Source organism: Mustela nivalis, assembly GCF_964662115.1.
Source record: "Mustela nivalis genome assembly, chromosome: 2".
Taxonomy (NCBI): Eukaryota; Metazoa; Chordata; class Mammalia; order Carnivora; family Mustelidae; genus Mustela; species Mustela nivalis.
Genome location: NC_139021.1, coordinates 104757829 through 104887316, shown reverse-complemented (window position 1 = coordinate 104887316; position 129488 = coordinate 104757829). Strand labels below are relative to the sequence as shown.

Below are 129488 nucleotides of genomic sequence, written 5' to 3'. Positions count from 1 at the left end.
ATGGGGTGGAGGGTTGGCGCCTTTAACCGCCACATTGTTCAGGGGTCAACTGTATAAGCTTTAAACCATTGCATTTAGGGTCTCTGTTTTAGCAGCTTAGCTTTACCCCAAAGAATATAATAGAAATGTTGACAGTTTCCTGACCTGGTTGCACAGCTATATTTATAGTATTTTATTTTATTTATCTGAGAGAGAGTGCACATCCATGAGCATGGGGGGAGCGGTGCAGAGGGAGAGGGACAGACTCCCCACTGGGCTGGAAGCCTGAATTGGGGCTCCATCCCAGGACCCTGAAATCATGACCTGAGCCAAAGGCAGACACTTAAGCAACTGAGCCACCCAGGTGCCCTATTTATGGTATTTCAGATTGTGCTAAATGTTTTCACATTTTTTTCTGTCAACTCCTCTTTATATATATTTAATAATGGAAGATAGTAACTTTTTGTACCAAATCAACACATCCAATCCATCCATGTATTTGTTCATTTTACAACCACCACATACATTTTAAGTGCAATTTTCAGATCTTCTTTGTTTTCACATGCTTTTTTCCTCTTTTTCTATGTGGTTTTCCATCAATGCTGTTCTGACTCTTTTGCATCAGAGTGAATGCAAGCAGTTTTGCTGACACGGAATACTTCTATCTCTGGGGCTAAGGGTCTTTGTCTTCCTCCTGTCCCTACCCATCCATTTGTTCTCTTTCAAATAATGATCTCTGTTCTCTTTTGAGAACATTGTTTGTTTTATCAAAAGAGACTACGTGATATGGATCTTGAATGATAAGCTTGCCAAATGTCTTATCATTAGCTAGGATCTTCCGTTATGATGTCACTTTCTTATGAGAAGATTGACAGGTGGCATCCATGGGGAAAGGGGGCTGGTCAACCTTGCCTCAATCCTCGCCATTTTGTTTTTTTGGTCCCTGATCACCCAGTGTGTTTAGGATGCTGGTTATATTGGTACATCATACCACATACACCTCGGCCTGATACTCCTGTTGTACTCTTGCTCCTGCAGTGTTTCTGAGCCCAAGACCTCACCCATAAGTGTTAAGGCTACTGCCTGTTCCCTCCTTACACTGCAGTGGGCCTCAGGGGTGTGGGGTCTACACGGCAGTACGAGCCCCAGCTCTCTCCCCTCTCCAGCTGAGGGTTCTACTTTAGGATTCCTCCAGAAGCTCATGTGCTGAAGGAATCTACACATCCAAATCCCAGTGGGGAGCTCTGCAGGCACCAACTTGTTGCTATGAAATTCAACTTTTATTGTCTCTTCTTCCTGTATCTGATGGACCCCCAATGGTTATCATAAAACTAACCATTCATTGCCCCACTTACTTTTGATAATCATGGAAGGCTGTGGGTAGAGTCTTGACTGGAAGCTGAGGTTTGGTGAGGCCCAGCAAATCTGACGGCAGGCCTCAGGCATATGCCCTGAACAGAGCTGGCCTTCTGGTCAACTCTTCCTTGTCTGCCGCCATAACTATTAAAATAAGGAATGTTCTGTCATGTACCTGAAACCCTCTTGTGAGACCTGCTTTGGGAAATACTGATTTAAAGATATAAACAAGATTTCAGGAAATTATGGCCCAGAGATAATCTCATCCGAACCCCTTCATTTGCTAGAAGTGAGTCTCAGAGAAGAAAGGCGACACCCATTATCAAAGCTGTTCCTTCCAGCGCTCTGCTGGAATCAACTATTATCCTCATTCTAGAGAAAATTGAGACCATGATAGTTAAGTGACTCTGATTGCCCAGCTAGCAGAGTTGGGACTTCCAGAACTGTTCTTATTCATTACCCCAGGATGAATTTTGAAGTTAGGAAATTCTGAGTCTGATTCTAATACCACACATCGGACCACATTCCATTTCCTGCCGGGGTGTAGACCGTAAGAGCCATTCTTCAATATATCAAAAATCCACACATTCTCCAAACTGGGCCGGATGTCTGAATTACCCAATTTCGCACTATACTGAACAGTTCAGGGAAAAATAAATAGATAAAATATTAAATGGGAATATGTACAAAATTCGCAAAGTGAAATGAATACCCAAGCTGCTGGAGTATTCATTTAAGCAATAAACATAGAAGAAGCAAACTCTTTGTTTGCTTCAGATGTATGAAAGCCCCTAACACTCTAGATTTAAACACTAAACTTAATTTAATATTTATACTTATGTCCTAACATATGTACACATTCAATATTATTATGAGGTTAAAAATGAAACAGGTTACTTAGAGCCTGGAGATCTGGGACAACCAGGCCTCTCAGACGATGCAGTCTGGTAGTTATTCTTTAAAAGTCCAGTATCCAATAAGATCACTGAATTGGAAGTTCTTAATCCCCAGCAGACCCACCACAAGTTCTCTAAAGACAGGGACCATGCCTTGTTTCTTTTAATCCCTTCTGCTTATCACAACGCTTTCATAAAATAAGCATTCAATATATCTTTGAATGAATCATGTCTAAGCTTCTTCTAAGTATGTTTTCTTTGGCACTGGACACATGGCCTCAGTCAGGGCTTGCATCTGCTTTATGCCAATGCCCACCATTATTCAAGGCTCAGCTACCTCCCTCTGTTCCAGGGCATGAACCACCAGGTACTTCCCAGAGACCATGGCTCCCGGCTGATGGCTGTCTCCAGGGCAGCTCCTTGGTGAAACAGGAGGCATACTCTGGAGCTCACTGCTCACAGCCAACTTCCTCAAGGCTGCTTGTGGCCAGAAGTGAGGAGGGCTGACTGGTAAATGAAGGAGGGGCTTGAAGGAGGGGGTGTCAGGAGGGTCAGTCAGGCAGTGAGCAGTGTGCAGATGGAGCGACCGGGAGAGAGAAAGGCCAGCAGTACCCACCTTCCACCCCCATAGAGTGCTAGGCAGTTTTAAGACAGAAAATTCTTTCATTATGCTAATAACAATCATTCCAAGATCCACTGACATTAAAATGGAGACATATTTTTGAGAAGGCTGTTGTTAAGAGTCCAAGTGTGAGATAAGGGCCTGGCCGAAGGCAGAGGCAGAAGAGCAGACACATCAGCGGGGTGATCCAATCCTAACTTGAAACTACTCCGTTTAGGATCCCTACCTACTTTTATCTTTTTTGTCTAATGTGACATAATGAAGCACAAAGAAGGGGGGGGAATACCCATGATCCTCTGAATCGATACAGAAAAAGAATATAATATTTACACCCTTACATGATAAAAACACTCATTAAGATAGAAGCATCTTGGGGCGCCTCGGTGGCTCAGTGGGTTAAGCTGCTGCCTTCGGCTCAGGTCATGATCTCAGGGTCCTGGGATTGAGTCCCGCATTGGGCTCTCTGCTCAGCGGGGAGCCTGCTTCCTTCTTTCTCTCTGCCTGCCTCTCTGCCTACTTGTGATCTCTGTCAAATAAATAAATAAAATCTTTAAAAAAAAAAGATAGAAGCATCTTGGTGCTTCCCAAGATGATAAAGACCACACAAAATAAAAAACAACTCACAGCTAGCATCATATGTGGTGGTGGAAGGCTGGAAGCTTTTCCTCCAAGATCAGGAACAAGGCAAGGATGTCTGCTTTCATCACTGCTATTCAACGTAGTACTGAAAATTCTATCCAGAGTAATTAGGCAAGGAAAACAAATAAAATACATCAAATCTGGAAAGAAAGTAAGATGATCTCTGTTCACAGATGACACAATCTTCTATGTGGAAAGCCCTAAAGAACTCACACACACAAAAATTGTTAGAGCCAATAAATGAATTCAGTAAAGATTCAAATACAAAATCAACACCCCCAAATTAGTTGTATTTCTATACATTTGCGGTGAACAATCTAAAAAAGGAACTTAATGAAATGATTCCATTTGCCATAGCATTTAGCAGAATAAAATACTTAGGAATCTATTAAATCAAGGAGGCAAAAGGCTTACACACTGAAAATACAAGAAAGACACTGCTGTAAGAAATTGAGGAAGACCAGGGCGCCTGGGTGGCTCAGTGGGTTAAGCCTTTGTCTTCAGCTCAGGTCATGGTCTCAGGATCCTGGGATTGAGGCCCACATCAGACTCCCTGCTTCCCACTCTCTCTCTCTGCCCGTCTCTCTGCCTACTTGTGATCTATCTCTCTGTCAAATAAATAAATAAAATATTTTTTAAAAAGAAATTGAAGAAGGGGCGCCTGGGTGGCTCAGTGGGTTGGGCCGCTGCCTTTGGCTTGGGTCATGATCTCAGGGTCCTAGGATCGAGCCCCGCATCGGGCTCTCTGCTCTGCAGGGAGCCTACTTCTCTCTCTCTCTCTCTCTCTTTCTCTCTCTCTGCCTGCCTCTCTGCTTACTTGTGATCTCTGTCTGTCAAATAAATAAATAAAATCTTTAAAAAAAAATTGAAGAAGACCTAAATAAATGGAAAGCTATCACAGATACATGAAATGAAATATTTTTAAATGTCAATACTGCCAAAAAACAATGTACAGATTCAATGCAATCTGTATTAAAATCCCAATGGCATTTTTATAGAAATAGAAAAACTCACCCTGAAATTCATTTGAAGTCTCAAGGAACCTTAAATAGCCAAACTAGCTTGAGAAAAAAGAACAAAATTGAAGGACTTGCACTTACTGATTTCAAAATGTACTACAAAGCCAAATGGTGTGGTACTGGCATAAGGATAAACATACAGGCCAACAGAATAAACTACAGAGCCCAAGAACAAACCCTGACATGTATGGTTAATTGATTTTTGACAAGGATGCCAAGACCATGCAATGGTGGGAGAAAATGTCAATAAATTGTGGTGGGAAGATTTGGATTTCACCTGCAAAAAATAAATTTGGACCCTTATGTTGTACCATATGCAAAAATCAACTCAAAATGAATGAGAGGCCTAATCTGAACAGCTAAAACTACAAAAATCTTAGAAGAAAACATAGGGAACATAGGGGGAAATGTTCATGCCATTGGATTTAGCAATGATTTTATGGCTATGGCACCAAGAGCACAGGTCTTAAATGAAAAAAATATATAGATTGGACTTAAACAATGCTAAAAACTTTTGTGCCTCAAGGGGCACTATCAAGAGAGTGAGAAGAAGACCCACAGAATGTGAGAGAATATTCATAAGTCATGTATCTGATAAGGGATTACTATCCAGAATCTATAAATTTAAATAATATGACAACAAAAAAGGGGCAATCCAAAATGGGCAAAGGAGCGGTTCCATGGTGTAATGGTGAGCCCTCTGGACTCTGAATCCACCAAAATGGGCAAAGGAGTTAAGCAGACATTTCTCCAAAGAAGATAGAAAAATGGCCAATAAGTACATGAAGGTTGTTCAGCATTACTAATCGTGAGAGAAATGCAAACCCAAACCACAGTGAGATATCATGTTATTCTTATTAAGATGGCTATTATCAAGGAGATAAAAAATGACAAGTGTTGGAAAGGATGCAGGGAAATTAGGACCTTTCGACATTGCTGGTTGGGATGTAAAATGCTGCAGCTACTATGGTAAACAGTTGGGAAGTTCCTCAAAAAACTAAACATAGAATGATGACAAAATCTAGCAATTCCGGGTCCCAGGTCTATACCCAAAATGTTGAAAGCAGGGCCTGGAGCATATACTCATCTACCGATGTTCATTGTAGCATTACTCACCACAGCTACACGGTGGAAACTATCCATATGTTCATGAACAAATGACCGGATAAACAATAGGTGATGTGTTCCTACAATGGAATACTGTGCTGCCTTAAAAGGGAACAAAGCTAGGATATATGCTTCAGTGTGAGGGAACCTTCAAAACATTACGCTACATGAAATAACTCAGGTACATAAAGGACAAATATAATTCCATTTACATGAGGAACCTAGAGTTGTCAAATTCATAGAGACAGAAATCTGATTATGGGTTACCAGGAACTGGGGTGAGGAGGAATGGGGAGTTATTGCTTAATTGTTACAAGGCTTCTGTTCAGGATGGCAAAAAAGTTTTGGAAGTGTAAAATGGTGATGGTTGCCCAATACTGTGACTGTTGTTAATGCCATGAAATTATATACTTAAAAAAGATTGAAATGGCACATTTTATGTTATATGTTATAATGCAATTTTAAAAATTAATAATATAATACACCCAAAACCATTGAATTGTATGCTTTAAATAACGGGATTGCATGGTATGTGAGTAATATATCTCAGTAGAGCTCTTTAAAAGAAAGAAAGAAAGAAAGAAAGAAAGAAAGAAAGAAAGAAAGATCACAGCAATCAGTTTTGAGGGGAAAGGCTGTGATTCAAGAATTTCATAGGTAATCAGCCAGCCGTTCAAGCACGTCAGCAGTAGAAGGACACGTTACATATGGCAGAGCTTAGAACATCTCTGTGCCCTTTTTCAATTACGGAATACCCTTTTCCAAAGAAGCTGTCTTGGGCTTCTTTTCTAAGAAACCTATCCCATTCAGGAAGGCTCTACTCTGATAACCGTCCAAACGCCTCACCTTCCAATTCCATCACACCGGCATTAGTATTTCGAATGAACGTCTTCCTTTCCTCTAGTCAGTAGCTTTTTATTTGTATTTCCCTTATCCCATTTCCACTTTGTCTTACTCATTTGTATTCTGTCTTCATCTATACTACAGGATCTTTGAATAGAAATCCTATTTTGAAGCTTTTATTTATTTATTTGAGAGAAAGAGAGAGAGAGAAAGTGCTGGCAGAGGGAAAGGAAGAAGCAGTTTCCCCACTGAGCAGTGAGACTGACACAGGGCTCGATCCCAAGACCTGGAATCATGACCTGAGCTGAAGACAGGCACCCAATCAGCTGAGCCACCCAGGCACCCCTAGAAATCCCATTTTGAACATCTCTGTATTCCCCCCAAAACGCCTGACGTAGTACTTATCTACTTCCAGCACTTAATTAGTACCTGTTTTATTGAATTTTCTAAGGCTCTGCTGTCAATATTAATTACACATTTTGATAGTCTGAATAATGCCATAGGTTTCAATTTCTTTCAAACTAAATTAGCTCCCAGGTAAAAACATGCCATGATTTAACACACTCCAGAATTAGCCCTTCAATATAAACTAATAGTGTTTGACACATAGAATGAATAAGTGACTGTTGATTAAATATTTACTTGAAGAAAAACATAGATTACATAATGTTTAAAGGCCCTATTTCATTTTTGAGAGGTACCCAAATTAATGGTTCTTATAAGGACTTTTATATCAAGGTCCTTACTACCAACTGGTCATCCCAGTGGAAAGCTACCCCAAATATTATTAGAAGTACATGGTATTTACACATGTGGTAGTCTCAATCATGTACCAGGCACACTGTTGTTCTGCTTTCAATGGAGAGACCTATCCCAGCATGGTTGTCTGCTTGCAGAGAAGGACTAGTTGTTCACCCAGGGAATCCTTGGATGACTGAAGTTTAGTGTGGTCGAACCATGACAGCCCGAGGTGTGTTCTCTAGGATGCACTCACAGCACCAGAAACAAGGGCAAAGAGCCCACTAGCGAGGCGGACATTCCTGAGTCCCTTCTCCGTGCCTCCATTCCTCACCCTTACTTGCCACCCTCCCTCCCCCCGTTTTCTGAGGAACACCGTGTTTCTTTACCGGGATTAATACCTTTCCTTAAGTTAGACTCAGCATCATCCAGGGATTCTTTTGCTTTATTTAATGTTAAGCCTGTGAGATTTATCTTACCGTTGGAAAATAAAAGAATACTATCTCCAACTTCAGAGAATGATTAAAGCTTTTAAGCGATATCCTGGTAAAAACAAAAATAAGCACACAACATCCTCTCTGTGCCTTTCACAGAGTCTGCTGTGAAATTTGAGCTAGCAGTGTTCATTTGATTAAGCTCTGAAAAATGGCCACTGCCATGTTTCTCCAGTAATTTCTTCTTCTTCTTTTTTTTAAGATTTTATTTTATTTTTTAAAAACATATTTCTTTTTTTTAAAGATTTTATTTATTTATTTGACAGAGATCACAAGTAGGCAGAGAGGCAGGCAGAGAGAGGAGGAAGCAGGCTCCCTGCTGAGCAGAAGGCCAGTTGCAGGGCTCCATCCCAGGGTCCTGGGATCATGACCTGAGCGAAGGCAGAGGCTTTAACCCACTGAGCCACCCAGGCGCCCCTAAGATTTTATTTTTAAGTAACTGCTATACTCAGCATGGGGCTCAAACTTACAACTCCGAGGTCGAGAGTTTCACACTCTACCAACTGAACCAGCCAGGTGCTCCGCAGTAATTTATTCTTTTTTTTTTTTTTTTCTTGAAGATTTTATTTATTTATTTGACAGACAAAGATCACAAGTAGGCAGAGAGGCAGGCAGAGAGAGGGGGCGGGGAAGCAGGCTCCCTGCTGATCTGGGAGCCCTACGGGGGGCTCAATCCTGGGACCCTGGGATCATGACCTGAGCCGAAGGCAGAGACTTAACCCACTGAGCCACCCAGGTGCACCCCCAGTAATTTATTCTTGCGAACATTTATTCACTTGCCACTGTGTGTCCAGGTACTAGATGTTGCTGTAGATGTAGTTACGACTGAGCCAGAAAAAGTTTGTACTTAAATAAGACTTTCTTGGGGCGCCTGGGTGGCTCAGCTGGTTAAGCATCTGCCTTCAGCTCAGGTCATGATCCCAGGGTCCCAGGATTGAGTTCCCCACTAAGGGTCCCAGCTCAGCAGGAAGCCTGCTTCCCTCTCTCCTTTGAACTCTCTCCCCCACTTGTGCTCTCTATCTCTCAAATAGATAAAATCTTAAAAAAAAAAAAAAAAAAAAAACTTCCTTAAACTGAATTAAAGGCTTAAAGTACGCAAGGCAAAAGGGCAGACAGGGTAGAGGGCAAGGTGCCTGACCTACCAGAGCTCTGGAAGGTCATATACTAACACGCTGGGGATGGTGTTTGTGATCTTCCTTTGAACTTTAAATTCTTATCTGGCCCCCCAAGGCCACATGAGTATCTCTCATTGAAAATATAGCATACTTAAAATTTCAGCATTTGGGGAATAAGGATGACATTTATTTAACTACTAAAAAAGCAGTAACATTTTTTTAAAGATTTTATTTATTTATCAGAGAGAGAGAGAGGGAGAGCGAGTGAGCACAGGCAGACAGAATGGCAGGCAGAGGCAGAGGGAGAAACAGGCTCCCCGCTGAGCAAGGAGCCTGACGTGGGACTCAATCCCAGGACGTTGGGATCATGACCTGAACTGAAGGTAGCTGCTTAACCAACTGAGCCACCCAGGTATCCCAGCATATAAACCTATGTTACAATGAGAGCAGGGGCATCTGAGTTACAGCTGACATTACAAGCAGTTTGGGACTTCCAGTTTTCTGGGGAGAGGGCTGCCCACAGGGAAGCGTTGGTTTAGAGACAAAGAGCACAAACAGGGCACCTGGGTGCCTCAGTGGGTTAGGCCTGTGCCTTTGGCTCAGATCATGATCTCCAGGTCCTGGGATTGAGCCCCACATCAGGCTCTCTGCTCGGCGGGGAGCCTGCCTCCCCACCCCCTGCCTGCCTCTCTGCCTGCCTGTGATCTTTCTCTCTCTCTCTGTGTCAAATAAATAAAACCTTTTTTTAAAAAAAAAAAAAAAAAAAAAAGGAACACAAACCCTGAAACCAGTTTTTCCAGGTATGAGGACCAGTTTTGCTACCTTGGGCAAGTTATTTAAGTTCTCTCTCTTCTTTTTCTCTTTTAGATTAATCAGTAAAGCCAGGCAGGTGGAGAAGGAACAAAGACATCTGTAACTGACTGTGATCAGTTATGACCAACCACATTCTCCTTTTTTTTTTTTTTTCATTGTGAGACAAGGGTAATAAGAGCACCTAGCTTACGGATATCCTCCTCCATGGGCCTAACCTTGCTTTGTAATGATATATGTGATTATCATTTTTCCTACGCTCTAGGCTACAGGACCTGGGTCTGTCTCATTATTTTAGCTCCAGTGCCTGGCCAGTGGTGACAAATATTTGTTAAACAAATGAATAATAATGCCAACATGTTATAGAATTTCAACAATTGGATCTTTTAAAAAAATTCATATATATATATATATTTAATATTTATTTATTTGAGAGAGAGAGAGAGAGAGCATGAGCAAGGGGAGGGGCTTAGGGAGAGGGAGAAACTGACTCCCTGCTAAGCAGGAAGCCTGATGCAGGGCTCGATCCCAGGACCCTGAGATCATGACCTGAACCAAAGGCAGATGCTCAACTCACTGAGCCACCAAGAAATCCCAGGTTTTTGGTTTTTAAAATTTCCTTTGGATTAGATTTTGGTTTTGGGTTTTGGGTGGATGATTGGTTTGGTTTGGTTTGGCTTGGTTTTGTCTAGGAGTACAAACATTTTTGTTTAATAGGAATGTGGGATTTAATCAGTTTAAGATGATGAACTGAGCACTAAACTTTTAGCTAACTGCTAAACTTTTATTTTTATAAATGCAATATAAGGAGGCAAAGGGACCTGACAAACCCTTTTTAAAGTCTTTTCTTTGAAGTCTGGAAATTTATAGAATAGACCTGGAGGGAAATCAGAAATAATTTTTAAATTGGAAAGAGTTCATTGAGAACAAATTCTTTTCTCATAACTACAAAAAGAAATTGGTTAGGGTTTAGTGCTTAAAAAGTTCAGCAATTATAGCCTAGTTAATATTTTGTTTTTGTTTTCCTTTAAAGGGCAAATTTTAAAATAGAGGTGACTTAAAACATTATTTTCTGGTCCTGCATGGGAAGCAGGGAGGCAAGTTTCAATTAAGATAGTCAAGTTGAAACCTAGAATTTCTGTGGTATTTGGGACATGATTCAGTTATTAAAAGATAAGAGTCATGGTGTACTGGCATTTAAAGATCCAGCTGGGGGTGCCTAGATGGCTCAGTCATCTCAGGTCATGATCCCAGGGTCCTTGGATCCAGTCCCATGTTGGGCTCCCTGCTCAAAGGGCAGCCTACTTCTCCCTCTCTCTCTGGCCTTCCTACCTGCTCATGCTTGCTCATTCTCTCTCTCTCAAATAAATAAATAAAATCTTTTTTTTTTTTTTTTTTAAAGAATGCTTTTAGAATCAGTGGAGCAGACGGCATAGATTGAACCTGACTTGCCTAGGAGACAACGTCCTAGAGAGAGTGATGGTAATTCTCTCCATGCAGGAGAAAAGAGGGAGCAAGGCCTCTCCAGGGCTATTGGTGACAATAAAATAACCTCCAATTTTCTGTGTATTCTTTTACTACCTTTTACTTGGCAACAAGATTGTGTATCACAGACTCAATAAATTCAGCTCAATTACTACAATCCATGTGGGTTATCAAAGTGCTTGTTGACCTATGTGACTCTAGGGGTGGGTCATAACCTTGAGATTATGAAGGGAGTTGAGGGAAGAAGGAAAAGTCAGGGATCTTTTGGGGAAAGCTAATGGTTACCTCATACCCCCCCAGGGGTAGCAATCCCTTGTTTGAGAACTGGTTCTCAGTTGACATTCTTAGGACTCTGACTAGCAGGACACCAAAACAACCCAATGGGCTTAGCACACACAATCAAGCCATAGAATAATGTGTTTTTTTAATATTTTATTTATTTATTTGAGACATAGAGGAAGAGAGAATGAGGGTGCACAAGCAGGGAGCAGGGTCAGAAGGAGATGGAGAAGCAGGCTCCCCACTGATAGGGAGCCCGATGATGCAGGGCTCTATCCCAGGATCCTGATATCATGATCCAAACAAAATGCAGATGCTTAACTGACTGAGCCAGCCAAGACCCATAGAATACTGGATAAAGCTGAAATACAATTTATTTACTGGCATACAGTAAGAGTTGGGTATTTATGTCCACTGTATTAGTTTCCTAGGCCTAATGTAATAAAGTATCAAAAGACGGGTGGTCTAAAACATCAGAAAGGTACTGTGTCACAGTCCTGGAAACTGCTAGTCCAAAACCAACCTGTCAGCAGGTCCATGTGGGCCTCTGCTTCTTTTGTCAATGTGGCTGTTTTATCCTTGTGTATCTCTGTCCTCTTCCAGCAAAGACACCGCTCATGTTGGACTAAGAGTCCATTCTCCTTGGACCTTATCTTAACTAGTTACCTGTGCACCAACTCTATTTCCGAGGACATTCCGTTCTGAAGTGCTAGGATTTAGGACTGTTGTGGGCCACATTTCAACCCATAATGGTATTCTTGGAACTCTTCTTTAAGTTGTGTGAGTTTTTGTACTAGGAATTCACTGACCTTTTAGTCATATTTGTTACTCTTTTAAGACTAAGGAAACACTGGGTCCGGTCATTTTTAGATGACAAAGCAAATATCTGATGATTCATTAAACACAGAGGCTGATCTATAATTCCTGCAATTTCTGCTAAGATAGAGGATACTAAGTAACTAGGCACCCAGAAGATTTTTTTTTTTTCAAGGACCACCTCAACAAAATGTGAGATTGGTGATAATTTAAAACTTTACAATCTAGGGGTGCCTGGGTGGCTCAGTTGGCTAAGGATCTGCCTTCAGGCTTAGGTCATAATCCCAGGGTTCTGGGATCGAGCCCCATGTCCGGCTCCCTGCTCAGCCGGGAGTCTGCTTCTCTATCTCCCTCTGCCTGCTTCTCTGCCTACTTGTGCTCTTGCTCTCTCTCTCTCTCTCTCTCTCTCTCTGTCAAATATAAATCTAACAAAACAAAACAGAAACCTTGCAATCTGAACAAGATCTTCAACTCTTCAGGGCCATCCTCTCCCTCCCACATTCTTATTTGTTCTGTTCTCCCCCCTCCCCCTGAGGTTTTTCATCTCCAAGTATGACCATTTTTGGTAAAGATGCAATACACCTGATTATCATAATTTTTTAGATATAAAAATTGAGGTATAATTACATAATAAAACGAGAATGGCATACAAATGTGTACTTTAAAATAAAAAGATTAGTAAACTTCATAATTTGGTCTCAACTTTATTTTCCTAGATTCATTTGCTTTCCTCCTGTCTACCATGCTCACCCTTACAGAGCTTTTCTTTAATTTCTAAGTCTCTTGAGTGCTGTGTTCTGCTCAGGAAGTCTCTCCGCACTGGAGAGCTCCTACGTCAAGTCTCAGTTACTTCCTGGAAGCTTTCCTCCAACACCCTTGGAGCAATGCAGCTCTTTTGGCACAGTGTATGTGGTTCTCATTTTCCCCTGTTCAGTTATTAGTTTTAGCTAGTTGTGAGTTCTTTCTCCAAGACAGAGGCGGGGGTGTGATGTAGCTTGTCTTTCCTTGCATTTGCCCAGTGTTTAGCCCAACGCATGATACACAGTTAAGTGTTCAATAAATTACACTGTCAATTAGTTGACAGTTAACACGCAGGTATGTACCTCAGAGTTTTCACAGCGCGTTGGCACGATCTCATTTTCCCCCTACAACAGGCTTATAAAACAGCAATTACGACCACCCTATCATTTCTTGCTTGTGGAGCCAAGAGACTCAGAGGTTATTTATCTTGCCCAGAGCCAGCCAGTAGCAAAACGTGGCTAGAACTTGGTCCCCCGACTCCAAATTCCCCGCTCTTGACACCACCACAGGTTGAAGCTAGCGCCAACTCCGCGCTACAACTTAAACTTGAGAGGCCTCGCCGGCCGCATTTCCGGATATCGGGCTTGGAGATGCGCCCAGTTTCCGCAAGGCATAACAGTTTGGGGCTCATTGAGTACGTGGGACCTTGGACTACATCTCCCAGAGAGCCCCGGGGCAAACCCTCAGGTGACTGGTTGAAATGCATCCGCCAATACAGCGCGACGTGCTCGTACAGACCAATCATAGGCCGGAAGGGGCAGGGCCTCCCACGCAGAGGCTAGATTGAGCGGAGACGCTAGCAACGTTGTTAGATGTCCCAAAGCCCAAGGGGCCTGAGATCCTCGGTCCCGCGCCTCGGGCGCCACGGCGTCCTCCTTTTCGGGTCCAGTCCGCGCCTTTCCCGCGACCCGCTTAGGGTCGCGCGTGTGTGGCCGCCAGCCCCGCGCCGAGGACAGGCCGGGTGACCGGGAAGAAAGCACGTGCTGGAGCGTTGTAGCGGCCGAGGGCGCGTCTGTTATCGCCACGCCGCGCCCAGGTCGTGCGGGAGGTCCCCCGCGCGGCGTGTGGTGCGCGGAAGGCCCCGGGCGTCGCGGGCCCCGGGCCGCGGGCTCCGGGCTCCTCGGCCCCTGAGGTCGGCTCTCGGGCGCTGGCTGGCGTCGCTCTTGGCCGTGTTCTCCTGTGCAGAGTGCGACTCCCCGGCTTCGCCCCTGGCCTGCGGAGGAGGAGACTCGGCGGCATGTCGCCCGCGCTGCCAGAGCTGACGCCTTCCGGTAACGCTGCCTCTAGCTCTCCGCGGTTGGGTTGTGTACTGAGCCCTGTTACGGGCTCCTAATCCCTGGGATAATTCTCCTCGCCTCCTGGAGGCGCGCCGCCAGGTTTCCCCGCGGGCGGGAGGGCGGCGGCTTTGAGCTGGCGGAGGTTCCACGTGCTTCTGCTGGGTTCCTTCCGCGCCTGCACCTCTTCCTCCCCAGGCAAGCGGACTCTCAGCAGCTGCGAGGCACCCTCCCTCTGCGCGCGCCCGAGACCCCTCTTAATGTCCAAGTAACTTCGCTGTTGGGTACAACATACTTCAGCGGGGTGCAGTGGAAATTTGGCCAGAGTTAACGTTCTCAGTTCAATAATTATTTATTGAGCACTTGCTGTGTTCACCCAAAGAAAGTTTCTGTGTTGCAAGGCGGATAAGGAAACCCGGAGAACGATTAAAACTTAAGGAAACGTTTCTTTTTACCACATCGGGGTTAGAGCAGTCGTTCTGCACACTCCAGATTGCATAGAACCACTTTGTAAAATGAGCAGATCGTACGTCGTGATGGGGAGTAGTAATCTCAAGAGATTCTAATGATGGCTCTGAGATTAATGTTGAGAAAAAACTAGGTTAGCTCAAGAACTGACAGTAGTTTCAGTTTTATAATGAGATCGGTCTCTAAGGTCATCTTTGATTAAAATTTTTGGTCGAACATACCCATAAAAACACAGGAGGTATGAGGTAGGAAATGTAGAAAGAAGAGAACCAGTCCTAAGGACGGAGCAGTACCTGGGTGTGGGGGAATGAGGGTGTTCAGCATGGCAGGAGCTGAATACTGAATTCATAACTCAGAAGGAAATTTATCAGAGGTGAGCTGGTGACCCTATTGATTCTAGGGTTCTGATATGGGACTGGTAAAATTGTTCTTGAAACCAGTGGAAATGTGACTGAGAAACATTTTATCACTGTTGGTATAAAAGAAGAGGTAGAGAGGCAGATCATACCGTTCTTTGAATAATATCTCTGCCTCATGACTGCTTGCTTTCCTATTTAATTAAGAAGGGAAGCAAGGTTGTTTGCCTTCATCTAAATATATCAACAGCAGAATGTATCAGCTAAATGGGGGCAATGTAGAGCTATATATTTTTGTTTCCTCTGTGAGAGTTGTTGGGTAGAATCTGCCCTGTTAAGAACGTGGTTAGTCAGGAGTAAACTGTACAGAATGTTCTGTATGCAATGAACTGAGTATTGATAAATAGGAGGTTGTTTTGGTTATCTTGTTCTTCACGGAAGATCTCAGTGACTGCTCACCTTACCAAGTGAAAGAATTGTTAAGGTGACTTGCTCTTAAGAGAAGCTTCTGGAGGGACAACGGTGATTAGAAGCCAGTGAAAGATAACCCCCTGTTGGAAAAGCTTGGGGAATACATCAAGATTAGAACAGTGAACACTTAAACGAACAAAGGAGGACCTCTAAAAGGGAAATCTTATCCCCTACAGGATTAATAAACATGTGGATGATGTAGAAGCAGGGAATTTTTAAGGGCCTCAGTTGGGGGGAGTTTTGTCTTCAATGCATGCAATTCCCATTTTATTATGTCCCCTTTTATCTCATTTTCTGTTCACAGTTCTCATGGTCTCACAGGTGGCCTGGTTTCCATATTGCCATGTATTTGTATGTTTCCTTGTACTCTAGTGTGTGTACTTACTTTTAATTTAAGTAAGTAGTATCTTGGTAGTTGATGATTGCTGACCTTTTCACTCAGTATCCCACCATTATCATATAGCAGTGCGGTGTTCCCCACGAATGCCTACCACATTTTTTTTTTAATATTTAATTTTTTATAAACATGTATTTTTATCCCCAGGGGTACAGGTCTGTGAATAGCCAGGTTTACAGACTTCACAGCACTCACCAAAGCACATACCCTCCCCAATGTCCATAACCCCACCCCCCCGTTCTCCCAACCCCCCTCCCCCCAGCAACCCTCAGTTTGTTTTGTGAGATTAAGAGTCACTTATGGTTTGTCTCCCTCCCAATCCCATCTTGTTTCATTGATTCTTCTCCTACCCACTTAAGCCCCCATCACCGCTTCTTCATATCAGGGAGATCATGTCTACCACATTTTACTTGGACATTTCCCAACATTGTCTCCAACGTGCCACTCCTACTAACATCCCCTTCTGTGTTCCCGGTGGATCAACCTGAGATTTTGTTTGGGAAATATATCCAGGATTGAGGTAGCTGGGTTTTCTGCATGCTTACTTTTTACCAAGTTCTGCCAGGCTGCTCTCCAGAATGGCTCTGTCCAGCAGGCATACTGGAGGGTGCAGATTTCTTTGGCATTATCCCGTTTTCTAATTATTGGCCATCTATTGGGTGCAAATGGGTAATATCTTGTTTTAATTCACATCCAGTCGCTAATGAGCTTGAGCGTCTCTTTTTATAGGTGCTGAGTATTATTTTCTTCTTCCTTGACTTGACTATTTGTATCTTTTTAGGAGTTCCTTGTACATTATAGGTGTTAGTCCCTTTCAGTTTGAGACATTGCAGAATCCGCCTCCAATCCATAATCTGTTTGTTAATGTTGTCTATGGTAACTTTGATTTCGTAGGAATTCTTAGTTTTTATGGAATCACGTTCGTCCTTTTTTTTTTTTTTTTTTTTTAATATTACGTTGTAGTTGGGCTTTTTGAGTCTTAAGTCTTTCCCTATTCCAAGCAATGGAGATACTCTATATTTTACTTTTCCTTTTTTATGGGAATATAGTTTTATGGTATATTTTGATATTTAGTGGGCCAAAGTTAATTTAGCATTTTCTGGGACTTCAGTCTTCCACGCAGAGTATAGAATATGTTTTTCAGATTTCTAATAAAAAGTCAGATGTTTTATTTAGGGTCTCTAAAAACAGCTTTGATCTCTTGCATATATGATGACTCCTTTCACAAGATCTCAAAATTTGTATATGTGGGAGCTAGGTTGTTTTACAGTAACAACTGTATTAAAGACTGAAAATAGTTTCTATTTCTGGACTGAAAAGTGAATACAGTAGAGACCCTCTGGAAAAAATACTTAGACTTTTTATGAAAATGGGAGGAGGAATGGAGGCATGTGCCACTGTCAGAGCTGCTGAGGGTACAGAAGTGCTCTTCCCTAAGGACAGAGAGAGAAAAAGCTTGAGCCAAGCTGTAAGAGGATTATGAGGTGGAGGGCGGGATGAGTTTTGGAGCTTTGGGTAGAAGACTTATACTGACTGGGTTAGGTAGAATTTCCTACAGAAGGAGAAGGATTTGGAGCTAAAAGAGAGCAGGTTTGGGACGGCATACGTGGGCTGTGGTGAGGATAGCCAAGAAAAGCTGAACCAGTCAGTGTCCTTGAGGCTTTTAGTAGTTCTTATAAACCCGCATGCAACTTTTCCCTGGGGTTTTAAAAGTCGGATTTTTCACTTTCTTTAAAGCAGGTGTGAAGAAAAGCCTGCAGGATGAGATTGAAGCCATTCTGCGGGAGAGGATCATGGTGCTGGATGGAGGGATGGGGACCATGATCCAGCGGCATAAGCTAAGTGAAGAAGACTTCCGAGGTCACGAATTTCGAGATCATGCCAGGTCCCTAAAAGGCAACAATGACATTTTAAGTATAACTCAACCCAACGTCATTTACCAGATCCATAAGGTACAGTACTGCCATGCCTCCTGTTCTCATGCCATTATTCTGTAAGCCTCTTTGCATATCGAGGGCTCTGGAGGGTACAGAAGAAAGAGGTGATTCATTCACCAAGACGACTTTGGGCACTGAAGAAAGGAAAGGCCTCGCACTGCGATGAGCATTCAGGATAAGGAGGTGAGAAAGGTAGTTTTCCTGCCTTTGAGGCAGTTAAATGAAAGGCCATAGAAATCCTGGACAAATTGGGCTTTTCACATACATTGCTTTACCTGAGTCACCACAGCAGCCCCGATAAAGTAAAACCAAAAAGGTGGTCGTTATTCTTATTTTGTGGATTTAGAAGTTGTGGCTCACAGAGGGTAAAGAACTTGTCTGACGTTTGGGAGCTTCCTGACATGAAATCCCATGCTCTTTCATTCCATTTTTCTGCCTCCAATAAAAATGGTTAGCCAGCATGAATCAGGAACAAGTAACTAGGGGCAGTAGATTTTTAAAATTTAGAAAGAAACATAGAGTGAAATTGTTTGGTAGGTCATCGCCAGAATTTCATAAAATTACAACCAGAAGAGATACTGAGGTGATTGAATCTATTTTCCTGGTCTGGATTCAACTGGAAGGATAAGACATATTTGCCAGTGAAGTGAGAAAGTTTTATTTTCTGGAGAAGGGCATTGTTACAGATGTTTCAGTCTCTTAAGGGGAAAAAAGTCATCTAAACAAATCATTTTGTGATTAAGGGTCCCAACGAGAATGGAAGGGATCATTCTGTTGTGTGGTCAAGACTTGTTCTAGGTTAATTGCAGAATGGCGTTCATGTGAGGAAAGCTAAGAATGCCTTTCCTTTGCTCATAGTGGGAATTCCAGGTACCAGAAGATTTAAAATTGATCCTTAAAAAAGTATGGTTCTGCAAGAAGAATGGTAACTAAATTTTTCTGCGAGGCCTTGAGAGTTATTAAATCCTATTATAAAATCTAGTCTGTTGTAGATTGGGAATATCATCATGGATATGAATGGCCTGGTATCGTTACAAATACACTTTTTAAAAATTTTATTTATTTATTTATTTATTTATTTATTTATTAGAGAGAGCATAAACGGGAAGCAGCAGGCGGAGGGAGAGGGAGAAGTAGGCTCCTCGCTGATCAAGGAGTCTGTTACTGGGCTCGATCCTAGGACACAGCAATCATGACCTGAGTGGAAGGCAGTTGCTTACTCGACTGAGCCACCGAGGTGCCCCATAAATAGACTTCTTAAATGCAGCTGTTGAAATCACATGCACTGTCATGCCTGTAGCTTCATCATTATTGTTCCTATGGATTACCGCTAGATTATAAGATGCTGCAGGGCAAGCAGCTTATAATTATGCCTCTTTTTTCACTACTGAAGCCCTACTGCCTAGAACGTTATCTCCCACATAGGAAGTGCTCAATAAATATTTGTTAGAGGAAAGATTCCTTGCCCTGTGTATTAGGTAGGCATCTAGATGGGAGAACGAGGTTCCCATGAGAGGTCTGTGGAGTGGAAATGGCTATAAGTACAACAAAGTGTGCCAGGGTGTCCCATTTATGGGGGTGCATTTACTAGCCAGACATGTGGAGAGCATGTTGTGTTCATGGATGAAGAGGGGAAACAGACCAGGTTTTTTTTCACATGTGGCTATTTCTAGTGGAGCCAGTGACCATAGATCAGATCCTCTGGTGTATAATTTTAACGGAATGTCCAAGTTGTATTTGTAACGTAGGTGCCTGGTGGTGAGCTGCTTTGGTTGTAGCGTGAATGCCTGACATTGAGCTTTTGGTTGCCAAGATCCCCATTTCAGGGGACACCCGTCTCAATTAAACATGGTGCTGCTACTCGCTGAACTGGATACCTGATGGCCCTCACCCATGAGTTATGCTCTTGGGGAGCTCTGGATGAGCCCAACAACTGCCTGGCCCCATTTTTCCCTTTCCATACCCTGGTTCCCATTCTTATGTTTTAAATTTGGCAATAAAGAGTGAAACTGTGAAACCCTAGGTGCCCCATCCCTATACCCCCAGAAAGGCAGAACCCTATGTCTGTGCTCACTCCCCTGCCCATATGCCCCCCGCCCCTTGAAGTGTGGCCCTGGGCATGCCTGTACCCTCCAGGACTTGTGAGTAACACACTGTTTTCTCCCTGATGTTCCCTATGGTTGTAGCTGAGATGCCATGAGGGCTGGTGCCCCCACACCTTGGGCTTCACCCAGGAAAACGTTTGTGGGAGCTTGCCACCAGGATACCGGTGAGCGCCGCAGGCAGTCCTTGCCCACAGCATCGCCCCACGAAACACAATTCAGAACCTCTGTTAGCCTCTAAAAATGCTGTCCTTCCTGGCCTACTTTCCTCCTGACAGCTTGCTCTGTGAGGAGTGGAGAAATTCAGTAGCTTGAGTCAGGTCATAAGGTTTTTGGGTTTTTTTGCTTTTTGTTTTTTTTAAAGATTTTATTTATTTATTTGACAGAGATCACAAGTAGGCAGAGAGGGGGAAACAAGCTCCCCATGAGCAGAGAGCCCGATGTGGGGCTCGATCCCAGGACCCTGTGTTCGACCCGAGCCTAGGGCAGAGGCCTAACCCACTGAGACACCCAGATCACATGTTTTTTAAATTGGCAGGAATAGGATTGGAATTGAGGGATGTCCTGCCTGGAGTCCAGGAGTGGGATATTGAGCTAGGAGAAGAGGCATAGGGAGAGGGTGAAGAGCTAGAAGAAACACCTTCTAAACTGTATATTATGGAAATTTTCAAATCTACACCAAATTGGAAAAAACTATGAACTGAGAAATTTTTTTGCTAACTGTAAAGACAGTACATGTTTATTGTTTAAATAAAAAAGATAATATAGAAAACCGTAAAGGAGAAAATCAAAATCAGGAGATATGAATCCAAACTAACTATTAATCACATATTTTAATTTATATTTTAAACTAGTTTTTATACTGGGATTTTAAAAATTAAATTTTAATTGTATTCATACTGTTGTATGATTTGCATTTTTATCTGTATATAGGAGCATTAAATATTCTCAAACATGGTTTAATAACTACATGATATAACCTACATATATTACTTAACTAATTTACTTATTCCTAGGCATTAATGTTGTTTCCAATTTTTCTTGCTCTTTTTTGAAAAATTTAATTTGCTCTCATAAGACAAAACCCATAGATTGAGAATAAATTCACTTTTTTTTTTTTTAAAGACTTTATTTATTTGACAGAGAGAGAAATCACAAGTAGGCAGAGCAGCAGGCAGCGAGAGGAGAAGCAGGCTCCCTGCTCAGCAGGAAGCCCAGTGCAGGGCTCCATCCCAGGACCCTGAGATCATGACCTGAGCCGAAGGCAGAAGCTTAACCCACTGAGCCATCCAGGCGCCCCGAGAATAAATTCATTTTTGACCACTATTCCAAATTTCTATTTTTTTCTCCTAAGATAACAACTTACTTATATATGTCTTTCCACATCAATTTGCTACGCATTTATGTATGTATGAATTATGTATATGCGAAAACGTGTACTGTTGTGTACATGTATGCTTTAAAACTAATGTGTCCTGTTTTACATATCAGTCAGTTTTGCTTTCTACTCAAGCCTATTTTTGGAGATCTTTCCATGTCAATATCAGTCGCTATACACAGTGTTTTTAGCCTTCACAAAGCATGTTATCAAATGGATACATTCTAGCTTATTTGTTTTTTTTCCAACTGGTGGATATTTAGGATGTTTGTGACTTACTACAACTGAGAAATTCACTTCCCAGCTCTTTGTCAAGAGTGTGTATCAGTTAGGGAGGGGGTGGGTTTGTTCACTGTTGGGAAAAATCAAGGGAGTTGAGAGATTCCAGAGTGTTCCTCAGATTGAAGCTGAGGAAGTGTTGTCCCTGAAGAGTGAAATGGGGAAGGTGGGTTTCAAACCAGGAGGACAGGAAGGCACCGAGAGCCTCCAGGTTCTAGAAGGAATGCCCATCTGGCTCAGAGGGACCTGCAGAGAGGGACTGAAACAATCATGGGCAGAACTGGGCTCTCAGAGATACAGCCATCGCCGGTGGGAATCAAACTGTGCTGAGGCTGGAGATCACCCTCCTGGGCCAGAACTTGTGTCATCACACAGCCACCCTGTGGGGTTGCGTTCTGGTACTTTCCGTGAGGAAACTAAAACTTGGGGTTTAAGGAACTTCATTCCATTCACCCAGCTTAGCATGTGAACTGTGTCCAAATCGAGCTCTGTGTTTGTTTACACCTCTGTCAAATCCTTGTATCTTTTTGTGTCTCTGGGCTCCAGGGCAGTGCCTGTGCTTAGTGGGTAGTCACATGGTGTTTGGGGTGGTGGTGACGAGCAGAAGTGTTTATTGCGGGGGGACAGGGCCTCTGAAACCCCGAGCACTGACGTTGCTATCTCTTATTGCAGGATTACTTGCTGGCTGGGGCAGATATCATTGAAACAAACACTTTCAGCAGCACTAGCATTGCCCAAGCTGACTATGGCCTCGAACACTTGGTAAGAATGCCATTGTTCCTCGTAACTAAGATCTTCCTGAATGCTTTCTGCCTTGACAGTTGCTAGTGAGAAAACCAGCCAAAGCTGCAGAGTACAGCTGATGCCTCGGTCTGTCGCTTGTGGTCAGACTGGGAAGACGCTTTGAATCTTTTCTGCTTCTGAACACAGCAGACTATTCATTTCCTAACTGGTGTCTTTTATGGGCCAGTAATCAAGTAAAAATGATACTTATTATGCAGTGGTTGCTGATAAAGGCACAGTGATTGGCTGTGTGGGCACCCTTTTTCTGCCCTGCATGGCAGATTTGGTTCTTTTTTTAAATCATGGCAAAACACATGTAACGTAAAATTGACCATCTTAGCCATTTTTATGTACGGTTCAGTGGGATTAGATACATTCATCTTACTGGGCAACCATTGCCACCGTCCATCTCCAGAACTCTTGTCATCTTGTAGAAGTGAAGGTCTGTACCCATTACATTCAGTAGTAACTCCCCGTTCTTCCCTAACCTCTCTGGACCCCGAAAACCACCATTGTACTTTCTCTATGAATTTGTCTCCTCTAGGTACTCCATGTAAGTGGAATCATACAGTTTTTGTCCTTTTATGACTCTTAGCTTAATGTTTTCAAGGTTCACTCATGTCGTAGCAAGTGTCAGAATTTTCTTTCTAAGGTTGAATAATGTTCCCCTGTATGTACGTATATGTGTGTATATATATGTGTATGTATATATATATGTATATGTACACATATATACATATATATATTACATTTTGTTTATCCATTCATTCATTCATTAGGGACACTTGGGTTGATTCTACCTTTTTGTTATTGCGAACAGTACTGCTGTGAACATGCATGTACAGCTAATCTGTTTGTATCCCTGCTCTCATTTCCTTTGATTACATGCTCAGAAGTGGAATTGCTGATTATATACTCAGAAGTGGTGATTTTGTTTCATTTTCTGAGAAACCGCCATACTGTTTTCCACAGTGGCCGCACCATTTTATATTCCCACCAACAGTGTGCAAGCATCCCAAGTTTTCTACGGCTTTCTCGACACTTGGTGTCTTCTGTTTATGGGGGGTTTTGTTTTGTTTTGTTGATAGTAGCTACCCTAATGGGTGTGTGGTGAAGGATCTGGTTTCTTTTTAATCAAGATGATGCTCCTTTTTCAGATTTTGTAAAATGTGGAATGATGGGGGTACATAGTAGATGCTGCCGTACCCACGTCTGTGTGGGATTTTTCCAGACGCGTGCCTCTGTTTTCATGTAGCACTGATTGCTCTCCTGCTGTTGGGGCTTTGTGAGATCTTGTGTCTTGTGTCTATCAAGAGTAAATCATTAGTTTTGTGTGACTTAGGGCAGGAGTTGACAAACTTTTTCTATAAAGGGCCGGGTAAGTAAATATTTTAGGCTCTGTGGGCCATAAACAGCAACTGCTTGATTCTGTTATTATAGTACAAGAGCAGCAGTAAACAGTATGTAAATGTATGATGTTGATTATATCCCAGTAAAACTTGATTTATAAAACTGGCCCAGGCTAGATTTGCCCTAGGGCGTATAGAGTTTGCCAACCCCTATTTTAGAATACTCTGGTTTCTTAATTACTAAATAATGAAGACCACAGCACATAAGATCTGAGAAGGGCTCATGAAGGCCACAAATCTGGGACCTTCTAACCTGGTCTGGGAAAGATTTTGGAAGGCCCATGAACCTCTTTATATTGTAGCATTACTTTGTGTGTTCGTGCATACTTTTTATTTCCTACTGGGGGGGTTCATGGCCCTTTACCAAGTTCTAAAGAGGTTAGTAATCTGCAAAAAGCTCAGAGGCCCTGAGTACAACACCCCTACAGCAAAGGGAGTCAGAGCTCGGAGAAGCTGCTAAGGGAATGGCCCAGGCAGGCACTGAGAGAGCTGGGCCTCGAATCCTGGGCTCCTATCTCTGAAACCTGCGCTTCTTCTGTTCTTATGCTTTCTCAAATTTGCAGAGCATTTAACTGCATCAGCTTATTCTTTGATGTCCCAGATGGCCAAGAGATCACCCTTTGTTATTGGTTAGCTCATGGCTATGAGAGGAAGCTCAGAGCAGTTCTCAAGGACTCTTAGCTCTCCTGCTGCCTTCATGGCTGGGCCAGCTGAGAGGCCTTCTCAGACCTCCTGTTAATTCTGTCTACATTTCCTTACTGAGTAAAACTGGCTTTTATAAGGTCACGAGTCCCTGGTTTATGGGACGGAGGGGAATAAGCCCCTGCTAATGTTTGCATTCATGTGTAGGCCTACCAGATGAACAGATGCTCCGCGGGGGTGGCCAGAAAGGCAGCCGAGGAGGTGTCCCTCCAGACAGGTAAGGAATGTCTGCAAGGATGACTCCTTTGGGATTCACAGGTGTCACGTGCTGTCTTTATTGTGCTTTTCCCTTCTGTGACAAGTGGCCCCCAGCAGCACTGCAGACACTGTTTTGTACTTGTGGGTAGGTGACTTCTTTGCAGTTTCATAATCAAGCCCTCCAGAGCCTCTATGATTTGATTCTATCCCTGTGGGCCTTGGGCTCAGGGTTTACTCTGTGTTTAGTGCGGGCTCTAGCTTCACTTTGTAGCTCTAGCTACTTTGTATATTTATGGTTTTAGCTTCTTTGGGTATTTACAGCCAAGCTGATCATTCTCCTTTTGGAAGCACATTACTAGGTAGTTTACGTGTTCTGGTTATTTTGATAAACATTAAGATATTTGATCTTACCCAATAAAGCTAGCCTCATCCTTGTGATTGGCTTATGCAGGTGAACAGTATAATCCACATCCTATCCCTAATGTCCTTGAAGGCTCTGTGCAGCCCGCCCAGGACTGTGGCATGCGATTCAGGCTTGCTGGGATGTGAAAAGTGGCCTCTTGAAATAACTAACCCCCTGGCTGGCTGCCATAGCGTGACTTCGGTGCCAGCAGGTGGGGAGGCTCTGAGGGAGGGAAGGGAATAGAAGAAATATGTGGAGCCCCTTAAGATTTGGAAATGTAAAATTATTGCCAGCGGGAGAAAATATAAAGGGGAATTGCTAGGAAATGAGATACAGCATATTAATGAAGACTGAAGCGGTTTGTGGGACTCTGCTTCTGGGAGATAGTCTTTAAATCCATGGATATGCAGAGACCATTACCCCAACAGAGTCACAGGTCAGAGAATATGAAACCAGCGAAAGCAGGGAAAGAGAAGGACATTTTTCTTACACGCATATTATTGTTCAGCTCTGGGAAAGGTAACCTGTTCGAAGGCTGGGTTATTAACTCATTGGTAGTCTTCTCCTGTTAAACTGTAAATCGTGACCCAGGTTACTGAGTAGTTACCGTCATCAGTGTACCCCCAGCTTTGGTTATGCTGTGTGGATGAACCCAACCTTGGAGGCTCTTTTGGAAGCACCTGGACTCCAGCCCAGAGGAAAGGTTATTAAAGAATTATTCAAAGAGTGCTTACAGTAAGATTTGATCTGTTTCATACTTGAATTTTAGGCTTTATAATTGCTAATACTGATTTAATAGTCCCTCCCGCCCCCCCCAGGGAAGGGCCTGCAGCATGATACTGGGGAACATTTCAAGTTGAATGCTACCGTGAGGAGCTTTTCTAGAATCTGTGTTGAGTTCAGGTTCTTGGAGATACCTTAAGAGGAAGGGGAGGTAATTGATCCAAACATGACTGTGGGGATAGAAAAGGGTTAGTTACTGAAACGCTTTGAAGCCAGATAGGTGAGAATTTGGAGTCTTTCGGATCAGCTTGACAATCACCTGTACACATCCCTCTATTTCAGAATTTTCCCAGTGGGGTTGGGGATAGCTCCCATCCTCAGATACTCATTTGTAGTCAAATCTGTGCATTGTCTCACCGAGTGTGATCAAGATTATGAAGAGCTTCTTGTTGGTCTAGGAGAGGTCAAGTTTGTTGTCAAACGAATTAAGAAAATAACTTGAACTTTTGTATTTTAGAGTTGTGGATAAAGAATTAGAGACTTGTGTTCTAGGGGAAAATCTTTTAGCCTGTTGAGTCACAACAAAAAGGTCAAGCTGTTCAGAGATTTTTACACTTGTTTTTCTTTTCCCAAAGGAATTAAGAGATTTGTGGCAGGAGCTCTGGGTCCAACTAATAAGACACTGTCGGTGTCCCCGTCTGTGGAGAGACCAGATTACAGAAACATTAGTAAGTATTGTAAATAGTCTTTGAGCCCCTCTAAGTATGTCTGTGTTTCAATGATCTTAAAATCTGTACAATGGGATAACAGGCACTTCCTCAGGGTTATTGTGGCTTAATGGACATAAAGGGCTTGTAACAGTGCCTGAAATGTAGTAAACATCTAAATAAAAAGTCAGATCTTGTTATTATTACTACTATTCTTATTTCAAATGTACATGGTACTGTGATCATGCTTCTTTATCAGCTGAGAAAATAAAACTAATCAAGAGAAAGCTTTAAACTGAGAAGTTGAGCAAATATGGACACCAGGCCTTGGTCTATTATAGAGCAGCCCACTAGGTCCCCGTTTTATGTCAGAAAGTGCTCCAAACTATATAAATGTACTGGCATTGTTGACGTTATAAACTAGCGTACATAAACATACTCACATTGAGATTTTATGAAAAACCTAAGCATCTAAGTCAATTTCTTAAGCATGGAGACAATGAAATACAAAAAGAATTAAACTTAGCTGAGTATTACTGATACTTTGTATAGTGAAGAATATTGTGTAGGTGGCAAGTTCAGGCAAGTATGGTTTGTAGGTTTTTGGTTATAGAACTTTCCATGTGGTGATGTCATAGTTCTTCACCAGAGGTTGCTCATACTGGGCTTATGCTTGGTCGAGGCTTGACTGGGAGGGGATAAGTTTTCCTTTTTCTTGTGCTTTATACAGCAAGCGTGAAGGTAGTATTGGGTTTTTCTGTTGAATATCCAAGCTTTTTTCTTTTTTCATTGGGAGGTAAATGGCGAGAGGGCTGACCTCTCAAATGGAAATGGACAACTCAAGATGTTTCTAGTAAAAATTGTACCCTGGAATGATTGAACACTTTAGATTCAGACTGAAATTGCCCTATAAGGCAGGTTTTCTCTCTAGCAGGAGTGAAGTCCACAGGACTGAAGCCCTTTATCACTGCAAGTGTGAGAGGATGTGACTAGACCCACCGTGTTTCTAAGTCCGGGTGACATGGTTCTCTCCTTGTTTCTCACAATCATCCCTTAACTGACTGATTAAGACCATCCCTGGGAAGAATGATCTACTTTAAAGGTGTTGACAGTAAGGTATGGGGCTCATGAAACCACGCACCTTCCTGCCTCCTCACTTACTTCTTGCCTCGTACAGGGCAAATGGAGGTTGTGTGGCAAGTGTTCAGGAGTGTTCAGTCTACAGGTTTAATTAACATTGCTGCCCCATTTCTTTATTTGGTTTTTCACAAAAGGTGATATCCTTAAATCAAGCATTAGAAACCAGCAATAGTTGACAGGTGCTAGGCCTGAAGACAGCATGTCCTGGCCATTGAGAGGATTTTGGTGACTGACGCCTTGGATGTGCTTTATTTTTTACAGCATTTGATGAGCTCGTTGAAGCATACAGAGAGCAGGCCAAAGGGCTTCTGGATGGTGGAGTTGATGTCTTACTCATTGAGACTATTTTTGATACTGCCAATGCCAAGGTGAGTTGAGGGAGATGAGAGGGACAGCCAGGGTGGGGGCTGTGAGGATCCCCAGTGGGGCAAGAAGACAGACCATCGCAGCCATTGTCAAAGTTACATGAAAGTCTTCTGTTCCATTCTGGTTTTGAGCATTTCTAGTTAAGGCCAGTGGGATGAGAAAAAACTCAAAAGATTATCTTTTTAGCTTTCAAAAACACTTTTTTTTAAAATTATGAAAGTAAATACACATATAGCTGTTAGGTACACGTATGCAGATATAGTAAATACATATAGATGGTTCTAAATTTAGAAGGTACATAAATGTAGGGAGTGAAAAGTAAATATCGTTTCTTCTCCTATTCCCTGGGCGTCCAGGTCTTTCCTGGGACACCTGTTACAGTGTGGGGGGTTCCTGAGAGAGATGCTACACAGGTATAAAAAAGTGCAACATAGCATTGTTTTGATTATTGAGGGACAGGTTGTCCCCATGATGCGTCTGTAATTTATTTTGGAGTAAGGAATGTGGTAGAGTTCTAACTAGGTACTCTTTTGCTCTAAGGTTTACCTAGTTGTCTTAACATTATCTATTAAATATCCTGCCATTTCCCAGTGACAGGAATTGTATACCACCCTAAATTCGGAAGTGCGTCTGGGTAGAATTTATTCCAGTCATCTGTCTGATGTCACACTCCCATCCTGCTATTTTCTGTAGCGTTATGATTCAAATACATCCTGAATAACTGGTAGGCTTTCATGAGCCTCTCCCCGCCACACTGTTTTTCCCCCAGAATTTACCTGGCTATTCTTCCTCATTTATTTTTCCGTCAGATCTTTGGGATCAACTGGGCTAGTTCTAAAAATAAAATAAAATAAAATTCTCATATTGTTGAGTTAGTAACTTTCAATGCAAAAGAACCCCCCCCATCCCCAAGAAGGTATACATTAAGGACAAGTTGCATTCCGACTACAGCAAATTATGAAAATGTGCACATCTTGGAATCAGGAAATACAGTGATCAAAAGAAGGAGATGTTCCCTAGAACCTAATGCAGCTTGGGCGTGCGCTGAGTTACTTGGCATTAGTGCCTGCACAGTTCACTCTGAGCTCACTGCGTGCCCTTCATTTCTGTACCCCACTGTATCTACGAGGATGGGGACGGCGCAGGCATTCGTATTTATCTCTTTTTAGTTTTGACTGGGAGAAGGAAGAAAGAGCAGAGCTCTTGAGCTCTTCTTTGGAGGAAATACTAGTTCATAGGTAAACTCTGAGGCAGCATCTGTTTCGTTTCCATAGGTACCATGTGCGACTTGAGATGGGGTGTTGAGATCGGGGATTGTACCTTATAGGGAGGATGTGCTTCCTCCCCAGGGAGTGCGACGTTGCTCTCATCTAGAGAGGCTTTGGAAAAGGGAACATTCTGGGGACACAGTCTCTCAGGAACAAAGATGTTCTTTTAATCCCTGACAGGCAGCCTTGTTCGCACTCCAGACACTTTTTGAAGAGGAGTATCCCCCTCGACCTATCTTTGTAAGTTCTCAAATTTGCATGATGATTTTTGTCTTTTATTAATACTGTCATTTTGAGGGTAGGGTTTTTATTTTCCTGGCATAGGAGAACTATCTTTAGTATCTTTAAGGAACCACCCACTTCGGCTTCCTCTGTTCACCTTCCTCCTACCGGTGGCAGTCTCAGCTCAGGAGATGGGAAGAAGGTGAATCCAGAAGGCAGGCCACTGGAATTGAAGCCTGGCTGAGTTGGTCTCCCAAAGTCAAAGGCTTCGGGACTCCCTCTGAGAGGGGCCCTGGGAGAGGTGGGCTTGCATGCTGACCCAAGTTTCCAGATCGGATGGCACCAGCCTACAAGTAGGCAGACCCCTGGGAGAGTCCCAAGATTGCTTGGTGAGAAAAGACTAGAATCAAATCAGGGGGTCTTAGATGAACCAGGGATCATAACTAGGACAGCCTGAGGTCTCTGGGAAAGCCTTCTGTGGTGGGACTGGATGTGTCAATTCCAAAGCTGTGTTGGTCATTCTTCTGCCTCAGTGACTTCCCCTGTTTTTTATGTGATGGCTTCATGACTCATCCCCGCAATCCCCTTGCCCCTGTCCTTTCTGACCATGATGAAAAGTGCTTCCTGTGTGAGAGCTCCACACTCCCCTTCCTCATAAAGGAACAGTGCACTCATTTTATTTCATTCTCGTGAACCGTGTTCTTAATTTGAGCCTCCTTTGACCGAGTTCACTTTGTTAATTCAGATTTCAGGGACAATTATTGATAAAAGTGGGCGAACTCTTTCTGGACAGACGGGAGAAGCATTTGTCATCAGCGTGTCTCATGCAGACCCACTCTGGTAAGTGATCATTCTTTCCTTGACCCCAATCCTTCTAGAGCGACCTTTTCTCATGGCTCCAAAAATCACTCCTGCATATTTCTGCTGAGCCATCCGCATGGGATGTTGGATTTCTAGAAAGTACATTCTGAATTCCCTTCAGGGCATCAGAAGGTCAGTTTGAGGGGCTGGGCAAGTGCTCCTACCCCTTGGATCAGGCATGTGGTTGGCTCTTTCTCTGTAAATGTGCCTCTCATAGTTTAAGGAAGTGCTTGGCTCAGCAGCAGCTCTGCACAGACAGTGTTTCTCTTCCTAGGGCAGGGCTCTGCAAAGTGTTTTCAGTCACTGCTTATGAAACAAACAGTAGCAGTCCAGCTTGGAATAATGTAGGCATTCTAAAGCTCAGATTCTCATCTTTTAAAATTAACCTGGCTTTGGGACGCCTGGATGACTCAGTTACGCGTCTGACTCCTAGTTTTGGCTCAAGTCATGGTCTCAAGGTACTGGGATTGAGCCCTGAGTCGGGCTCCATGCTCAGCACAGAGTCTGCTTGAGATTCTCTCCCTCCCTTTCCTTCTGCCTCTCCTGCTCATGCTTACATGCTCTCTCTTTCTCTCTCACAATAAAAAAAAAAAAAAAAAAAAAGGTAAATCTTTAAAAATAAATTAACCTGGCTTTTATATTCTACTTTAAAATATCTCCCCATTTTTCTTATCAGAAATGTTTTGTGTTCCCCGCCCCCGCCCCCCCCCCCCCCGCTAAGATTTTATTTGTTTATTTATTTGCTAGAGAGAGCAAGAGTACACGCAGGCTTCCCGCTGAGCAAGGAGCCCGATGTGGGACTTGATCCCACAACTGTGGGACCATGATCTGAGCTGAAGTCAGACACTTAACTGACTGAGCCACCCAGGTGGCCCTCTTAACAAAAATGTTTTAAATTACATACCGTGAGTGAAATGGAACCTCCAAGAGTATATACTGCTTTTACAGTATATACTGTGCCTTTTCCACACATGTAGTGATCTTCCTGCCTGGAAGCTGTGCCTGCCCTCCCAACCCCCAACACACTCTTACATACATACACTCACACACTCATGCACATAGTCACACTGTGCTGGCTCCTTGTTAGCCTTTAAGAATCCTTTCCATGGTCCTTTCCAGGGAACTTTCCCTCTCTGATTCGCCCAGGTTGATGTTCTTAGAGCGCTGTGTTTATTTTATTATAGTCTTTGCTATAAAAATAATATTAGTGGCGCCTCGGTGGCTCAGTCCTTAAGCATCTGCCTTCAGCTCAGGTCATGATCCCAGAGTCCTGGGATCGAGCCCCACATCGGGCTCCCTGCTTGGCGGGAAGCCTGCTTCTTCCTCTCCCACTCCCCCTGCTTGTGTTCCATCTCTTGATGTCCTTCTCTCTTTCTTTGTCAAATAAATAAATGAAATCTTTAAAAGTAATAATTAATAGACATTTATTGAGAGTTTGCTGTTTTAAGTGCTTTGAGTGAGTTATTTCTTTTAATTCCAGCAACAACACCTTGAGGACAGGCCCTGCTGTTCGTGTCCTCATTTTAATGAGGAGGCAACAGAGATGCTCAGAGGTTGTGACTTGCCCAAGGTCAAGTTAGTCAGGGATCTAGGGTTAGGAGCCTGCTCACAGCTCCTGTGGGGCTGTACCACGTTTTATCAATTATTTGATTTTTTTTCATCTTCTGTTTCTAATTTCATGACATGCCTTATAGTTAAGTTAGTGTGGTTGTATGATTTCTTAAAAGCTGCTATTAATTTAGAGTGCATTCTTGTCCAGTTGACTGGGGCTGATAATTAAGAAGTTAACTGTATTGAACTGGACTGTGATTGACTCCTTAACAGCTTATGAGCTTTTCCAGAGCCATCTCTTCATCATCTCTGTCTCTAGTGCTTTATCGAGTCCTTGGTTTGTCAGGTGGCTGCAGTAAATGTTTAACAGGAAAACTGAAGATAGGAAAATGTAGGGGTTTCTAGTTTACTTTCAGATTTTTTTGTCTTTCCTCAGATATTTAGACCATTTCTCCTTTCATTCTACTACTCTCCTCCCACCCCCTTTACTGAGTCTTAATTTGTGATCTGATTGGAGCCCCTAGATGTGCAGATGAAACCCCTGCATCTCCCCAAATGTCTTGTGGCTCTTCAGTCCACTGACTGTTCCCAGAGGACGTCCTTAGAGGATGTTCTCCCAGCCCCTGCCTCACCTGTGGGATCCAAGGATGATTTTTGTGGAGTTTTAAAAATTGAAACTTCTGTTCTTTAAGCAAACTTGCAGTGAATTCTAACTTTTGACCCACACAGTGGTTCATTTTTTCTTTTTATTGTTATCCTATATTTTATTCTGTTCTTCAACATTCATCTGTGCCCATTCACAGAGAGATATATCTGGTCTCCTATTTGTTAGGAATCTTACAGACCAAAGGGGCAAATAGGCAGATGCAAGGCAGCCCAAGAACTCGAGAATTGTATCGGGTCCTAATTATAGTTTTCCAGGTTCAGAACTCTGAGGAGTGCCTACTGTTTTCTTTCTAGTTTAGTACTAAGAGTTGAACTCAGTATAGAGGAGTCGTGTTAACAAATATATGATAATTAAAATATGTGTCTATGCACATATATGTGTGTATATAAACAGGTAGTGTGTAGCAAAGTGAGTGTGTAAGAAACTGTTGTTTACTGATTGTGATTCTTGCAAACTGTACATATGTTCACAAAATATAGAACCTTTGTAGTAGTAGTAGTAGTATTAATTCATTGAGCTTTAATTGAAATCCTACTCTGTGCCCTGGAATATGGGCAAATGGGAAACAGTCCACACTAGGAGAAATACATAATTAAATTAAAATATAAAATATCAACTGCTCTGCAGAGGTGTGAACACAAATCTGGCCAGACAGACGGAGTAATGGTGTCCTTGTGATATTCAAGGCTGGCTTTGTCGAGAAGGTGACACTTGAACTGGTTTGTGAAGCATGAGTCAGAGTCCATTAGGCAGAGGCAGATGGATGTCTCAGAATGAGCAGCAGCAGAGGCAGGGCTGCATTTTTCTGAAACATTTTCATATATCTGATGTCACTCCCACTTGACCCTCACTGCTGACTGGGCATTGTTTTCTCATGCCGCAGGTGAGAACCCAAAGCCCACCTCACTATTGGACCAGATGAGTTAGGATTGGAACGAAGTTTAGAAAAAGTCTAGGATCCTTTCTAATGAGAATGTCATGATTTAAAAAAATTTTTAGCTTATTACCTGGTGTTGCGTGTGGATGACAGTGCAAGATTTAAAAAAAAAAAAAAAAAAAAAAAAAGAGTTAAAGCATTCTGAATGGAGACTGGTGCAACCGAACAGGTCTATTCAAGGTCTGTAACTTAGTTCTGCACAGGACCTGGGAATTTTTTTTTGTTTTTTTTTTTTTTAATGGAGGTATAACTGACTTAAACTACTATATGAGTTTCAAGTGTATAGCATAGTGGTTTGACACTTGTGTACATTGCAAAATGATTGCCACGGTAAATCTAGTTATCGCCTATCACCATACGAAGTTAACACAGTATTACTCACTGTGTTCCCCAAGCTGTATGTGACGTCCCAGGGATGTCCCAGTGTTTTGTAACTGGAAGTTCCTGCTTCTTGATTTGCACACATGTCATTTCCACCGTACACCCCTCCCCGTGGCAACTGTTGTCTGTTCTTTATGCCTGTGAGTGTGGGTTTCCTTTTTTGTTTTTTTTAAATTCTTTGTGTAAGTCGAATCATGTGATCTTTGTCTTTCTCTTTCTTATTTCACTTAGCATCATACCCTCATTGGCTGTTGTAAGTAATGCTGCAGGGAACATAGGGATACATGTATTTTTTTTTTTTTTTTCCCTTTGGGTAGATGCTGAGTAGTGGGACTGCTGGAACATATGGTATTTCTGTCTTGAATTTTTTTGGAACCTTCCTACTATTTCCTGTAGCAACTGCATCAGTTTGCATTCCTACCAACAGTGCACAAGGGCTGCCTTTTCTCCACATCCTCACCAACACTTGTTGTTTCTTGTCCTTTTGTTGCTGGCAGATCTGACAAGGTGTCAGGTGATCTCTCATCGTGGGTCTGATTTCGATTTCCCTGATGAGGAGCAGTGTTGAGCTTCTTTTCATGGGCTTGTTGGTTATCTGCGTATCTTCTTTAGAAAAATATGCATTCTGATTTCTTAATTGGATTTTCTTGTTTTTACTGGGTTGCATGAGTTCTTAATATATTTGGGATATCCACCTCTTACCAGATAGATGATTTGCATGTCATCTGTGCGCCAGGGCCCTGCTGATCTTCTCTGTACGGCTCTCGCTGAAGCAAGCCCCTGGTGCATGATTTCCAGATACCTTCTCCCATTCCGCAGACTGCGTTTTAGTTTTGCTGATTGTTTCCTTTAGTGCGCAGAAGCTTTTCAGCTTGATGTGGTCACAGTTGTTTTGCATTTTTGTTTCCTTTGTCTTTGGAATCAGATCCCCCAAAAAACATTACTAAGATGGATATCAGGGAGCTTGCCGCTTATGTTTTCTCTCGGGAGTTCTGTGGTTTCTGTTTTTACATTTAAGTCTTTAATCCATTTTGAGTTTGTTTTTGGTCTGGTGTAAGAGAGGGATCCAGTTTCACTCTTTTTGCATGTAGCTCTCCAGTTTTCCCAACACCATTTATTGAAGAGACTCTCCTTTCCCCAGTGTATATTCTTGCCTCTCTTGTTGTAAATTAATTGATTGCATATGTGTGGGTTGATTTTTGGGCTCTCTTTTCTTCTCTTGATCTGTGTGTCTGTTTTTAGGCCAATAACATACTATTTTGATGACTTAGAGCTTGGTAGTATGATCGGAAATCCAGGCATGTTATATCTCCAGGTTTCTTTTTTTCCCCTCAAGATTGTTTTGACTTTAAGTATCTTTTGTGGTTCCATATAAATTTTAGAATTATTTTTTCTAGTTCTATGAAAAGTGGATATTGGAATTTTGATACAGATTGCCCTGTAGATTGCTGTGGAATCTGTACATTGCTTTGGGTACCGTGGACATTTTCACAGTATCCTTTTATTCCATGAGCATGGATATGTTCTGTTTCTTTGTGTCATCTTCAGTTTTCTTAGTGTCTTCCAGTTTCAGTGTACAGGGTTTTCACCTCTTAGTTAAATTTATTCCTAGGTATTTTATTCTTTTTGATGCAATAGTATGGGATTGTTTTCTTAATTTTTCTTTCTGATGGTTTGCTATTAGTGTATAGAAATGCAATGGATTTTTTTTTTTTTTTTTTTTTGTATGTGACTTTTGTGTCCTGCAACTTTACTGAATTCATTTATTAGTTCTAGCAATTTTTTTTTTAGTGGAAGCCTTCAGGGTTTTCTGTATATTGTATGATACCATCTACAAATAGTGTGTTTTACTTCTTTCCAATTAGAATGCCTTTTATTTCTTTTTGCCTAGTTTCCTCAGCTAGAACTTCAGATACCATGTTGAATTAAAGTGGGGGAGTGGGCATCCTTGTCTTTCCTGGTCTTAGAAGGAAAGCTTTAGTCTTTGACCATTGAATGTGATATTAGCTGTAGGTTTGCCACATAATGGTTTTTATAATCTTGAGGTATGTTCCCTCTATACCCTCTCTGTTGAGAGTTAACATAAGTAGATGTTGAATTCTGGCAGATGCTTTTTCTACATCTTTTTGAGATGATCGTATGAGTTCCACGTTTCATTCTGCTCACACAGTGTATTACACTGGCTGACTTGCAGATGTTGGACCATCCTTGCATCCCTGGAATAAATCCCGCTTGATCATGGTGTATGATTCTTTTAGTGTTGTCGAGTTTGGTTTGCTAATATTTTGTTGAGGATTTTTGCATCTGTGTTCAGGGATATTGGCCTGTAATTTTCTTTTTTGGGGCTATCCTTGTCTGGTTTTGGTATCAGGCTAGTATTGACCTCTTAAGGAGGTTTGGAAGCGTTTCTTCCTCATCAGTATTTTGAAAGGGTTTGAGAAGGGTAGATATTAACATTTTCTTTGAATGTTTTGGTAGAATTCATGAGTGAAGGCTTCTGTCCTGGACTTTTGTTTTTGGTGAGGTTTTTGATTACTGTTTCAGTCTCCTTATTAGTAATGGATCTATTGAGATTTTCTGTTTCTTGGTGATTTAGTCTTGGAAGGTTGTAAGTTTCTGGGAATTTCTCCATTTCTTGTAGATTCAGTTTGTTGGCATACAATTATTTGTAATAGTCTCTTACGACTTTTGTATTTCTGTGGTGTCAGTTGTAACTTCTCTGCTTTCATTTCTCATTTTATTTATTTGAGCCTTCTCCTTTTTTCTTAATGAATTTAGCTGAAGGTTTGTCAGTTTCATTTATCTTTTCAAAGAACCAGCTCTTAGTTTCATTGACCTTTTCTATTTGTCTTTTTAGTCTCTATTTTCATTATTTTATTTTATTTTTTAAAAGATTTATTTGTTTTAGAGAGAGAGAGAGTGCACACAAGCAGGGGGAGGGGCAGAGGGAGAGGAAGAGAATCTCAAGCCGACTTGGACTCCCTGCTGAATGCAGAGCCTGGTGATGTGGGGCTTGATCTCAGCACTGTGAGATCCTGACTTGAGCCGAAAGCAAGAAGAGTTGGCTTCTTAACCCACTGAGCCACCCAGGTACCCTGTCTATTTCATTTATTATTACTCCGAACTTTATTATTCCCTTCCTTCTGCTATCTTTGGGCTTCATTTATTCTTACTCCAGTTCCTCTGGTGTAAAGTTAAATGTTCATTTATTTCTCTTGTTTCTTGAGGTTGACCTCTGTTACTCTGAACTTTCAAAGTGTCACTTGGGCGGTCTCCCACAGATTTTGGTGTGTCGTATTAATGTTTTCACATGTCTCTAGGTATTTTTTTTAATTTCTCTTTTGATTTCTTCTGTGACTCAGCAGTTGTTCAGTAATTGGTTTCATCTCTACATATTTGTAATTTTACTAGTTTTTTTCCCCTATAATTAATTTCTAGTTTTACTAGTTTTTTTTTCTATAATTAATTTCTAGTTTTATACTATTATGGTTAGAAAAGATGCTTGGTTTGATTTCAGTCATCTTTAATTTTTTGAGACTTCTTTTGTGGCCTAATGTGTTAAAGGGAATGCTTGTGTACACTTGAGAAGAACATGTGTTCTGCTGCTTTTGGTTGGAAAGTTCTGTATCTATCAGTTAAGTCCATTCGTCTAATGTGTCATATTAAGGCCAATGTTTCCTTATTGATTTTCTGTCTGGATGATCACCATTGACGAAAGTGGTGTGCTAAAGTCCCCTGTTGTCCTGTTGCTGTCAATTTCTCCCTTTAGGTCTGTTAATAATTGTTTTATATGTTATTTTGCTCCACATTAGGTGCATATAGATTTATTGTTGAATTTTAAGAAATTTTTATGGTTTGGTTATCATTTCTTTATCAAATACGTGTTTTGCAAATAGTTTCTCCCAATCTGTGGCTTGTCTTCCCAAGCTTTTAACAGTATGTGTTTTTCATTGAGCCGAAGTAGTTGATTTTAGTGAAGTCCAGCTCATCAGTTTTTTCTTTCATTGATCCTGCTTTCAATGTTTTATCTATAAATTCATTGCAAAACTCTTGGCCTCCTAAGTCTTCTCCTGTGTTATCTTTTTTTCTTCCAAGTTTTTCTTTAAATTCCAGTTAGTATAGTATAATATTAAATGTTTCAGGCTATGTTATCGTTTTATTTATCTTGTATCTTTAATAGTTTTGCAGCTTATATTTAGGTCTGGGATCCATTTTGAGTTAGTTTTTGTGAAAGGTGTAAGGTCTGTTGTCTTATTGAATTTTTTAAAATGTGAATGTCCATTTCTTGCAGCACTGTTTGCAGAGAAGAAGGTCCTGTGTTGGCTTGCCTTTGCTCCTTTGTCAAAGATCAGTTGACTGTATTTGTGTGTTTCTTTTTCTAGACTCTCTGCTTCATTCCATTGATCTGTTTGTCTCTTCTTACACTGATATCATTGATTACTTTAGCTTTTAGTGTCAGTCCTTCAACTTTGTTCTTTTCCTTCAATATTGGATTAGGTGCTCTGGGTTGTTTGCCTGTCCATATACACACTAGAATCTGTTTGTTGATAGCTACAAAATAACTGGCTAGAAATGTCATTGGGTATGTGTGAATGAATATATATATATGTGTGTGTATGTATATTCATACATACCCCCCCCCACACACATATTTTCATGGAATATATATTGATGAATTCATGGAATGTATATATTCCATGAATAGGAAGACTCAGTATTATTAAGCTGGCATCTTAATAATACTGAGTCTTGGGGTGCCTGGGTGGCTCAGTGGGTTAAGCCTCTGCCTTGGGCTCAGGTCATGATCCCTGGGTCCTGGGATTGAGCCCTGCTGGGCTCTCTGCTCATTGGGGAGCCTGCTTCCTCCCCTCTCTCTCTCTGCCTACTTGTGATCTCTGTCAAATAAAATCTTAAAAAATTTTTTTTTTCCTTTAAAAAAAAAAAAAACTGAGTCTTCCTATTCATGGCTATGGAATATCTATTTACCTATCTAAATTTGCTTTGATTTCTTTCTTCAGAGTTTTGTTGTTTTATAGTATTCTTCAGGTAGATCATGTACATATTTTGTTAGAATTATACCCCACTATTTCATTTGTTTTGATGCCAGTGTAAATGGTATCATGTTTTTAATTTCTAATTTCAGTAGCTAATGTTTGGGATAGAGGTAAACAATTGACTTTTGTATATTAACTTTGTCTTTTGCAACCTTGCTTTCAGTGCTTTATTAGTTCCAAGAATTTTTTGGTTGATTCTTTGGGATTTTCTATGTCTTACCTATGAACAAAGATGGTTTTATATCTTCCTTTCCAGTCTGTGTACCTTGTATTTTCCTTCTCTTCTTGAATTAGCTAGGACTTTCGGTATTATGTCCATTAGAGTTGAAAAGAGACATCCTGTGTTTTGTTCCCTGTCTTATGGGGGGAGCATCTAGTTTTACATCATTAAGTTATCATGTCAGCTCTTGGTTTTCTGGATATTCTTTTTGGATATTCTTGGATATTATTATTATTTTTTTTAAAGATTTTATTTATTTATTTGACAGACGGAGATCACACAGAAGCAGACAAAGAGAGAGGAGGAAGCAGGCTCCCTGCTGAGCAGAGAGCCTGATGCAGGGCTCAATCCCAGGACCCTGGGAACATGACCTGATCCGAAGGCAGAGGCTTTAACCCACTGAGCCACCCAGGCACCTCTGTAGATATTCTTTATCAAGTTGAGGAAGTTCTCCTCTATTCCTATTTTGCTGAGAGTTCTTAATCATAAATGGGTGTTGTGTGTATTTGTTAAATAAACTTTATTTTGGGATAATTTCAGATTTATAGAAAAGTTGCAAAAATAGTAGAGAGAATTTCCATATACTCTTCATCTAGTTTTCCCTAATGTTAGCACTTATGTAACTATGGTTCTTTTGTCAAAAATAAGAATAGTAATATTATTAACTAAATGCCAGACTTTATTCAGATTTCAAATATTTCCACAATTGCTGTTTTTTCTGCCTCAGGATCTAATATAGCATACCACATTGCACTTAGGAATCATAGTAAAAGAAAAAGATTAAAATATGAAAAACTAAAAGATCACATAGTCTAGTAGCTTCCTAGTTAATTTTCTGAATTCTTACAGGGCCCCCACTGAGAGTGGTATTGGAGGGGTTTCAGGCCCTCCACTCTGCAAACTTCTATTAGAGCAGCTCTGCTTGGATCCGTTTGATTTGAGCCCATAATAAGTTTCATTTGCAAAGTGAAACTTGGTTTTGTAGATATACCAGCTTAATTTATAAGAGGATAAATTTTAAGTCCAAGGTCACCTTGCAAGTCAGCTACAGAGCAAGGACTACTCAGTCTTGGGTCTTCTGGGCTCCCAGAGTGGCTTCCAGGTATCCTCACTGTGTCTTCTCTTCTACATCCCTGATTTTCCTTTTTCCTTCTCTTTAAGTATTACTTTCAGATCAGATGTCTGTTAGCACTGGTAGTTGGCTGACATTTCTGTTTACCAGTATACCGGTAATCGACTGTGATCTTCTTCAAGGAGAAAGGCATGGTCCTTAGCTGTAAGATCATCTGACATTGCAGACATGGACAGAAACATTCAGAGCTTCAGGGAACTTCAGTGAAATGGCTTTGACTGTATCCGAATAAAGGTGCTAAAGCTAAAGTAGATGTATTGTCTGCTCTGTTTTAAATATAGCCATTTCTTTATTGTAATGTTTGATATACATAAATACCTTGTATACAAGATGGTATTCATGATACCTTCTTATTGTTTTTACAGCATTGGATTAAACTGTGCTCTGGGTGCAGCTGAAATGAGACCTTTTATTGAAACAATTGGGAAATGTACAACAGCCTATGTCCTCTGTTATCCCAATGCAGGTGTGTATTTCTAGGGAGTTGCACGTGGGGATATCCAAATACACCGGACAGGGGTGGGGAGGGTTAAAAGAGTTTGGCTGAAAGAGTTGGCTTTGCAGGTCTTGGTACATAGTTGAAATTCTGTGGCCATTTTTTAAATGAAAAGTGCTTGCCTCTAGACTTGAAGGAACAATGTGACTCACCCTGAAAGCTGCAGGATTGGATAGAACTTTGGGGGATGAAGCCCAGTTACAGAGCCTTGCTTTGGGTGACAGTGTTGGCCCTGTGAACCGAGCCAAAGGGTTGAGTGCCAAGAAGGGGAGGGGGGGACCCTCCTCTCTGTTCTGCCATGTTGTTAACAACCAGTGTGTCAGCTTTTTTCTTCCTGGAGGTTAGCACTTCTAGCTTACTATATACTGATATAGATGCAGGTATTTATGGACAGTTCTCAAACTACCCAGTTAGAAACTAGTAACCCATTCTGGATTAACCAGATTTCCTGGTAAATGTTTTTGAGCATTTGCTTAAGCTACTTAGGGCGGATAGTCCTTTTCCAGCTTTCTTTCTCCAAATCAGTGTCTCTTAATGCTCACCAAATTTTATTTCCCAGAAGGCATAAGATAACTGGAAGGACTTAATAAATAAAATAGGAAATTGGTTAATTCAACGTTAACATTTTACTTGGGAATATTTATTTGAAAATTGGAACTTGGGAAAATTTTAGAACTTGTGTTCTGTGTTTTTTATTCATATCACCAGGTGCTCATTAGTTCAAAGGATATGTAGTAGTCCCCCAACCTCTACCCGTAAGCAGATAGCTGACAAGGTTGAGTTTCCTACATGGGAAGGGGATGGAGTTGGAGAAATCCTGTCCCATATAGTAGTAACTCTTTTCTTTCAAATGGAAGAGAAACAGTCTATGTTTATTTGCTCCTTTGTGATTTTTTGGGGGGGGGAGGGGGTGTGCTATCTCTGCATTTACTATGTTCAGTATTAAGACTTGTTTTTGCAAATAATCACCATTTAATTATAAATAAAAAGTTTCCTAACTTTTACACCTACAGCCTCAACGATCACTGGCTTGTTTGTTAAGATGGTTTTCAGTAATGCTTGAAATCATGCTTTCTTAGGTCTTCCCAACACGTTTGGTGACTACGACGAAACTCCGGATATGATGGCCACACAACTAAAGGTTAAGGATAGTCTTTCATTTGGTTTTTTAAGAGATAGAGAAATGGAATCTTAGATTTAGAATATTTAGAAGTAGAATTTTCTCCTAAAGAAATCCCTGTGTATATATAACAAAAGCTTAACCACTCCTAATTACTGTGGTAGAGGCAGAGGGAGGGGCTCGCTATCCACATCTTTCTCCCCATCTGGCCCTGGTGGCTGTTGGAAAATCCCAGTGAGGCCGGACCCACACTAACAGAAATTCGGATATCTTCTGCAGTCCTCTCAAGTGAGGCTGTTATGCCCAAGTTTTTGCATCTGAGAGACCACCAAGGAGCCAAGCACCGATGCAATCATACGAGGGTTTATTTGACAAGCTTAAGCTTGGGCCCAAGTATACCCAGCACAGTGGAGTAGGGTCTTGGACCCCGAGCTTAGTTAAGGCAGGGGTATTTATGGCTTCCTGTTACTGAAGCAGGGTGGGGGTCTCTGGAACTAAAGCAGGGTGGGGCTTACTAAAGCAAAGTAGGAGAAAGTTCAGCCCTTGGGCACAGGGGTCTGAGATGGCTGCGGAGGTAAGATGGCTGTACTTATGCTAAAGCTAAACCTGAGGTGGGATGGCCTTAATTTTCTAGGCCTCCACATTTCCCCCTGAACAATTTTGACCCTTAAATTTTTAAGGTGGTTGAAGTTGGAAGGTCTCATCTTCTGTAACTTCTTCCTGCTGAGTAGGGGTGTAGAGTTGTCCCTACCAACTGGGGCCAACATTGATCAGTTGGGGAATGTATAGGGGAGTTATGAAAGACAGGCAGCTGAGTCTAGGGGTTTAAATCAATCATTAAAGGAGAGAGGGACTGTTTAAAGTGATAACCTGAGTAGATCAGAACCCAGGAAATATTTTGTGATAATCTGGAACATCAAGATGGCTGCACTTAGTCAGGGCTAGACTCGAGATGGGTACAGCCTTGTTTTTCTTGGCCTCCACAGGGGCCCCCTCCCCCACTCTACCACAACCAAACTGCTGGGTGGATTAGATGTCCTCCTTACTCCCTGTGGTCACCCACACACCTCCCACCTTTGAACCCCAGGTTGCGGGACCATAGTACCCACTAATCCCTGCATCTTTTGCCCCAGGTTGCGGTACCATAGTGCCCACAACCCCTGGGTCTTTTCCTCATTCCTTGGACTTTGAGCTTCTAACTCAGTAACATTCTCTCCTAAATGATTTCTGACTCCTCTCTTGTGGTTTCACTTCCTTATCTAGTAGATGATATTTCCAGTACTCCTAATTCCCAGTTTCTTAACTTCCTGCCTCAGTTACTATCTTTTGCTAGCTAGCATAAGGTTAAACTCTAGATCCCCAGTGGCCCGTATTTAGCCACTACCATGCGGTTATTGGAGAACTTGAAATGTGACTGAGGAAACGAATTTTTAGTTCTTTATTTTTTAAAAAGATTTCATATCTTTATTTGAGAGAGAGAGATCAGAGCACAGGTGGGGATGGGGAAGGGTCAGAAGCAGAGGAGGAAGGAGAGGGAGCCACAGACTCCCTGCCAGGGTGCTTGATGATGATGTGAGACTTGATCCCAGGGCCCTGGGATCATAACCTGAGCCAAAGGCAGACACTTTTAACTGACGACCCACCCAGGCGACCCTGAATATTTTTTTCTTTAGTTCTTTAAAATTTAATTTAAATGTAAAAAATGATGTTCACTTTGTTACTTGATACATTTTCCAGCTCACATTCATTCAGCTCAGCATACGGGTAGAAGAAAAACTTTATTATGAGCAAATAGGCAAATGATTATGTAATTGTACTTCTAAATGGTGTGAAGGATTTCATAGCATTTGAACTATTTTCTGCTTTTAAACTGATATCTGGGGCACGTGAAAGCTTTATATTTTGTATTAAGTATGTTTAACTCTCTCTTTATAACAAAAATTTGTTAAAATAAAAAATTTGTTATTGTTCTGCTGAGTTGGAAGAGGCAAGTTTAGAATTCAGACGGATTCCGTGAAACTTTCTCTTTTCTGAAATGTAGGACTTTGCTGCGGACGGCTTGGTCAATATAGTGGGTGGTTGCTGTGGTACGACCCCAGATCATATCAGGTAAGGATGGCTTCTAAACACTGGGTCTTTTGTTATGGGATGAATTGTGTCCTCCACCTACTCACCATTCATGTGTTGAATTTCCTGCTGCCCAGTTCCTTTGAAATGTGACTTTATTTGGAGATAGGATCTCTAAAGAGATAATCAAAGTTAGGTAGATCATATTGGGTGGATCCAAATCCCATACAAGTGGTGTCTTTGTGAGGTGAGATGAGGACACAGACACACAGAGGAAGGGACCCAGTGGGGACAGACTGAAGGTGCAGGGTGGAGAGGGCTGTCTCCAGCAGGAGATGCTTGAGGGGAGACCAGCCTTGGCCTCACTGTGTCTCAGACTTCTGGCTTTCAGAAACTTGAGAAATGGCTGCTGTTTAAGCTGCTCAGCCAGGGGTATTTTATTTTGACAGCCCTGGCAAACTGAGATTGTTATATTGTGAAAAATTCCAAAAAACAAAATTAGATAATACAATGACTCTCCATATGCTTATCACAGAGTTTCCATAATTTTAAACATTTTGGTATTCTTGTCTATTATCCAACTTTTTCCTCTTAGAATACTGTAAAGCAAATTCCAGGTGTCATGATATTCTCTCCTTAAATACCTAACTAATATTCAGAAAATTAGGAAGGGATGGTTCGTGTTTCTTGTGGACAGATAACATGCCTCCATTAGTTGTCTCATGGAAGGAGAAGACGGTAAGACAACAGGACCTTGAGGTCGAGATGTCACACCGTCATTGCTTATCCCATGATGTGAGTGTTGAAGCACGGGGGTGTGGAAGAAGAGCCTGGCCAAGTGTGTCCTTGCCATTTTGTGGCTTATAAGAGGGTTGCAGTCCAGTGGCATAGAATATAGTTTTTGCTATTTATAATTTGTTTTGCCTCTACTGTGACTGATGATCCTGTTTTGAGCCAGTCATCTCACTGTTCTGAGTCTGCTTCCGTTTGCACGGTGTGTCCACCATCCTGAATTTCCTAACATTCCACTGCTGTTGTTAGCTTCTGTGATAGACTCTGTGAAGAACTTGTGGAATTTTTTTTTTTTAAGATTTTATTTATTTATTTGACAGAGAGAGATCACAAGTAGGCAGAGAGGCATGCAGAGAGAGAGGAGGAATCAGGTTCCCTGCTGAGCAGAGAGCCCAATGGGAGGCTCCATCCCAGGACCCTGAGACTATGACCTGAGCCGAAGGCAGAGGCTTTAACCCACTGAGCCACCCAGGCGCCCCAGAGCCTGTGGAATTTTAAAAATCTCTTTTAAGTAATCAGTAGTTGAAGGTGGATCTCTTTTTGTTTTTAAATCTTTGGATCTTTTTTTGTTTTTAAGGTTATCTCCTCCTTTTTAAAATGTTGTGTTAAAAATAACTGTGTGTGTGTTTCTGTGTATCGACATCAGATATATGTATATGTCTGTGTGTGTCTTTGGCTGTCTGTCTTGTCTGTGTGTGTGTGTGTCTGTGTTTCTCTGTGTGTGTCTCTGTGTGTGTGCGCGCGCACGCACGTGTGTTATCTTACTTTGGTGTCTGCTTGCCAATCTAGGGGCAGCAAAGCAAGGAGAGGAGTTCATACTAGCCCTGATAAATTTAGTGGAATAGCCAGATTTTTCCAGGTTGATCAAAGACATAATTTACTAGAGCCAATAAAGTTGAAAAGTAGATGCATAATCAAAGCAAATTTTTAAGAGTCATCGTCTTGGCATTTTAGTGATTTATTCCTATGGACCCTCTCTCCTCTGTGCTTTCTGTGCTCAGTGGGGAAAACTGACCTAAAACACAGGCCTCCACTCCTGGCTTCTCCTCCTGTACGTCCCTCATTCTCAACGATGAAGCCTTTTTTTCTTTTAAACCACTAAGAAGCAGGCACATATTTCATGGAGTAGAGGGCTTCTGTGGGCTTAGGAAAGAAATGAGATTTGCCATTTGCATTTGCATAAACCGTAGCACATCTCGGTTTCCATCCCTGAGGGCAGAAACTGGTGCAGTCAGTCCACAGCAGACTGGGAAAATACAGAAAAGTTAAAGTTGACACATTCATTTTCTGCATTGCTGAGAAAACTAAAAGGCGTAACTGTTGCTGCACATTTGGAATTAGGTATATAATTATGTGCATAATTATGTTAAATAGACTTAATTTCATAGCTGGGAATTAGTTTAATTAAATTTATTTTATTCTGAATTAATGGATTTAGTGTTTTCTCTTTTAACTCAGGGAGATTGCTAAAGCTGTGAAGAACTGTAAGCCTAGAGTTCCACCTGCCACTGTTTTTGAAGAGCATATGTTACTATCTGGTAAGTGGTAAAGACATGATTTTTATCATTTCAGAAACCATTTTTGGGTTAATTTCACATGTTTATTCTAAGTGGTAGTGATGCGTGTGCCAAGCAACTTGTTTCTTAGGTCGAAGAAGCGTACATATTTTTTCTTGCATTTAAATGAATTCTGGTGAAGAGCAGGGGTGGGAAATGGGCAGAAGGCACAGGTGGTTTGCCCAAGGTGGGGCCCTTGCATAGGTTTTGAACGCGGCCCTGGCTCTGTGAGGCACGGCTTTGAAAACAAACTCTCAGCCATGGGCTAAGTATTTTAATTGTCAGACTTGCTATTAGTTATTGAAAATTCTAAACTGTCAGGGCCTATGGTGTGTCATGATAGCAGCCTCTTCATAGAAAATTGTGGTAGTTTCAGCAGCTTTATTGTCACGATCCCAGAGTCCCCAAAAAGGGTTGTGTATTGAAAATTCTGTTTGGTGCTGCTCAGCAGTCCCATAAGGTGGGCACCCTCCCTTTTTGAGGATGAGTTTTGATGTTCAAATAAGGAACATTAATAAAAGAGTTTATCATGCCAACTTTTTTATTTTTAGGGAACAGATTTATTTTGATATTTCTGACAGTATCAGGAACTATGAAAAATAAGCTAAATATTTGGCCATACCAAAAGTAAAATACAAGTAAAAACAGCATTTAGAAATCATGTCTGACCTTGCCCAAACATGTTTCAAGATACTAAGTTTACTCCACAATACTGGAGTTTTTTTTAATCGACATAACTTAAGAAAAGCAAAAATTAAAAGGAAAAAAATGAAACCACTCAATTCCCACCCTGGAATCTTGTCATTTATAAAACAACATGCTCAGATGTCAGTGACAGTAAAATTGGAAAACCTTTCACATATCAATGAAGGAATTCAGATTCCAACAGAAGACCGTGCTTTACACGTTTGTCGCATTCAGGTCTTAACCAAGTACAAACAAATAGAATAAGATTAACTTTAAATGTTATGTTTTCACCATAATACTTCAATGGTGTATTCTTAGGTAGTATCCCTAAGAAAAACAGTAAAATATATGTTTGTATATAAACAGATTCTTAACTGTACATGGGAAATTATGCACTCTAATAATTTTGAATTTAGCATCTCTCTGAATTGAAATATTTGTTCCTTAACTTTCCTCGAAGAAAATTGAAATAAAATACAAGGAACAGCAAAAGGAACACACCTACTTTCTCAGAACATAGTGTTATTGAATTCATCCCAGTGAGTGTGAAGTTGGGTTAAAAACCCTCTTCAGTCTTCCATGTTTTCTTTTTATTCTCCAGAAAACAGAGAGAGGTATGTTATGATAGTTTACTATATCCTTAGATCTTAAAATTATTGTTTGCTTCAGCCAAGTGCTAGCCATTTAAATAGTAAGTTGAAACAAGAGAACCACTTAGATGTGATTATTATTTAATTTATTTTTTTATTAAGATTTTATTTATTTGAGAGAGCACAAGCAGGGGGAGGGGCAGAGGGAGAAGCAGGCTCTCCACTGATCCCAGGTGCCCCTAGATATGATTTTTTAAACAAATTTAGATGTAAGAGTAAAAGAATCCTCTTCTGATTTGAATTTCATGTGCTATTTCTAAATTGCTTAAAAATCACCTTCACGGAGTACCTGGGTGGTTCAGTCAGTTAAGTGTCTGCCTTTGGCTCAGGTCCTGATCCCAGGGTTCTGGGATCGAGCCCCATATCGGGCTCTCTGCTCATCAGGGAGCCTGCTTCCTGTTCTCTCTCTGCCTGCCTCTCTGTCTACTTGTGATCTCTCTCTCTGTCAAATAAATAAACAAAATTCTTTAAAAAATCACGTTCATTCAGATTTTAAAAGAATGACATCAAACATACTCTTTCATGGATTGCAAACTTAAGAAAAAGGTATTTTTTATGTCAGATACTTCACATGCATAACTGATGAGAAGCACTCCATGTGTGGTGCTCATAGGGCGGTGACGCAGGACCATGGCAGCATTTGGGCTACAGTACAAACAGTATCCTGTTTGCCTGCTCTGAGAGCCCTGGATCTGACTAAGGACTGGGAGACATCCTGAGGCTCATGTGGAGGGTCACTACCAGTGGGAAGAAACCACAGGACAAAACTGGGACAGCATAGCTGCCCCCATCCCTTAAACAATCTGGAATACTTCTGTGATTACTCATCTCATATTCGTTATTTTCCTCTCCCTGATACTTTGTTCTTTCTCAACCAGTGCTTTGACAAAGGACACAAAAGCCATTTTCTTTTGGCTGGTGCTAATTTTATGCTTATCCAGCGATCTCTAGTCTCCTTTTTATAATAGTGCTATGAAATGTATGAAACAAGTGCGAAAAACCGTCCTTTTTAAGTCTCTCTTTTTTTATGAGCAGAGGCTATGAAAGAAGTGTCCCTGGGCTGGGAACTGGGAACTGAGACAGCTGGATGGGGCTTTGAACCTGCGGATCTGTCCCTCCACCCGACCTGTAACCACCCAGGAAGACCCCTTGCTCCACTGTTTGTATAGAGCGAGTAGACAAAGACAGTTAAGGGCTGTAGTGATGCTTGACGCTGCATCTTGCTTTTTACGTCCCCAAATGTGTTCATAATTATAAAGTTGGTACTTGCCCCTCTGTTGGCCTGTAACAGGGGAGAGAGGTACAGAGAGCCCCGCTTTTCCCAGCGTCAGCTCATGAATGGGGGGTGAGCACGGCAACTCTCTCCCTGGTCCAACCTGGGTCTTTCCTTGTGATCCCATTCATCCTTGCTGGTTGTCGGTTCTTGGCCTCTGGATCAAAGACATAAGGTAAACCCCTCCGCTCACTGCTGGGGGGATTAGGAAAGCTTGCTCCATCCGGCTTCAGACTGATGTCGGAGTGGATAGCTGTGGAGCAATCCTGCCGATTCTAACTTCATGGCTTCGGCCCCCACTCTTGGTGAAATAGCGATATGACGATAATGTTTCCTTGTTTCTCAGAGCTGGTATGAAGCAGTTCTTTGGAAAAATTTACATCTAAACTCCTAAAATACTTCTTTTGGGAGTTCTGGCTATCCATGTAGCCTTTGTTGTGTTTAAATATTCCTGGGGGAAAGGCCACAGACCTAATTGCACATCAGAGATCCTGTCTAGCCCCATGGGCTGCGCCGCGGAAACTTCTTTCTCAATGAAAACATTTGTTTTCTGTCTGTCTCATGTCATCATATGAATTTTCAGAAAATTTTCAAAATACTTCTCCTTTTAAGGTCTAGAGCCCTTCAGGATCGGACCGTACACCAACTTTGTTAACATTGGAGAGCGCTGTAACGTGGCAGGATCCAGGAAGTTTGCTAAACTCATCATGGCAGGAAACTATGAAGTGAGCATCTCATTAAGACCCTTGAGGCATCTGCCATGTTTTTGGCTAGACAGCGTGTAAATGAGACAGCTCTGCCTTTGAGAGTTTTATTAGCAGAGCTTCTGCGGACCGTGAGGAGAGCGGTCATGTGTGTCTGGGCGGGTGGGAGGCTGTGACTAAGGAAGACCGGAGCTAATGTTAATATTTGTCAAAAAGAACTGCCTCTGGGATCTGAAGTGGGGTGAGGTGGGAGGGATCCAGGTTCTGGCTATTTTTATTAACTGTGAAATAAGGTTAAGAATTTGAGTATACTCTTCATGTTGGCTTCTCACAAATCCTTTCAGGGAAAGAGGAAGCCAAGAGCATTCCTGGTCACTTCCTCATGACCATATCCAACAGCTGACTAGGGTGGTGGTCTTGATGGTCCTAGCCCTAGACTAAAGTAAACAAGCCCACGGAAAAGAACGAATAGGCTCCCGCCTTGGAGAGTCTGCAGGATGGGTTAGTCATTTCTCAGCTTGGTCACTCTGTGGGTCAGCAAACTGATCCCCAAAGAGCCCAACCTATACAGCCGGGTAGATTTTCTTTTTCCCTTATTAAAATAGGATGTTAAACATTGGAGGGATTTAGTCTGGGCTTTCATGATGATTTATTTTCTCATCAACTGTCACTTGGAGTTTTCGCAGGCTTTAGGAAATAGATTTTCCAGAAACCAGTATCAAAGCAGACAGAATTTTAATCACAAAGAAAGGACCCATTTATCATCCTTCACGGGCTTATTAGTTACCCCTTCACGGTAGCCCTTGGTGGCACCCCTCTGTGGCACTCTGGCAAGGCTTGCTTAGCTACTTTGCTGGTTCCTGACGGGTCCTGCCCATCCTCTGCCCTACATTGCTGCTGCTGCTTGCTGCCCCCACGTGCTCCTGTCGCAGCCTTCCCCCAGATGAGAAGCTTCCCCAGGATCACATTTTGTGCAGATTGGAGAAAATCCAAACTCTTCAGACCACTATTCATTTCACTCCACTTAGACACCAGACTGCCCTCCCATGCTGATCTATCACCGAACATTCCAGAAAGCTTGCTTCTGCAGCCATGCCTTCTTTTTTTCTTCATATTTGCTCTCCTCCGAAATCCCCGTGACCATTTGTAGTTCCGTAACATTCTTCAGTTGGCCATGTTTCTATTTGTGTTTTCTTATGATCATTCTGTGGTTTCCTTTTGGGCTGTCAGATTTGATAGATTTGATACTGTGGACAGAGGGCATTTTAGGAAGATGAGCACAGATGGGAGTAATAATATGTAGCCTTTAGTAAGGTCTTACTATGTGACAGTCATGGTGCAAGGCACATCATGTCATTACTCACCGAATCCTCACAGACCTGTTCCGACCCTGTTTTACCCATGTGCCTCTGGGGAAAGGTGAACTACTCACTTGTTGTTTCACAGCAAGTGAATGATAGACCCAGCATCTACACTGTCTCTGCCTAGAAGACACAGGAGGAGGCGACAGTGGGATCTGGCAGGGGACTGCTAGGACGACTCACTGGATTCTAGTTTTCCTTGAGAGAGTGATCCCTCAGGGCTTTGTGGTTTAACCAAAGGAGCACTGGCCTTCAAAGAAGCTCCAGGGCTGATTTTTGCTCATCTTGTACAAATGATGAGCATTTTAGCCTGCCCATTTGGGAAGGTTGGACCTCCAAGCTTTTACTTGGTGACTTTTCTGGAACAGAAAGGTGGGGTATTGGCATCTCTGCTTTCCAGCTCTTTCTGTCTCTGGTCTCATCAGGTTGTTGGCTGTCTCTGCTCTGCTTTTTCCAGTCTGTCCTCCAGGGGGTGGCTTCCTCCATCTCAGGCCACAGACACCGGCCCTCCCCTGCTGTGTAGGCCATCTCCCAGTTGACTCCCACCACAGTGCTGCGGACTGTTTGTGACTACGTCATAGGCCCCCAGCCAGACACAAGCCCTTCAGGAACAGGGACTGGGCCACATGCTCTCGATTCTTTAAAGTACTTAACACATTGCTGCTACTGAAAAACATTTTTGGATGTGCTGAATTTTATTGTGCTCCCTTTTCTCATGTAACTTTTGGTCATTACAAATGGTCATCCTTATGGCATATGCCAAAGGGATAGGCCTGCTCTGTCACAACAGTTGCTTAAAATTTTGATGTGATCTTCTTAAGTTAAAGAAAAAAAGACAACCTTAGAAGTTATTTTTATCCTTATTTATTTGTTTGTTTATTTATTAAGATTTATTTATTTATTTATTTTTAAATAAACATATGTATTTATATCCCCAGGGGTACAGGTCTGTGAATCGCCAGGGTTACACATTTCACAGCAGTCATCATAGCACCTGCCCTCCCCAATGTCCATAACCCCACCACCCTCTCCCATCCCCCACTCCCCCCAGCAACCCTCAGTCTGTTTTTTGAGATTGATTCTTTCATTGTTTGTCTCCTTCCCGATCCCATCTTCTTTCATTTTTTCTTTTCCTAACCCTCAAACCCCCCACATTGCATCTCCACGTCCTCATATCAGGGAGATCATATGATAGCTGTCTTTCTCCGATTGACTTAGTTCGCTAAGCATGATACCCTCTAGTTCCATCCACGTCGTTGCAAATGGCAAGATTTCATTTCTTTTGATGGTTGCATAGTATTACATTGTGTATATATACCACATCTTCTTGATCCATTCATCTGTTGATGGACATCTAGGTTCTTTCCATAGTTTGGCTATTATGGACATTGCTGCCATAAACATTCGGGTGCACTTGCCCCTTCGAAGCACCACATTTGTATCTTTAGGATATGTACCCAGTAGTGCAATCGCTGGGTCATAGGGTAGTTCTGTTTTCAGTTTTTTGAGGAACCTCCGAACAGTTTTCCAAAGTGCTTGCACCAGCTTGAATTCCCACTAACAGTGTAGGAGGGTTCCCCTCTCTCCGCATCCTCGCCAGCATCTGTCATTTCCTGACTTGTTAATTTTAGCCATTCTGAATGGTGTGAGGTGGTGTCTCATTGTGGTTTTGATTTGTATTTCCCTGATGCCGAGTGATGTGGAGCATTTTTTTCATGTGTCTGTTGGCCATCTAGATGTCTTCTTTGCAGAAATGTCTGTTCATGTCCTCTGCCCATTTCTTGATTGGATTATTTTGTTCTTTGGGTGTTGAGTTTGCTAAGCTCTTTATAGATTTTCAATACTAGCCCTTTATCTGATATGTCCTTTGCAAATATCTTCTCCCATTCTGTCAGTTGTCTTTTGGTTTTGTTAACTGTTTCCTTTGCTGTGCAAAAGCTTTGATCTTGGAAATCCCAATAGTTCATTTTTGCCCGTGCTTGTCTTGTCTTTGGCGATGTTCCTAGGAAGAAGTTGTGCGGTCAAAGAGGTTGCTGCCTGTGTTCTCCTCGAGGATTTTGATGGATTCCTTTCTCACATTGAGGTCCTTTATCCATTTTGAGTCTATTTTCGTGTATAGTATAAGGAAATAGTCCAATTTCATTTTTTTTCATGTGGCTGTCCAATTTTCCCAGCACCATTTGTTGAAGAGGCTGTCTTTTTTCTATTCGACATTCCTTCTTGCTTTGTCAAAGATTAGTTGACCATAGAGTTGAGGGTCTATTTCTGGGCTCTCTATTCTGTTCCATTGATCTATGTGTCTGTTTTTGTGCCAGTACCATACTGTCTTGATGATGACAGCTTTGTAATAGAGCTTGAAGTTCGGAATTGTGATGCCACCAACTTTGGCTTTCTTTTTCAATATTCCATTGGCTGTTCGAGGTCTTTTCTGGTTCCAAATAAATTTTAGGATTATTTGTTCTATTTCTTTGATAAAAAAAATGGATGGGATTTTGATAGGGATTGCATTAAATGTGTAGATTGCTTTAGATAGAATAGACATTTTCACAATATTTGTTCTTCCATGAACATGGAACATTTTTCCATTTCTTTGTATCTTCCTCAATTTCTTTCATGAGTACTTTACCGTTTTCTGAGTATAGATTCTTTGCCTCTTTGGTTCGGTTTATTCCTCGGTATCTTATGGTGTTGGGTGCAATTGTAAATGGGATTGACTCCTTAATCTCTTTCTTTTTTTTTTTTTTTTTTTTTTTTTTAAAGATTTTATTTATTTATTTGACAGAGCGAGATCACAAGTAGGCAGAGAGGCAGGCAGAGAGAGAGGAAGGGAAGCAGGCTCCCTGCTGAGCAGAGAGCCCGATGCGGGACTCGATCCCAGGACCCTGAGATCATGACCTGAGCCGAAGGCAGCGGCTTAACCCACTGAGCCACCCAGGCGCCCCTTAATCTCTTTCTTCTGTCTTGTTGTTAGTGTAAAGAAATGCAACTGATTTCTCTGCATTGACTTGATATCCTGACACTTTACTGAATTCCTGTACAAGTTCTAGCAGTTTTGGACTGGAGCCTTTTGGGTTTTCCACATATAGTAGCATATCATCTGCAAAGAGTAATAGTTTGACCTCTTCTTTGCCGATTTGGATGCCTTTAATTTCCTTTTGTTGTCTGATTGCTGAGGCTAGGACTTCTAGTACTATGTTGAATAGCAGTGGTGATAACAGACACCTGTGCCGTGTTCCTGACCTTAGCGGAAAAGCTTTCGTTTTTCTCCATTGAGAATGATATTTACAGTGGGTTTTTCATAGATGGCTTTGATAATATTGAGGTATGTGCCCTCTATCCCTACACTTTGAAGAGTTTTGATCCCGAAGGGATGCTGCACTTTTTCAAATGCTTTTTCAGCAACTATTGAGAGTATCATATGGTTCTTGTTCTTTCTTTTATTAATGTATTATATCACATTGACTGATTTGCAGATGTTGAACCAACCTTGCAGCCCTGGGATAAATCCCACTTGGTCGTGGTGAATAATCCTTTTAATGTACTGTTGGATCCTATTGGCCAGTATTTTGGTGAGAATTTTCGCAACTGTGTTCATCAAGGATATTGGTCTGTAGTTCTCTTTTTTGATGGGATCCTCATCTGGTTTTGGGATCAAGGTGATGCTGGCCTCATAAAATGAGTTTGGAAGTTTTCCTTCCATTTTTATTTTTTGGAACAGTTTCAGGAGAATAGGAATTAGTTCTTCTTTAAATGTTTGGTAGAATTCCCCCGGGACGCCGTCTAGCCCTGGGCTTTTGTTTGTTTGGAGATTTTTGATGACTGTTTCAATCTCCTTGCTGGTTATGGGTCTGTTCAGGTTTTCTGGTTCTTCCTGGTTTAGTTGTGGTAGTTTATATGTCTCTAGAAATGTATCCATTTCTTCCAGATTGTCGAATTTGTTGGCATAGAGTTGCTCATTGTATGTTCTTATAATTGTTTGTATTTCTTTGGTGTTAGTTGCGATCTCTCCTCGTTCATTCATGATTTTATTTATTTGGGTCCTTTCTTTTTTCTTTTTGATAAGTCTGGCCAGGGGTTTGTCAATCTTATTAATTCTTTCAAAGAACCAGCTCCTAGTTTTGTTGATTTGTTCTATTGTTTTTTTGGTTTCTATTTCATTGATTTCTGCTCTGACCTTTATGATTTCTCTTCTCCTGCTGGGCTTAGGGTTTCTTTCTTGTTCTTTCTCCAGCTCCTTTAGGTGTAGGGTTAGGTTGTGTACCCGACACCTTTCTTGTTTCTTGAGAAAGGCTTGTACCACTATGTATTTTCCTCTCAGGACTGCCTTTGTTGTGTCCCACAGATTTTGAACCGTTGTGTTTTCATTATCATTTGTTTCCATGAATTTTTTCAATTCTTATTCAATTTCCTGGTTGACCCATTCATTTTTTAGAAGGATGCTGTTTAGTCTCCATGTATTTGGTTTCTTTCCAAATTTCCTCTTGTGATTGAGTTCTAGCTTCAGCGCACTGTGGTCTGAAAATACGCAGGGAATGATCCCAGTCTTTTAATACCGGTTGAGACCTGATTTATGACCCAGGATGTGGTCTATTTTGGAGAATGTTTCATGTGCACTAGAGAAGAATGTGTATTCTGTCATTTTGGGATGGAATGTTCTGAATATATCTGTGATTTCCATCTGGTCTAGTGTGTCATTTAAGGCCTTTATTTCCTTGGTGATCTTTTGTTTAGATGATTTGTCCATTTCAGTGAGGGGAGTGTTAAAGTCCCCTACTATTATTTTATTATTGTCCATGTATTTCTTTGATTTTGTTATTAATTGGTTTATATAGTAGGCTGCTCCCATGTTAGGGGCATAGATTTTTAAAATTGTTAGGTCTTCTTGTTGGACAGACCCTTTGAGTATGATACAGTGTCCTTCCTCATCTCTTAATTATTGTCTTTGGCTTAAAATCTAATTGATCTGATATAAGGATTGCCACCCCCAGCTTTCCTCTGATGTCCATTAGCATGGTACATTGTTTTCCACCCCCTCACTTTAAATCTGGAGGTATCTTCAGGTCTAAAATGAGTTTCTTTTGGCAGCATATTGATAGGTTTTGTTTTTTTTATCCATTCTGATACCCTCTGTCTTTTGATTGGGGCATTTAGCCCATTAACATTCAGGATAACTATTGAGAGGTATGAATTTAGTGCCATTGTATTGCCTGTAAGGTGACTGTTACTGTATATTGTGTCTGTTTCTTTCTGATCTACTACTTTTAGGGTCTCTCTTTGCTTAGAGGACCCCTTTCAATATTTTCTGTAAAGCTGGTTTGGTGTTTGCAAATTCTTTCAGTTTTTGTTTGTCCTGGAAGCTTTTTATTTCTTCTTCTATTTTCAATGATAGCCTAGCTGGATATAGTATTCTTGGTTACATGTTTTTCTCGTTTATGAATATATCAAGAATGTATCATGAATATATCATGCCAGTTCTTTCTGGCCTGCCAGGTCTCTGTGGATAAGTCTGCTGCCAACCTAATGTTTTTACCCTTGTATGTTATAGACTTTTTTCCCGGACTGCTTTCAGGATTTTCTCTTTGTCACTAAGACTTGTAAATCTTACTATCAGGTGACGGGGTATGGACCTATTTTTATTGATTTTGAGGGCGTTCTTTGCAAATCCTGGATTTTGATGTTTGTTCCCTTTGCCATATTAGGGAAATTCTCTACAGTAATTCTGTCCAATTTACCTTCTGCTCCCCTCTCTCTTTCTTCTTCTTCTGGAATCCCAATTATTCTAATGTTGTGTCTTATGGTGTCACTTATCTCTCGAATTCTCCCCTCATGGTCCAGTAGCTGTTTTCCCTTTTTTGCTCAGCTACTTTATTCTCTGTCATTTGGTCTTCTATATCTCTAATTCTTTCTTCTGCCTCATTTATCCTACTAGTGAGAGCCTCCATTTTTTTATTGCACCTCATTAATAGCTTTTTTGATTTCAACTTGGTTAGATTTTAGTTCTTTTATTTTTTCAGAAAGGGCTTTTATATCTCCCGAGAGGGTTTCTCTATCTTCCATGCCTTTTTCGAGCCTGGCTAGAACCTTGAGAATCATCATTCTGAACTGTAGATCTGTCATTTTACCAATGTCCGTATTGATTAGGTGTCCAGCCTTTGGTACTGCCTCTTACTCTTTTTTTTGTGGTGAGTTTTTCCACCTTGTCATTTTGTCCAGATAGGATTTGCTTTCTCCTCCTCTGGAATTCAGCTGTTCTCCTTGGTGAGTGAAGTTGGTCTTGGCCGGGTTTCTTGTTGATCTTCTGGGGGAGGCGCCTGTTGTAGTGATTCTCAGGTGTCTTTACCGGAGGTGGAATTGCCCCGCCCTTACCAGGGGCCAGGCTAAGTAATCCGCTCCGGTTCGCTTTCAGGAGCTTTTGTTCCCTGAGCACTTTTGTAGCGCTCCGGAGGACGGTAATAATAAAGCGGCCTCCCAATCTCTGGCCCAGAGGAGCCGAGTTCGGGGTCCCGCGCCTCAGTGCGCCCTCACAGAAAAGTGCCCAATCGCTCCCGTCTCCCTGGCCTCTGGACGCGCTTGGAGAAAAGCGCTCAATCACTTGGGCTTGTAGAAAAGCGCTTGGTCGCTTCTGCCTCCTTGGCCTCTGGTCGCGCTTGGAGAAAAGTGCTCTGTTACTTCGGTCTCCCTGGCCTTCAGCCGCGCACTTGGAGAAAAGTGTTCAGTTACTCACTCAGTCTTCCTGGCCTCTGGCCGCGCTCTGAGCTCACCTAGCCTGTGCCTGGTTCAAGGTAACCCCGAGCTGAGAGCTCACTCCTCAGCTTTGTTGATGTACCGGCTTCCCCACTCTAATACCTACGACCTCTGCAACACTCAGACACCCCCCAGTTCTTCTGTGACCCCGCGGGACCTGGGGTTACACTGACCCCGCCTGGGCTTCCCCCTGGTTTAGCTCTGAAGTGATGTCCCTCAGTGGAGCAGACTTTTAAAAGTTCTGATTTTGTGCTCTGTTGCTCTGCTGCTTGTCGGGAGCCGGCCCCTCCCCCCGTGGTCTATCTTCCTGTTGCTTTGGATTCACTTCTCCACAGGTCCTACCTTTCAGAAAGTGAGTGATCGATTTTCTGTTTCTAGAATTGTTGCTCTTCTTCTCTTCGAGTTCCCATTGGATTTGTAGGTGTTTGCAATGGTTAGATAAGCTATCTAGCTGATCTCCCGCTACCTGATGTCGTCTCAGCCTGCTACTTCTCTGCCAACTTGACTCCTCCCTCCCTTATTTATTTTATTACATGACAAAACATACAGTGCAGACCTAAAATGAACCCTGTTTTATCAGTTAGAAAGCATTATGGAACATGTATATTTTGCCCAGTCTTGTTCAGAGGAGATCAGGAGAAACCTAAGACCTTTCAGAGTTCCAAACACTTACACTCTATTTTGAGGAATAAGCTGATATGAAATCCTGAGGAAATGATATTCTCATAAACCACGATGATGTAATGATCACAGTTGTTACAGAAGTTATAGAAGCAGCAGGGCGTTGTGGAAGAAACAGTGTTTCCCTCCCAAAGTATGCTCTCTGGAACCCTGAGCCAACAAGATTATTCCTTCAGTGGTCACCAGTGAGAAATGCTACATATTCTTTTCTTGGATATTTACAGTGTGAAACAGTGTATTAATGGATTTGAAAAGCCTTCCAGTATAAAAACCTGCTGGATTTTATTTACCTCCTAGTTCACATAACTCTTACCAATGGCCTACAACACACTTTGCATATCTTGGCAAACACAAGAGTCACAGAAATTTTGGATAGTTTCTCTGAGGGCTTTTTTGGGAGGAGCTAGGGCTTGAGCTGGGTCCTGAACAGTATAGAAGGGAAGGGGATTGTATCCCAAGCAGCGGGGATGACGTGATCTGTGGCCCTGAAGTGGAAACACACATGACTTGGTGAAGGGAACCGGGAGGGGAGGATTGGGGCATTCAGTTAGGTGAGGCGACAGGGTCCGGTCACAGAAGGCCTTGAACGCCAGGCTGGGGAGTTGAGCTTCTTTATTTACGGCAGGAAGACAGAGCCTTGGTGGATTCTGAGTCCTGACTGACATGTGGGAGGAGATGTGCAAGGAAGGCCAGTCGTCAGACTATGATGATGGATGGGAGGAGAGTTGGCGCAGACTCGAGGAGGCTGGTTCGCCCAGTCTTATTTGAACGGACTGCAGGAGGGGGGCGGGTGGGAATAAATTGGGTAGCTTTCTCTTGAGTCACCTTCTCCTAATGGTGCCTCATCTGGTGTTCCCTCAGGAAGCACTGACCATTGCCAAAGTGCAGGTGGAAATGGGAGCGCAGGTGTTGGATATCAACATGGATGATGGCATGCTGGATGGTTCGAGTGCCATGACCACATTTTGCAACTTCATTGCTTCCGAGCCCGACATTGCCAAGGTTGTACAAAATGAGATTTATGTGCCCTCATCTGTCACTCTAACTTTGTCACTTGCCCCAGGGATCTGTCATCTCACACCCTGGTGTTCTGTTTTCCCACAGTGAAAGCCCAGTGGTTTCTGTTTGTCACTTTGTTCCCTGATGGCAGCCTTTCAGTGTAAACCAGAGCTGTAACCTCAGCTCAGCTGTTTCCAAGGTTTCTGGATTGAGTTTCCTCTGATGTCTGGATGGACTAAGAACCTGCTTCCCACGTCTAAAGGATACACTTGCCCATTGCTACCAGGATGTTAGCTCCATTCCAGGCACAGGGACCCTCAGGCAGTTCTTCCTTATTGTGGGAGGAAGAAACCTTCTGGGGTTTATCAGAGTTAACAGAACTATAAAATTAGATTAAATGTAAATAGTATGTGTCAGCTTTTACATTTATTCTTTAAAAGATGAAAGTTAACTTGTATGTCCAATTTTTAAAAAAAATTTTTGGGTGGATTCTAAAATCCTTAAAATTTTTACTTCATTTCTTTACTATTGAATTTGTGATGAGAAGTGATTTGTGAAGTTTTTTTTTTTTTTTTTAAGATTTTATTTATTTATTTGACACAGAGAGAAATCACAAGTAGGCAGAAAGGGAGGCAGAGAGAGGGGGAAGCAGGCTCTTTGCTGGGCAGAGAGCCTGATGCAGGGCTCGATCCCAGGACCCCAGGATCATGACCTGAGTGCAAGGCAGAGGCTTAACCCACTGAGCCACCCAAGCACCCCTGTGAAGTTCTTTTTTAAAGAAACTTCCTAGTGCTTTGAGAGATGGGGCTATCAGTGTTTCATTAGGCCTTCAGCAAATGCTTAAGTTAGATGTCCCGTGATAAGCAGTGCATTAACCCGTCTTTCATTTGTGTCTTGAAAACTTCTCAGTAAAAAGCCTCATCACTCCTTTGGGAGTAAATACTTTGAGAATTTAAGATGCGGAGAAGCCAAATGACTTGTTCCGAGTCTGTCAGAATCAGAGGGGTAGAAGCTGTTCATCAGCCGAGTGGTGGGAAAGGGGCTCTGCCGGGAGTCGGACGTATCCTATGGTCAACTGACTGTTGACCGTAGTTTCCTTTCTCCAGCCCGAAGTGGGAGCAGTCATTCTTGCTCTGCCTGACTCCGGAACCTTGCAGATGAAAGTGCCTCCACTATGAACAACTGTGTGTAACTTAAGACATTATTAATTACTCTTCTGATTGCTCCAGTAATTTTTTTCCTTATCTTTCCTGGATTGGACCTCCTACCAAAATTTCTTAGAGACCAAATTATGAAGAGCTGGAGTCGAGCATAAAAAGGTGTGACTAGCACCGTTTCACCAGCAGAGCTGGGACACAAGACTCACCCAGAGCTTTAAAACATTGGCCTGGGATTGGCACTGGTACTTGATCCCTTTCCTTGCAAACCTGTTGTGACCAGTGCAGTAGGAAAGGGTAGAATTGATGGACCCCTGGTCCCATTGTGCTCTCACCTTTGGAGATGTGGCCTGAGGAAGAGCAGAGCCTTTCAGAGAATTCTCCTGGCCCGCCCTCCCTGTGCCACAGGTGGGGTCTGGTGCCCCTGAAGCAGGCTTCTTTCATGGCACCTGTGCTCCTCTCCTGCCCTCCTGTCTCCCACACTTTAGGCCATTATTTGTTTAATTGTTTATCTTTATAAAGCTCAGGGAAGCCAGGGAGCCCCCTGCTCTGTCATTGCCCCCAAGTCTAGCGTGGGGCTTGAGGTAGTTGTCACTAAATATGTATTTATTGAGTGACTTAAGCAGCGGAGCTTAGATCGGCTGCCGTGTTTCATTTCTGTGCTTGACTCTAGTCCTGCTTCGAAACCCTTATTTTTACCCTCCCTGGAGCAGAGGCGTGAATGCATGGAGACTATTTAAAATGAACCTGTTCTCATCTGTGCATTTCAACTTTGTACTTTGTTGTAGTTATATTCTTTTATTAAATATTATGTCTTTTCCTAAGAGTAAAATTTTATTTTATCTGGTCAGGAACTTGATTCTTTAAGGGGAAGATTGGATTTGAATAGGCCGGAGGGCTATTCCCAAGACTGTGAGGCCAAACGTTAATCCCGGAGTCAGATCTGGGATACCAGAATCTTGTTTGAGGTGTAGGCAGTGGAAGATGTAAACTGACAAAGAAACCAGTGGACAGAGCTCAGTGATTTCATCCCGGTGTTCATCTGTGATCTTTGATTTTCAAATCCCGGGCTCCTGCGTGGGGTCCCTTGTAGGACTGGAATCACTCCAAGTGTTCTGGGCTTTAAAAGAACAAGTACATGTAGATCCTTTTTTCTGTCATGCTACTGTTATTCCCTGCATATGAAATAGGGACTGTTTGGGTGCCAGCTCGTGGAAGGGAATCCATGGTGACTTGCGATTTTCCTATGATTCTTCTTGCCCCTCTGATGTAGGTGCCCTTGTGCATTGATTCTTCCAATTTCGCCGTGATTGAAGCTGGCTTGAAATGCTGCCAGGGAAAATGCATTGTCAACAGCATTAGCCTGAAGGAGGGAGAGGATGACTTCTTGGCGAAGGCTAGGAAAATTAAGAAGTTTGGAGCCGCTGTGGTGGTCATGGCTTTTGATGAAGAAGGGCAGGTGAGTGATTTCTTTGGACCTGGCTCTGTGACATTCCCCGGGTGAGACAGAGCATTGGAGGAGAACAGAGTCTGAAAACTGTGTAAACATAAACGTCATATGTGTATACATACACGTACAGACACTTGTGCCCATGTATGTATGTGAAAACTGGATGTGTAGTAAAATCATTAGATGATGGAGAAAGGAGTTAGTCGGTAAATGCTATTAGAATGACTGGCTGTGCATTTGAGAGAAAATAAAGCAAAGCCCTATTCCCTCACCATCTACTAAAGTTGAGTCTACGTCAATGAACAATCTAAACGTGTGAAACAAAATTCTGAAGAGTATATCGACAAATATCTAAACTGGGGAAGCCAGAGGGAAAATTAACAGAGCTCTCCACATGGCAATGTAATACTTTCTCTGGTGAAGGGCATGGTATTATCTGCAACATGAGAGTTGCAGCAAGTTAATATCCCTCATGTGCAGCAGTTCTGTAAATCAGAAAACAAAGCAGCCAGATCAACCCAAAAGAAGGTAAAGGAAATGAAGAAGCAGCTTATGGAAAAAGAAATACAAATAGCCAATAAACCCATGAGAAGAAGGAGGGGGAAAAACCCTATGAGAAGATACATATGTTGTAATGACTAAAGATAGGAAAAAGGAAGCATGAATGACATGTTTGCTTCTTTCAGCAAAGAGAAGAAAAAGTAAAAGATTGACCCAGGGGTGCCTGGGTGGCTCAGTGGGTTAAAGCCTCCTTTGGCTCAGGTCATGGTCTCAGGGTCCTGGGATCAGCCTCTCTGCTCAGCGGGGAGCCTGCTTCCTCTCTCTCTGTGTCTGCCTCTCTGATTAATTGTGATCTCTGTCAAATAAATAAATAAAATCTTTAAAAAAAAAAAAAAGATTGACGCGGGGCACCTCTCACAAGATCTCTGCCCTCGGAGTCAGGGAGGGGCGATGGGAAACTTCAGACATAATGATAGTTCACGAAAGGGATGGGCGTGCAGTAATTATAGGGTTTTTTAAAAAAAGATTTATTAATTTTAGAGAGAGAAAATGTGAATAGGGGAGGGGCAGAGGGGCAGAATCCTCATGGCAGACTCCCCATTGAGCACAGAGCTTGACCCTGGGTGATCTTATGACCCTGAGACCATGATCTGAGCTGAAACCAAGAATCAAATGCTCAACTGACGGAGCCCCCCAGGCACCGCTGTTAGTACTATCTACCTCATATGACTTTTATAAGTATTTTTGTTTCTGTTCAATATTTTTTAAAAAACAATGAAAAAACTCCATTCCTTGTGAATCAGCCCCCTCTGGGAATCTCATAATAAGTTGTTACATAAGGGTATGTGTTCACACTTACTGTAGTCCTGCAGTAGCAAAAAATGGAAAGTAGTCTGGAAGTTCTTTAATAGGGGAAGGCTTAAATTTTTACTACATGCCACACAGAATACTGTATACCCTGTAAAAAGAGTGAGGTTATGGAACCATTAATACAATGTATTAAAAAATGGGAAAAAAGGTGACATGATTCTGGTTTTATTTAATAAGGAAAGAATTTTATGTGTGTATGTGTGTCTGCATAAGCAGAAAAAAAAATTGCTAGTTAACTGGAGTGTAGGGATGGTTTCAGATGGGGACATATATACTTCTTTTATATAATTGACAAGCGGTGGGATTATATGTCCTTTTTCTTTCTCTGCTTTTTGTATTTTTACAATAAAACTGTTTTTAACTAAAGGGTTATTGTATTTGTACAAAAGATGTATTTTCATCAGAAGAGAAATTCAGATAATCCAGAAATGTGCAGAAAAGGGACTTTTGATAATGAACAGGTATTGCACCTTTTTACTCATACCAAGCAGGCACAGTTCACATATTAAATCAGCTTTTCCTCCCAACGTATAAACGTTGGGTGTGTATGATTATTATTTTTGTATTGCATGCACTTGAGTCCCTGTTGTCACACGGGTAGCAAGCAGTAGTTGCTAGGGTTTGAGCCGAGATCTGCTCTTCTTCAGCACAGTGAAGTGACAGTTGTTTCTTTTTTTTTAGTAGAATAAATGCGATCAGCAAATATGCTGATTCATTCAGCCCTTTACCCCTGTGCTGTGGCTGTCCTCATCTGTTCTTGGAAGCGGGGCTGCTAGGTCAAAGGGTGTGCACGTGAAACACTGGGGGCCCACGCTGTTAAATCGTGCTTCTGCAACGTTGGTACCCAGCCCTCCTCCTCTGGTAGTTCAATGTGGTGGGACCTCTTGATACAATTTTTATTTTTCTCTTGGATGTCCCTGTGGGGAGTTACAGAGACCAATAGTTCTGTGTGGCTCTTAATGGAAAACAGAAGCCCGCAGCCCTCTAGACTCCCAGATGCACCTGCCTCAACTTTGTGATCCTCTCCGTGAAGCATTTACCTCCTTATCTCCAAATCCCAGTGTCGGCTGTTACTCATTGCCTCTGTAGTGGCGACGGATTTGGTGTTTTTACTCTCAGCTCCTCCCACTTCACACATCTTTTTTTTACTCCCCCCACCCTCCCAATATAGTTAATTTTAGTTGTAACTATTTTCAGTGCCCGTATCACTGAGCAGCGTACGGGCTGAGACAGTGTGTGCCAGCTCCTTGTCCTTTCCTGCACCCTGAGAGCAGGACTTCTGTCTGCCTTGTTTCTTAACAGATTGTTAGTTCAGAGTACCCCATGCTTGTGTACCTTTCCAATGTTCAGCCTGTCCTGGCGCGCTCAGTAGACGGCCATTTTGATTTCTTGAAGAATCTCCCTCCTTCTCTTCTGACACAGTCTGGAAGGTTGTAGGCCAGCTGCCCAGCTGGCCCCTCAGCCATCATCCCAGGGATTCTTCTCGCCCCTGTCTTGGGTTTTTAGATCTCATAAGGTCCTCATTCTAGGCTTAATCTCTTATTTGGTCAAGTGTGTCCTCTGTCAGCTGCCCAGGAAAGAAAACATGACAGTAAATATTTTTGAAATCTTACATGTCTGAAAGTGGCTGTATTCTACTTGGACACTTACTAGATAATTGTATGGGTCTCAGAGGTACAAGCTTGAAATCATTTTGAATTGTTTTCTAGTTTCCATGGTGCTCTTCGAACCTGTGGTTCTTTTTTGCAAGACCTATTTAGTTTCCCATTTTCTGGATGCTTTTTGAACCTTCTGTGTCCACGGTGTTCTGAAATCACTTGATGATGAGCCATCTCATCGTCACTGGGCAGTCACTGGGCCCTTTCATTGGGGAAACTTGTGACCACAGTGTGGCAAGTCTTCTGGAGTGGTTTTTTTCTTCTCTTCTGACATGTGCGGCATTCAGATACTAGATGTTTTGGAAAGCTTGCCTAATTTGCTTTTCCTTCCTGTTTTTTCAGCTCTAGCATTTTGCTTTGCTCAGTGTGAGATTTCTGCACCTACATTTATTCTCCAAATCCTCTGCTGAGTCTTTCTTCTTTTGCCAGGAGCTCTTTTTTGTTGTTGTTGTTGTTGTTGCTGTTATCCAAGTGTTCTTTTAAAAATTGATATGGAAATCTGTTATTGTTTGATGGAAGCAGATGCCAGCCTTAATTCTTTCAAATATATCTTGAGCACCTGGTGCATGCCAGGTCCTGGGGAGATAGCAGGGAAAAACATAGTCTCTGTCCTTGTTTAGTTGATAAACAAGGGCAAAGGGAGTAAGAAACAGAAAACACAGATTACACACATCATCTGACCCATATAGATATATGTGGATAAACTTGGGAATAACTTTGTACCTGGATGGGATTTAAAGCAGGGAGGTGACTGTAGAGCAGAGGTCCTGGGACCATGGCATCTTGGAGCTGCAGTGCTTGGGGCTGGGGAGAAAAAGGGACACCATCATCAGAAGAAGAATTTGAGGAAGAGCAGCCTCTTTGGCAGGAGAGGAACCAGAAGACAGGGTTCACTTGGAAGCCAAGAGAAGAACAAGCTTCGAGAAAGGCATGAGGAGCTATTTTAAAGAGCTGTGGTAGATGAAGTTGGATGAGACAAAGAATTTATTAGTATTTAGAAATGGGGTAGTTTATGATATTGCTGTACAGTCTCCAAGGAGATGAAAGCCCAATTGGAGTGGGTTCAAGAGGGACTAGGAGAACTGGAGGCAGCAGGTGTAAACAGCCTTTTCTGAGGCGTTTTGCTGTAGAAGGGAACAGAGAAATAGTGTGGAAACTAGAGATGGCTAAGAAGTTAAGGAAGGGAATGTGTGTGTGTGTGTGTGTGTGTGTGTGTGTAAGAGAGAGAAAGAGAGAGAGAGGGAGGATGAGTGATGTGATAGTCTGTGTCCAGAAGCTGATGATGAGAATGATCTGGTAGAGAGAGAGGGGGAAGAACTGATGCACCAGAGAAAGGGGGCGTTTGCTAGGTCCGTGACCTTGTAGTTGGAGGGGGCCAGCAGTGAGCATGGTAGCGGAGCGGGATGCAGTTCGCTCCCATGTCGGGAGAGAAGGCGGAGTGAAAGAGGCACCCCGGGCGGTGTGCTGGTGGGAGTCCATAATTGCTTCTGTTTTCTCAGAGAAGTTAGCAAGCAAGGTCAGCTCTGAGAAAGAGAATGCAGTGTTGTGAGCTTTGCCTGTCTGTGCTACTTCACTAGGAGTGTGAGGCAGGAACACTCCTGCGGGGTGTTGGTGGTGAGACCTGACTTCATTAATTTTTTTTTCAAATTTTAAATTCCACTATAGTTAGCACACAGTGGGACGTTAATTTCAGGTGTGCAGTGTGGCGATCCACCAGTCCTCTCCTTCACCTGCTGCTCGTCCCAACCCAGCACTGTGTCACTCATCTCCCCAGCCCCCCCCTCCGGTGACCATCAGTTAATTCTCTGTAATTAAGGGTCTGTTTCTTGGTTTGCCTCTCTCTTTTTTCCTTTGCTCATTTGTTTCGTTTCTTAAATCTAGCTTCAGGAATTTTAAAGCCATGGAGGGGATGTATACTCTAATTGAAAACCACCAGCAGGGGGGATCTCAGTCCTCTTAGCGGCCAGCTGGGGTAGCTGTCATCCCATTTTACAGTGAGCCAAGGTCAAATGGCTAGGACATGCCAGAGCCAAGTTTGGATTCCTGCTCTGCCAGTGTGCAGACTTTTGCATGTTTCCAAGTTCTGTATAATCCCCATGCTTTATCTGTTAGCACTGCATAGTGTCTGATCCTGTCTGAGAACAGGCCTTCCCAATTTAGATTGGAATGTGATTATGAAGAAAAAGCAAGTGTAGGGAAAAAAATTTTAACTTGCTAGTTATGAAAGAGTGCACATTAGAGCAATATTAAGGTAGTGTTTTATCTATACTAAGTTAGTAGAAGCAAACTTAAAAATGATCAAGATCTGTGCTGGTCCAGCAGTAGTAAATAGAAAGCTTATTCATTCTAGAGCATAGACGGTCCTTTTGAAAGACACTATAATACCTGCCAAGAGACATAAAAATGTTCCTACCCTTTGTGCTAATGATCTCATTTCTGGGAAATTATCCCAATAAAAGAATTCAACAGCGTAAGAATGCTATATATGCAAAGATTTTTCATCAGCTTTACTGAAATAAAAACCAACCTAAATGCCCAACTGGAGGAAATGCTGACTTAGATTACATCATTCTGTTAGAATATTATTCAGAGTATTCAGATTTAATTTTGAAGATTATGGAGCAGGATGACAGTGGTTATAAAATGTAAATAAAAATATAAAACCAAAATTATATATACACTGTGTATATGACTACGTAAAAACTACACTTGATAAAGACAGGCAGAAAATGCTGTAAAGGGAAGGAATTGCTAGAGTAAGGTGGTAAAACTGAAGATCCCTTTTATTTTATTTTAATTTTTAAAAATATTTTATTTATTTGACAGATCACAAGTAAGGGAGGCCTGCGGGGGGTTGGGGGGAAGCAGGCTCCCTGCTGAGCAGAGAGCCTGATGCAGGGTTCCATCCCAGGACCCTGAGATCATGACCTGAGCCAAAGGCAGAGGCTTTAACCCACTGAGCCACCCCGGCGCCCTTGAAGGTCCCTTTTAAACGCTATTTTTTCTATTATAAAATAATTTTTCTATATGACTGTAGACCTAAACTTTCACTGAAGGATTGTGGTGAGCAGTTATAAAGAGCCAAATTACAAAGAGCAAAACAAAAAAATTCACGTATTTGCAAAAAAGCTCAGAAACCAACAACCCAGATATTTTGGGTTATAAAGGCATGTTTTCTGTCGATGAGCTCTTGCCACGCTTTTGGGTGTAACAGTCAGTTAAGAACCAGAATTCACTTTGCGTGCATGACACGGTTGCTTCTTAGGAGAATGCAGCTCTCTCAGATGGAAACCACCGCTGCACCTGAGCAGAGCCGAGGAACTCATGCCTGCTTTTGTTGCACTACCTGGTCGCTGATTTCAGTTTACGTTTTTGATTTGTGTTGCAATGAAAACTGCCAGCTCAGCCATCAGTGGCAGAGGGGACTGGCCCTGGAACTTCTGCAATAAAGGGCGAACAAGGAAGCATTTCTCTGTCTTCTCTTGATGTTAGTGGTTTTGATCACCTATTATTTTCTTTTTTAAGATTTTATTTATTTATTTCGAGAGAGAGAACACAAGCGGGAGGAAGGGCAGAGGGAGAGGGAGAATTCTAAACAGATTCTCTGCTGAGTGTGGAGTCCAGTGCAGGGCTCTCTCTCCCAACGAGAGATCATGACCTGAGCGGAAGTCAAGAACTGGATGCTTAACTGACTGAGCCGCCCAGGGGCCTCCCCCAGCCTCCGCCTGTTGTTTTAACTCTAACAAAATACTCAACACCTTTATCATTGAGAGTTCTATGGGAAAGTAACTTTATTCCTACTCGTTTAATTTTCCTTTTCTAATTGAAATTATTATTTTGTATGATAATTTTTGATAATGTAAGATTTCTTGGTATAATTATCACATGATAGAATGGGCTGTATCATTTTTGTTTGCGCCTGTGCAGACTGTATAAAAGAACAATCAGTATTCTGTAAATGCATCCATAATATTCAACACATTTTCTTATGTTAAAATGATTTGAGAAGTAATTTTCCAATTTATGGAGAAATAAAGCCCCATTGAGATATTGATTAAAATTTCATTAACCCTAACCTAAAAATAATGCTATCTTGGCAATATTCAGGGTCGTCATACAGGAGCATGGTATGTCTTTCCATTTACTATTCATCAGGTTTTATAGTTGTTCTTAAATAGGAAATCTCAAGAACGTTCCCAGGTATTTTGTGTTGCTTTGTTGTTGTGATGGTGGTTGGATGATTTTTCCTTTCGTAAATATTTTTCCTTTGGTAGTGATTTTTTAATTTTTTTAATTTTTATTTTTTTAAAAGATTTTATTTATTTATTTGTCAGAGAGAAAGTGAACGAGAGCGAGCATAGGCAGACAGGGTGGAAGGCAGAGTCAGAGGGAGAAGCAGGCTCCCTGCGGAGGGCAAGGAGCCCGATGTGGGACTCGATCCCAGGACGCTGGGATCATGACCTGAGCCGAAGGCAGCTGCTTAACCAACTGAGCCACCCAGGCGTCCCCTGTAGTGATTTTTTTAGATTTTTATTTGCTAATGGCCTCTTTTTTGAATTTAGATAAATTGATAGTGTTTTTCAGTTGAATTCCAGGGAATTCCAGGAAAATATGCACCATGGTATCATAAATAGTTCTAGGAAATGGAAGTAATAGTTTTTAACATTCCCTTTATTTTTACCCTGTTAAAGGCAGTTGGCCCACACCCAGGAGCTGATTCTCATATGTTCTCCTCTGACCTTCTGAAAATCCGACCTATATTTCTACATTTCAGGTGCCTCTTTTTTAGTGGCTCTAGAGAGGTCCCCATTCCCTGGCTAAGCTTACATGATTATTTCTGTTCTTGGGCCTTGCCTTATGAGATGGACTACAGATCATATATTATTTTTTAAAGTTTATTTATTTACTTAAGTAATCTCTAAACCCAGCATGGGCCTCCAGCTCACAACCCCGAGATCAAGAGCTGCATGGTCCTCTGACTGAGCCAGCTGGGCACCCCAGATCTTATATTCTTTGTAAGAAAGAGACTTCTCTAGATTACCTTTGGAGGAGGTCTGTGAGGTATGTGAGGGATAGGAGACCTGCAGGCACTCAGTCCCAAGACCCCCACGGAGCCTGGGATGGTCACTGACCTCACAAGAATAACAGCTCAGCCTACAGTTGGCGTCTCTCCTCAGCTCAGGCTCCTGACTTCCCAGAACATGCCTGGCATTCCTCTTCATGAAAGAGAAGATTTGAATGGAGTCATGTACCCCCGTTAGGGTATGGTGCTTCTTCACCTGGGCACTTCTGAGTAGGGTTTTGCAGCAAGCAGCCTCTGCCTGAGGTTTCTAGGGAAAAAAAAAAAAAAAACATGGGTAGGATCACGATGGTGACCATGCAAATAAGCCTGGTTTCTGATTTCCTCATTTGCTGTGTCACCAGTGGTTACAACTGAGACCCTTTTCTCCTCCCTGCTGTGAGCACAGTGTGGAGAGCACATCTCAGGCTCTTTTCCCTGTCCAGCATCATGTCTGTTCCTGCCTGCTTCCCAGAGTCCCTGCTGGAATGTGAACTGTGCCGGGGCGCTACTTCCCTCTTTCAGGTGGAGAGCGAACCAACGGGCATTCCAGGTTGGCCTTGCTTTCCGGTGACCCCAGCTCACTCTCCTACTCTGCTCTAAATCTATTTATCTAATTATCTATTCAGCATTTTTCCTTCTGACTTGTCGGTGCCCTCCTGATGGTGGCACAGACGTCCCTTTCCGTCACTGCTGTTGGGGACCTGGTGGCAGCAGAATGGGCCTCCTACGGTGTTCCCTGGCCCATGTGAAGCACATTCCCATGTGAAGCTCATTGGAACCTTTAATCTACCTCGTAATTGGTCTGGTGCTTTCCCTGTTCCTTGTCAGGCTGTGTTCCTGCAGGATCTCAGTATCTTCCCCCTTTTCTTTCTCTTCCTCCCAGTATCCACCTTGATGAGTCAATCAGAAATTGTCTTAAGTTTATCTTTTTTTTCCCGGAGTGTGGTATTCTGGCAAAGCCTGGCGGTTGGATTTCTTAACTAAAGCTTCTACTTGCTGGTGGCTGTCTAACTTTCTGAAGCTCAAGAGTAAACTGGGTAAATCGTAGAATCATAAAAGGTATTTATTCCGTCGTGATCCCCAGATTTGTGGTGTCGTCTCTCAGGTTTTCTTACAGCTTCACCTGAGAAGGTGGCGCCTCACTGACCTGGCCTCCATCCCGTCTGTATGTTAGAAGCATTAGGGACTCCTAAAAATGCTGTTGCTTACATCTCTTCTCAAGATCCTGGTCTGTCTGGGTCTAGGGTGCGGTCCAGGTGTTAGGACACAAGCAAGAAGCCCTCCAGTGATAACGTGCACCTATGTTGAGAGCCCTTGCGAGTAGAGGAAGGCTTCCATTCTGTGCTTTCGTGGACCTCTCTTCGGGTCTGTGGGATCCTCAGGCATGACTAAGCCTCACCGATGGGTGTATCTCCTAACCCTAGCCGAGGAGCCCAACAAAGAAAAAGTTGGCAAATCTAATGTGATATGACCTGCTCCTGGCAGAGGCCTGTCCCCTGAAACTCTGTTCATTCTGAGATTCTTTTGTTCATCCGGCAGCAGGAGTTGTGTGTCTGTTAACGTGATAGGCACTCTGTTAGGTGCTACAGGAACAATCTGACAAGGCCCCATCCTTCTGGGCCTGATAGTTGGTGATTCTGTTCCGGCCCTATGAAAGGATTCCTGTCCTGGGAGGACCCTCCTCCTTGTGGCTTGTGTGGTGGCTGGACTCTCCTGCTCGCCTATACAGAGCATACGTGGCCTGCCAAACGAGACCAGGTGTCCTTTGTGACTTGGAGAAATGAGCAGGACCTTGATTTCTTGACCTACCAACCAAACTAGGCTCTAGGAAGCTCTAGTAGCTGCTGTAGGCCCAAACCCCTGTACCTTCTCTCTTAGGGATCTCAGCCAGGCCACTGAACCTGGAACCTTGAATCTTCACATGGCTCACTGGTGAAGGGTGAACCGAAGTTGAAGACTAAAGGCATCCCTGGGTGACTGCTTTCTTGTGGGCCCACATCTTGTTCTTACTTAACCTTGTTACTCTCACTGAAGGAGTAAGTAGGTTGTTAAAGAAATTTAGTTAAGGAAGATGAGAGAGCTTTCCACCTTGCCTAAAGCTTGGAGCATTAGGGCCACAGAGCCCACTCCTGTCACCCTCTCCCTTGGCCCTTTAGTTTGCTACGCCCCAGGGGCACTGACCCCACCAGGCAGAATCTAACCCCACCAGCTGCGGGAAGCAGGGAGACATTGGAGAATGAAGGAAACAGTTGAACGGATACCAGAGTAGGTGAGCTTGTTGGAAGCCTATGTGTAAGAGTGAGCTTTTCGTGTAATTTGACTACTGTGTCTTTTTCTGGAAGGTGGGGCCTCCCTATAAACCCGGAGCTACAGCAGTGTCTCCCTATCTGTACACTTGCCTGGAGAACTGTCTCTGGGAGGTCAGTGTGTGCAAACAGGACCTGAGTCTTCCCCATGCACTCTATCCACTTCCAGCCACCGGCTCCCTCCTTCAAAGTAGTCAGTTTGGAAACTGAACACGCAGTTCAGTGGTCTTGGCCACTTTTCCGGAACATTTTGCACGTCTGTTCAGAATTGTATGTGACTTAGTTTTTTGGAGCCACTCTAGTGCTAGCAAGTGTTCAGTTTTTCTTCAGATTTGGTTTTTTTAAAGAGTATTTATTTATTTACTTATTTGAGAGAGAACAGAGAAGGGAGAACATGAGGTGGGGGAGGGGCAGAGGGAGCGGGAGAAGCAGATTCCCGGCTGAGCAGGGAGCCAGATGCGGGACTCGATCCCAGCACTTAGGGATCATGACCTGTGTTGAAGGCAGATGCTTAATTGACTGAGCTACCCAGGTGCCCCAGATTTTATATTTATACAAGAAATCACTCAGAATGTAATTTGTTATGGAAGCCCTGGGTTGAGATTGTAAATTTGATCTGAAAGTCTCCTTGACAAAGTTCAGAAAGTGAGTAAAAGCAGCATGCGTTCTTTCATTCAGTGAATGGAATTGGGTGCCACCCTAGGCAGGCACGTGACTCTAGGCTTAGGGGATGGAGCAAGATGGGCATTCTGGCTCAACAAGGTAATAATAAATAATAAAACAGATAAAAAATAAGTTGCCAAATAAATTCAAGTTCTAGAAAGAGAGGTACCTTAAAGAAGACAGAGGAAGCAGGCAAAATGGCAGAGGGGCTGGTTGGAGCCGGTGAGTGAGGAAGGCCTTACTGGGAAGAGCCATCTGGGCAGAGACATGAGTGATGTGTGCCATGCAGCCACGTCCTGGCCTGTCCTGAGCAGTGGCAGCAGTAAATGGAAAGGCTCTAAGGTAGGAGGGGCTTGGCAGGTTTCAGGAAAGTCAGAGGAGCATGGTGGAGAGTAGAGTAGAGGAGCGGCAAATAGGAGGAAATCAAACTGCAGATGTGGGCCCTGATTCCAAGGATGAGGGGGAGGGACTGGGAGTTTCAGTCTTTGCTGGAGTCAGTTCCTTGCCTTGCAGTGTCATTATTTTGAAGAGCAGTACTAATTTCCATTGATGGCTTGAGGTCTACGTTAATTAGTTTGTTTTGGGGAGGGCTGGGAAGAAGCTGGGGGCATATCCTGGAATCCTTGTGGGATATCAGAGCAGGAAGCTCAAGAAGCCTGTGGTAGTGTCGCCTGAGTGAGGTGTGACATACTGCGGGCAGATCAGGACAGGAAGGGTGCTCATTTATTAATTGTTCCTTAACATGTGTGTATTTTTTACGAAGCCTGTGAATTCATCTACCCATCTGTGTGTGTAAGGTGTGATTTTCGCAGAAGCAGTGTAGCTGTTGTGCGGATGAAAACACGAAGTGACTTTAAACCGTCTCCTCTGAGATAATTTGATAAATGCTGAGAGGCTGCTTGGCGTTTGGATTTCTATGAAATCCAAGCATTGATAGTTAAGTGCCTTCGAAAAGTGAAATGTGCTTCTGTTTTCATAAATAACACTTCATTTTTCTATTTCAAATTACATCCTTTGCTCCTTCCCCAGGCGACAGAAACAGACACCAAAATCAGAGTGTGCATGCGGGCATACCACCTACTCGTGAAAAAACTGGGCTTTAATCCAAATGACATCATCTTTGACCCTAACATCCTCACCATTGGTACTGGGATGGAAGAGCACAACTTGTATGCTGTTAATTTTATCCACGCAACAAAAATCATTAAAGTAAGTATGGATATTTTCTCTCTTCTACTCAGGACACCACTCAAATTTATCTCATGGCTCCAGTGAATAGTTTGAACTGACATACCTGTTTATTGCCTGGGAATGTTGACAGTTTACTCTTAGGTAGAAAATTGGTTTTCTGAAATTTAGGGCCCATTATTATTTTTCTTTGATGTGATGTTTTATGCTATGAAGTAGAACGTAGATACTGGAGAAAATATATAAAAAATATAGGTATAATAAATAATTATGAAACACATAATAGCTTTCTTGGGTCATGAAACAGAACATGCCTAGCGCCCCTGTGACTCTCCCTGTCAGATTACACCCTCAACTCTGAATTTTGTGTTGGAATCATCAGCCTGTTTTATGATAATGCTTTGTTTCTTTTCTTTATCATTTTATCGCTTACATACACTTTGAATTATCCATGGTTTTTGTATTTGTAAATTCACCTATTTGCTAAAGTTTGTGACCCCCGAAATCAATACTCTTGGTGCTTTTGCAATCATTTGTGTACATACCCACAAGCAGACAGATGAAAATTCGAATGACCTAACCACCGTGTTCCCAGGAGAGGTCAACAGACTCCGCAGCTTGTTTCAGTTCTCAGTCTTTGAACGAGTGTCCAGTGAATGGTCTGTGTAGTGCCATGTTTTTCAGTTTTGAGCTTTTCCTTGTAGTTTATTTTCTGTCTTAATGGCCCCCAAGTATAGAGCTCAAGTGCCTTCTGAGGTTCCTGATTGCAGGAAGGCCTGGACGAGCCTTACAGATAAATTGTTTGCGGTTATAAAAGCTTTGTTTAGACCTTAGTGGTTGAGAGCCAGTTGGCCATGAGCTTAGTACTAGTGAGTTAGTAGTATTTGTTAAACAAGATGTCTTTACACAGAAGAACACATAAAACAAGTTTCTGTATTGGATGAGTAGATGAAAATTGTGTGACCAGGGGTTCACAGAAGCATAACTGTTTTTCCCCTGAGGAATGGTGGTTCTCAGTATTCGCAAGTTCATTGTTCACGGTGACTTTATACGATATAACTACCAAATACTGAGATGCGGCTGTATAAACAGTACGGCTTAGTTTGGCCAGTTTTGAGCTTCATATAAATTAGAGTCTCAAGATTCTCACGCCTTTTTGGCTTACCCAAACTTACTTAAAAAATTCAGCTCTGTTGTAGCCTGAATTTTGTTAATTTTTATGAACATACAACATTTTATCATGTAACTCTTCCACAATTAACTGTTCTACTGTTGATAGACATTTGGTTTGTTTCCCATTCGGGACAGTATGAGCAATGCTGCCGAGATCATTCTGGTATGTGTAACTTGGGTGCACATGCCCAGGTTTCTTGATAGCATATACCCGAGACGTGGGATGGTCAGGTCACAGCAGTAGGTGTGGCAAGCTGTATCCCTAAAGCTTGAGCTGCTTTGTATCTTAGCTGACAGGAAGTTCCTTTTGTTCCCAGGTGCGTGCTAATGCTGGACATTGTCGTGAGGTGTTCTGGGAACCTCAGTTTCATTCTTTCCTCTCAGAATTAGTCAAGTTTATGGTGAATTAGCAAGTTGGTTAATTTAGGCTACAGAGAAGCCTTTGACTGAATGACAGACTACTCTCTGTCTCTGCGTTGTTCTTTCTCTGTTATATATTCAGCAGATACTTTCTGGCACACTCCCTAGGTACCATGGCCTCATCAGGCCCATTGTAGAGATCAACAGAGATAAGACAGAATTTTTTATTTTCCCTCAGGGAGATCAGAGTCTAGTAGGAAAAACTATCTGCAAGGCAGTGTTTTTGTGATGCGATAATATGGCAAGTTTTTGGTCTCTCTCTGGCTACAAGAAGCTCAGAATTATGTCAGACTGCATGTTTTTTACTTACCCCCTGATATATAAAGCTTGAGGGATGGGATTGTTGCTTTGGCAAAACAGGGAAGTCTTTGCACATTTTAAAATTTTTGCTAGGAAACCCTGCCTGGAGCCCGAGTAAGTGGAGGTCTTTCCAACTTGTCCTTCTCCTTCCGCGGCATGGAAGCCATCCGAGAGGCAATGCATGGGGTTTTCCTTTACCACGCAATCAAGGTACAGTAGAACACCTGTGTGCCCTTTGAAAGCAACTTTCACTTAAGGCAGGGAGGGGTTTGCTCACTTTGTCCTACAGACTAAGTCTGGCCTGCTGCCAGTCTCTGTGGGTAACATCTTATTCATGCTTTGTATGTTGTTCTTCGTGGCTTTTCTGGGACAGCTGGAGAGCCGAGTAGCTGGGACAGAGACCATGGCCCAAAATATTTTCTACAGAAAATGTTTGCTGACCTCTGATGTAGCATATACCTGGAAATTCTCATTTTCTCCCTCTTTCTTGCCCTTAGTTTGGTATGGACATGGGGATAGTGAATGCTGGAAACCTGCCTGTGTATGATGATATCCACAAGGAGCTTCTCCAACTCTGTGAAGACCTCATCTGGAATAAAGACCCTGAGGCCACGGAGAAGCTCCTGCGCTATGCTCAGGTAGAGAGGAAAGTGTTCTGAAGAGTGCTTGACCTGCCTTTGAACTTCACCCCCGTAGTTACCTGACCTCTGTTGTAGAGCAGGAGCAGGCATCCAGTTCTGTTGTCGGGTCCCTGAAGATTTCTGAAGAGAGCCCCAGAGAAGGCATTTTAGTTAAGGGTGAGGGAGCAGAAGCAGAGGCATACGAGCCTGCCTCAGGATCCTAATGTCAATTTTTTTTTAATGTATCTGAAATTGTAAAATTAATTTTGTCCCATACTGAAGTAACACATAGTAATTCTAGAAAATTTACAAAATATAGGTAAGTTAAAAAAGGAAATAAAAGTCACTCAGAATCCTGCCACCAAAAGTTAACCACTGTTGAGATTTTGTTATGACCTTCTAGTCATGGTTTTGGTTTATTTTCAGAATGATTGTGTCCTCACAGCTGTGTGTACCCATGCTTACATACACACTCGTGCTCAGATACACATTTACAAAAACAGAGCTCTATTCTAGATGCTTTTTGGTAACTCTATACTGGAACATCTTTCCATTTCATGAGATATTTTTCTACCTCATAATTTAAAAGAATTGTTTTGCATTTCCTTGTGTGGCTGTGTTACTTCCTGGTACCCATTGCAGTGTGCTTGCATTTGTTTATGTCGGGATCTGGTCCATCCATGGCAGGGTTCTGTAGGTCAAGGCTTGGGGTCTATGCACATTTGATCTATAGAAACCAGAATATGATAGTTAATTCAAAAAATCGGTTTCTTGTCTCCCCCTTTACTGTGTGTCCGTAGTTACAGGTGCATCAAGCACCTGTCATGGGACTGCTTCCTGGAATTCTCTTTCAGGAGAGATGAAATTTTTACCTGAAAAGAACTTCTTAATTTATTTCAGAAAGCGATGGCAAATGAAGACATTTGTCTTGCGAAGCACATGGGAAAAATGGTAGAGCACTTTCATGGATGTTGTCCCCTTTGTTAATGTTTTCCATGCTAAAATCTGAATATAACTGGCAGAGATGTTCACTTGTCCTCTTCCATCGCAGAGTGAGTGCTAGAGTGTTCTGGAAGAAGGCTAGGACAGTTTACGATTAACCACATTGATGATTTATCAGCTTTATGGGTGACCAGATCTAAATTTCTGAAATTGCCATAGGCTCAGCAAGGCTGATGGAGATCAGACCATGCGTGTGAGCACAGGACCCTCCTCCCTGTTCCGTAAAAACTTTCCTGACTTCTCTCATGGACCCAGGACAGAATGTCTCAGGCCTTGATTATTGCAGATATAATCACATTCTGCTTCTCGGCTCATTGCACAAGAGCTGTCTCTAGAATTTTTCCCCCTCTTTCCAGGGCTGTTTCTGCTCATGACAAAGTACTTAGCCCCTGAGTGTGGAACACTACCCCATTTTCTTCTTCCCCTGTCTTCCACCCAGTGGAATAATAACTCAGGCGGGGTTCTCTTGAAGGCCCGAAGGGCATCACAGCTTTTATAAACATGAAGTCTTACTAGAGAGTTCTTAACCCGCACAGCAGAGCATGGTTTCAGTTTTCTCTCAACTCCCTCACGTAGGAAAAAATTGGGCTCCTTCATTGGAAGACTGTTCTCATTTAAGGTGTTGCTGACTTTGTATTTTATGTTAGTCATTCTCTTGGGTCTTTTCGCTGTTAGCATTTTTTTTTTACAAGTTTTTGTTTTTGTCTTGCTGAGCTGTCAAAAGATTTTGCCCCCAGGATGGACACAGCCAAACTGAGGGAAATCTTAATAGTGATATCGAGAGCTTAATAATCCATCATATGAGAGGTTCCTCCCTCTTAATGTAACCACAAGGACTTATTACAAACCATTGACCCCTCCATCAGTAGGCTGTCCACATTCATAGTGACTTCTGTCTCCATTTAGGGAATTAGTAACCAAAACAGGCATACTTCCATAAGCCCCAGGAGGGGTCAGCTCAGTAGCAGTTTCTCAGGATATTCCAAGGGCAAATAGAACATAAAAAGAAGTGAAATTAAGAGACAAATACGGGGTGAGGATTTTTTTTTTCTTTGTAAGAGAATGATTATCTCTTTTGCTGAAGTCTGCACCCAAGTTTCCTGTGTGATCCATATTGAAAAAGTGGAGGCGCACCTGGCTCCGTCAGTGAAGCATCTGCCTTTAGCTCAGGTCATGATCCCACCATGGTGGGATTGAGTCCTGCATCGGGCTCCCTGCTCCACGGGGAGTCTGCTTCTCCCTCTCCCTCTGTTGCTTCCCTTGCTCTCTTTCAAATAAATAAAATCTTGAAAGGTAGAAAGAATCTTGTGTCTGATCTTACTAAACTCTCTAATCCCACTTTGGGGGAGTTAATGGCTTTATTAAAAAATAATTATTTTAAATTTGGCGCAGGCTGACCTGTGATAAGTAGATTATTTTTGGTAATGAAAAGTTCCAGGTGTTATGGTACTGTATAATTTCCATGGAGTTCCATGGAAATGGAACTTTTTTTCTTTTTCTTTTTCTCCTCATGGAGTTCCTTTATTAAGCATTACCCTAATAGAGGTCATGACCCTTTTGGCCTGGAAGGATCTCTGCTCCGAATACAGTGACTCCTGAATGACCTTGAGTTGTGAGACTATTCTTGATACTTCTGTGGGAGAAAAGTTATTGGATCCTTTTTGGCCTTCATCTTCCTCATATTCTTCTTTGTCTTTCTCTCGAGCAGTTTACTCCCCTTGGTGCCTGTCCAGCTTTTCTGTGTGTCAGAAACAAAGCACAGAGCCCCACGGGGACCCTCTGACAAGGAATCTGGTCTCAAGCAGTCGTGACAGAGACAAGGACAGCCAGATGGACATGACTGTTGGTGGGTTTGCTCCGTAGCCTTGGGTCTGACGAGCACCCAGGGTCCCCATCTCCCACCCCGGGCAGAGTTTGCAGTTCAATCGTGGAGAGCCTTCTCGCAGATAACTAGTTGGAAAGCAGGGTACTCCTGAAATAGTAGTTTTTTTTTTTAAAGATTTTATTTATTTATTTGACAGAGATCACAAGCGGGCAGAGAGGCAGGCAGAGAGAGAGAGAGGATAAAGCAGGCTCCCTGCCGAGCAGAAAGCCCGATTCGGGGCTCGATCCCAGGACCCTGGGATCATGACCTGAGCCGAAGGCAGAGGCTTTAACCCACTGAGCCACCCAGGTGCCCCTGAAATAGCAGCTTTCAAATGTGCCTTTTAAGTCTTGATTTTCTGAAGCACGCTCATCGGGTGGGGAAGTTTGCGTTGGTAGCAGCCACCAGCATTTGGGCGAAACCTTTGGTGGCCTTCCCCCGATCCCCAGTGACCACTGTTCGTCCTCACGTAGGTCCTGACCACCCCCCACCCCAGGGTGGGCTGGGGAGCTTCCCATGAACTCGCCAGATCCTTCCTCCAAGAGTGTTTGGAAGCCTGTCCACTGTTTTCATCCTCAGACCCCGTCGGGCCGGCAGGAGCTGCTGGGCGCGTGGGCTAATAGGGCACACGGCGCGTCGCACATGTGGCGTCAGAGCATCATGAGCTTCGGAAGGGCTAGAAGGGCTTTTTTTCCTCCTCTCTTCTTGGTTTTCTTTTCGCAATGCCATGTGGCTCTGATTGGACTTTGTCCTTCTTTATGGCCAGATAGCATTACCTTGTATGTGTCGCTACTGCATTTCCTGAATCTGCTCGTCGCCCACGCACGTTCAGGTTGCTTCCTTTGCCCGGCTGTGGGCAGTAATGCCGCCACTCATTCTTCTAAGGTCACCAGCTTTAGTTTTGCTGGTAGGGGAGGAACCCTTGTGCCATCAGTCTTGCTGGTAGCACCCCAGCCCTGCAGTTCTGGAGGCTCTTCCCGGGTCCGTCCTCCTTTCTGTTCTAACACATTGTCCATTACTTAATGTCCTTATGCTTGTCGTCTTCTTTCCTTCCTGTCACCACCGCTGTGGCCCAGGCCTTGATCACCAATTACTAAAATCTCCTCCCCTTTTGGGGTGCTCTTAAAAATACTGCTTTGTCATTCTGCAGCTTCAGAATTTTGCATTTGGTCCTGCACTCCATGCTCTGCCCCCCCAAATGCCTGGAAGGTTAAATCCAAATTCGATAGCATGGATTTCTGGTGCTCTGTGACTTGGCCTCCACTATCCTGCATCAACATGGCTCTAGAAAATCATTTTGTTCAGCATTAAACCACTCAGCTAGTATTTCCTGAAGTCTTGTTCTGTGTTGTTCACTTCACCAAGCATAGAGGATTGAACCAGTAAGAGAGATGGGCCCCTCCAGGGTCTACGGTTGAGTGAGGTGTATGAAAATGCTAGAGGCAGTTGTAACCCAGTGTGGTTGGTGCTGGGGTAGGGCGAGTGCACGATGCTGTGAGAACACATAGGAGGGCCACTGAACACAAAGGTAGAGTTGGTCGGGGGCAGCCTTCCCAGGAGGGGTGCGGGTCAGGGGAGATGTGAAAGCTAGGTGGGACTTAGCCAGGCTGGGCTCTGATGTCGGAGTGCAGAGCTGGTGGTCCTGCCGGGCCAGGGGCATTTGCATCTAGCCAGGGACAGCATGGAAGGAGGTGCTGAATTAAACATGTGTCCCATGAATGAAGGTGGAAGCCCAGAGGTGAAAGGGGTGACAGTGTGGGGAACGGAAGTGTTCGTGGTGGCTGAGTTTGCTGGGTATAGCAGAAGATGAAGCAATCAGGGAAAGCCAGGTTGGGGCATCGCATGGCAGAGAGCAGCCTTGGAAAGGAGTCTATGGCATGGAAAAGTTACCTATCCTAGGAGAAACAGGACCCTTCCAGTGACTCTTGTCACATGGGGGTCGAGTGATGAGATTTGCCCCTCTGGTTTCTAGTTTAGTTTATAGTACAGAAGATACACTGCCGTTGAGGGGTGGATGGGTACTGAGAGCAGCTAGTGGCTTGGACCATGTAAACGTGGAAACAGGGCAGGGAGGAGTTTAGAGGAGATGTAGTTGGTTAGGACTCGGTGAGTGGCTGTACGAGAGGAATGACGGGGTATTAAAGAATGCTCTGTAGATTTTCAGTTGGGGCGAGTGATGCCACCAGTTGACGTGGAGAGAACAGATGAGGTCATGTGGTTCACTTGGTAGGCCGTGGTCATGGCACTTTCTGTCCCTTTGCTGAGTCCATCGACTTCTTCCACGTCTCTTCACCCTGGTTTGTGATGATGACTCGTGCTCAAGGTTCCGGGTCCAGTTTGGATCATGCAGTATAGTCTGTGGTATCTGCTCATTCAGCCCCTGGCATGTGCCTTCTCTGGTGTCTAGCCCCTCCATCTCCCCCAGGAAGTGCCAAGTACTTGAGGGCGTAGGCGTGTCCTGCAACTCTTGGATGCCCACCCTCCCATGCCGTCTGACTCCGGCCACCAGCTCTCTGTGTGTATTTGTGGGTGATGATGCTGTGTGTGGTGGGCCCTCGAGGGCCTTCTCGTGGGGGGAAGAGCTTCTCTTACTGCCCTTGAAATCCTTTGTTTGATGTTGTTAACTTATGGGAAAGAAGAACAGGGTCTTGCTGTGTCCTTCTACTACAAGGTTAAATCCTGAAATACCTCTCCTTGTCTCTGCTTCCCGCAAACATTTATTGAGACCTTAATTCATGCTGGATGCTCAGCTATGCTCTGGCCATATAGGAGAAGAATGAGGCATAGGATTTTGCTGCTACATAGTTCAATGAGGGCCTGTTAATACCCATCTGTCTGTCCTAATTTCAACTCAGACACATGGCAAAGGAGGGAAGAAAGTCGTCCAGACTGATGAGTGGAGGAATGGCCCCATCGAAGAACGCCTGGAGTATGCCCTTGTCAAGGTGAGTTGTGGGAGCGCTGAGGGAGTGTGAAGCGACGGCTGGAGGCACCTCGTGCTTGCCTCCTGTGGTGGCTGGAGGGGGCAGTCCCTCGAGCAGCCCCAAGGCACCGTGGGCCAAGTCTGGAGATATTTTTGGTTGTCACAGTAAGGGGTGGGAGGTGTTCCTGGCATCCAGTGGCTGGGGATGCTGTGGCATCCCATAGCGCATGGGAGAGGCCCCACATGACAGTTGTTCAGCTCACAATGTCCTTAGTGCCGAAGTTGAGAAACGCTCTCCTGGACCAAGTTGCTGTCTTTTGATCAATAGGCAAGTCCTGGCTCTTCTGCTGATAATTGGGATTTTTTTTTTTAAGATTTTATTTATTTGTCAGAGTGAGAGAGCAAGCACAAGTGGGGGAGGGGAAGAAGGAGAGGGAGAAGCACACTTCCCACTGAGCAGGGAGCCGGACACGGAACTCGATCCCAGGAACCTGAGATCATGACCTGAGCCACAGGTGCTTCACTGACTTAGCCACCCAGGCACCCTGATAATTGGGATTTTAGACAACATAATCTCTTAGCTTCAGTGTCCTTATTTGTGGTCTGGAAAATTTCAGACTTCTCTTTTTTTGGCTCTCAAATTTAACTTTTAACTTCTTGAAACTTTTGAGATTCATATATTTGAAGTTGTGCAATGTCAGCCACATCCAGGGGTCCTTGAACTGGGGACACGGGGCATTAGGGCTTGATCACTAAAGGCTGGAGAAGTCCGCAGAGGCTTCATGGGTTTGAACTTCATGTCAGAGTCCTGGCCATTGTCATCCTCCCCCCCGCCCCCACCCCCACCGCCGCCTTGGAGCTTCATAGTGACAAAACGTGCTGATGTCACCGGAGATCTTTAATAACGTATACTCTGCAAACCACTAAGATGCAAAAAGTGTATTTTATGATGAATTTGAACTTTACTTACTGGTATTCCTTCTCTCTCAGATAACTCATTTTTACTGAGTACTGAACGTTGTATCGTTCCCCTGGCTAAGCATTTTACATAGGGCATTTCATTTAATCCTCAAAATAACCACCTGAGGCAGGAAATATGTGACATTTTAATTTAGGAAACTGAGGCTTGATTAATTGCTTAGATTACTGATAGGAACCAGGATTTGAACCCATGCAATCTGATTCCAAAACCTGTACTCTTAAACATTTCCATGATTCATTCTTGATTGGCTATTTGGATATAAGCCGATTTTTAATGTGATTTTTTTTCTAACTTTTTTTTTTAATAGGGTATCGAAAAACACATTATTGAAGACACTGAGGAAGCCAGATTAAACCAGGAAAAATATCCCCGGCCTCTGAATATAATCGAAGGGCCTCTGATGAATGGCATGAAAGTTGTTGGTGACCTTTTTGGAGCTGGAAAAATGTTTCTACCTCAGGTTGGCAAAAGATGGGGAAGGGGAGGGGTAGTTTTTACAACCTAAAAAAGAAGACTTTGTCTTTTAATAGGAAGTTCGGGTGTATTTCTCAAGTTTTGATTTTGATAAGAGCTTGTGGACATTTGAGATCAGGTCATTCTCTCTCTAAATGTGTCAGGAGGAGTGTCTGGAAGGTCCGTCTTGAGGGTGAGTGCTGGCTCGAGGTCATCTAGAAACTGTTAGCATTCTGATCTGCATGATAGATCTGTGTCCCATCTCCTAAGTCCCAACACCCATCTGCTCTTCCCTCAAGTTACAGTAAAACCCAAGATGTGTGTGAAGTTCATAGCATTCACTTTTGATTTACCAGCCAGTATCATCTTTAAGGATACGTATTTTGAACAAATCATCACCATTTGAAATAGTGATATACATTACGTCATATCTTTCGAGAAAGCCAGAACTCTCATTTTGATTTATAGGAGCAACTGGCTATATCGGTGAACAAGCTTCTCTTGAGTCGTCAGGGTTAGGACTGTGAGGCATACACAAACGTGAAGGCCCTAGTTTGGTTTCTGTTTGTTTTAATTACTCATTCTATACTTAGTTAATTGCCTGTTTCCTTCATAACATTCACCCCCTTTTTAAAACAGCTTTATTGTTTTATAATAAGCATACGACAAAGTTCACATATGTAGAGGATACAGCTTGATGAGTTTTAACATGCATGCACCAGTGAAATCCTCCCCACACTCGAGATAGGAACGTTTCGTTGTCACGCCCTCGTAATTTCCTCCAGCCCATGGCAGTTCCTCAGTCTTAGTTCTTGATGGTGTTGACTTATTTTTCACTTGGTGTTTTTGAGTTAACATCAGGCATAGAGACAGTTTGCAAATGTGGTTTGAAAAATGTCTTGTATCCCTCCCCCAACCTCTACCCCTCACCTGAGCATTTTTACTGGAGCCTCGTGTAGTTAGCAGCCCTTGGAAGTTGACATGGATGTAATGCTGTGAGAGAAGGACTTCATTTGGACTTCACCGGTTTTCCCACTACTGTTTTCTTTGTATTCCAAGATCCCATGATGCTTTTTTATCCTGCCTTCTTCAGTACAGTAGTACAGTTATTATGGACACTGTCCCTGAGATTGAGTTTGTCTGGTGTTTGCTCATTTTTTGGCAAGAATAAAAGTGATCCTGTGCCCTTCTCCATGGATCATATCAAGAGTTCCAGAATGTTGCTGTGTCTCATTACTGGTTATATGAACTCTGCTCATTTGGTTAACAGTGTCTGCTAGGTTTCCTGCGCTCTGAATTTACTTGTAGAGAGAAACTTGGAGACTGTGCAAATATCCTGTTTCCCATCATACTTCCACCTGTGAATTTTAGCATACATTGATGAATTTTGTAAAAGGCCCTATTCTTGCTTAAGCAGGAACCTTAATTATAAGTGGATTATAATACTAGGGATCGAGAAGAGAAGGCTGAAAAAGGACTCATGGTGGACAAGAATACCTAGAACTTGGAGAAGTGATAGACAGTCTTCAAGGCTGAGAAAAAATAAGTAAGAAAGAAAGACAAAATTAAGACAGAAATCACAGTGTGCAGTTCCTAGTCTTATTTTCCTTCTGCTATACCCTGTTCATTGTCTTTCTCCACAAGGAACTTGTTCCTTATCTCATCTGCTGTCAAAAGTGGACTTCAGTGGTCAAAACTTGCATTCTTGATTGATGCTGAAATTCACAAGCGGGCATTAACAACCATTCAGGGTCAGGTAAAGATGCCTGACTCCATGTGTTTTTCCTAGGTTATAAAGTCAGCTCGAGTCATGAAGAAGGCTGTTGGCCACCTTATTCCCTTCATGGAAAAAGAAAGAGAAGAAAATAAAATGCATGCTGGCACAGAAGAAGAAGAGGCAAGTCATTTTGTCCAGGCTGCTGGGCCCTGTGAGAAATTGATCTCAGAGACTTGGGGGGTGGGGTAGGGACCACGGTCTTGGCTATGCTTGTCATTGAAGGTGAAATCGAGCAATAATCTGTTTGACCAAGTATCAGAATATCCTGGGATTTTCCTTTGAGTGTGGCTTTATGAGTTTTTAATATGAATATAGTTTTTCAGACAGAGCCCATGGTTTCAAATCAAGTTCGTTCATTCCTCTCCTCACCATTTACAGAACTCCTGCTATGTGCTGGGCACTGTGCTCCATACTATAGCTACAGAGCCAGGCCCCTACCCTTGAGGTAATTGAGTGATATTTGGCTTTGGAAAACCTCTTCCCTGATTTGTCTCTGCATACTGGTAATGTCCTTGGCACTGCCTCTGGATCCAACTTAATTCCTGTTGGCTGTACCACCAAAGTAAATCATTAAGCTTTGACCTTGTTTAGCTGCCTGTGAGGCTCAGCCAGCTTTGGCCTGTAGGATTCTGAATTCTCATATTGATGTGAGCTTGTGAATGGCTCCGACATAGAATCCCACTTGCCTTGTGTGCTTTTTCTTTTCTTTTTTTTTCTTTTGAAAAAAATGATTTATTCTTTCATTCATTTATTTATTTGAGGGAAGGGATGCCCACAGTGCATAGCACAATGGTATTGAAAAAATAAACTATGATAAAATGCCCCTGCCCTGGGCTTTTGAGATGGTGGTTTGGGTTCTGATGGGACCTGTGCACTCACCAGCTTCTCCCTCTGTTCCCTCCGTCTCCCCTTACTGCTCACCTAAATACTTGTCAGACAGCGTTTTTGCAGTTAAGGATTATGTTCTTCAGCTATAGGACTGTTTTGTAGTTGACATAACCTGTTCCTTGAGGTGATGGAAGCCCTGGTTGACGCTCCCTGGGCTAACCAGTGAGGCAGGCCTCCTTCAAACAGCTAGGGCCAGCAGCTTTCTACTGACAGAGCACATGACCTAGGTTCTAGGTCTGTTTTTGAGGTTGTCTCGCTTGTATGACAGGGCTTTTCGTGCCAACACCTGTCTGGCTGCAGGAAATTAGGGGATCTGTTATAAGGTGAGCGTGGCGATGCTCAGCTGTGTGGCTTTCTCCCTAGGACCCTTATCAGGGCACCATCGTGTTGGCTACCGTGAAAGGCGATGTGCATGACATAGGCAAGAACATAGTCGGTGTGGTCCTTGGCTGCAATAACTTCAGGTGAGTTAACACTGACCTCTTTCAAACCCCTTTCATATTTAAAAATAAAAGCATTAACAGGCTGATTCTTTGTTGGTCAGAAAGGGTAGGGTATGGCCGTGGATATTGTAGGTGATTTTTAATTTCTGTTTCCTGTTTTTTACATTTTCTGTGTTGAACCATCTTTTCAGATGAAAGAAGGTAGTAATTAATCTGTGATCTGTGTGGTAAGTACAAAAAGGACAGTAAAAGCTATTCCAGCAGAGTCAGAACAACCAAGAGCTTCTTGAGGATTGACCTTGGGCCAAGACTCTAATGAAACATCGGGCTCCTGCCCATAGCCAGTGGCATGGAGCATATTCTGTTTTTCTTCTCAGTAAACTGCCATGTTTTAGAGCTGAGATCCTAGAAGACTTCGGCTCGGTGGGGTTTATAAGAAGGCTTTGACTGTACAATTCTCTCTTCCCTCTGCTTAGAGCAGGACCATGCATCCCTCTTGGAAATGATGAAGCTAGATTTTGAAATGTTGTATAGAAGAAAAGCCTCTGGGTGATATATCTCATTGTAGTGAATAGTCAGCCCTCAGTTACTTCTGTGTGAGAGCTGATGACCTATTATAAGTGTATGTTTTGCCCAGATTTTAGCATATTCTTTGTGAACAGAAACCTAATAGAACGAACACCTTCTCTGGTCCATGTCTGGCCACCAGTTCCTCTGAATCCAATGGACTTCTTTCCGATGTGCTATTTTATCTCTGAAGCAGGGAGCCGTGGCTGCAGGGCATCTGTGCCCTTCATAGGCGTCCCCTGCTGTCTTGTAACAAGTCCCCATTGGGCCCTTCCCTCCTCTCAACTTGGTTAACCACCTCTGCTTTCCAGGCCAATTGAATGCATCCAGGCACTCTGGAAGGCTGGGGTTGGAGGAGCTGGGTCAGGACCACACCTTTTGGCCTCTGTCTTCACAGGTGTTTCCCTTAGCTGCCTGCCCGCTGTCAGAACACTTAGCACTATCTTCTCTATTCCTATTCTAGGAATATTGTTCTTGGAATGTATTATTTTTTCAATGATAAATGTATTGGAGATACCAGGGAGGTGGTTGTAATGAGATTTCACCCATAAAACAAGTATTTGGATAAGGTGTTTGCTTCCTGAAATCTACAAGACACCTCCACTCTTGTCTCACGGTTTCAAATCCCATGTCGTTGGCTTTGGTTTGCATTCATTGCAGTTAGTTAAAATTGAATTCAGCTCGCGAACGTCTGTAGATCGTCTCCTACACACCACACATTGTACTAGTGACACCAAAATGGTTTAGTTGACTTTTCTCAAGAATTCAAGGAATTTGCTGTTTATAAGGCTAAATAGCCAAGTACATAGTCAGCTGTGATCATGGGACAGCAGCTGTTGAAAAAAGTAGTTTGTAGGTAAACCTTCTAAAGCAATTTATAAATTTTTTTTTGTATTTGTAATTTTTTATTTTGAAAAATGGGTAAGTAGCTAGGAGAGTCACACTAGGAATGTGTTTTCCTCCAGTAGAGACATCATAAGAGGCCAGGGAAAACTGTGGCGTTTCTCCAGGGTGCTCTGAGTATAGAATGTCAGCATTCGTGAAAGCCTGCTTATTAAACCCGAGGCTTTCCTCCAGCACATGCAGCCCTCTGTCTTGTGCATTGGAAGTCTGCTTATCTTCGCTCATAAGTCCAACTGGAGAATTATCTTCTGGTGAAACTGTAGTTATTCCTCATATAAAAACACAAGTGAATGTGCAGTTGTTTTCTATCCTGTCAGACACCTTTGGGGTCTTGTGTCTCCTAACATGTGGCCTTCTGGTCAGTTTAATTTTTATGGCGTCAGCTAGCAGAAAAGTGCCCGGATAATCTCCCTTATGTAGTTAATTGTATGCTTTTGCTGAGCATCAGGGTTCTAGATGGATCTGGGGTGGAGTGTGTGGTTCTGGATCTGGGGTGAACTACCCAGCTAGTGAGTGAGTCTAGCAAACGATCCAGTATCAAATCCTTGTGCAACTTTCTAGTTCCTGGCTCTTTACCATTGATGCACTAAATCTCATAAAATGTAAGAACTTTCTTCTTTGTGAAGGAAAAAAGAGTAAAGAGGACTCAAGATGATCATTCTGTCTAGACAGAGGACGTTTTTGTGGAGATGACGCATTAGATTCTGTGTTACAGTAGCGTGTATAAATTTGAGAATTTGAATAGACCTCAGGGACGGATCCACTGAGAGTCTAGCAACACCTAACATTTGTTTACCACTGCACAAATTAGACAGTGCTTTCATAGCATTGTTTTTTTTTTTTTCTTTCTGTCTTCTTTTCCTGGTGTTTTTCTTTTCCTTTCTTTTCTTTCATCCTTCCTTCCATTTTATGGTCTTAATCCTGCTCTGCTTGCTTCAGTTACTGTCTTTCTCACTTTACAGACGAGGAAACTGAGGTGTCGAGAAGTTAAGTGTTTGCTTCATGGTCACACAGCCAACAAGGGGCAGACCATAATGTGCTCAGGGCTTCTGACTCCAAAAGTCAGGACTCTGCTCTGTCCGTTTATCTTAAGGTATTGATTGTAGTTCAAAAGTTCAACAACTTTAACTGTACTGTTTAATGTTGATATTCCAGTTAACATTCCTCTTACATAATTTAAAATATTCAAAAATGCTTTCTGATCAAATCGTACATGAGAATGGATTTTAAATATACTCCTCACTAATTATTACATAGAAAATGTGGATTTTTTTTCCCCACGAAAAACTGGGACATGTCGAAAGTAATTTTAAAATTGGATATCCTGTATCTAGTACTTTAAAAATATGGATCTGGTGAAACAATAACAGAGGCCTGTTTATATTTTAATAAGTGGTTGTTAATGTACATGTAGAGTATGAGTGAAAATTAAGCAGCGTATAGCTGTGAGTGAATGGAATCACGTTAGCGCATTTAGCTGTACTAAGTCAGGGGCACACTAATCCAGTCTCTCCTGTCCACCACACATGCTCACTTGATGATTATTCATAGGCTTTCATCCTGGGGTCTGTGTGGGGGTGGGAGGTGTGTATGGGCCTGTGTGTTTTCTGGTTTTTCAGCTTTACTGAGATGTAACTGACCTGTAACACTGTGTAAGTGTAAGATATTGACTTGCTATACCATGTTGCAATTTGATGACCACCATATGATGGCTACAACCACCAGCTTCACATAATTAATTCTTTCTTGTGGTGAGAACGTTTTCTCCACCTCTTGGCTAACCCATGTTACCACTTACCTTTTTTTTTTTTTTAAGATTTTATTTATTTGTCAGAGAGAGAGTGAGCACAGGCAAACAGAGTGGTAGGCAGAGGCAGAGGGAGAAGCAGGCTTCCTGCTGTGCTAGGAACCCGATGTGGGACTTGATCCCAGGATGCCGGGATCATGACCTGAGCCGAAGGCAGCCGCTTAACCAACTGAGCCACCCAGGCATCCCTACTGCTTATCTTTTTGATAAGAGCCCTTCAAACAGATTTGAGGTGATATCCCATTATGAGTTTGATTGGCATTTCCCTGCTCCTTAGTGATGCTGAGCATCTTCTTATATACAGGTTGGTCTCTTATGTCTCCTTTGGAAAAAATAGCTATCCAGTTTCTCTGCCCAACTTACTACTTTTCAAAGGGAGACTTTCCAGAATTAATTAATTAATTAAAAGATTTTATTTACTTATATGACAGAGAGAGAGATCACAAGTAGGCAGAAAGAGAGGGAGAAGCAGGCTCCCTGCTGAAGAGAGAGCCCGATGTGGGGCTCGATCCCAGGACCCTGAGATCATGACCTGAGCTCGAGGCAGAGGCTTAACCCACTGAGCCACCCAGGTGCCCTTTAAGGAGAAATGGAAACAGACTGTTAAGCTGATTGGAAAAGGTCCATGGGGACTGCAGAGTGGTAGGGTACTGCCATCTGGGGGTAGCACCTGTGAATTGCAGGGTCAGAAACGAAATTCTTTGTTCAGTTCATTTCCAGGGACCGCAGACAGGAGGCACCCGGAATGGATGTGGATACATGGCTCTGATTTTCCCTTTTAATTCTTCCAGAGAGGAAAAGGGACTTTATTTATTACAGTATTTTTAAAATTGTATATATTCTTAGATCGTATTGGATGCCTTTGCTAAAACAGCGAGGGCAGCTTACATTTTTTTCTGAATTAAAAGCCCAAATTAGGGGCTTCTTGGTGGCTCAGTGCGTTAAACCGCTGCCTTCGGTCATGATCTCAGGGTCCTGGGATCGAGTCCCATATCGGGCTCTCTGCTCTGCGGGGAGCCTGCTTCCCTCTCACTCTCTCTGCCTGCCTCTCTGCCTACTTGTGAACTCTCTCTGTCAAATAAATAAATAAAATCTTTAAAAATAAAAAATAAAAGCCCAAATTAAATGCTTGTGTTCAGAGCTGTTATAAGCATTCTAGAAAGATGATTTTAAAACCAGCATTTTCTTATAACATTTATTTTTATTCTCTTTAATTTCTCATGTGGCATAATATAAGGATGTATGTAAGACGTGGCCTGTGGACATGGGGCATCAGGCTCTAGGTGAAGAAGGGAGACAAGGGAAAGCCCAGGGGAACAGAAAATGGAGCTGTGGTGGAATCAGGACGTGGCAGGGAAGGTGAGGGACAATGGCAAGGGACAATGGGAAGCAGAGCCACAGCCACGGAAGGCAGGGATGGCCAGAGTTCCTCAGGGCCAGCTGGGTCCTCATTCTGGACCCTTAGTGCTAGTCTCTTCCTGGCCTGCCTTCTTTCTTCCTTCATCTAGCTGATACCTACTTATTCTTTCAAAATTCAGCTCAGGTATCACCGTCCTGGGGTGCTTCAAGCACCATTTGGATAGCTTAAGAATAGGGGGCCCATGGGTGTCTCAGTTGGCTAAGTGGCTGACTCCTGACTTCAGCTCAGGTCATGATCTCAGGGTCATGAGATCAAGCCCCATGTTGGGCTCCACACTGGGCGCAGAACTTGGTTAACATTCTCTCTCTCCCTTTCCCGTTCCCCATCCCCAATTACTCTCTCTCTCTTAGAGAGAATGAAAGAAAGAAAGAAATCTTAAACTTAATATTCTGAAAATTGAACTAGTAGTGGCCATTAAGATGCTGACTCCTCCCCCTCTGACCTCTCTGCCTACCGTTTCCTTCTTCCCCCCATTCTGTCCAGCAACAAGCTCTCCTCACTGTCCTCAAACCAAGCAAGCATGCGTAAGATGTTCCTGAAAGAGACATTGCTTAAAACAAGAAAATGAGAGCAAGTTGATTCTTACTATCATACTGATGATTTTTAATGGAATTTTTAAAAGTATATATACAATGTTGAATACAGTGGGCTTTGAAAGGTATGCCTTTTCGTCTTGATTTAAAGGCAATACACTAATTGAATTTAAATTTAAAAATGTAATATACTGTTTTGCTTAGTTTTATATGCAACAGTCTATACTTAGTCATAGCTTCACAAAAGATCCAATTACCAGAGTTTTTCAGTGTGCAAAAAAAAAAAGAAAGGAAGAAAGAAAGAAAATGGTGTGTTCTGATTCTTCTTATAACCTCTGGTGCCACAGCATTAAAACCTGCAGCATTTCCTCTACCAGGTCACTAGTCACATACTGAAGGTAGTTACCGTTGATCTAAAATTGTCTTGGTTTTTACTGAGGAGGCTGCATGTGCTGATTTATTTGTCAAAAAAAAAAATTTAAGTGATACGGGAGCAAACAAGTCAGTATAAGACGTATATAGCAAGAAGCAAAGCTCCTTCCTGCCCAGCAGCTACTGTTACCAGATGATACCGTGTCAAATAGTAATTGTTAAGCATTAATTTTTTTTTTATTAAAAATTATTTGGTGCACCTGGGTGGCTTAGTGGGTTAAAGCATCTGCCTTTGCTTAGGTCACGATCTTGGGGTCCTGGGATCGAGCCCCGCATCGGGCTCTCTCTTCAGCAGGGAGCCTGCTTCTCCCTCTCTCTGTCTGCCTCTCTGCCTGCCTCTCTGCCTACTTGTGATCTCTCTATCTCTGTCAAATAAATAAATAAAACCTTAAAAAAAGTTGTTTTGCCTATTTTAATGACATTGTGAAAGAAGTGAAAGTGCATGCTATGAAGTGCATACTCATGATAAACTTAAATTTTAAAAATGATTGGCATGGTGGGGGCTTTCTCGGTCTTGATGACAGGGGAACAGTCTTAACTTACCAGTTAACGGGCAGATGAAGTTTTATATGTTTTACCAGAGCTTAAAAAAAAAATGTCATATGCCAAAAATGACTGAATTGTATACTTAGAATGAGTGAATTTTATGCCATGTGAATTCTGTATCAATAAAGCTGCTTTAAAAGTCTTAGCATAGCACCTGGCATGTGGTAAGGACTTCATATGTGGTCATTATGGTTGTGATGGTTGTCACTGCTTCGTGAGCATGTCCTGGGGATTCCGGTTGCCATTAGATGAGTGTTTGGCAGCTAAGTAAACGTTCCTTTCTGCTCTGTCTCTGATGGGTTCTCATTAATTTCTTCACGTCTCTTTTCTGTCTCTCAGAGTTATTGATTTAGGAGTCATGACTCCCTGTGACAAGATCCTGAAAGCTGCTCTTGATCACAAAGCAGGTACTGTCCACCTGTGCTTCTGGGCTTTCCACTGGATGTCCTCAACCCCGGCGTGTGTCTGTCAGCGTATGAGGATGCCCCAGTCCACGTGGGACCGCTGGAGCATTCGGACTGTCAGGGGCCAGCTCCTGGGTGGGGGGCTTCCACTGTCGTTTGTAGTGGGGGTTGAATTGGTGAATAGGTACCCATGAAACTCCTCCTAGCTCTGAAGATGGGAAAAGGGAACAGGATTCTTATTACAGGGTCACATTAGATTTTTCTCTGGGTATCATCATTTCTGTGTTTCTTCAGACACTGTGACATGTTCAAGTCTGGGAAATCATAAACAATATATTTTATTTGTGTGACTTCCGCAAACCGTGGCAAGCCCATTATTACAACTTGAAACTACAAATCGTATTTGCTACTGAAAGCCAAACAAATAAATGGAAACTCCCCAGAAAAGAGGTCATACAATTAGAAGTTGGGAATTCAGATGAGGTCTTATGGTCTTTATTACAAAGGCTTTAAAGTGAATCTTGCATACTTTTCTACATTTTTTTCTCATTCTCCTTCTTGCTGTCCTTTTTTCTTTTTTGAAATAATAGATATAATTGGCCTATCAGGACTCATTACTCCTTCCCTGGATGAAATGATTTTTGTTGCCAAGGAAATGGAGAGGTTGGCTATAAAGATTCCACTGTTGATTGGAGGAGCAACCACATCAAGGTAAGTCATGCTAATGAACTTTTTGCTTTCCTTTAAATTCATTTAAATGCAGTGTTTAAAAACAGTGATAAACCCTGTGTTTTGTTGTTGTTTTGTTTTTTATATTATGCTTAGCACATTGGCTCCTTCTGTATAAGCCCATGAGCATTTAGTCTCCCCCTGGACAAGAGTGACTGTACTTTTGGAGCATGGTCAAGGAAACGCCTTTGTGATCTCCCCAACCCTTGCCTTTTTTTTGGATTTCTTTGGCTTGTCATTGTCCTTTCCTTAATCCTCTCCTCTCCCATTCTGTTCCTGAGATTTCTGATAAATACTCCTCTTGAAATCAAACCAACTGGAGAAAAGTGTGTCTTTTGGCACAAAGACATTGCTTGAACTGCAGCCTACTCTCTGTCTGGAGGCAGGTGTCTGATTGAGTAATTACAGGTTCCCTTGAAAAAACTCCAGCTTTATAATAGTTGAGGCAGGAGGCCAAGCTATCAAGAGTGAACCAGAAGATCACCTTGGGAAGTTGTTTTTGAAAGGGGGAACCTTTGTAGAAACTTTCCGTTAAGCAAAAGAGAGTTTTAAGTTGGTCGCGTGACTGTTAATCAGTTTGTCACATTTTTCCTGGGGTCGTGATATTTGGTGAGAAATATGTTAATTATGGGTACCGTTGGGCTTCTTCTGATATGTTCCTTATGCTCCATGTCATTTACTTTGGCAGGGAATAATGCCCAGGTGGGACATTGAGCTTGGTCACCTGCTAGCATGCAGCTTATTGTTTTTCTTTTCTTTTTTTCTTTTTTTATTTGTTTATTTGACAGACAGAGATCACAAGTAGAGAGGCAGGCAGAGAGAGAGAGAGGGAAGCAGGCTCCCTGCCGAGCAGAGAGCCCCATGCGAGACTCGATCCCAGGACCCTGAGATCCTGACCTGAGCCGAAGGCAGCAGCTTAACCCACTGAGCCACCCAGGCGCCTGCTTATTGTTTTTCTGATGCAAAAATGCAATGGAGTCCAGTCGAAGATATTCCAAAGTTCCTTTCACACTATAAGCCATTCATCTTAATTGGGTTTTCCAGAGAAACAGAATCAGTGGGGTGGATATATATACATTTACTTTATGTACATTGTATATGTTTACTCTGTATTGTATTATTAATGTATACTGTATATTATATATACAGAGAGGATTATTTTAAGGAGTTGGCCATGTCATTTTGGGGTCTGGTAAGACTGAAATCTGTAGGGAAAGTCCACAGGCTGGAGACCAGGCAGGAGTTGATGTTGCAGTCTTCGTTCCAAAGGCCATCTGGAGGCAGGATTCCTTCCTCATTGGCGCACCTCTTCTTTTATCTTAATCTTCAACTGATTGGATAAGGCCCAGCCAAGGAGGAGTAGTCTGCTTCACCCAGAGTCTACTGATTCAAATGCTCATCACATCTAAGGAATAACCTTCACAGAAACATCTAGAATGATAAAGACCTAGCTCCCATGGTGTGGCCAAATTGACGCATAAAATGAACCATCATCCCATGTATAACCTGAGCGGATCATTTTCACAAGTAGTAACAGTGTTGTGGGTCATTTATTCACTAACTGCTTTTCATCCTTGAAGGACTCTATAATATGTCCATTGTTGCTCACCTTACAAAACTGGGTTTGTTTTTCCGCTCAGGACTTACCCACTAGAATATGGGGCAGATTATTCTTCAGGGGTTTGACTACCCATTGAGAACTGGGGTTTCAGTGAGCAGGAATTTGGGTGTTTGATAGTTGATGATTTTAATGTGAATATTCATCAGCCTAGCAGAGAGTGACCAGAGAATTTACAGACTGTTGTGAGGATGAAGTACGTTTTAAGATCATGATTGTGAAACAGAATACCTGTGACACTGGTTTCCAAATAAACTGTTTTAGAAGGCAGGACACCATACTGAGGAATTCGACTTCAGGAAACCATGCATAGCTCTTATGCAAGTTGGAATATTACAAATGGTCCATTCTGTCATATTTCTTACCAAGTAAGAGATTAAAGAGGATTTTAAAAAACATTGGGAAGCAACATAACAAGCTCCTCTAAGATACACCGTACGTAAAATTAGCTACAAATGCCTCCCAATAATTAGAAACTGGTATATCAAGTTAGAATTAAGTGGGTCAGAAGTCACCTACTGTCTCTCCATGCTCCTGCAAAACTTCGGTCCTCTTCGTCTGGGATTGGCGACATGATCCTCCCTGAAGGTGGAAATCTGGGTCCCATGACCTCGGGAAGTTCCTTCAGCTCGCCAGTGCTCTGTTAATGTATGAGCTCCGCCTTTTCTCGTGCTGTTCTCTTCATGCCTCTTGCAGTTTCTGGGAAAATAATTGGAAAATAAAAGCCAGTCACCAGATATGTGTTCCCTTCTCCAACGTGATGCTAGAACAGCCCTGGCAGGATAGATTCCTGTGCCATCTCTAAGAACCTCAGCTCGAAACTCCCCCATGCTGACTCCATTCTAAAGCAGCGACGGTGGGCGAGGCCTTATTTCATCTTCCTCAAGCCCTCTTCTTTAAGGAAGCTCTTTTCCTGAAACCTAAGTCAAAAAGAAAAGTACACAAGTCAGAAATCTACAACTCGATTAATTTTTACAAAACTGTACCTCTGACTTAAGTACATCTAGATAAAGACATGACGGTTATGGTGCTCGGGGCGCTGGGCTGGGTCCTCCACGGAGTCATCCATGACAAGATGGCCACTCTGCCGTCTCCCATCACTGCAGCTTGTTGTTGCCTTCGTTTCAGCTTCATAGACATGGAGTCCTGCTATGTGTGTTCTTTTGTGTCCAGCTTGTCTTGTGCACCGCTATGCCTGGGAGGCCCAAACTGGTTGTTATCGTGGTGGTTTTTCCACTGTGGTATGTGTACTATCTGTTGTATAATACACTGTGGCTTATTATCCAGGCTGCTGTTAGTGGACACTGGCTTTTTCCCAGTTTGGGGCTGTTTGGCAGAATGCTGCTGTGCTTGTATTTCTGCCCTGAAAGCAAACTTGCTGGGTCCTGTGTATACGATCATCAGCATTTAGCATTGCTGGGTGGTTTTCCAAAGCGATTGTATTAATTTACACTCCCGCCAGCAATTAAGGGAGTTCCAGTTACTCCACACCTTTTTCAATTTTATCTATTTTCTTTTTTTTTTTAATTTTATCTATTTTCGTATGGATATAATAGTATCTTGGAATGGTTTTCATTTGTGTTTCTCTGCTGACTAATGACATTGGCTACCTTTTCATGTGTAGGTTGACCATTTGGTTAGGCTTTCTAAGTCCTTTTTTCTTTTTTTAATTGGTTATTCTGCCTTTTTTCTTGCTGATTTATATGCGTTCATATTTATATTGGATGCAAGCTCTTTATTAGATGGCAAATAGATTCTTCCATTATGGCTTGCCTTCTGCTGTTTTAGTTGTATTTTTGGATCACAGTTTTTAATTTTCAGGAAGTCTGATTTATCTGTCTCTTCCTTTACGATTAGTGCTTTTTGCATCTCTCTAAGAATGCCCTCTACTTCTGGGAGAGTCTGTTTTGCTGGAAGGCAAGGAATAGTTGGGGAGTCTCAGAAGCCCTCTGAGAGCTCTTGCTCTAACCTCCCACAGAGCTGTGGAGAAAACAGCGTGTTCCATTTTTTTGCCTTTGTGAACTATTATTTGAGCAGAGGACGGCTCAAGACTCCCAGGTTGTCATGAAGGAAGATGAGGGGCTGTAACATGTCCATGGCTTTTCCAGATCTCAGTGGCCTGTGGTGGCGTGATGGAAATAGAACGGTACTCCCAGGACACTTGCGATGAGCCTGATGGCTGACTGATGGATCCTGGGACGAGTTGAAAGGGCTCTACAGCCGTGGGGTCGTGTGCGCGTGGAAGCATGCCTGGAGTTCTGTTTTTAACCTGTAGCTCTGAGAGGATAGAGAACTGAATGTTCTCCTGTCTGTAACACATATTGTTTTGTATCACAAGTGAGAAAGGACTTGCATGGAAATCTGGTCCTGTTATCTATACAGCTTCTCACAGGCATAAGTCTGGCAGTTAGCACTCAATTTTTAAATGGTTCAAAGCCAGTAACAACAGAGTGTCTTTTTCAGTTATTTTTTGTGAATAGTAGAGAATTCAAAAGGAAGTCCCATTCCTTGAAGAGAGAGGTCATTTCCCAAGTTTTTGTTTCTGTTTTTTAATGAATCGTTAGGAGGCAAGATGCTGAACCACGTAACTGGCGTTGTTTTCCTCATTGCATTGGCTCCCGGGAACCTTGGAACTTGGGCCGGGGTGGGGGGGTGGGGAGGATTTCACAGACCCGACTTCTGCGTCCCCACTGCTGACTGCCTCCCGTCTTTGTTTCCCCAGACTCTCATTTTTCTCATCAAATTCTGAGGGGTTTTTTTGGTCATGCTGCATTTATATAAACCATTTTAATTCTGGAAGGATAAGGCATGAAAAAAATGCTTGGATTACTTGTTCTTTTTCAGAGTTTTTAAAAAGACCTTCTAAAGTTAACACTGTCCTGCCCGTTGGGCAACCGTGGTGGGGGGGGGCGACTCATTGAATCACCGGCACTGGTGAGGGAAACAGCAGACAAAGAGCTGAGATTCAGCCTCAGGGCCCAGCCCTGTGCTCTTGGTCTGTCAGAGGGAAGGAGAGAGTCCAGTGTTTTTTATCGTTTCAGGCTTCAGAGAGAAATCTGCTTCCCACTGGAGATGGTTGCATAATGGAAGCTTAGAAGAAAGTAGAGTCAATGTCATTGTTTTATAAGGAAACCAGAAGTGCCCTTGATGGCCGATCCAGCTCAGATTTGTGGCTGTGCTCATTTAGCTTTGTCAGTGTGTGTGTGTGTGTGTGTTTGCATGCGCGCACGTTTGCGCGCTGGAGAGCAGCACTTTGCTTTTATTTGTTGTTGTTGTTTTTAAATAGTGGAATTCATCCATTTCTTCTTGGTGCCCTTGTCCAGAAGATCATCAATGAGAGAATGACCAGAATTGCACTGGGAATCTTTAGATGCTTAATAAATATTGATTGTGTTGACTTAAGATTTAAAACTGCACCTGTTCCCTTTAAGAGAAACGTCAGCCAAGTCATGTCAGGCTTAATGTTCCCCGGAGAGACTTCAGGCAGAATGTACATTGAGGGATATTTGTGTGTTGGAAGAGCTGACCACCCGAGGAAGAGAACGAAAGCATGGTCTCACTTTTGTTCTGCTGAGAAGCCAGAAGCAGTTTCTTCTTTAAAACTATTCCCACTGTTTGAAAATCTTCCGCCTTGTAGAATACCCAAGATACTGTCAAATCTTTGTGCCCACAGTGGGCACCAAACAGCACATCCTTGGAAGGCAGTGGAGTTGGTTGGCTGCTTCGGGGCCATGGTCTGACTCCCCCACCCTGCTGCTCCTCACCCCACCCTCCCAGGCCCGGAGAGTGTCTGGCGCCAAGTACTTAGGCCTGTGTATCTCTTGTATCTCTCGGTTCTGTGACTCTGGGCTGTAGGCTTCTGCTTTCTGTCAGTGTGTGGAGGCACCTGTAGAGCAGGGACAGGTGAAATGTCAGGGTCTTGTCTGTCTTGGGGAATGAACTTTTAGTCATCCCTGAGGAGCCTGTTAAAAACACACTGACACATATATTGTGCCTTTAGTGTTCCCTTGGTTTTTAAAAATTACCTCAGTAATCTATGCTTGTTATTAGAACATGTCAATCACTTCAGAGGAATGGAAAGTAAAATTTAATCTCTCCCTTCCTGCCTTCGATTCTGCCTCCACCCTTCGTCTAACCAGTATTGACATCTGATGTGGATCTCTCGGGTTTTGTTCTGAATATACAGAAACTTACATACCAGGTTGGCAGGGTAGGGCAGGTGAAGAGTGGTAGTACTTGTTTATTTAAAAATCAGAATTGTAAAACAGACTTCTGTTACTTTGGTTTCTCCCCTCTACTTAGTAGCATATTCTGGACATCTTCCCAAAGGAAAGTGGGTGTTAGTGGAGGGGGAAGACTAGGAAAGCATCTGACCCTGGGAAGAGTGCTGGGGCCTTCAGGAAGAGGATGGGCTGGGAAAAGACTGGGAAGGACGGGCTGTCCTGAGGAAGCCCCAGTGGCTGCCCTTTAAATGCACTCGTGGCAAAGTGCACATTCATGCCCCACCTTCAAGGCCCTGGTGTAACCACTGTCGGGGAGGGTGTGCAAGTGGATCTTCACCTCTTACACTAAGGTGCCGTATTCTATAAGGAAGGAGCAGCTAGGGAGCCTGTGCTAGGAGATCCAGTAATCAGAGGGCAGCTGGCGGCGCACTTTGGTCAGTTAAGTCACCTCAGGGTTAAAGAGTATTTCATCCTTGCTGCCCACATTTCCCAGTCTGGCAGTAGGCGTTCAGACGTTGTTGCCACTGTGGCCTCTCTGTGTTACTTCGTGTTAGATTTATTTAGGGTCTGAGGTTCCTTCCTGCAGTCCAAGGTGGGCTTGGGGTATCCCTCGGGAATGGGGAGCAGCCCCTAGCGCACGCATCCCCTGCCTGGTGTCTGTTTCTCCGGGGGCCCAGAGGCTGTCCCAGCCCATTTGAAGGGGGAAATGCAGCCTGAGCTTTATGGCAGCCAAGTGCAATTGCCGGAGCTGGTTAGCAACTTGGTTCAGACAGGCTGCTAATGAGTGCGAGGTCACAATCACGGCCATGTTCACAGAGAGCTGAAGACAGTCTTCCACATTTTGTGACAGACTGTTTTTATATTACAAGCTGACAAAGTAATGTCTTTTCCCCCGGTCTCCCCATCTTGGCGGGGTGGGGAAGGAAGTCCTCTTGTCTTGCAAGGGAAATGGGAAGTTCAATATTTGAAGTACCTTATAGCCTTTCCTGGGAAAGCGTTATCTCTAATGGTTCCAAACAAGTGTCGTGGAGGAACTTTCAGCCCTAATGGATGTGTTTTTCTTCCCAATCCCTCTTTCTAGAACCCACACGGCAGTTAAAATAGCTCCAAGATACAGTGCGCCTGTAATCCATGTCCTGGATGCGTCCAAGAGCGTAGTGGTGGTAAGTGTAGGGCCTTGCGTCCACTTCAGATATTTCATAAGGAGAGGAGAAGATACAGAGTTCAGGGCATTTCCCAAGATGATGATCTTCTTCTTCTTCTTCTTTAAAGATTTTATTTATTTATTTGACAGACAGAGATCTCAAGTAGGCAGAGAGGCAAAGAGAGAGGAGGAAGCAGGCTCCCTACTGGGTAGAGAGCCCGATGTGGGGCTCAATCCCAGGAACCTGGGATCATGACCTGAGCTGAAGGCAGAGGCTTAACCCACTGAGCCACCCAGGTGCCCCCCAAGATCTTCTTTTATTTTTGTGCAATTCTACTAAAAAAATGAAGAAAGCCTACAGCTTGTCATAGTGTCATTGTGGGGGTCTGTATTGCTAGAAGGGGGCAGCCAGGCGAGGAGTCCTGAGCTGACTACAGAACGCTGGTCTGAGTAACGTGGAACCAAGACTCTTGTGGCCTTGACACCAGCCTGGAGGGAGAGGGGTTTCAGCCATTTACATGCTCTTACAAACATGAATATATACCGTCTTAACTTTAATCCAGAGCTAAAAACAATGTGCATTAAAAAAAAAAAAAAAGTCCTATGTCCAGCTAATAAAGACTGCTAATGCAGCAAGGGCCGAACCAGAAGCCAGATGAGGTGTGGGCACCGGTACTCCCTTTGGTCAGGCCAGCTGGATGGCTAACAGTGGTAAGCTCTTCTCAAATACAGAGAGATGGCCACCTTCTGAAATTACTCAGACTCAGTCTTTTGATCCAGCCGCAGTGGGCATGGCCCAGGCCTGTGGTCTGGAATCGAACACTTGGAGGATTGTGAAATATGGCAACTATGTAGAGCTTTAAGACTTCAGGATACCCTTGCTTTCTTTCTTTCTAAATAAAAGCCAAGGTGCCAATTCTTAGTTATTTCTAAATTATAAACTATATCTTCAACTTTTTCCCTCTCATTGTGTTGTTATTGTTACGAAAAATAAAGAATAAAAGCATAAAACATGTCTGAATGATTAGCCTGGAAACCCACGACAAGCTCTGATTTTGTGGTGGAAAGTTCACAAAGATCAGCCCATATAATGGGCATGAGCTTGTTTCCACCAAGCAAGTCAGACTGGGCAGGGAGGGTCTTGTCCCAATGACTCTGGGTGCTGGGGCCCCCGGGGGTGTGGACAGTGCCTGCAGACTGGTGTACTCTGTCTACCCAGTGGGAGCCATGTCAGAGTCCTGTTAAAAGTCCTTCAAGTGTTTAGAAAATCAGGATTTGCTTTCTCAGAGTCTAAAATCTAGTGGAATGCAGTATTTTAAATAATATTTAAAAACACCAGTTCCGTGTACTTTGGGGAGCTCAAGAGTAGGCATCCCCTTCCTGTCTTCATTAAGCCCTGCTGGCTTTCCTAAGTGAATACTCCATTTAGCAAAGGTGGATGGAAGCCCGGGAAGTACTTTGTGGGGTGAATAGTGAATACCGTGCAGGAGCCTTTTGTTAGGCTTGTCGCAGTGCTTCTCTCTGATTAGGTTCCTTGAAGTGTTTTGGCTTTACACTAACTCTTCGGGGATTGGATTGCTATGAGAGATACTTGGAAGATTCACGTAGAATTGTAGACATTTCAAGCCAATGGGCTCCTCAGCCATCGTCCAGTCTAATTTGGTCAGTTTCACATAATGTTACTGACCTTCCAGGCCCTTGAGTTGGAGAATCCAGCTAGAGGCTGAGAGATGATGAGGCCGTGCAGGGTTTTGAGCTGATGGTCGCCAGTAGCTTTTTCTTCTTTCATGACAATGGTATTTTGAGCTTTGCTGGGGGCTATTCTCTCATCACCTTGATAATCCCAGTCATAGACAGGATTTAGCTCATCCTAATTTTATAACTGACTGAGTTGCCTCCCATTTCTCAGATGATGGGTTTCCTTTCTTTTCCTAGCAGAAGCTCATGGTTGACCATGGACATGAGCATGAGTCTCATTCCTTCAGCAGACCTTTAGTGAGGAGATACCTCATCTATGCCAGGCACAGAGCTAGAAACTGGGGGCACGAAGGCAGTTAAAGTGCAGTCCTGCCCTCCAAGAGCTTGTCCACTTGCCTCCAAGTGGATATGCAGACAGACACTAACAGCCTGTGGGAAGTGCAGTGAGGGAGAGATGCACCAAGTACCTTTGAAACACAGAAGAGCCGAACCTAACTAGGGTGTTGTGTGAGTCCCCTGGAGACCCTCAGTTTCAGTGATGTGCTTGAAGGACTCCTCGAACTAGAAACACCGTTCTACTCACAGTCACACTGTATTGCTGCCAAGGGATACAGATTAAAATCAGCAGAGGCAAAAGATACAAAGGGTAGCATCCAGGAAAGGCCAGGCACCAGCTTCTAGGTGTTCCCCCACATCCCCCGCTCTTGTGGAATCCTACGGACAGTGCTTAATCCTTCCACAAGTGACGTGGGATTCCACAGGCAGCACATTGCTGACTAGGAAAGCTCAGCCAAGCCCTGGTGTCTGCAGCTTCTTCTGAGAGTCAATCCCATAGGAATGGAATGCTAAGCACCTGACTGTTAATTACTCCAGATTCAGACAGATACAACATGAGCCAAGTCTCCCCCAAAATCATGTGGTCCAGGCTCCAGGTGGATGAACAGTCTTAGGCAGGATATAGCCAGGGCTTTGAGCTGATCTCTCGGGAGCCACCAAGAGCCACCTGTTTCTCTGGAATGTGTGACTGACCGTTGGACATCCTCGGTCCACTGAGCTAGTCTTCAACTGCGCACCCCCTGGCAGGAATTAGCAAAGCTGGCAAAGGGAGAGGGAACGACAAGAATGAGGAAAGGCTTCCTGGAGGAGGCATCATCAGAACTGACCAGTGTTGCTCCTGTTTTCTTTGTCTCCTTTTGCTCCGACGTTCTTGAACGTCGATCTTGCGTGTTCAGTGCTCACAACTATTAGATGAGAATCTGAAGGATGAATATTTTGAGGAGATCATGGAGGAATATGAAGATATTAGACAGGACCATTACGAGTCTCTCAAGGTAAGTGACAAAAACACTGCTAGTTTGGCCATTAAAATGATCCTGCATTTTTTAATGTGACTTTATTGTTTTAAGGAGGGCAAAGATTTAGGATCATTTCAGAGATGCCCTGTTTCCTAGTTCAAATTGGAATTCTCTAGTGTCTAAGGTCCCAGTAATTTGGGGCTATCCTAAAAGTAATTTCATTCATTCCACCAAACATTTATTGGGTACACAGTAGCTGTTAGGTGCTGGGCCAGATAGCAGAGTTACGAGAATGAATAAAACATACCCAGCAGGAAAACAGGAACTGAAACATTATATAGAAACGACCCTCCTGGATCCCTGTTCTTGAAATAGCAAAAGAAAATGAAGACATCAGATAGGACCATTGTCACCTCTCTCCCTCCTGCCTAGTACAGACTGCGCAGAGCAGTGTTACGAGAACTGTCCCTCTCTAGATAAGCTTCAGGGAATCATTGGAAAGCAGACATAATCACTTGTTAGAAGTGGCTAGGATATTTCTTCCCAGTTTATCTGCCTGTTGGACCTTGTCTGTGGTGGGGCGCCCTTTGGGGGTGGCTAGGCGAATGGAAGGAGACAACAAACCGTGTGAAAACCGGTGTTTCTGAGGTGTTGACTAGCCCAAGATACTGTGCTTGGTTTTCTGTCTCTCCTTAGGTCTGCCTGCAGTTGACTGTTTCTTGGCTCTGCCTTCTGGTCCGAGGGCTGGCCGATGGCAGGCTGGTTAGCCCTGGCCTCAGGTGTTCGTTCTAGCCTTGGCCTGGGGGGTTCTAAAAGGACAGGCAGGACACCACTCTGTTGCTGTATGGTTACTGCATGGTTAAGGGATCTAATATCAATATTTAACGGATATTACTGACTCTTTACTCTCTGTTGTTCTGGTGCTAATGGGAAGCCATATTGGGTGTAAAAGGAAGAGCTTTTTAGGATATGAATTTTCAGTAATAAAAAGAAGTTGTGGGTTTTGTTTGTTTGTTTCTTTTTTTTTTTAACAGAAGTCCCAGACTAGCTTTTGGGACGCACTTTAGTAGTATCAGTTGAAAAGCTAAGAGTCTCTGACTAAAATAACTTTTCTCTTTTTCATAGGAAAGAAGATACTTAACCTTAAGTCAAGCTAGAAAAAACGGTTTCCATATTGACTGGCTGTCAGAGCCCCCTCCAGGTCTGTCTGGCTGTCAGTTAGAGAAAGGCTGTGTGATAATGAGAGCTGGAGAGGTGTTTCTATTTACTTGGCTACAGAATCCAATGGGCAGCTAGAGACTCTTAATTGTGTCTAATAATAGTGACAAAGACAATGATGATTGAAAAAAATAAGTAAATAGGTACCATTTATGGTGGATCAAACCGTGTCCTGAGACTGGGCAGCTCTGGGTGCTTGACAAAACTCTGTGGTGAACGTGCTGTTGTCCCCACTCGCATGTGAAGACCCTGAGTTTCGGGTCAAGAGCCCAAAAGGTTTCTGGAGTTCTCTCTCTGGTCTGTCTTCTGACCCACACTCTTTCTTCTGTGTGGGACTCAACGGGCCCCTCCACACCTTGATGTAAGTTCTAGAGACCTGCCTGGGTGTGCTGTCGCTGAGTGGCCTGGGTTGCAGGGCAGGCCCAAGTGTAGACATGGAGTGTCTGAGATTGAAGATTCCCTCACTCTGAGGAGACTTTTAGAACATCTCAGCAAAGCAAGAGCTCCTATCTCTTGTTCACCCTCTCCTGTTCTCGCTCTGAATGCTTCCTTCTATGTCTTTTGTGGGTTTTTTTTTCCCCCCTTTCTTATTTCCAGCCACGTCTCTTGCCTTATGGAGGTGTTTATGAGGGAATAAAAGGTGGAAGATGTTTTGACACGCTCAGAGAGGCATGAGGTACAAATGCAGAACTGAGACCGGTAAATAGGGGTTGTATTACTTGAATCCGTATTTCCAAGGTAATACCTCAAACCTGGTCTACTTGTTCACAACATCTGTGTTGCGCATATGCTCAGCAGAGTGGAGATCGTTAAATTGGAAATGTACGTGAGACTGGATCTGATTTCAGTCCTGCTGAGCTTAGTGTGGTTGAGTAGGAGGAATGCTGCATCGGGAGTCAGGAGGTCTGGGTTCCACTCCCAGTTTGGCTCCTGGCTCCGAATCACTGAATGACCTTGAGTGTCTCACGTCTGTGGTTCACAGTTTCTAACATGTAGAAAGGAGTTACCCTGTGGAAGGTTGTGAGGATAAAAAAAGTTCAACTTTTGAAAAATGTAAATCACTGTATAGTCCAGCTGTTATTTTCCCTTTACCTTTCACTTTGAAGTTAGAAAAACATAACAAGGGAAAATCCCACTTTGACCCAAATATCCAGCACGATTCAACGGAGACAGTCCTGTGAAGGCAGTGGTGGAGATACTTTTTGAATGTCCATCTGTCCCAGGGTCGGGCTGCTATGGGGGCCTGTACTTACGGCTTCAGAAGGGCCGAGGCTGAGGTACAGTTTGCAGAAATGTTTCTGAGGACAACCGAGTCTTCTAGTAGTTGCAGGAAGTCACTTTATAAAGGGAGAAAGAAGGGCTCTTCTCTCAAGGTCCTTGGTGGTAAAATTCCAGAAGAGCATCCTGCAGTGACTACAAGGCAAGAGTGAGCATTCATCCAGAGGAAACGTGTAGTTTCTTCTTAATGGTCCGACACATCAACACAGTAGAATATTACGAAGAAGAGATTATTCTGAATGGGAAAAAGATGACCAGCAACAAATGAGAAAGAGCTCCCGTGAGCATGTATGGGAAGATAGAGATTTCCAGGCAGAAGTAAGAAGCAGCTCTACTTTCCCTGTACTTTTCTCCCTCTCACGTCTACCTCTGACTATGTGATGACACAAAAATACTCTTGAGGCTCTGGTGTTAGCCCGGAGCACCTGAGATGAGTAGGAGACTGGGAGTTCTCCGATCCCTGTTTACAGAGCAGGGAACTGAGGACACAGGGGCCAGGAAGCTGGTGGTGTGGTGGTGACATCTGACTGTGGCCCGACCCCCTGCAGGGTTGGGGGGTGGGGTGCAGGAATGCTGCCATCTGTCTCTGAATTCTTTGTCATTAATTCACTTACAGTCTATTTTAGACTCGCAGGGAGCCGTAAAGAACAATATGTTGAAGATTCATGTATACCCACTAGCCACCTAAGAAATAACCTGGTGTAGGGGCGCCTGGGTGACTTAGTCAGTTAAGCATCTGCCTTTGGCTCAGGTCATGATCCCAGGATTCTGGGATCAAGTCCCACATGGGGCTTTCTGCTCAGCGGGGAGTCTGTTTCTCCCTCTGCGGGCCACTCCCCCTGCTTGTGCTTTCTCTCTCAGACAAATAAAATCTTTAAGAAAAAAAAATAGGGGCACCTTGGTGGCTCAGTGGGTTGAGCCTCTGCCTTCAGCTTGGGTCATAATCTCAGGGTCCTGGAATCGAGCCCCACATCGGGCTCTCTGCTCAGCAGGGAGCCTGCTCCCCCCCCACCACCAACCTCTCTGCCTGCTTGTGATCTCTCTCTCTGTCAAATAAAGTCTTAAAAAAAATAATAACCTGGTACCCATTTAAAAGAAGAAAAAAAACAAAAACAAAGCAGCACATACATAGTGGGAGTCACCCTTGTGCTCCTCCCTCCCCTGCAGGATCCTGAATTTGATGCCTTGTTTCCATGCGTTTCCTTATATTTTGCCTGCATACGTATGTAGCAGTGGGCACTAGAGAGGATTGATTCACATTTCTAACATTTTTCTAAGTGGGTTACTGCGTGTGTCTTTCTACAGTGGCATTCATTGTAGTATTGTCTTTATTTGTGCAAGCGAAGTAGAAACCCAGGTTTCTTCTCTTGGACTGAGGGGCTGAGGGAAGAATTTCCAAGGGCAGTGTAGACAGCTCCCCGGGAAGAGTGGTCTGATTTAAGATTCACTGTGGAGTTACTCCTTCTCCGTGATCTCTGAAAGTTCCGCTGTGTGTAAAACAAGTCCTATAGGTGGCAGGCGACAGGAGGGAGGGGGATGGGGAAGTCCCAGAGCAGGGAAGAGCCAGCTGGGGAGGTGTGTGTGCAGGCGGCGGCCATGTGTGCTGGGCACTCAGCAGGTTCCAGCATCGTCCTTGATATCAGGACCTCTCTTTACAGTGAAGCCCACGTTTCTTGGGACTCGGATCTTCGAAGACTATGACCTGCGGAAGCTGGTGGCCTACATTGACTGGAAACCCTTCTTTGATGTCTGGCAGCTCCGGGGCAAGTACCCGAATCGAAGCTTCCCCAAGATATTTAAGGACAAAACTGTAGGTTAGTTCAGGAAGCTCTCCCTTTCCGCTCTGCTGTTCAGATGTAGTGTTGGGACTTTGAGGATGAGAAGGGGAGGCAAGCAGAGGGTTTGGATTCTGTCGGATATAGTTTATGGTTATAATCTAACGTATAACATAGGCTGTTGTTTCCCTGTTCAGCTCTTCCGTGGTTTTAAACTGCTAGTTTGGTCCACGCTTATAGGATAATTGGGCATTTTGTTGATCTGTTCTTTGATAAATGCTTATTGATACCAGTTTCGAAGCAGGCTCTGTGTCGGGCCCTGGCAATTAATAGAAGGTAATGGGAGTACCCTTGCTCTCCAGTGCATGGCTTAGAGCTGGTATGACCACCAGCAATGGGCAGTTCCTGCACGGCCTGCCATGCTCCTGCCAAGGGGCCGAGTCCAGGGCATTTGTGAACACAAGGCAACGAGGCCTCAGACTGGGAGGTCAGGGGAGTCTTCCTGGGGGAAGTGGTATGTGAAGTGCTTTTTGAAAATGAAGTGGGAGGGACTGTGACTAGGGATGCGAGATGTCCCTGGAGAAAAGGGTGTCCTGGGCAGAGGAGACAGAGGATGGGAAAGCACAGTCACATGTGTCCATTGGGGGAAGTGCCAGGAGTCCATTGTGCCTGGAGCACAGGTGGAGGGAGGGGGTGAGAGGCTAGAGACGTGGGTGAGCTGGTAAACCACTGGCCCCATTTCTCCGGCCCAGCCCCACCCCCAGAATCTAGCCCCAGAGGCATGGGGTCACCATGCCAAGCTGCTCAGAGGATTAGGAGAGAGCCAGAGGAGAGCAAGGTGGAGGGGTGTCCTGCTAGGAGGTTGAGGTTAGGGCCAAGAGGGGCCTGGCATGGAACAGGCACCCAAGTGCAGCCCTGGAAGCACTGCTGAGGGGCTGGGCCCACAGTTCCCTCCTCCACCTGTTCCACGGCCCCAGAGGCCACTTCGAGGTCTCTGGAGTGATGGGTGCGCAAGGAAGGTCGGTGATGGAAGGATCTGGCTGGCTTCACTTGCTGGGGGGCTCCAGGTTGGGCTCTCTGCCCTTTGTTGAACTGAGGCAATTGGGGGTGCTGCAGTCAGCCTGAACCACCAACCCCAGCCACGGACAAGCAGCAGTGAAATATTTGGGGGGAATAGGGAGAGTGGGAGATGTCTGAGGAGGAGGAGTGGCTTTAAAAAGAAGTGCTTTTCTGCTGGCTCTCCTTGGCATTTTTAAGTGAGTTCTTACCATGTTCTCCTAATAGGCGAAGAGGCCAAAAAAGTCTATGATGACGCCCAGAACATGCTGGAAGTGCTGATCGATCAGAAGAAGCTCCAAGCCAGGGGCGTGGTGGGGTTCTGGCCGGCGCAGAGCGTGGAAGATGACATCCACCTGTATGCAGAGGACGCCACGCCGCAGGCTGCAGAGCCCATAGCCATCTTCCACGGGCTAAGGCAGCAGGTACGGGGAGCCATGTGCTCCTGAAAAAAACATCAGTAGCAATTACATAAGCCTGTGCTGTGTCTGCATGATAGGTCTGTACTGCCTCACCCCGGAGGACCACTCAAAGGCATTTGTGAGGATGGTGGTGAGAAGGAGCCGGTGTGGGTTGAGAGGCCGACCCCTTGCACCAGGAGGAGGGGGTGTTTGAGGTGGTGTTGGACAGGCCGATTGGACACGCTGTTGCTGCCTTGGTGCTCACACACAGATGGACATTGCTTTAATCAAAAACACCGGTTTGCGTGCATGCATATTATTAAAATAGGCCAGTGGCTCCCTATCTCAAGGGGAAGACAGGCGGGGACACACGTTTGCTGAATGTCTGTGAGGGGCCAGGTGCTTAGCTGGGTGCTGGCCAGACTGTCCTCCTTCACTTCCATGCCGCCTTGCCATAGACACTTTACGTCTCCATTCCACAGGGGTAGGGGAGGAAGGCTCACGGAGATGGTGCTACGTCCACGGCCTCAAAGAGGGGAGCACGGCTCGTCGCACCCAGCAGCTGTTCCTTCATCGCACTGGCCTCCCTCAGTGCGAACCGGCATTTCTGAACGCGGCTGGCTCTGCTGTCTCCCCACCCGGGAGAGTGCAAATACCGTGCGCATGTCCCTGTGGCCGCAAGGAGAAATAGTTGTCCTCCAGAGTTGGAGCCGGAACTCACCAGAGCCATTAACAAAGGGTTGCAGTAAATCATCCTGCAGAGTTCCACTGCTGTTTTTGGTCATTCAGAAGTGATAGTATTGCTTTTAATCATAAGCACCATGTAATTCATAGTGACGGGTGGCTTCACTATAACAGCATCTGACGGGATTCTGTAGTTTGGGATGTTGCTACCATAATAAGGTCGGGGAGGGCAGCTCCATCCCTCCTGCCTATGCCCAGGCTCCGACACCACAGAACACAGGCCGCTGGCTCTAGTGTTCTGTTCCCGCCCCTCCTCACTAGTCAGCTGGTGACTTTGCTCCTGCAGGTGTAACTCAGGTCACAAACCTCTGCCCTGGCCAGGTTTTTTACGTCCAGCACCAGTCATGACCAGGCAAGCTGTGGCAGGCCGTGTGAGGGCAGTTAATGGAATGACTTCTCCATGTGCATATGTTATACATTCGGATAAGTCACTGAGCTTTCTCCCAGCATTCTGGAAGATTCTGGCTGCAGCTTCTTACTGCCTTGAGAGGCTTCTGTCTCTGTGACTGTAGTGACTGTCTCTTCAGTGCTGTGGTGCTTTGTGACCTGTCTCTCCTTTTGGTGCCAGGAAGCTCTGTCTCCCTCGGGCTTCTGTTAGCGAAGAATGGTTGATGGACAGAGTGCAGCTGGAAAGCCGCTCCTCCCTGCGTAGCGGTCTCTGTGCTCTGTGACATTTCTGGGGGCTGTGATCAAACACCTTCTGGCCGCGTAACCATTTCTGCCCAGTGTTGGTTTGTCTGTGCTTGCTTCCAGAGTCGGCAAGCAAATGATAGCTCTAGAGCCTCTGGTGTGCTGCTCATTGATTAATTGATCAGTCTTACATGCCATACAGTAGTCAGGAGCGTGGGTTGTGCTATCAGACCCCTGACCTACCACCGGCAAGCTCTATCCCTGGTTTCCTGTCTGAAATGGGCCTGATGGTATCACTTCCTTACTTCACATGGTAGTTGGCAGCATGAAATTAGCAAATTCACTGCAGTACTGACGTACAGTAAGCACTCGGTACGCACTAGTTACTGACTATTCATCTTCCCAGCAGGTATTTCTTGGTTGTGAAATATGTATATGACTTTATCTGCCCTCTTGGTGGCAGGGGGCAATCTGTCACCATTTGGGCATGAGAAACTGGCAAAGATGGGCACCCGGCCTGGAGGAGAGGCTCCCGAAGCGAGGCTGCTGAATTCTGGGTCTTCCGAGCCACCACCATGGCTGGCGGCACAGGGTCCTGGGCTGCTGACCGGACGTCTGCTGATCTGTGTCTGCTGATGCGAACTAGAGGCTTCTGCATTTAGCAGATCCCCTTTGGATGTAACTTTCAGATTTAATGTTGATTTTGAATTGAAAACACCTTTGGGGAAAATTTATTTGAGATGAATGCTTAGGGTTCCGGTTGCTAGCACAGTGCCTGGAGACATACGGTAAACGTGGGAAGGAGCAAACTCGGGGGTTTCTTGACTGACATGTCATGTCACATCATGTCGTGTATTTTTTTAGAATCTTATCTCTCTTGTTGATTCAACAAATATTTGTTGAATACTTGCTACATATCAGGCTCTCTTCTAAGTGCTGGGGATATAACGGTGAACAAAACAGACCTCCCTATGTGAAGCTTAGATCTGTCTGCTGAGACTAGATTGCCATCTGTTGCACATTGTTCCCATGTCTGCGCTGATGCTCAGTCCGTCTGTCTGTTGGGTTTGAAGGCCGAGAAGGACTCTGCCAGCACGGACGCGTACCACTGCCTCTCAGACTTCATCGCTCCACTGCATTCCGGTGTCCGCGACTACCTTGGCCTGTTTGCCGTCGCCTGCTTCGGTGTGGAGGAGCTGAGCAGGGCCTATGAGCAGGAGTGTGATGACTACAGCAGCATCATGGTCAAGGCTCTGGGAGACCGACTGGCAGAGGTAGAGCGGTGGCACTGGGCATGGGATGGGGAGCGCCATGGGGCCAGGTGCTGGGCAGCCCTTGGCATCCTTGTCCTGCTGTTTCGTTTTTACTGAGTCAGATGAGGCTGGCGTTAGCATCCCATGCAATTTTATTTTATTTTAATTATTATTATTATTTTTTTTTTTAAGATTTTATTTATTTATTTGACAGACAGAGATTACAAGTAGGCAGAGGCAGGCAGAGAGAGAGGGGGAAGCAGGCTCCCCGCTGAGCAGACAGTCCGATGCGGGGCTTGATCCCAGGACTCTGAAATCATGACCTGAGCTGAAGGCAGAGGCTTTAACCCACTGAGCCACTCAGGTGCCCCTTATTATTGTTTTTTAAATTTATTTTATTTTTTCAGTGTTCCAAGATTCATTGTTTATGCACCACACCCAGTCACATGCAACTTTAAATCCGCTTTTCTTGAATTGTTCTCACACATAATGTTTTAGGCAAAGGGACACCTCCAGCAGTACCATAGTTCCTAGCTGTCCTTAAAACAACGGTGTCTTCCCTGCAGTTGTGATGTCTCCCTTTGCTTGTTGTGACATCCTTGTGAGGTGCCTGAGAAATGCAGGACAGATTTCTGTGCCAGGCCTCCTCGTTCTCCTGTTGTGATGCACTGTAGATTCCTCATCTTTCTGTGCGTGCCCAGGGTCCCCTCTCTTTTTTCCCAAGGCTGGCAGGGGAGGTACTGGCAGCTGGAATTGTCCTTGTGTTTCCTCCTGGCCACTGTCAGGGAAATGTTTTAGTTCAGGGACCTCGAATCCCCCAGGTCCTTAAAGAGGGGACGTCAGAGCCCAGGCAGAGAGCCGCTAAGGCAGCGACAGGCGAGCTGGGAATCCTGTCCTGCCCCTCTCGCCCGCTTCCTCCTGCTTGCAGTGCAGGCGAGGGGGGTGCCCTGGTGGGCTTTGAGGGCAGGTGGGCCGGGGGGACGGGAGCTCCTGCCTCACCCGCGCATGCCTTGTTCCCTGCTGCAGGCCTTCGCGGAGGAGCTGCACGAGCGGGTCCGCAGGGAGCTGTGGGCCTACTGCCGCTGCGAGCAGCTGGATGTGGCCGACCTGCGGCGGCTACGCTACGAGGGCATCCGGCCAGCCCCCGGCTACCCCAGCCAGCCTGACCACAGTGAGAAGCTCACCATGTGGAAGCTGGCCGACGTGGAGCGGTGCACGGGTGCGCGCGGGGACCGGTGGGGCGCCCTCCCGCTCTGTGCGGGTCACGGGTGTGCTCCTGTCACAGCAGCACACATGGGGCCACACGTGTCAACACGTGGAAGGACTCACAATGAAATCCCACCCTTTCCACGTCTGGGTGCTCATCACACTATTTTATGTCTACATTATTGAATAGTCATCCCACTTTCAGATTGATCGACTTCCGTTACTTTCTCTTAACGTGTAACAGATGAGAATTGAGCTTATCATACTGCCCACCCATCTCCCGTCGTGATTCCCCGCTACAGGGCTTGTCACTGCTTCTCACCTCTCCATTAGTGACCTTCAGAGCCGTCAGTAGTTCACATCTCTCACAGACTGTGTGTCTGGACACAGATCCTGTCCTCACCTCTTCCCTCTCCTGGCTTTTACCCTTTATTGACACAGTTAACAGTGTCAGTGAATGAATCAGAAGCCGTCAGTGTCGATCAGGTGAAGGGGACTTGGGTTCTGGTGAGGGACTGAGGCATTTGGGTATACACTGGCAGGAATAGCGTGGACTCCCGGAGCCATAAGATACCGATTCGAGTCCTTCCTGCTGTAAGCTACCCGGTGCTCTCCGGCAGTGTTTAGGTTTCATGCTGCTCTGTTCCTCGTCCGTAAGATGAGTGGCTTAGATGGGACAGCCTGGGACTCCCTCTGAGTACTGCTGTGGGCTCGTTCTCGGGGCCCGACTCTTGGTCATCCCAAGGGGCAGGAGCCTGGGGTCCACATGGTGCCTTCTTCCCAGGGTTGGCGCTCCTTCTTTGAGAGGCCCAGGCTTAGGGGCAAGAGGCCTCTGTCTCTGATAGTGGAGGACTGGCGGTGGGAGGGTACAGACAGTCTTTTCCAGGCCTGTCCCCTTGAGTTAGAGGAGACTGGCCTGAATTTTGTGCTGTGTCATGTGTCCGCCTCGACGGCATGAGCTCACTTTCCTTCACCTCTTCTTCCTCAACAAGGGTTAATTGGGTGCTGCCAACCGCCAGGCCCTGTGCTAGGCACTGGAGAAATCAGCATTTCCCCTCTGTGTTGCTTTCTCCAGGCATTAAGTTAACGGAATCCCTAGCGATGGCACCTGCTTCAGCAGTATCCGGCCTTTACTTCTCTAATTTGAAGTCCAAATACTTCTCAGTGGGGAAAATTTCCAAGGATCAGGTAAGTTAGCTGTTTCATTGTGTGTGGCTTCCCTAGATACCTGTCTTGTCTTACATGGAACCGAAGAACCTATTTTATTTTACATGTGAATGAGAATAAAAAGGAAGGGAAAGTGTGACAAAATTCACCCCCAGCTAATGTCTTCATTTGGTATCAGCTCATGACCCCGATCCTTGCCCTCCCATCTATGCACCTGCGCCCCCAACGCCCCCAACGCTCATGCACTCCAGCCTCATCTCAGCACCAAAGACTTACTGTGTGTTGTCTCGTGCCCAGAGAACAAGGAGACTTGGTGACTAGACAAATATCCGTCTCCATCTAGCTTAGTAGATTGCTATAAGACAAGACATGGAAGGCTTCCACGTTTCCTAGCAAGTCCTGTGTCAGCTTCACTTCAGAAAGCCTTAACCATTTGGGTTCAATGTGCTGCTTTTAATCTTTTGCAGATTGAGGATTATGCTCTGCGGAAGAACATGTCTGTGGCTGAGGTTGAGAAATGGCTGGGACCCATTTTGGGATACGACACAGAGTAACTTTTTTTTTTTTTTAATTCTTTTCTCTGCTTGAGGATCCTCAAGGAAGCGTAGTGTAGAGTGCCTTTAAAATGAACGGCAACAGCAGACCCAGCAGCCCAGCTGCCCCTGGGCGACATTCGTTCTGCTTCAGGCTTTGGAAGACCGTTTGGTGGATGGAACCTCCCTGTGTCCTTGGAAAGCAAGTGGTTCCTTTCTAGGGGACCTTGAACCAAGAGCAGCACGCACAGCTCTGGGGGTTTTCCTGGTCCCTCTGGACGGGACAGGCTGGAGATAGAGGTCTTTTGCATTTCAAAGCAAGTCAGCTTGCTTTTTTCATTTTTACTTTGCATCTAGGAGGCCACTTGTTATCTTTTTTTTTTTTCCCCTTTCTCTTGCTCTTAAGAAGAAAAAGGCCCGAGACTTAGCTGAATAGAGAAATATAGGGAAAAAATGTGACCCCTGGCAAAATCAGTGTGTGTGCAGTGGGGCATTTTACTCTGAATGATTGCAATAGTAGACTCTGACAGGGAAGAAGGTGTAAGTTTGCTCTCTCTCTGGAAGACCTCATTTTCATTTTCTGAAGTCCCGATTACATGGGGCAGAAGGCCCGCTCTCACCATTGACTGCTCAGAAATGCTCAGGCTGTTTACCCTAGTGTGGCCAAACACTGGTGTTCTCGTAGGATTTCATGCTCCCTGCCCTGACGGGGGAGAAGGAGGTGGGGCGAGGTGGCTGCTCGGCGTGGTTAGCATCTTTTGGCTGTTTTCCGGAATTGAGAGGCCCTCCGCTGAGCTGGGGTGTCCTGTGCGGAGTTGGACGGATGAGCAGCGTGACTCCACTCAATCCCCCCATTTCTGCACCAACCCAGCTGCGGATTCCCGCAGTGTAGGAACAGCACAGTGAAGTGTTACCAGTTGTTTCGGGGGAAACGGCGAAGAACTTGAACTTTGAAGGGAGACCTACCTGGATTCACATTCCATCCTCGCCACTACCTATGCGACGCAGGCCAATTGCCTCCACTCTCCAGCACTGTCTTCTCATCTGTTAAAGCAGGGACAGCGATTCCAGTTCCTCCGTCAGGGGCCTGAGGGGCGGGTAGATGAGGTGATGCTCAGAGGGCACGTGGCAGGGGCTCTGACTCATGGTGGCTCCTGTGGGGCTCAGTGGGTAGCGCCTCCAAGCACATGGTTAGTCTTCCTGGCAAGGGAATAGACTAACAGGCAAGACGATACCAGGGGATGCGGTTGATAATGACCAGTCTGACTGCCCTTGGTGCCCTTTCCTGAGATTAGATCCCTGTTTACACTGTGACTGGGACAGGGCAGCTGCTTCCGTGTCCTGTGAACCGGGAGTACTCAAGTTTGGTGTGACAGCACTCTCCCTTGGCTCTCGTAGCTGGCCTTGCTTCCCAGAGCAGTTCTAGCAAGTGTATGTTCAAGTGCATTGGAGGCAAAGGGAGAATGTCTTAGGAGAAGGAGAAGCCTCCGCATCTGCATTGTAACCACGTGGACTTAGCGTGTAACGGGCCTTCAGCCGTCACTGGCCCTTGAAGCAAACACAGCTGTGTGCTTCTGTGGGTACCGTTAGTCTGTGCCTGACTGAGAACGGGACTCAGCTTCCCGGGACACTTAGTTGGAAGACTTACCTTCTGGTCCATAACAGGTGTGTTATTCTGGGTACCTTCCTCCATGAGAAAGAGTGATCTCCTCCGAATATTTGAGTGTATTTCGTCAGAATTAGAGTTGCTTAGAGTCTCCTGATGGCACTGAGTATTTACCATCTCTTCCCTCAGCTGGTGATGTGACAGAATGGCTTGCTTGAATGTATCATTCATCTGATCCCATGAGGGATGCCTTTTTTTTTTCTCCAAAGACAAAAACAGCCAAAAAGTTTGAGCGCCAGCATATTCATGAAAGAATGTAAAATGCAAATTGAAAACCCCTCCCTTGTACATGTCACACCCTAGGAAGGCAGGTAGGTGGCTGTGCTGAATTCAGGGTCCCTTCTGTTTCGGAGCCTATCCACTCAGAACCTCTTCAGGTCATCACCGTCAATCGCTGTCCCGTGAACCCACTTGCTGTCACCATTTCACCAAAGATGCCACATTATTTTTCCCTCTAAAGAGGTGCTTGTTCAGGATCTTCCTCTCTCTGTTGCTTGCTGTGCTGTCCGCACTGAGGAGCCTGGTTTGTGGGGTAGTGGGGAGATTGGGTGTAGGACAACCCATTTCTCTTTGGAAATGTTCTCCTCTGTCCTCCCTGCACTCACAGCCAAACTCACGCAGAAAGCAGAAAACAGTCCACCATCTTTTTGTTTCTTTTTGGCACACCCTCAACAGATACTAAGTATCTACTGCTCCCTCTTTCTCTCCTGAACCCAGTGAAGTTGGGTTTTTACCTGCCTCTTCTGGCATCAGTGACCCCTCAGAGGTTAGACCCAGTGGCCTTCCCAGTGATTGTCATCTGCTTGGGCTTGGACAATACTGACCCACTTTTTCAAAACTCACCTTTCCCTACTTTCCCCTTGGCATCACTCTCTGGTTATCCTTCTGTGTTTTGGTCATTTCTCAGCCATTTTCATACTTTTTTTTCTTCCTCTGCCCATTTAAATCCTGGTGTGCTCTAGGGCCTGTCATTGGTGACCTCCTTAGCACGTGTAGTTTCACTGGGCGATCTCATGGACTCAGTATTCCCATCTGAGCTCCGTCCTGAAGAGCACAGCATATATCCAACAGCCCCGGACAGATGGACACCTCAAACCCCATGTGTCTTGTCTCATTCCTCTGCAATTATAAAATTCAGTCGTGAAGAATGGTGCTACCACTCCAGGACCAAACCTCACAGCCTGTATCACCTTTGGCTTGGACTGTTCCAGGGATTTGGAAAGTGAGCATGGGAAACACACACTTAGCCTACTTTAGTCGGGACAGCAGTTGAGGCACTTTGGGAAGGCAATGCTTAGATGAAGGCCGACTTGGGACTTGAAGAATAAAGATAAAGCAAGGTAGGAACAAAAGAAGAGCTGTCTGTGTTCACGAGCAGGGATATGAAGGATTGTAAAGGTATCCGGTCTCCCCAAATTGATAGTAGGTTCAGTGCCATTTCCAACAGAAATTATAATAGAGGCTATGTTTAGGGTGACAAGCAGATACTTAAATTTTACGGAAAAGGAAAGGATTAAGAATAGCTGAGTGCTTCCAGATATGAAGACAGGGTTATGAGTCAGTAGTTTTGTGTGTGGTGCAGAGGTGGGCATTCCAAGCAGGGCTGTGAAATGGGGAGCCACGGGATAACCATGTGCGTCTTGACCTTTATGACATGGCGGAGGTGGCTTGGCACATCCGGGAGGACAGGCAGGGTGACCACACAGGGTGCTGTGACGATGCTTATCTGAAGGAAAAAGATGTGGTTTCTGCCACACAAGTTATCCAGCCATCAATTCCAAATATATTAAGGTCTTAAATAAAAAAATATGTATGTTTCAGTGTTTGCATGAACAAGCCTTACGGCAGGAAAGAATCCCTCGAGACATAAAGCACTAACCACAAAAGGAAAAGATGGTTACATCAACCTTTTTTTTTTTTTTTTTTAAAGACTGATGTTAAGGTAATAAACAATGGAAAGGAGCAAAAAGATAAGCCATGACTTGAGATGTTTGTATTATACTTAAACTGACAAAGGATTAGTAAGCAGAATAGATAGAGGGTTCCTATTTAAGAAAAAAAAGAAACTGGGCAGAATTAGACCAGAAAAGGCATTTCCCAGAAGAGGAAATACATGTGGCTTACAAAAACATGTTGCACAGCATCGGAGATCAGAAATATGAATGAACACAACAATGAGATCTCATTTTACACCCATAAGGTTTGAGGAAGTTCAGGAGCCTGATGATATGGGATGCCGAAACAGCTGCAGCCAGTGACCAGGCACCTGTGCCTTAGAAAACTACGCTCCCCCACCAGAGTGGAACTCGTGCAGTGCCTTAGGATCTGGCTTCCAACTCAGACTCCCTCTTGGGGATCTAACAGATTTGCACACCTGCACCCGGAGGTGTGGGCGAGAACGTTCATGGTAACATCTTCATAAGAATCAAGAACTGAAAAACCCAAAATGTCCATCTGTCTCTAGGGAGGTGGATACATAAGCGAGGTATATTCACGCTAAGGGGTATTAAATTCAGTGGTGGGAATGAATGAACCGCAGCTGTATGGGACAATAAGAGTGAATCTCAGAAAATAAGCAACCAAAGCAGATTCCAGAAGACCACATGGTATGATGCTATTTTTATGGAGCCCCCAAACAAGCAAAACCAAAGAATATACTGTCTAACCATATGTAAACAGTAAAACTGTGTTGTGTTTAAAAAAAAAAAAAGTAAAAACAATAAACCAAAATTTAGCAGCATAATTAACCCTGAGGGGGGAAGCGGAGCGTATTGTAGAGGGATACGTGGGTGGATGCAGTTATTAGTAATACTCAATTCTTGGGTTGAGTGATAGGTTTATGTATGCCTTGTAACAGTTTTATGTGTTAAATGTATTTAATGCATGTATTAAGTGTATTTTAAATAAAGACAGAATAATAAGTGGAAAATCTGAGTTGATGACTTTGTGTATAATGTTGTATATGCGTCAAGTAGATGTTTTTTGGAAAGGAAGGCCGTGTCTACCAGAGTGAACAGTGCAGAGGTGGGGGCAGAAGGGTGCTATGGGCGGGGGCCATGGTGCCCCGGGCTGAGGGCCAGCGTGGTTCCTGCCTGTCAGGCTTTGGTGAATGAGTGCACGCAGTACTGCTTGCTATGGCACAGGATGTAGGAGGGAAGAATAGATGACTTTGGGACAGGTTTGATGAGACTGAATATGGACAGTCAGAAAAGTGACTTTGGAATTTTAGAAGACTGGCCTTAGGATCAGGGAGGTCAGATGGAGGTCAGGTCACAAGGGTGGACAGGACAGCTTGTAGAGAGTGTGAGGAGGAGAGAGCCCAAGACAGAGCTGGATTCCAGGAATGGGGTCGGGGGGGCAGCTCTCTGGGAGAGTCCACATCCGGAGGTCCAGGAGAGGGGGCGTTGCTGCAGCATCGTTGGGGGATGTGGGAACCATTGGGAACATTGGGTGTTGAGTTTGATTAGTCTGTTACAGATTTTGGATACTAAACCTTTATCAGATATGTTATTTGCAAGTATCTTCTCCCATTCCGAAGATTGCCTTTTAGTTTTGTTGATTGTTTACTTGGCTCTGTGGAAGCTTTTTATTTTGCTGTAGTCCCAAAAGTTTGTTTTTGCTTTTGTTTTCCTTACCTCAGGAGAGAGAATCCTTAGTAAGAAGTTGCAATGACAGATGTCAAAGAGGTTACTGCGTGTGTTCTTCTCTAGGATTTTGATGGATTCCTGTCTCACATTTAGGTCTTTCACCCATTTTTAATTTATCTTTGCATGTGGTGTGAGAAAGTCATCCAGTTTCATTCTTTTGCATGTTGCTCTCCAGTTTTCCAACACCATTTGTTGAAACTCAACACCCAAAAAACAAATAATCCAATCAAGAAATGGGAAGAAGATATGAGTAGATGTTTTTCCAAAGAAGACATCCAGATGGCCAACAGACACATGAAAAGATGTTCAACATCACTCATCCTCAGGGAAATGTAAATCAAAACCACAGTGAGATACCACCTCACACCTGTCACAGTGGCTAAAATTAACACAGGAAACAGCAGATGTTGGTGAGGATGCACAGAAAGGGAACCCTTTTACACAGTTGGTGGGAATGTAAGCTGGTGCAGCCACTCTGGAAAACAGTATGGAGGTTCCTCAGAAAGTTAAAAGTAGAACTACCCTACAACCTAGCAATTACACTACTGGGTATTTACCCAAAGGTTACAAAAATACTTATTTAAAAGGGCACTTGTACACCAATGTTTGTAGCAGCATTGTTAACAAGAGCCAAACTACGGAAAGAATCCAGATGTCTTGACAGGTGAGTGAAGAAAATGTATGTGTGTGTACACACAGACACAGGAATATTACTCAGCCATCAAAAAGAATGAAATCTTAACCATTTGCAATGATGTGGATAGAGCTAGAGTGTTGTACACTAAGCAAAATAAGCCAAAGAAAGATGAATAACGTAATTTCACTCATGTGTGGAATTTAAGAAGAAACAGGTAAACATGTTTGGGGAAGGAGAGGCAAACCAAGAAACAGACTTCATTATAGAGAACAAACTGAAGGTTGCTGGAGGAGAGATGGGTGGGGGGATGGGTTAAATGGGTGATGGATATTCAGGAGGGCACTTGCGATGATCACTGGGTATTGAATTTAAGTGGTGAATTACTATGTTTTGCTCCTGAAATTAATACTGCACTATATGTTAACTAGAATCTAAATAAAAAATTGAAACAGGGGCGCCTGGGTGGCTCAGTGGTTTGGGCTGCTGCCTTTGGCTCGGGTCATGATCTCAGGGTCCTGGGATCGAGCCCCGCATCGGGCTCCCTGCTCCGCAGGAAGCCTGCTTCCCTCTCTCTCTCTCTCTGCCTGCCTCTCTGCCTACTTGTGATCTCCGTCTTTCAAATAAATAAATAAAATCTTTAAAAAAAAAAAAAATTGAAACAAAACGTTGGAGTGGTAGGTAGAATGGAGAGAGTATTTTAAGATAGAAAAGGATTTTTATGCCAGGAAGAAATATAATTAAGAGGGTTACAGATAGTGCAAAAGTAAACAAAACAAAAAACATATGTTTTCACCTAAGTCCAGAGAGACTGGACTTCCATCGACCAGTCCCCCACATTTTAAACCTGAGAGTTGTCCCTACCCTCCCTCTTTCTGGAATGTCATGTCCAGTTGGTAGCCATACTGTGACTGTTTTATGCACTAAATACCTCTTCAGTTCCTGTCTTCTACCCTGCCCAGGCTGAGTCTCATTTCTTCTCTGGTCTCGGTCCCCGGGGTGGGTTTCCTGGCTGCTGTAGCTGTAACCAGAGAGCTCTCTGAACCTTCACACTCGCCCCTACCCTGCTCTCCAGACCAGTGATACCCAGCTTGCCTAGGATTTGTCCAAAGTGCTTACACACTTGCAAAGCTATCCTTCCACCTTCTCTCTCTGCAGGTCCTGAAGGAGGTTTCTGCTCACCTTGTCTCCGCCGCCTGATGTAACCTGGCCCCCAGCTCCACCCAGGCCTCAGGAAACCTTTCCAACCCTCCAGTCCCTGAAAAGCTACGGGATCCCTCTTCCTGCTAGGCGTTAGAACCATGCAGATCTCCCACTGCTGTCATGGTGGAAGAAGAAGCTATTTCCCCATCAGACTGTGATTCTTCAGGACAGGTTTGAAACCTTGTTCATCTTTGTATTGACATGTTTAAAATAAGAACTCGGTTCCTGATACCTGCTCAGTAAATGTTGGCTTGAGTTGATGAGCAGATTCTCTCACGGGGCAGTGGTTTGTAGGGAGAACATTCTGTGAAGCTCTACGAGGGCAGGGCACAGTCTCACTGATGGGGCTCAGAACCCCCAGAGCCTAGGTCGGTACCTGCCATGTAGTTCACTGCATAAAGTATTTTCTAAGTGAGCGGGGACAGAGCCATGATGATTTTTTCTTGCTCAGAAGACTGGGACTTGAATAAGCCCTAGCACCCTGAACATCCATCTTCAGGATTTCATATTGGAAGGAACAGCCCCGTCCCTACTCTCTATACTGCCCCGTGAAGACAGCATATTGACAGCCCTGCAGAAAAGCCTCACTTCATAGCTTCCTTGATACAGATCAGCTGGATGGATGGTGAGATTACAGGACACAGAGTATTTTTTTTTTAAGATTTTATTTATTTATGAGAGAGAGAGCATGAGCTGGAGTGGGGGCAGGGGGAGAAGCAGGCTCCCCACTGAGCAGGGAGCCCAGTGAGGGACTCGATCCCAGGACCCTGGGATCATGACCTGAGCTGAAGGCAGGCGCTTAACCGACTGAACCACCCAGGTGTCCCGAGGACACAGAGTATATGTTAATTCCATATGTGTATGTGAAAACACACTAGTATATGCAGTGAAAATGTCTGGAAGGGTACACAGGAAATTCTTAAGCGGTTACTGCTGGGCAATGAGACTGGGGCCCAGGGGCGAGGGACTTGTGGTGGGGACATGGCTCATTCTGCACTGCTTCAGAGTTCTACAACAATCTATTGCTGTACTTAAAAAAAAAAAAAAATAGATTAGCTTGGCAACAAACTCAGCTTGAAATAGATGCTATTTTGAATAATCTGAGTGAAAAGTTAGGATTTAAATCAATTAAGCCCCAAACTTGGTCCCATTTCTCAACACATGGAATATCTAATTTCACTTACATTCTCTCTTCTTCGAATGTGATTTTCAAGGCTATTTTTTGCCTGTCCTTTGCTTTTAAGTATTATTACAGCCTTTTGGAGAGACAAAACAAGTGATTTCGGTAATTGTTGCCTAGAAAAGGATTGAGTTAAATGATTTTTGAGAACCTTAAGATTAGATATCGTGTGAAATGGAAGAAACAAAAACCAGACAGACTGAGGAATGATGTTTATCACAGTCTCTGCCTTCTATAATGGGACACGTACGGCAGCCTGAGTGTGTGAAGCTCATGGCCTCTGAGAAAGGAGCTTTGAACTTTCTACAATCCTGTTTGTTCTTTTACCCAGACAGAAACTCAGAGGAGAGAAAAGTGACATTTCCTCCCAAATTATCTGACGGATTTCAGTGCTTACCTGTGTTCAGTCATGCAGCATTGTTTATCCTATTATAGGAAAGAAGATCCATTTATTTCATGCATGTCTTCAGTAAAAACAGGTGAAATCTAGCCGTCCTGGTGGATAGTGCTTAATGTCACTAATTAAAAATATTCTTACCTGATATGATAGATTGCTTTTTAATTCTGTTAAAATGAGCACATCAAGAAAATGTGAAGAATTTCAGTGAAAAGCATCTGAGTGTCACAAGTGGCTTGGTTATTTTTTAAATACAGCAACTTTTGAGAAAAGGCAGCAGTCAACTCCGAGCCCTTTTTCAGTGGCTTGTCGTATAGAAAGCCTTCTGTTCAGCTGTCTGCTTGCTCCTTGAATTGCTCTGGGCAGGTTATAATGTACCTGCTTTAACACTGTTCAGGAAGTTGAAATACAGAAAAGCCTAGTGAGAGCTTCATCATTAGCAGAACCAGTATTGAATCCTGGATTGCAGAATCCTGTTTCCCTCCAGTGTGCCTTCAAATTAATTAAATTTTGAATAAAGCTAGGCATCAAATACCAGTGAGTGAATATATTCCTCACCACTCCCCACCCAAAACTGGTGAGTTATAATAAAAGGAAAGAGATTGATAAAGTTAATAAGTTTTTGAGCACATCTCATCTTGACATAGGGATGAGTTTGGGTACAGTTCTCTTTTATGATTAGAAAAATGGGGACACGTGGGTGGCTCCATTGGTTAAGCATCTGCCTTCAGCTCAGGTCAAGATCCCAGCGTCCTGGGATCGAGTCCACATCGGGCTCCTCACCCAGTGGGGAGCCTGCTTCTCCCTCCCTCTCTGCCCCTCGCCCTGCTCATGCTCTTTCTCTCTCTCTCTCAAATAAATAAATAAATAATCTTTCTTAAAAAAAAGAAAAGAAAAGAAAAATGGTCAATAAACTGAAAATAATTTAAAAACCTGTTCATGTTTCATGCTCTGCGCCTGTTTACTAGTCAGACCGGAGGAGCCAAGAGAAGAGCCTTACAAAACTTCTCTGTCTCCCATAATTGACCATCATGAAGAAAATGGGCAAAAGCAAACCTGCCTTCACCAGAAAGCTGGAGATACCTCTCCTATTTGATGAAGTACTCAAGGAAGGAGAACATTTGCAGTAGTTAACACCAGAACCAAAAGTTTAGAAATCATGTCCGGTGCATAGGGGGAACTTTATTTGTTCGATGGATGAGCTCATACCAGAGGCTTGAGCACCAAGAAACCAGCTAGGAAGGGAGATAAGTCAGAGAAAGACAAATACTGTATGATCTCACTTGTATGTAGAATCTAAAAAAGCCTGAACTTGTAAAAACAGTAGAATGAACTGGGGCTCGGGGTTGGGGTGTACTGGGGAGATGCTGTTTAGGATATAAGTTTACAGCTAGTAGACAAGTTTCAGAGATTGAAAACACGGCATAGTGATTATAGTCAATAACACTGTATTAGGAACTTCTAAGTTGGTAAGAGACTATCTTGTAACTGTTCTCAAAGTAAAAAAGAAATGATATGTGACTGGGTAAAGGTGCAAGCTCAGCTTAATAATCACATTGTAATATATAAATGTATCAAACAACACATTGTGGGTCTTAAGCTTATACAGTGTTACATGTCAGTTATATTTCCATAATAATAACAAAAACAGCTAGGACTCCCTAGAGCGTTTCCAGGCACATTCGGAGATTTGCTGCATCTGTTCAATGCAAAGAAATAATTGAGCCAAAACAAGTCTGATGCATCTGTCAGTGGCCTTTCCGAATCCTACTACTCCGTGATCACTGATATTCAGAAGGTTGAGTCACAAGTATTGTAGTATTCCCGCAGTGCCTTCTGAATCATCAAAGATGTTAAAATTTAGTATAACTCCAGCATGAAGTACATTTTCCTGTGTGAATTACTATATTTGAAGGTTGGCCACTCAAGTACGAGAAGCGTGATCCCTCTCCGTTAACCAGAAGAGAGACTAAGAAGAATTCTTCCTTCCACCATGATGACAGATACCAGAGTATCTTCTGCCGTTATCACCTGTGGCCAAAGAGCCCAGCCTTACAGATGGTGTGTAAACCAGACAGAGGGGTGCCGAAGGGCAGGGGGTCCATCAGGGTAAAGATGCAGAAAAAATGCAGTTAGAGAATGAAGGAGTGTGTCACGATAAGGATGTCAGCGCATACCCTTGGGGGAGGGGGTGAGTCATTGAGAGCCGTTAGCACTGAGGGGGAAGGAAGATGCTAATTTTGGATGGTCCTATCTGATTAGCAGCAGTATCTGACTTTAGAAAGCAGACTAATTATTGGATTTTGTTTCATAAGGAATTTATAGGGTTTGGATGCCGCCTTTAAATTTTTACACACAAACTGTGTGAGGTCCAAGGGGATGTGGAAAGTTGAGATTTCTAGAAGGTGGGGAGTGAGGGTAAATTTTTCAAAGGGTCTGGGAATAAAAGTAGCAAATACTTGTGGGTGTCATTGGGAGGGGGCAGAAGGGAATTTACCCAAATATTTTCCTTCCAGCATTTGAGGGATAAAGCCTGCCTTTCTTAGGGAAAAAATGTTAGGTGGGTGTGTTGTTGCCAGTTGTTTTGGTATTATGAATATAGTAATTTCTCTTACTCCTTTCAGATAAAAATCTGAAAAACTTCTATTATTTTGTAGATTTGGTTGGTACCTGGTGGTCAGGGCCTTGCTAAGATTTGCAGCCATAGGGGACAAACACCTTTTTCTTTTTAATGAGCTCAAACAGTGCTCATGATCCTACAGAGCGGAAATGCTGGCTGGGAAAGTTACCTCTCTTCCGCTCTGCCTGAGATCCCCAGGAGGGGGAATGCATGCCATAAGATGACATGGGCGCATTGTCTCGTCCTCATTCGATTCATTCATGTCTGTCCTCGTTCATCACTTATTTATTGGGCCAGGCCGTGTCCAAGGGCTGGGAATAGCAAGTGAGGCAGATTGTCTGGGCTCAGGGAGAGTATCATTTCTGCAGTTTGTAGTGAGTAGATTCCCTCCAGCACCTTGTGTCATTCAAGTCTTAAACCTGTCCTCCGCTGCAGCTTTAAAAACAGATGAGGCCTCTGTCCCATCTCTTGGGCCCGGGGGTATGGGTTTGGAGGAATAGTGCATGTAGATTTCAGACCTGTTCCCCAAGATTTTGCTGGTGCTTCTGAGCACAACCTCTGGTGGTTAGGAAATGTTGTTGATCTTTTTGCTTTGTCCTCTCATCGGCCCCAGCTGAAGACTTCATCAAGTAAGCTTGGTTGCCTTTCTTCTTCCTTACCCCAGATTGAAACCCTTGTGCTGTGTAGTAGCATCAGAAACACTGGTGTCCAACAATAGACCTCTTTGAGATTGTTAATCTCCTTGTTCCTCTCCCAGAATCATATACAGTGGGTGTGTGTGCGTGTGTGTCTGTCTGCACACACATGTATGCACAAGCACCTCCAGCCTCTATCTTAGCAGGAAAGGTCTGTGATCAGCCATGAGCAGAAACACGGCTCGTGAATCCAGATCCAAGAGCAGCTGTCAAGCTTCCCTCTGCCTTATCTCCCCCTGGCCTCTGGGGAACAAAAGTGCCCAGACATTTCCCCCTTCAGATTAACAAACTGCACGTCCAAGGAGTATTTACTGATAAACATCTGCCTTCCAGAGAGAAACCATTTATTTAACAAACTGCTCTTGAGAGATTTATTGATGCAACTTGCAACATTGCTCTAAATCACAGTCCCTTATTTTCTCCCTTCTTTACGTGTCTTTCCTAAAAATTTGCTTTTTGAGCCTTGATAAACGAGGAGATAGGAGTTTCACGGTAATGTAAATTTTTTAAAAAGCCCCCACCTGGCGCACCTGGGTGGCTCAGTGGGTTAAAGCCTCTGCCTTCGGCTCAGGTCATGATTCCACGGTCCTGGGATCGAGCCCCGCATCAGGCTCTCTGCTCAGCTGGGAGCCTGCTTCCCTCCCCCCACTCTCTCTGCCTGCCTCTCTGCCTACTTGTGATCTCTGTCTGTCAAATAAATAAATAAAATCTTAAAAAAAAAAAGTCCCCACCTTACCCTATAACATCTTTTCTGTTCTGTCATTAAAGGGTATTTATGGTGAGTAAAATTTATAGAACCCTGGTTTATCATATTAAACAAGTCTGCCCTCAAGTGCCTAGTAAAGATAAATGATCTTAACCAGCAAAATACCCTTCTCTGATGAATGCCAGCCTTATGGGTCCCTCAGTACGTAAGTCTTAGCCCTTTTTCCGTCACTCACTTGTGGCTCTCTTGAGATTCTGTATTGCTTTGTAACTCTATTTACATCATAGGCTATAATGTCTTAGCTCCCAAATTAGATTAGAGGATATTTATTTATTTATTTATTTATTTATTTATTTATTTTAATAGTCTTTTTTTTTTTAATTATTTATTTATTTGACAGAGATCACAAGTAGACAGAGAGACAGGCAGAGAGAGAAGGAAGCAGGCTCCCTGCCGAGCAGAGAGCCTGATGCAGGGCTCGATCCCAGGACCCTGAGATCATGACCTGAGCCGAAGGCAGAGGCTTTAACCCACTGAGCCACCCAGGCGCCCAGATTAGAGGATATTTAAAAGGGCAAAAACTATCTTTTCTGCTTCCTTTTTATGTTTTGAACTTTGAAGAGAGCAGATACTTAGGCATTTGTTACTGAGGAATCCGACCTGAGATGACCAGTTTCTGGTCATCTGAGATGACCAGTATGACCAGTATGAGGGGACTCAGGTCAGACTGTTGATCTCAGTGGACAGGTGTGTGATCAGCCATGGTGTATGTTGTGTGTGACTTCATAGATGCCCCCCCCCCAACTCATGCCTCCAACAACTGCTAGCTTGGGTGCCCTTGGTCAAGTTACACGGCCTCTGAAAGCTGCAGCTTCTCCATCTAAGAAAGGACCATGATGCTAGTGTAAGAATTCAAATGTGGTACTCTACAGAAAACACCCAGCA

At 43.7% G+C, this 129488-nt stretch overlaps 1 protein-coding gene and 1 long non-coding RNA gene across 10 annotated transcripts; one reads left to right on the top strand and one right to left on the bottom strand.

The window, feature by feature from the left end:
* The first annotated feature begins 13255 nt into the window (after positions 1 to 13255).
* On the top strand, positions 13256 to 120390 carry MTR (5-methyltetrahydrofolate-homocysteine methyltransferase). 8 transcript variants are annotated; one of them, XM_082721311.1, is made up of 33 exons: positions 13256 to 14270; positions 17706 to 17917; positions 22334 to 22423; positions 24703 to 24772; positions 26515 to 26607; positions 27988 to 28094; positions 29541 to 29600; positions 30328 to 30422; positions 40751 to 40851; positions 41961 to 42022; positions 44043 to 44110; positions 46319 to 46398; positions 49639 to 49751; positions 59378 to 59518; positions 61946 to 62131; positions 74212 to 74391; positions 76357 to 76473; positions 76761 to 76901; positions 82605 to 82694; positions 83962 to 84114; positions 85897 to 86004; positions 87136 to 87236; positions 93763 to 93830; positions 94418 to 94538; positions 101479 to 101560; positions 104472 to 104570; positions 105660 to 105735; positions 108689 to 108844; positions 110090 to 110286; positions 112710 to 112910; positions 113916 to 114108; positions 115171 to 115283; positions 115730 to 120390. In XM_082721311.1, the coding sequence occupies exons 1-33, from the start codon at positions 14237 to 14239 to the stop codon at positions 115814 to 115816; spliced, it is 3795 nt and encodes a 1264-aa protein (XP_082577437.1). In that variant the 5' UTR covers positions 13256 to 14236; the 3' UTR covers positions 115817 to 120390. The 8 variants fall into 8 exon arrangements, with proteins under 8 accessions (XP_082577437.1, XP_082577436.1, XP_082577439.1 ...); XM_082721310.1 differs by having other exon boundaries at positions 17703 to 17917; XM_082721313.1 differs by lacking the exon at positions 108689 to 108844.
* Positions 63945 to 70474, bottom strand: LOC309859973. 2 transcript variants are annotated; one of them, XR_014309064.1, is made up of 3 exons: positions 70284 to 70474; positions 64829 to 65060; positions 63945 to 64410 (listed from the first exon to the last, which is right to left on the bottom strand). It is a non-coding gene; the product is annotated as an uncharacterized lncRNA (long non-coding RNA). The 2 variants fall into 2 exon arrangements; XR_014309065.1 differs by lacking the exon at positions 70284 to 70474 and adding an exon at positions 65144 to 65296.
* Positions 120391 to 129488: the final 9098 nt, after the last annotated feature.

Bases quoted from the DNA above. Each gene is read 5' to 3' on its own strand.
- MTR (XM_082721310.1), top strand. From the start codon at position 14,237: ATGTCGCCCGCGCTGCCAGAGCTGACGCCTTCCG. The intron at 42,023-44,042 runs GTTAAGGATAGT...TCTGAAATGTAG, and splicing joins TGATGGCCACACAACTAAAG to GACTTTGCTGCGGACGGCTT. The intron at 87,237-93,762 runs GTGAGTTAACAC...TCTGTCTCTCAG, and splicing joins CTTGGCTGCAATAACTTCAG to AGTTATTGATTTAGGAGTCA.